The sequence below is a fragment of the Choloepus didactylus genome, chromosome X (assembly GCF_015220235.1).
Source record: "Choloepus didactylus isolate mChoDid1 chromosome X, mChoDid1.pri, whole genome shotgun sequence".
NCBI classification, from domain to species: Eukaryota; Metazoa; Chordata; class Mammalia; order Pilosa; family Megalonychidae; genus Choloepus; species Choloepus didactylus.
The window spans coordinates 46,573,221-46,717,399 of NC_051334.1; the positions used below are offsets into that span (position 1 = coordinate 46,573,221).

General features: G+C 38.4%; 1 long non-coding RNA gene and 1 pseudogene across 2 annotated transcripts; one reads left to right on the plus strand and one right to left on the minus strand.

Annotated features, from left to right (window-relative positions):
* Positions 1-7,117: 7,117 nt before the first annotated feature.
* LOC119523711 lies at positions 7,118-14,374 on the plus strand (annotated as a pseudogene).
* A 17,377-nt stretch (positions 14,375-31,751) lies between these two features.
* LOC119523712 lies at positions 31,752-54,016 on the minus strand. Of its 2 annotated transcripts, XR_005214655.1 has the most exons (4): positions 53,867-54,016; positions 53,571-53,740; positions 45,457-45,486; positions 44,833-44,862 (listed from the first exon to the last, which is right to left on the minus strand). It is a non-coding gene; the product is annotated as an uncharacterized LOC119523712 (long non-coding RNA). The 2 variants fall into 2 exon arrangements; XR_005214654.1 differs by lacking the exons at positions 44,833-44,862; positions 45,457-45,486 and adding an exon at positions 31,752-31,788.
* Between the last annotated feature and the right edge of the window lie 90,163 nt (positions 54,017-144,179).

A 144,179-nucleotide genomic window follows, 5' to 3' on the forward strand; every position in this document is an offset into this window, starting at 1 on the left:
GGAAGAGGGACCATATGGGAACTCTCTGTATTTTCCGATCCATTTTTCTGTAAACCTAAAATTGCTCTATAAAATCAAGCCTACTAATTAAAACAAATTAGAGATGATTAATTTGAGTCAACATTTATCGAAGCCTGGTATGTGCAAAGCTGAGCTGGCACTGTCAAAGACACGTAGGTGAGTAAGACACACAGACAGGCCTTGCATTCAAGAAGTCAGTAACCTATTAGAGAGGAAATGACCAGTCAGTGGACAAATTGTTGGAATACAAAACAGAGTTACAAGTAGAGCTGTAAGACTGGGTCGGTAGATTCAAGCTGGGGAAGACTTCTAGGTTCTCTCCACGTCTTGCAGGTCACAGGCAAATTACTTTATGGTGAACTCTAGACCATGATAGAGAACAAAAGTCACAAAAGAGCTGTAAGGGGTGTGTGTGGAAGAACAGAGGGAAGACGGGGTTGCTGGTTGGGGGTTGTGGTGGATTAAACTGTCCCCCAATGAATCATGTCTTCGTGTCCATACCCCTTTGCAATGTGATTTTCCTGATCTTCCCATCAACAGGTGGAGTCTCCCCTGACCCTGCCGCACCCACACCCTTGAATCTGGGCTGACCTTGTGACTTATTTTAAACAATAAAATGGTCAACTTTACATCCCATTAGTACCCAAATCTGCTCAGGTCTTCCTGAATACAGAAAAAAAATTTTGCTGAGCTGAGCCTTTCCTTACGTTTGAGGTGTTACTTCCTCTGCTTCCCTTTGCTGTCACACATTTGTTGTCTTTCAAGCATCTGGTTGAGGCCTTTTGATTAGTCCTTGTTACTAGAAGTGTGCAGAAGCAATGTGTCACTTTTGGATTAAGGCATTTAAAAGGTGGTGGGACTTCTCTATGTGTTCTCCACCCACCCTGTCTGCAAGCCGACAGCCCCGGGTGACTATGAAGCCAGGTGAAGATAGTGGAGCCCCACAATGAAAGCGGTTGGATCCCCGAGTTGTTACCTGGAGCAGACTCCCCGTCAGCTGACATTACGCTGTGCTGTGAGTAAGAAATAAAAGTTTATTGTGTTGAGTCACTGAGAAACTGTTTGTAATACCGGCTCACAAAACCAGTTGTATGCTGGCAAATGTTTAGCAACTGGATCTCCAAACCAAACCAAGCAAAACAAACAAACAAAAAAACTCCTGATTTGTTTTTTGGCTGTGGTATAAATACGCCCACCACGGCCAATTTCAAGCTGCGATGTCACTGAACATAGAATTGGGAAGAAATGCTAACCATTGGTTCTTGTGAGCCTGTACTAAAAGATTCTAACACCCCACTGCACATAACTTACTCTAATTCACTCTGCCATCTTCAACACTAGCTGGATTTGATAAGAATTCTCCCAGTCTGTCTCATGGAGCTATAGACTGGATAAAACCTTGGTTACCCCACCATCCTGTCAACATTTGATGACTACATTGGTCTGTAATTTAAATGCTTAGTCACTGAGATTTTGTGTTTTAAAGCAAATTTAATGCCTCTGGCACAGTCCTTGTATGTGGCAGGCATCAATAAATGTCTGCAGAATTGAATTCTCAATGCTAGTTCTTTACAAAATTCGTTAATCTCAAATCCATTTTTTTTTTTTTTTTGGTTTAGTTCTTAAGAGCTCAGACTAGGAATGTTCAGAGTCCAAATAGTCAAATCAGCCCTTTCTGCTATTCAATTACATATATACACATGTATAATATATATTTTCTTTTCTTCACAAATGGGTGCGAATACATCATTCCAATTTAGAAATATACAGCTGTATCAATTTGATGCATTCTTATTTATGTTTAATCTTCTTTAAAGTTTTTTTTTTTCCAAAAGAAGATACATATCTTGGCTGAGATTGTTTTAAAAATAGGATCTTATACCTGAAACTATTAAACTACAACCCAGAACCCATGAATCTCGAAGACAGTTGCATAAAAATGTAGCTTATGAGGGGTGACAATGGGATTGGGAATGCCATAAGGACCAAACTCCACTTTGTCTAGTTTATGGATGGATGTGTAGAAAAGTAGGGGAAGGAAACAAACAGACAAAGGTACCCAGTGTTCTTTTTTACTTCAATTGCTCTTTTTCACTCTAATTATTATTCTTGTTATTTTTGTGTGTGTGCTAATGAAGGTGTCAGGGATTGATTTAGGTGATGAATGTACAACTATGTAATGGTACTGTAAACAATCGAAAGTACAATTTGTTTTGTATGACTGCGTGGTATGTGAATATATCTCAATAAAATGATGATAAAAAAAAATAGGATCTTAAAAAAAAGAAACCAACAAAACTGGGTCCTTTTAATATTGAAGGGAGTCCAAAGATGTTACCATAACTTAAGCATGCACATAGTAGAGCAGAGGGCAAATTGATTGTCAATTCCTGCAGAGGGATTTTTTTTAACCATAAATCTTCCAACAAATGACCTCAAGATTCAGATTAAAGAACACTTTAGTTTTGCCCCTTCATTGAAGTCTTTTTCTTAATGTTATACACAATTTTGGAAAAGCACACCATCAACTGTGATAGGTATGTAACAGATTAAAATTTTCTTAAATTCGGTGTTTGGTCTTGGAACTAATTAAAATATGATGAACTTTGGGCTAAAAGTAGATTTAGTCATTGAAAAGTGGAAAAAAGGACACTTCTACAAGAGATTGCACATAAGCCTGAATGGTCACTTTGACCAGAGGTCACATAAGCCACATAATAGACATAAGAGGCTGCAAAAATCCCCATTAGTGGGAAATGTAGTTTGAGCAATTTGTTCAAAAATGTCATCTTAAAATTTGAGTCTGGGTTTCTTCTCTTTAATACATCTGAAAAACAAGGATTTGAGGGTATTTTCTTAACATTTCTGGATCAGAGTCTTATATTATACTGGCTGCTAAAGAAAGAAATATTTAGCTTAGTAATGGCCACCCTATAGGAAGCAACAAGGTGGGAATAAACTTTGCTAGTTTATTAATATGAGAGCACAGAATTACACCAAACTTATTGCATCTGAGCTAAGAGTTAAAATGAGAAAAGTCTAATTTGAAAAAAGGACTAAATACCTCAAGATCTCATAACACGGTTGATTGTTTAACTTTGACCAAACATTCAGGTCACTTAAGCTTGCTAAAGAGAATTTTAGGGCAAGGACCAGAATTCAGGGCATGTGAATTCAGTCTCCCTTGGTTCCCGGGCAAGATCCTCTTTGGTGACTGCTTTCACAATGGCTACTGCTCATCAAGCTCTGCTGGGGCAAAATTTTCCAGGTTTATCACTCCGAAGGAAAAAAAAAACCTCTTTGTTTAAATAGCAATTTGGAGTGACAATTAAAAAAAATTGAGAATATTCAGCTTACTCCTTTTGGTCACACTTATTTTATTCTCTTTTTGTGGATGAAAATGAAGCATTTAGCTATTTATACTTTGGTGACACACTCTCACTTTCCTTCTAATTATTGGTCTTTTTGAACTCAGGGATGTTTGCCATTTAGATGCTAAAGATGGTTTCTCTGCAAAGAAACTCACACCAAACACTGTGGTCCTTGGGGCACCCACCTTATTACACTTTCTGAAGTATTTATAATTAAGTCAGTCCATACCACACAGAGTTCCACTGTGCTCCATCACATAAAACCATTACACAAAACCAAAAAGTAAAGTATTACTGGGGGAAACACCACATGATGGTATGCAAAATGAGAGAGCAAACTCTTTAAAATTGCAAGAGCCTGCATTTCTTACTTGGGTCAATGACTGCTTAGAACTAAAAAAGTGTGATGGTAAAATAATAATAATGGCTTCAAAAGTAATAAATGGCTTCTACAACAAGAATCATTTGAACATCAGTATTGTCATAGCCCATCAATGCTAAGTCAAACATTTGGGATATTGTTTTAAAATTTGATGCTAGATGGTCTTTTGACCACACATAGGCTCAAACCACTGCAGAATAAGAGTATCTTATTAAAGACTGTGGACAAACCACAGGAAGCAGGCTTTCCAGGACACCGTGGAGACAGATAGAAAGAATGTCCAGGAACACCTGGGCACTTGCTCTGTTTTTTCCTTTCAATGAGCATGGCGCCTTGCTGAGGCTGAATTTAGCTCAAGAATCACTCACCCATCTACCCATTCTGGCTTGCCTCTTATGTTTCAGGATATCTCTAAATATTTCCTTCTAAGTGTATACATTATCTATGTAAGTTCTTCCTCATTGTTACAGTGGCTTAGTTAAGAAATGAGCTTCTCAGATCCCAAACAAACAAAAAAACAAAAACACAAACAAAAAACAGCTTTGCATGTTCAGTGTCATTGGCAGCTTCCAAAGAATGCTGGGGTAGGGGTTGGCGTGAAGGGCAGCTTCACCAAGATGCACTGAACCTGCCACTGTTCTGTTTGACCACCTTGTTCCCAAGAATATTTTGTGTTCTTGCTTGCATAAACTAGGAGTTTAATCTAATCTGTGTGTGTGTGTGTGTGTGTGTGTGTGCCCACTCATGCACATATGCTCTCATCCTACAGTTGCACTGAAATCTGCCACTGTCATTCAGAACCTTATATATGTGTCACGAATGAGGTTTAACATATGAACATACAGCTAAATAGAAGAGAGGGGTAGTGGGAGAAATGAGAGGAAATAAATGTATCAGAAAATTACATGAATATTATAATCAATGTAAGTTAAAAGGAGAGCACTGTTTGATTAACGGCCAACTGAGCACATATATTTGCATCTGCCAAAAAGCCACAAGGACAAAAAGGAGAGAAGGCAACAGCAAAAAATTTTGGAAGCTGGAAAACATATGGATAAATGGTAACTGCCTTAAGAGACCCAACTCTGTTGAATTCTAAGCCAGCTGCAGGAAAGCCAAGAAACAACCCAGTTTGCACCATAGAACTTCCTAAGGGTCAGGAATTGGTGGCACTTGCAAAAATAAAGGTTAAGATAAGGCTGAAAACAAGAGATTTCACTGAAAATCTGTTTAAGAAGTTAAGTCCCAATCCAACCCAAGTGGTCAGAAGACTGATCCTACCTCAGCAGAAGACTGAAGGTTTGTTCACTGCAGTGAGTGAGAAAGACAAGTCTCTGGACTGGGGAACACCAGGCACAGTTGATAATAGATGAAAACAGGGCAAAAGAAGAAAATTTTACATACTGAATGTTGAGACAGCCAGCTTTGTTTTCCTAGTCAGCTTCCCAGATGCTGGCATGAAATTGAAAGGGTCATCTCTTGGGAATCTGATCAATACAAGAGGGAAAAAAAACATATTGGCATTGGTGACTTCCTAATGAAACAGATCAGCCAAATCACTCTATAGTGTTTCTAGCAGTTGAAAAACCCTGCTCAAGAATATAAAGCTTTATAATGTATGCAAGCATTCAAGGGTCACCACAAATATGAAAGAAAGTGAACACACCAAGCAAACATAAAAAGCAGGAGACAGACTTTGCAGAAAGAAAACTTTTTAAGGAAGGGATTATGTATATCCTCTGGGAGATAAGACATATTCATGAAATAAGAACAGGATGGTATGAGAAAAAGCATTCAGAATACACAAAGAATTGAAGAGCTGGTGGTAATGAAATAAAAATTCAATAGAAGGACTTGAAGATAAAGTTGAGAAAATCTCTCAGAATATAACAAAATGTATAATTGACTGAAAATAGAAAAGTTAAGTAAAGGGTTAATTCAGAAGCTCTAAATCTGCATAACATAAGTTCTGAAAACACAGGGCAGGATAAAACAGAGGGGAAGACATCATCAACCAAATAATTCCAGAACATTTCCCAAAGTTGAAAGACATAATTTCCAGTTTGAAAGGGCCCAGTGAGTGCTCATCACAAAGGATGAAAATAGCCTCACCTCAAAGTAAAGTTTTAAATCAATCATCTGGGACAAAGAAAAGGTCTTCCCAGCGAGAACTGGGGAGGTGGGATAAGAAAATAAAGACACAGCTTTCATGTAAAGGATCATGAATCATTATGGCATTTTATTTTTCAACAGAAATGCTGGAAGTTAAAACAATGAAACCATGCTATCAAAACTTGAAGGAAAAATAATTTGCAACTGAGACTTCTATATCCAATCATACTATGAATTAAGTATGAAGGCAAAATAAAGATACATGTAATCCTATGAATTTTACCTCCCATGCCCTCTTCCTTAGGAAACTACTGAATGATGTGCTCACCAAAAAAAGAGAGTAAATCAAGAAAGAGGAAGGTAAAAGAAAAGACCATAGGGGATCTGAGTCAAGAAGAAGGCAAAAAGGAATCTCCAGGATGATAGTGAAGGGAAATCACAGGTTGCCAGCATTCAGCAGGCTGGGAGAGCAACCTGACTATGTATAAGCAGGTCAGAAGACTTGGGAGAGAATTCTCTGAAAAAAAAGATGAAACTGATAGAATATCTAGTTTATTCAAACTTATTGAAAGGGGGGATGGAGAAGTGTTTGGGGGCGATCTAATTGTAGGTTGCGGTCGCAGTTGACTCATCTGGGGGGGGGGAGGTGGCGGCCGGTTGCCAAATCCTAGGCTCTCAGGATTGCTTGGAGGGTACCGGCGGCGGGGGCTCTTTCCCGGAGGCGAGGGCGAGGCGGGGGACTGGGCCCGGTCCCCGGCGTAGGCGTGCAAAGTATGGAGGGCGGCGAGAAAGGAACAGGCGGGACACGGTTCTTTTAGGGTGAAGAAGCCAAGAGAGAGAGTTTATTAGGGGAGAGTACAAGCTTATATTGGGCGTTTAGAGGGCGGGGTAGCTGTAGAGGTTAAAGGCTTGGATTGGTTCTGAGAGGGCGCGGAGGTTGATTGAAAAGGGGCGAGAGTTGCTCCGGTAACGGTGTCTGGCAACAATGTATGCGCACTGGTGGTAATGGGAGTTGCACTGGCAACGGGGAGTGTCCGGGCAAGATAAGGGGGTGGGGAAAAGGCGGTTCCCTCCGGCAAGCCTCCCCTAACAGTGTTATTTTGGGTGAGGAAATGGGGCCTGCCTCCGGCCTCACTTTCCCAGGCCCGGGGGGCTGCGGAGGGCGCTGTCGCCCGTGCCCACCACCCTCCCCAGGGGCTGATCAGGTCCCCCAGCCCAGGCCCGCCAAGTTGAAGCACGTAATCAGTGTCCCGCAGTAGGTAAATCAAAAACTAAGCAAACAAGAGAAACAGAAGTATTTATTCCAGGGGAAACCAAAAGTTATGCAGTAAAGAAAAAGTAGTCATAGTATACCTCATGGCTTAGCTGTGACCAGCTTTTGTTGCATTGCCATAATAATGTGAACACTGAATACTCTTCCAGTTGAGATTTTGATAAGATTATATTGGGAGAAGAGGGGATGGGAAGTGTGTTTGTGTAGGATTGTGGAGAACAACTTCTAACACCAAAAAATCAAGGAGCAGCAGTGTAAGGATTTTATTTATAAATATGGAGGCAAATACAAGAAAAACACCTGAAGGTGGCTGCCTCTGGGAAGTGGGAAATGCAGAGGGAGGGGAGAAAACAGAGGTGGTGGGAGGGCTGTTGTTGTTCCTCATGAGTCTTATAGATTTATTTGACTCTGAAACTATGTAATTCCTCATGGCTTTTATAAAAAATAAACTCCAGATCAAAAAACAACTAGAATTTTTTTAAAAAGAGAACAGGAATAAAAACCCATAAGTAAAAATTAAAACTCCATAAGAAAACTTCAGCAACTGATTTAAAGTACTTCAATTTCCTTCCTCAAAATTAACACAAATTATTGACTAGTATGTGTGTAAATTAGGTGAGAAAATACCACAGTTTAAGTAACAGATGATCAGGATTGTATCAGGTTAGAATAAGTAATACAAGATTATGTTTCTTGAATATTTGTTCACTAGATCAACTTTCTAAATGAGATGTTAGCTTAAAATTAGTAAGACCCATTAGAAGTGCAATTAAACTTCCAACAGAAATACAATTAAACTGTAAAAAATGATATATCCTTAATTTCAAAATTTGTGTGAAATAAGGTGAACAAAAATGATACACAGTGAACTTCTGACTTTCTAGTATCCTAACTATGAAAAAGAAATCCCCTCCCCTTTCTTCCTCTCTGAGACAAATTACACAAAGCTGATTTCAATGGAAGGATTACTAAATATTCTGGTTTGCTAATGCTTCCATTATGCAAAATGCCAGAAATGGATTGGCTTTTATAAAGGGGATTTATTAAGTTACAAATTTACAGTCTGAAGGCCATGAAAATGTCCCAACTAAGGCACCAACACGAGTATACCTTCACCGAAGGAAGGCCAATGGTGTCTAGAAAACCTGTTTAGCTGGGAAGGCACGTGGCTGGCATCTGCTGATCCTGGGTTGTGTTCCAGCTCCTCTCTCAGATCCTGTGCATTCTTCAAAATGTTGCTCTCAGAGCATTTTGTCTTCTCTTAGCTTCTCCAGAGCAAACACTGGGCTAGCATCTCCAAAGCATCAGCAAAAGTCTGCTTTCAATGGCCATCTCCAAAATGTGTCTTTTAGCTGCTCTCCAAAATTTCACTCTCAGCTGCTCTGCTCCTTCTGTCTGTGAACTCTTTTATAAGACTCCAGTGATTTAATTAAGACCCACCCTGAATGAGTGGGGTAACACTTCCATGGAAATTATCTAATCAAAGTTCTCACCCACAGTTGATTGAGTCACATCTCCATGGAAACACTCAATCAATAGGTTCCAAGCTAATCAACACTAATACATCTGCCCCCACAAGATTGCATCAAAGAACATGGCATTTGGGGGGACATAATATATCTAAACTGGCACACTAAAACATTGAATACTTCTAGAATGCTATGCAATGAAAGTTAATTCTTTATACATTATTAAGGAACTTCTTAATCCTAATGTCTCCTAAATTAGAAATGAAAATTATTTTAAGTTTGGTGTTAAGTACATTTTTCTGAATTTTAAAATTTTGAAAATTGATGACCCATGTGAGGTGTAGAGCAATTCTTCAATTCTTACATACTACTCAATTAACCAAAATAATCCTTTCCCAATCATTGTGGATCAATCACAATTTACAGTCTATTAACAAACAATGGATACCAATTAGCAGCCTCTTTTTGACCTCACATTCTTGAAGATTTGGCAGTCACTAGTCATAAAATGCAATGATTCAGGCAAATTTTATGTAGGATCTCTAATTTCAGTAGTTATGTATGTTATATATGTTATGGGTTATCTAAGAACATTTTTTGTGAAGTTGTATGTAAATTATTTATTGTTTATTACATTTGCTTGAGGGAAGTGGGTAAGCTAAATGTTATCAAGTAAAAGAGAAGATTCCCAGGAGACAAAAATATATTGCATCTGGGGTGTTGGGCTTCCCCGCCTCGATGGTTGCTGATGTGCTCACAGACATAGGGCACTGGTGGTTTGATGGGCTGAGCCCTCTCCCACGGGACTTGCCCTTGGGAAGACTGTTGCTGCAAAGGAGAGGCTAGGCCTCCTTATAATTGTGCCTAAGAGCCTCCTCCCGAATGCCTCTTTGTTGCTCAGGTGTGGCCCTCTCTCTCTAGCTAAGCCAACTTGGCAGGTGAAATCACTGCCCTTCCCCCATATGGGATCTGACACCCAGGGGAGTAAATCTCCCTGGCAACGTGGAATATGATTCCCAGGGAGGAATCTAGACCCGGCATCATGGGATGGAGAACATCTTCTTGACCAAAAGGGGGATGTGAAAGGAAATGAAATAAGCTTCAGTGGCAGAGAGATTCCAAAAAGAGCCGAGAGGTTCTTAAGCACTCTTAAGCACAGTATAGACAACCCTTTTTAGGTTCTAATGAATTGGAATAGCTAGCAGTAAATACCTGAAACTATCAAACTACAACCCAGAACCCTTGAATCTTGAAGACGATTATATAAAGATGTAGCTTATAAGGGGTGACAATGTGATTGGGAAAGCCATGTGGATCACACTCCCCTTTGTCCAGTGTATGGATGGATGAGTAGAAAAATGGGGGCAAAAAAAAGGCCCCCAGTGTTCTTTTTTTACTTTAAGTGTTCTTTTTCATTTTAGCTTTTATTCTTATTATTTTTGTGTGTGTGGTAATGAAAATGTTCAAAAATTAATTTTGATGATGAATGCACAACTATATAATGATACTGTGAACAATTGAATGTATGCTTTGTATGACTGCAAGGTATGTGAATATATCTCAATAAAATTGAATTATTTTAAAAAATTTAATGTTATATTCTAAAATAGAAAGGATAAAAAATTAACGTGATAAAAAATATATACTGCATCTAACAAAAAATCATGCACCCTTGCTAGATAATCCAATCTCAATTTCTACAATTTGTGTATAAAAAAGAGGTAAAAATGGGTGTCTTTGGGAATGTTTTGGAAGACAGAACTAAGTGAACTTAAGATCATCATGATCACACATTAATCTTCCATAAAACTGTGCCCATGGCCTTTACAACTCCTACTAAAAGAGATAATGTTTTTGTTTTTGTTTTTGCTTTTAATCTAGGACACCCTTATCAGAACAGGAAAAAAGAAGCAACATTCTGAGATAGAAATATTTGTAACAATAAGAGTACACTTTTAGTTTTTATGCCCAGTAAGTTAAAAAAAGGCAATCACAAGAGTACAGTCAGTTCATCAACATGCACTTTTTGAGTTATTCAAAGAGTATCTATCATAATGCCATGTGTTTGGGAGACTGTGACTACTAAACATAAAAAAAAAAACCTTCATCCCCACTGGTAATCAAATGCAAATTAAACCAAGATACCATTTCCACTTACCAAACTGATAAAGATGTGAAAAAGTGATAATTACACTGATAATGTAGCAAGGAAATCAGAATTTATAGGGTTTGTAGGACAGTTAATTGTTATAACTTTTCTAGAGGGTAATTTGAATCACTGATATCCCTTGAACCTATAGACATTCTTATAGGAATTAATCCTTTAAAACTAATGCAAGATGAACAAATAATTTTCATGTATTGAATAGCATAATTTATAAAACTAAAATTTGTTATTATATAAGGTCTAATAATAGGAAATTGCTTCAATAAACTATAGAGTAACCACATTAAATAGCCAAAAAACATGGTATATAAGAAGATTTAATGCTATGGGAAAAGTATTTGTGATAGACTATGTTCTAGTTTGCTAATGCTGCCAGAATGCAAAACACCAGAAACAGACTGGCTTTTGTCAAAGGGGGTTTATTTGGTTACACAGTTACAGTCTTAAGGCCATAAAGTGTCCAAGGTAACATATCAGCAATTGGGTACCTTCACTGGAGGATGGCCAATGGTGTCTGGATGGCTTGACTGATCAAGGCCCACCCTAAATGGGTGGGGCCACGCCTCCATGGAAATTATCTCATCAGAGTTATCACCTACAGTTGGGTGGGGTACATCTCCAAAGAAACACTCAAAGAAATCTAATCAAAACTAATAACATCTGCCCACACAAGATTACATCAAAGATAATGGTGTTTGGGGGACATAATACATTCAAACTGGCACAGACTATAAGCAAATATAAATGCAAACAAATGTAAAGTATGAAAAAATATATTATTAGATTAAAATGAGTGGGTGGATATCAAGCAAAATGTGCCTAATAGTTGGATTTTTATACTCTTTCTTTGCATTTTTCTGATACACTGTTATTACTTTTGTAACCAGCAAGTAAAAGGTTGCTTTTACTGCGACTATGAACTGCTAACATTTTTACATTACTTCAATGGAACAAAATTCAAACAAAATGAAAATGGCCTAACAAAATAAATGCCAAGGGGTAATGAAGTATTTCTAAGCACTGTACTGTTTATGTAAATTTGATCAGTAATCCATCATCAGACGATTTTAAATCAGGCTTTCTTTATAGGGGTGATGTGTCTGAACAAACCAGCTCCAACCATCACCATGACCACAGCAATGCCATGGAGAGGCTGCTCAGCATTAAGGGTGCAATTTGCAACCCTGGTATAGATATTGTTGTCGTGGAATTCTGAGTGGCTTTCCATAGCTCTCGACTTTGTTGTGGATTTCACCCATGTAAAACTGAATACAGTGTTCAGCTCTGGATGCTTCTCTAATGTGGTACAAAAATGGAGAGGCTATTATTCCCTTTCCTACCTTTTATATTATTATTATTATCATCATTATTATTATTAGAGAAGTTGTAAATTTATAGAAAAATCATGCAGAAAATGGAGTTCCTATATATCCCTCCCCCCATTATTAACACCTTGCATTAGTGTGGTACATTTATTACAATTGATGAAAGAATATTATTATAATCGTACTATTAACTATAGGCCATGGTTTACATTAGGGTTCCCTGTTTGTGTTGTACAGTCCCATTTTTTTTAAAAAAAAATTTATTCTAGTAACATATATACAACCTAAAATTTCCCCTTTTAACCACATTCAAAGATATAACTCAATGCTGTTAATTATGCTCACAATATTTTGCTACCATCACCATCATCCATTACCGAAACTTTTCCATTACCCCAAATAGAAACTCTACAATGTAAACATTAACCCCCTATTCCCTACTGCAATCCTGGCCCCTGGTAAACTATATTCTACTTTTTTACTCTATGAATTTGCTTATTCTAATTATTTCATATCGGTGAGATCATACAATCTTACCTTTCTTTTTTAAAAAAAGAACTTTCAAATATTAGGAAGGCGATAGGTTAGTATTTCTGAGACACACATTTGAAAGGAGTTTGTAAATTATATCTTGGGAGTTTAATTTTATTTGATTTATATGAATGTAATATAATTATAAGATTAAAAAAATCCAAACAAGACTGGAGGATATAACATGAAAAGTAAGACATAGTCCTACCTACTAAACTGCCTCATCTAGGAAAATAGTAAACCACAAGCAGCACTGCATTCCTGGAGGAACTGCAAAGATTACTGCCACCACTAAAGACTTGAAGAATCCAGAGGTGGTGAGTCCCACCATTTCCCACTTCAACTGTTTGATTTGGCCTATGCAGAAAACAAATCTTGGAGGATGACAGTGGCTTATCATAAACTTAACCAAGTGGTGACTCTAACTGCAGCTGCTATTCCAGATGTGCTATCATTGAGCAAGTTAACAAACCTGGTACCTGGTATGCAGGTATTGATCTGGAAAATGCTTTTTTTCTCAATACCTGTTAGTAAAGATCACTGGAAACTGTTCAGTGGGCAAGGCCAGCAATACACTTTCATTATCCTACCTCAGGGGCACATCAACTCTCCAGCCCTATATCATAATTTAGTCCACAGGGACTTTGATTGCCTTTCCCTTCCACAAGACATCACATTGGTCCCATACACTGATGAAATTATGCTGATTGCACCTGGTGAGCAAGAAGTTAACAAGCACTCTAGACTTATTGGAAAGACATTTGCATATCAGAGGATGGGAAATGAAACTAACAGAAATTCATAGACCTTACACCTTGATGAAATTTATATAAATCAGCAGCCAAGTCCATGCTGGAACCATGTTTCACAACCAGTTGACAATGATGTCACTGTTTGGAGCCCTCAGGAGAGAATCATGGCCCCTCTATCAGCTCCTAGATTTGAGACAGTTTACATATCCATAATCCTTTGAATAAAGGGGAATCCAGATCTTCTTTATTCCATTGCATAGTCAATATCAAATATTAAGTTGAACATGCAATGGAAACCATCAGACTAGGTTCAGCCACAGTTGGTCTGAAATTGAAATCCCATATATGGTATTGTTTGTATTGAAGTAGGCACAAAGCTTGCAGCCCATTTTTAAAATGCTCCATAAATTGGCAACCATATTGGTATCTCAGTTGTGGGTCTTACTGCTAATGCTAGACTGTTATGCACTTTCATGCACCAGGAATGATTGGATTCCAGATTTGTATTTGACAAACTTCTTCCTGTATCTCATCTTGTATCTCTAATTGGAAGCATGACTCAGATACCAACACAATAATATGGTCAGAGACCATATAGTATGGGGCTGCTCATTACTGGTTATGATGATATGGGTCCTCATATTTTCAAAACGTGTCAATCACTTAACTATTTTGACTGTAGGGCTATGTCCATTAGAGTTTGTTCTCAATCATAGAGAGACAAATGTCTGAGCTTATGGAGTGCTATTTGAATGAACTGGTTAAACATGGTCTACATGCTTTAAGAGAGACACTTCCTAAGGAGCGGGACATAACTACAAAAATGTCTCCTTTAGACTTGTTGGTAAAGACTTGGAATTTACAATCTATGATGTGAGAGTCTGTCTCCATTCCCAGAAAGTCTTGAAGAAAGACCTGTGTAACCTTCTGATGGACCCACAGAAAAGGCCAATAAGCCAATGGAACATTAAGTGATGACCCAGTCTATATGTTTATTATCAAATATGTAACAATGCAGGAATACATACCTGAATGATGATAATCCAAACTCAGAACCAAAAGATGCAAAATGGTGGAATGTTACATTTTAGGAATCAGTCCAGATGTGAGTTTTTTCCAAGAAACCTAACTGAAACCATATGATGGAATGCTTTTGGCTTTGAGAGGTCTATATAATCATTTTCTAAAAAGTGTAGGATATCTATTCTACTGTTTTATATGAAGAACATAGTGTATTTGTGGTTTTAAAGACAACTATTTAGGTTTGATAAGGCTGCTGGAATGCAATATACCAGATATGCATTGACTCTTATAAAGGGGAATTTTTAGGTTACAAACTTACAGTTCTAAGTCCATAAAAGTTTCCAAACTAAGGCATCAACAAGAGGATACCTTCACTTAAGATAGGCCAATGGGATCCAGAACACCTTTGTCAGCTGGGAAGGCATGTGGTTGGTGTCTCCTGCTCCTTTGCTGCTGGGTTGTGTTGCTTTCAGCTTCTGATTCCAATGGCTTTCTCCTTAAGCATCTGTTGGTTCTCAGCTTCTCTGGGGCAAACTCTGGGCCTCATCTCTTAGCTTAGCATCTCCAAACGTCTTTCTGGCTGCATCTCCAAGTGTCTGGGTCTGTGTCTGCTTTAAGCTCTCTTTCTCTCTCCCTGTGCTCTCTTAAGGATTCCAGAAAACTAATTAAGACCCACCTTGAATGGGTGGGGCCACACCTTCATGTAAATAATCTAATCAAAAGGTCCCACCCAGAATGGGTGGGTCACATCTCCATGGAAACAACCTAATCAAAAGATCCTACCCACAATAGATCTGCTTTCATAAAATTGGATTAGAAGAACATGGTTTTTCTGGGGTACATAATAGATTCAAACCAGCACAACAACTGTAAAATAAAATTGTTTCATCTACTGGTGGAAAAAGAGTTCTAGACATCCAGTAGTGTGTTACATGTGAAGATACACCTTCTAAGGTAAAGGATAAGCTGATGTATCTGGTCCCTCCTGCAACCAAAAAGAGGTACAGAGGAACTTCCAGGGAAGATGGCAGAGTACAGAGCTGCAAGATTCTCTTTTCTTCCAAAAGCAGCTTGTGGACAGGCAGAAAATGTCTGAAACAATGGTTCTGGGTCTCCAGAAGCCGGGGAATCACTGTACAGCATCCAAGAAAGACCAGAATGGGCAGACAAAATTAGACAATTTAGATGAAATTCTATTTGTGAATAGAAACACACAAATAACCTACGGTGATTCTAAAACAAATATAAGACCTCAATACACCAATTACAAGTAAAGAGTTTGATCAGTCATCAAAAAGTTTCCCAAAAAGAAGAGCCCAGGACCACATGGCTTCACAGGTGAATTCTACCAATCATTCCAAGAAGAATGAATACCAATACCACTCAAACTCTTCCAAAAAATTGAAGAGAAGGGAACACTACCTAACTCATTCTATTAAGCCAACATTATCCTAATACCAAAGCCATATAAAGATACAAGAAAAGAAAATTCCAGACCAATTTCTCTAATGAATATGGATGCAAAAATCCTCAATAAAATACTTGCAAATTGAATCCAACAACACATCAAAAGAATTATACACCATGATCAAGTGGGTTCTTTCCCAGGCATGCAAGGGTTGTTCAACACAAGAAAATCAATTAAAGTAATATACTACATTAACAAATTGAAATGGAAAAACCACATGATCATCTCAAGACACGCAGAAAAGGCATTTGACAAAATCCAGCATCCTTTCTTGATAAAAACACTTAGAAAAATAGGAATAGAAGGAAGCTTCCTCAACATGATAAATGGCATATGTGGAAAACCCACAGCTAACATCATACTCAATGATGAAAGCCTGAAAGTTTTCCCTCTGAGATCTGGAACAAGACAAGGATGCCCACTGTCACCACTGTTATTCAACACTGTGCTAGAAGTTCTAGCTAGAGCAATTAGGCAAGAAAAATAATAAAACACATCCAAATCGGAAAGGAAGAAGTAAAATCTTCACTATTTGCAGATGACAAGAGCCTATATTTAGAAAGTCCCGAAAAATCTATAACTAAGCCACTACAGTTAATAAAAGAGTTCAGCAAAGTGGCAGAATGCAAGATCAGCATGTAAAAATCAGTAGTGTTTCTATACATTAACAATGAGCAGTCAGGGGAAGAAATCAAGAAAAAAAAAATCCCTTTACAATAGCAACTAAAGGAATCAAATATTTAGGAATAAGTTTAACTAAGGATGTAAAGCACTTGTACACAGAAAACTACAAAACATCACTAAAAGAAATCAAAGAAGACCTAAATAAATGGAAGGACATTCCACGTTCTTTAACTAAAAGACTAAATATTGTTAAGATATCGAGTCTATCCAATCCCAATCAAAATTCCAAGACCCTGCTTTGCAGAAATGAAAATGCTAATTATCAAATTTATTTGAAACAGTAGGAGGCCCTGAATAGCCAAAAACACCTTAAGAAAGAAGACTGAAGTTGGCAGACTCACACTTCCTGACTTTAAATTATATTACAAAGCTACAGTGGTCAAAACAGCATGGTACTGGCATAAAGAAAGATATATTGATCAATGGAACCAAATTCAGAGTTCAGAAATAGACCTGAACATCTTGGTCAATTGATTTTTTACAAGGCTGCCAAATCCACTCAACTGGAACAGAACATTCTTTTCAACTAGTAGTGCTGGGAGAGCTGGATAGCCATATCCAAAAGAAAGAAAGAGGACCCCTATCTCACACATATACAAAAAATTAACTCAAAATGGATCAAAGACCTAAATACAAGAGCCAGGACCATAAAACCCCTAGAAGAAATTGTAAGGAAGTGTTTTCAAGATGTTGTGGCTGGAGGTGGTCTCTTAGACTTTACATTGAAAGCACAAGTAAAGAAAGAAAAATAGATAAATAGGACCTCTTCAAAATTAAATACTTTTGTGCTTCAAAAGATCGTCAAGACACTAAAAAGGCAGCCTACATAATGGGACCAAATATTTGGAAACCACATATCCAATAAGGGTTTAATATCCAGAATTTATAAAGAAACCCTACAACTCAACAATAAAAAGACAACCAACCCAATTAAAAATGGGCAAAAGATTTGACTAGACACTTTTTCGAAGAGGAAATACAAATGGCTAAAAAAGCACATGAAAAAATATTCAACATCACCAGTTATTAGGGAAATGCAAATCAAAACCACAGTGAGACATCATTTCAGACCCACTAGAATGTCCGCTATTAAAAGAACAGAAAACTACAAGTGTTGGAGAAGATGTGAAGAAATAGGAGCACTTATTTATTGCTGTTGGGAATGTAAAATGATACAGTCACTGTGGTTGATGGTTTGGCAGTTCCCCAGGAAGCTAAATATAGAAATGCCATATGATCTGGCAATCCCACTACTAGGCATAGACTCAGAAGAACTGGAAACAGAGATGCAAACAGACACTTGCACACTGGTGTTCATAGTGGCATTATTCATGATTACCAAAAGATGGAACCAACCACGTGTCCATCAATGGATAAACACAATGTGGTATATACATATGATGGAATATTTTTCAGCAGTAAGAAGGAACGAAATCCTGATGCATGTGACATCATAGATGAACCTTGAGGATGTTATGTTGAGTGAAATGTTAGACACAAAGGACAAATATTATATGATGTCACTAATATGAACTAAGTATTATAAGTAAACTCATAAAGTTAAAATCTAGAATATAGGTTACCAAGAGATAAAATGAGTATAGAGAATGGGGAGAATGGGGAACTGATGCTTAATCTGTACAGAATTTCTATTTGGGTTGATTGCAAATGTTTGGAAATGGATAGAGATGATGGTAGAACACATTATGAATATAATTAACAGCACTGAATTATGCATGTGAATGTGGATAAAAGGGGTAGTTTAGGGTCATGTATGTCACTAGAAGGAAAGCTAGAGGATAAAACATGGGACTGTATATCATAGTGAACCTTGTGGTGGATGATGTATGTGGTGAACAGTACAAATATAAGAATGTTCTTTCATAAACTAGAACAAATATATGTCACTAGTACAAGGTGGTAATAATAGGTTGGTGTACGGGAAAAATACACCTAATACAAACTATGGACTACAGTTAACAGAAATATTTTAGTATTCTATAAATATAAATAAATCTATAGAGACAGAATTAGATTAGTGGATATGTAGGGCTGGAGAAGGAAAGGGGGATGAAGAGGTGACTGCTAAGGGGTATGGGGGTTTTCTTTTTGGAGTAATGAAAATGTTCTAAAATTGATTGTGGTGATGAATGCACAACTCTGTGATTAAACTAAACACCATTAATTGTACACCTTGGATGGATTATATATTGTGTGAATATATCTCAATAAAACTGCTAATAAAAAAAAGATTTGGAGACAACATATTCCTCATTTGAGTGTGCTACCCTGGCCCATTTATGAATGATCCAAAAAGCTGCTAGTTTTGAGTGGGGTTCAGAACAAGAGAAGGCCCTGCAACAGGTCCAGGATGTTATACATGCTGCTGTGCTATTTGGGCCACATCATCCAGAAGAGCCAATGGTACTTGGAGTTTTAGTGTAAAATAGAGATGCTGTTTGGAGGCTTTGGCAGGCCCTATAAATAAAGGATAACTCAGACCCTTAGAATTTTGGAGAAAAGGTCTGCCATTTTCTGCAGATAATCACTTTTCTTTTGAGAAATAGTTACTGGCTTGCTTCTGTGTCTTCGTAGAACTGAGCACTTAGCCATGGGCCACCAAGTTACCATGCCAACTGAGCTGCCCACAATAAACTGGGTGTTATCTAACCCACCTAGCCATATGGATAGATGTGCACAGCAGCATTCCTTCATCATATGGAAGTGGTATATATAAGAAAGGGCACTAGTAGTCCAAGAAAGCACAAGTAAGTTATTTGAGGAAGTGGCCCAATGCTGATGGCTCCTGCCAAATTACTTTCTTTCTTCTGGCTTGCACCTATGGCCTCTTGGGGAGTTTCTTATAATCAATTGACTGAGAAAGGGAAAACTCAGGCCAGGTTTACAGATGGTTCTCTATGATATGAGAACCATGAAAAGTGGACCCAAAAGTGGACAGCTACAGCACTACATTCCTAAAGGATAATGGTAGAGGAAAAGCTTCCCAGTGGGCAGAATTTTGAGCAGTACACCTGGTTGTTTATTTTGCTCAGAATGAGAAATGGCCAGACGTGAGATTGTATACCAATTCATGGGCTATGGCCAATAGTTTGAGTGGATGATCAGGGACATGGAAGGAACATATTTGGAAAATTGGTGACAAAGAGGTCTGGGGGAGAGGTATGTGGATAGACCTTTCTGAGTAGCTGAAAAACACGAAGATATTTGTGTCCCATGTGAAGGCTCACCAAAGAGTGCCCTCAGCAGATGAGCATTTTAATATTCAAATGGATAGGATGACCTGTTCTATGGATACCAGCCAGGTTCTTTCTCCAGCCACTCCAATCATTGCCCAGTGTGCTCATGAACAAACTGGCTATGGTGGCAGGGATGGAGGTTATGCATGGGCTCAGCAGCATGGACTTCATTCACAAGGCCGACCTGGCTATAGCCACTGCTATGTGCCCAATGTGCCTGCAGCAGAGACAAACACTGAGTCTCCAATATGGCACCATTCCCAAGCTGAACGGAAGGTTGATTACATTAGACTACTTCTATCATAGAAGGGGCAGTATTTTGCTCTTACTGGAATAGACATTTACTTTGGATATGGATTTTCCAATCCTGTATGCAATGCTTCTTCCAAAACTACCATCCATAAACTTGCAGATGCCTTATCCACTGTCATGGTATTCCACACAGTATTGCTTCTGACCAAGGAACCCACTTCACAGCAAATGAACTGAGGGAATGGGCACATGCTCATGGAATTCTCTTCTCTTACCATGTTCCGCATCATCCAGAGGCAGCTGGGTTGATAGAATGGTAGAATGGCCTGTTGAAGACTCAATTATGGCACCAACTGGTGGCAATACCTTGCAGGGCTGGGGCAGTGTTCTCCAGGAGGCTGTTTATGCTCTGAATCAGCATCCACTCTATGGTGCTGTTTCTCCCATAGCCAGGATTCATGGGTCCAGGAATCAAGGGGTGGAAACAGGAGTGGCACCACTCACTATCACTCCTAGTGATCCACTAGCAGCATTTTTGCTCCCTGTCCCTACAATCTTATGCTCTGCAGGTCTAGAGGTCTTAGTTCCAAAGGGAGGAGTGCTTCCACCAGGAGACACAACAATAATTCCATTGAACTGGAAGTTAAGACTGCCACCTAGCCACTTTGGGCTCCTCATGCCTCCGAATCAATAGGCAAAGAAGGGAATTATTGTATTGGCTGGGGTGACTGATCCCGAATACCAAGAGGAAATTAGTCTGCTGTTATATAATGGAGGTAAGGAAGAAGAGTATGTCTGGAATACAGGAGATCCTTTAAGATGTCTCTTAGTACTATCATGTCCTGTGATTAAAGTCAATGGGAAACTACAGCAACCCAATTATGCAGGAATACTAATGGCCCTGAACCTTCAAGAATTAAGGTTTGGGTCACCCCACCAGGCAAAGAACCACAACCAGCTGAGGTGCTTGCCAAGGGCAAAGGGAATATGGAAGGGGCAATTATAAATATCAGGATGACCAAGTGACCACTTGCAGAAACAAAGAAATTTATGAGTATTTCTCCCCTATTTTTATGAGTATTTCTCCCCTATTTTGTGATTAATGTACATGTTTATTTTCTTCCCTCTTTTATTCCCTTATCATATAACATAAGCTGTATTAGATTTACTTCATAGTATTTAAGTTACAGGATCTTAAGGCAAAGAATGAACATCACTCAAGGGCTTGCATCCTCTTCTGGAGAGGATTAATCATTTTTGGTTGTATGAGGATAGTTATATCATGTTAAGCAGAAATTATGACTTTATTAATGTATTTATTTGGAGATTAAGTATAGCTTAAGGAGTTGTGTGTGAATGCCAAGTTGACAAGAGGACTGTGATAGTTAATTTTACATAGCAATTTGGCTAGGTTTTGGCATCCAGTTATTTGGCCAAACACTGGCCTTGTGGCAGAGATATTTCATAGATGGAATTGGCATCCTACAATCGACTGACTTTAAATTAAGGATACTATATTTAACATTGTGGGTGGGCCTTAGCCAACAAATTAGAGGTCTTAAGAGCAAGAACTGAAGGTTATAGGGATCAGAAGGAATTATGCTTTAGGACTACCCCCTCCGCTCCTTCCTGAGTTTCCAGCCTAAGGAATTTGAACTTAAGACTTGGACATTACACTTACCGGAATTTACAGCCTCCAGCTTCCCCTACAGAATTTGGACTTGCCTGCTCCCACAAACATTTGAGTCAATGCCTTATAATAGATAAATATAAACATAAATAAATATATACACATATCCTGTTGGTTCAGTTTCTCTGGAGCACCCTGACTGATACTGTGTTTGTAAAAAATATCCTAAAGAATTAACAAAAAGCTACAAGAACACATAAGTTTAACAATGTCACAGAATACAAAGTCAAAAGACAAAAATGAATTGTATTTCTATATATTTGCAATGTAGAATTGGAAACAGAAATTTCAAATACCATTTACGATAGCAATGAAAACATAAAATACTTAGGGATAAAGTTAACAAAATATGTTCAAGATCACTATTCTGAAAACTGTAAAACATTGCTGTGAGAAATGTAAAAAGGCGTATATATCAGCATGCATGTAGATGTATATATGTGTGTATGTATCATGTTCATGGATTGGAAGACTCGACATTCTTAAGAGAATTCTCCCCAAATGTATCAAAAGGTTCTATGAAATTTCAATCAAAATCTTACTAAGTTGCCTTGTAGAAACTGACAAGCTGATTCTAAAATTTATCTGGAAATGTAAAGGATCTAGAACAGCCAAAAAAGTTTCGAAAGAGAAGAATAAAGTTGGAGGATTTACACTACCAATTTCCAGCCTTACAGTAAAGCTTCAGTAATCGGGACAATGTGTTATTGGCATGAAGATAGGCATCCCTACTGTTGAGGACTGAATCATGTTCCCTACAAAAGGCATGTTCAAGTTCGAACCCCTGGTCCTGTGGGTGTGAACCCACTGTAAATAAGACCTTTTGAAGATACTACTTCAGTTAAGGAGTGGCCTAATTATATCAGGTTGGGCTTTAATCTGGATTACTGGAGACCTTATAAATAGAATGAAATTCACACAGAAGGAAAAAAGGAACCAGTAGGGAGCAGCCAGAAGCTTAAAGTCTACAGAACCTAGAAGAGAAAGAAGATGCTGCTTTGTGCATTGCCACTTGATGGAAAAACCAAGGAACTCCCAAGATTGCTGGCCAGCAAGAAGATACTGACCCTGGAGGAAGCAAGCCTTCTAGTTTCTGAACCCTGAGCCAATAAATTGCTGTTGCTAAGTCAACCCATCTGGAAGGCATTTGTCTTGCCAGCTGGGAAAACACCTACTGATGCAACAGAACAGAAAGCACAGAAATAAACCCATACAAATATGGCTAATTGATTTTTTTAAAGAGGACAAGAAGAGGCTCCATTCTGATCAAGACTATAGAGTGAGATGCTCCAGGGCTCTGTCCCCCTACAGAAGCTTTGAACAACCAGCAAGAACTGGCAGAAACATCTTTCTCTGGGCTCCAGAAAACAGTTAAAGGATTGCAGTAACAGGGTGAGCATCAAATTTAAAAAAAAAAGGCTCCTTAAAAGTGGTAGCACTTTCTGGCCACTTCCCAACCCTTCACCTTCTCAGCATGGACTTGAACCGGCTCCCCCAGTGTGGATCCCTGGTCCTGGTTCCAGAGAGAGCTGGTGGCTTCCACCAGCCCAGGCAGTCTGGTGTCGGCCTGGGGGACACGCTCTCCCAGATCTTGCCCTGTGTGTAGGCCACTCACAGATCTCTCCTACAGAACACTTGTGGGAGAACAGTCAAGTCGAGCTGCCTGGCACAAAGGATTGCTGGCAGTACAATACACAGGGTAGTGCCTGGATGGGGAAGAAACTGTTTACAAGGAAAGAGGGGACCTTTGTAATCATGTAAATGGAGAATTCCTAGGATCACACACACATGCCCAGAAAGAATCAGGTGGGCCTTTATGCTTTGGCTTGGAGCTATTCTCATACAACCCATTGTATGGATGAGCCCTGAAGGGGAGAACTTGCACAGTTCAATCTGCAAAGACTGGGAAAGATGTTTTCTTTTTGTCCTTCTCTCTCTTGTTTTGGTTAGCTCCTGGCATTCAGGGAAAACTCAGTCATAACACTAGCTAGATAGAAGCTTAAGGAACAGATGCCACAGAGTCTAAATTTCAGTGATAACACATTAAAATATAAAAATGTCCAGATTTTAACAAAAAGTTCCAAGACATACTAAGAAACAGGAAGCATGGCATTTGTATTTTTGTAAAAATCCTGTAAGTTTGAATGCATTTCAAAATAAAAAGCTAGGAAAAAAAGGAGGACAAGGTAATCAAATAGGGAAAGAATTGTCCTTTCAGCAAATGGTGCTGGAAAAACGGTATATATACATGCATACATATATGTATATATATATATGAATAAAAAACAACCTCAACTCTTACCTCACACTATATACAAATATTAATTAGAAATGGTCCACAGAACTAAATATCAATGCTGAAATTATAACTCTTCTGTAAGGAAACACAGGAAAAATGTACCTGATATTCAGGTAGGCAAAGATTTCTTGGGAAGAACATAAAAAGCGTGTATCTTAAAAAGAAAAATTGATAAATTGGATGTCAAAATTCAAAACTTCTGTTCTTTGAAAACACTGTCAAGAAAATGAAAAGGCAAACAACAGACTGGGAGAAAAGTATTAGCAAAACACATATCTAATTAAAGACCTGAATCCAGAATATATTAAAAACACTCATAACTCAATAATGAGAAGACAAATAATCCAATTTTTTAAATGGGCCAAACATATGAAGAGACATTTAACCAAAGGATATACAAGTGGCAGATAAAAACATGAAAAGAAAGTAAACATTTAGTCATTAGGTAAATGCAGATGAAGACCACAGTGAGATACTCTTCACATCCATTGGTGTAACTGTAATTGAAAAGGACTAACAACCCCAAGGGTTAGTGAGAACGCAGAGCAGATGGAACTCTCATACACTGCAGGTGAGAACATAAAGTAGTACAATCACTTTGGAAAAAGTTTAGCAGTTTCTTATAAAATTTAAAATACACTTGCCTATGACCCAGCAATTCCACTTACAGGAGAATAAGAAATATATATCAAGATTGTATGTTCGTATAAGCTTTATTCATAACTCCAAACTGGAAACAACCCAAATGGCCATCAACAGATGAATGGATAAACATATATTGTGGCATATCCATACAATGGAATACTACTCAGCAATAACAAGGAACTACTGATACACACATGAATCACAAAATCATTATAAATGCAAGAAGATACCCAAAAGGTATGCAAAAAAATTGCATGATTTCATTTACATAAAATTCTATACAAGGCAATTCAATCTATGGTGATAGAAGGTAGATCAGTGTGTGCTTTATGTGTGGAAGTAGGGGCAGATATTGACTGAAAAGAAGTACATGGGAGATTTTGGGGTTAATAGAATGCTTTATCTTGATTGTGATGATGATCAAACTATATATGTAAAATGGGTTATTTTAATATCTGTAAACTATACCTCAGCGAAGTTTACTTTTAAAAAATCTATGCAATTCATCACATTAACTAAACAAAGGAGAAAAATCAGATGATCATCTTCATAAATAAAGTATTTGATGAAATTCAATATCTACTAATGATTAAAGACTCTTTGCAATTTAGGAAGAAAGGGAAACTGCCTTAAAAGGTGTCTACCGTCCCTCATCCAACTGCATCAAAACCATATATAATACTTGCTAAATACTGTAATTGTTAAAATATATATTCTTGGCTGTGGGAGCCCACAGCCCCAGGAAGTTCCCTAAGATTCTGTGAAACTCAAGCATGCAGCAGCCTGCCCGACCCAAGGCAGTAAATCAAAATGTAACTGGCCTCCCTCAGAGGGAGGAAGCAGATAGTTCTCCCTCCTGTGGCGCTTTAGCTGAAACTTTCCAAGGTCCACCAGTTCCCGGAACCAAGATTGTTACAAGATTGTAGCTAATAAAAATGTTCCAAGACCCGTTTACCTCATTAAAAAAAAAAAAAAAAAAAAAAAAAGGTGTCTACCCCACAAAGAACCTAGAGCAAACATCATACTTACTGGTGAAATGTTGAAAGCTTTTCTTTGAGATTGAGAATAAGACAAGGATGTCCTCTATCTCCTCTTCTATTGATCACTGTGCTATATGATATAGCCAGTACAATTAGTAAACAAAAAGAAATAAGATGTATAAAGATTAGAAAGGAAGAAAACTTATCATTCAGATATATTTCTGGACAAAGAAAAGTCCAAAGAGACCTATAGTTAATTTTAGAAATAACAAACATTTTTAGCAGTTACTGGATACAAGATGAAACAACTGCATTTCTACATACCAGCAACAAATTACAGCAATTACAAAGTGAAATTTTAATGATCCAGTTTACAGTAGCATCACAAACAGAGCAGACATGTAGGAATGAATCTAAAGTATGATATGCAAACAAAGTATGAAACAATATAAGAAATTAAAGACCTAAATAGAGATCCTATTATTCATGCATCAGAAGACTCAATAAAGTATAAATGTCAATTCTTGCAAAACTGATTAATTGCAATTACAATTAAAACCCCAATTTTTTGTTGAAATTCACAAAGGATTCTAAAATTTATAATGCAAATGCAAAGAACCTAAAATATCCAAAGCAATGACAAAGGACAATTCTAGGGGATATCAAAACTTATTCTATAGCTATAATAATAAAAAAAAATGTAGTAATGGCAAAAAAATACTCAGACCAATAAAATAGGATATCCCAGAAATAGATCTATACATAAATGGACACTTGATTTATGGCAAAAATATCACTGTAGTGGGGAAATTCTTTTCAACAGTGTGTTGGGGGCAACTATATTAAAAATGAAAATTTGATGTCTAACATACCCCATTAAAAAATTGAATTCCAAAATCGTGTATTTAAATGTGAATGCAAAGCAATAAAAATTCTAGAAGTAAAACTGGAAAATAACTTTATGATCATAGAGTAGGGAAAGATTTAACAGGATACACAAAATAGCACTTATAAAAAGATTGATAGATTAGATTACATTAAAATCAAGAATATTTGATCATTGAAAGAAAATTGAGAAACTGGAAAAGGAAATCAGAGTAGAAGATATTTGCAATAAAACAGCAAAAGGATTTACATCCAGAATATATGAAGAATTCTTACAAATCAACAAGTAACCCAACCCAATATAAAAATGAGCAAGAGCACTGAACAGGCACTTCATAAAAGAGGATATCTAAATGGCCAATAAACAAATAAAAAGATGCTCAACCTCACTAGCCATCAAATTAAATGTACATACTACTATATAACCAACAGAGTAGCTGAAATTAAAAAAAATTACAACACTAAGTGTCAGTGAACATGTGGAGCAATTGGTTGGTGGTACTATAAACTGTATCAATCATCATGTAAATGTGTTTGACATTATCTACTAAAGCTGACTTGTCCATACCCTATGATCTAACAGTTCTATTCCTAGGTATACATCCAGCAGAAATGAGTGCACATGTACATCAGGCTACATGTAAAAGAATATTCATAGCAAGATTACTCACAAAAGCACATCTAAATGTTAACTAGTATGAATTAAAATGCAACAATGAAAATGCACCACAGCTACACACAACATAGAAAAATCTCAAACATTTTTTGAGCAAAAGGTCAAGCACAAAAGAACACATACTATATGACTATTTATAAAAACCTCATTAACAAACAAAAATTATATTAGAATTCAAGATAGTGTGTACATTCAGGGAGGGAGGAGGGATATTGGCTGGAAGGACACACGGGTAAGGTTTCTGAGATGCTGGCAATATTCCATGTCTTGATCTGAGTGGTAGCTGTGAAGATCTATTCACTGAATTCATTTCTTTTACATGCATTTTCCCATGTGTGTGTTATATTTCAATTCTAAAAGTTAAAAAAAATGGAAAAAGGATATGAACAGGAAAGAAAATCCCAAAAGCTCAGATGCATGTGAAAAGATGTTCATAATTGTTAATAATCAGAGATATGCAAATTAACAGTAAGATATCACTTTACATCTTTTAGACTGACAGCTTCGCTTCATCATATTGCTTGTTGGCAGGGATGCATATGGGAAATCTCATTCATTCCTGTTGAGAGCACAGACTGAGGAGGCCATTCTGAAGAGCTCAATGTGGGCTAATTGGTGGTGATGTTGAAGTGTGCATATGTGTGCATTGCCTATGATCCAACAACTCTACTCATTATAGATTCCAAATAGGAACACAGATCCATAAGGACACATATTAGAATGTTCACTAACAATGTTATTTGTGATGGTAAGGAAATTGTTTCAATTTGGGTCCATCACTGGAAATGGCATAAAATGTGGTAGTTCCACTTCATGGTGTACTATGCAGAAATGGAAGCAACAAATTAGATAGCAACATGGATGGATTTTTAAAACATAGTCGTAGTAAAAAGAGAAACAAAATGAGATAATACCACACATGTAAATTAAAAATACCTGGACCCCAAACAAGATAAATTTTCCAAGGATATTATATGACATGTATTAGAAACATTAGTTGACTATGGGTGGGGAGTGAGGGGAAATAGGAGTATGGTATGGTAATTAAAGGAAATTTTTTTACACATAATAAAGGTATAAATAGCCAGGATCAGACACCAACCTAATTAAGTGATCAAAGTTAACATCACCAGTAATGGGACAAATCTACATGTGCCCCCTGATATGATGCACTAAGGAGGAAACACTACCACTTATAAGGTATTCTTGGCAAATAACTCCAATTTAAGCACAAAGAACCATTGGAGAAATCCAAATTAAGGAACAATCTACAAAATAACTGGCCTGTACTCTTCAAAAATGTCAGTCTTGAGAGAAAGAGATTGAGGAACTGTTCCAGATTAAAGAAGACTAAGGAGACATGACAACTAAATATATGATCCTATATTGAATCCTGAACCAGAAATAGGACAATAGTGGGACAAGTGGTGAAATCTGAATAAGGTGTAGAGTATAGTATCATATTGATGTTAGTTTTCTGATTTTTATAATTGTATTATAGTTATATAAGATATTAACATCTGGAGATTCGATGAGGAGCACATGGGAACTCTTTGTATGATTATAATTCACACACCATAAAATTCACCCTTTGAAAGTATACAATTGAGTAGTTTAAAATATTCACAAACTGTTGCAACCACTGCAAATACATTAATCCCAGAACATTTTCATTACCCCAAAATAAAACCCGAATGATTAGCAGTCACTCCCCAGCATCCCCTCACCCCAGCCCCTGGCAACCACTAATCCACCTTTTGTCTCTATGGGTTTGCCACTCTGGGTATTTCCTGTAAATGTAATCATAGACTATGTGGCCTTTTGTGTCTGGCTTCTTTTATTTTAGCATAATGTTTGGGTCATTTATGTTGTAGCTTTGATCAGTACTTCACTCCTTTTTATGGCTGAATAACATTCCATTGTATGGATATACATTGTTTATCCATTCATCAGATGATGGGCATTTGGGGTTTTTCCACTTTACGGCAATTATGAATAATGCTGCTCTGAACATTTGCATGCAAGTCTTTGTGTGGACAGGTTTTCATTTCTCTTGATTATGTGCCTAGGAGTGGAACTGCTGGGTCATATGTTAACCCTGTGTGTAACATTTTGAGGAATGGCTAAACTTTTCCAAAGCAGCTGTATCATTTTATATTCCCACTAGAGCTGTCTTTGTATTAATTATACAACTTTTTTAAAGTGTGAAATTATTTCAAAATGAAAAGTTAAAAACAAAAGAAAAATATAGCCAGGGTGCTGTACTTCTTGATGAAAAGCCAACACATCAAGGTTCATCCCTTCTTGGGTCAACCCTGTCTCCCCCAAGAGTGACAGAAAAAAAGCCCTTGGTCATTTGTGCCTTCAACCTTGTTTGGGGGACAAATCCTATACTGGGACATATGACTGGAGAGGAAAATGAAAATCTGGCCATGGAATTTAGGAGTTCTTCACACCCACCCCCAATGTCAACACTTTTGGTCAAAGGGACTGAAAAGAACGCCAGAAGAATGGGAATGTACATGGGGAGAAGAAAAATGATCCCTTTGATAATTATGCTTTATTAAACACAGTCCTGCTGCTTAGAGAACTTTATCACTCTTTGCCAACTGTCAAACATCTCAAATGAAATGATTCTCTTTCTGGGGCAAAAAGGCCAGTGGCTCAGGTACAGAATAGATGATTAAATTGATGGTAGACAGGAAACCAAAAGACTCATACAAAAAAAAGTACAATATCTTTAAAGATCCAAATTATTAGCTTTATTTTTACTGAATTCAGCATGGTGTGGCAAAAACACATTACATAACAACTGACTGTTACATGCAGACATTCATCCTTGCTTTCCTTATATTTATTTTCTACTAAAAAATGTGTTCATCCATATTAATTTAAGATACATGTTTTCCCATTAAGAATCTCCTATTCATATAACCAAGGGTTTATAACTCCTCCTTTAAAAGTTTTATTCCTTTTTTATTGAGAATTGAATCATCTAAATTGCTAGGTTTTTTTTTTAATGTTTACAGGATGAAATTTATTTACTAAGAGCAGACAAACAAAGTGCAGTGTAAACCTTGTGTTTTCCAGAAGCTAGTTCCATTTTCTTCTTCCCTTTCTCCTGACCACTGGTGTTTTATCTTTAAAGTTCTCTGTCATTCCATTTCTTCTGTTTTAATAAATGATGGCAAACAGTAGTTTAAAAAAAAACATTTTACCTAAATTCCAGAGTTCACTTTCAGGGAGCAAAGGATGGGGTGGGGTTTGGAGGCTGAGTGAGGTACAGATTCCAATGGGTTTGAGAATTATTCACAGAAGTTACAGGGTAAGAAGCCAAAATGAGGATGAATGGTGATGTAGCAGGGCAGTGTGATTAGGTCCATGTGTTGCCTTTTGACAGTTATTATGTATATAAATCAAATAATTATTAACAATAACATGTAAGTGATCAATCTTTGAGAGCTGGGGCAGGGAGAAAAGGAAGGAAGAAAGTATACCTTATCTCTGGTCCAGTCCATTTACTAGGCTGGTGTGTTAGACCACTTTGGGTAAAATCCTAACAATCAAAACTTTGTTAAGGTGATCTGCTTTTATGGGGTCCCTTTCATGGGATCCATTCTATCCGATGATAAACACCACTGGGTTATACCTCCTGGAAAGCAGGTATTCGGCAAAACTGCAGGTGAAGCATTTATGAGACAGCCATGGAGAACATGTTTCCAGGTAGCCTGAAACCCAGCAGACAATGTAGCTGTTGTCCAACAAACACAGAAATCTACATTGTATGCCAGGTTCATGCCCCAGACCTGGATGGTCCGCAAAAGTCATCCCAGATATTATTTCAACACAGTTGTCTGCTGCATACAAGACTTTGGTATTTGTCTTCTCTTCTCACACAGAAGAGACAACCAAAAGGTCAGAATGTCTTGCTAGGACTTACCTACTACAAGTGAAATTTCCTTAAACCATTATACCATCAAGTTGTCCTTATTTAATTTTGAAAATGTTATCTAAAAGTCAAGGGATGAAGAAAGAAAGAGAGAAAGAGAAAGAGAGAGACATAGACATAGATAACATAAATACAGATAGATAGATCGATAGATAGACAGATGGATGGTTTTGGAAACAAATGAAATCTTCCACAGGCAGAGGAGAGATAAAAGAAGAAAAACAATCCATGGATAAAATATCCAGATTCCTCCTGCTTCTAATGTTGAAATCAAATACACCTCATTATTCATAAAATCCTGATAGTTCCCAAACCCTAGCTAATATTGGAGGACTTACCATTCCAGAACTTGACTCTGTGTATGTGTGTAAATCAAGGTAAAATTTTAATTATTAAGGCCTGCCCAATAAATTCACTCAGGACACAGTGACAGAAGCTAGAAGATGTCATCAGAGACCCAGTAGCCAGATGTAGCTGCTGATTACAAAAGACAGGATCTACACTGGCTACTGAGCCATTGAGGAACATCTGTGCATTCCAGCAGCTGGATGGATCCATGGTCGTCTGGGAAGGAGCTCTGTGGAAGAAAAGAGAAGATATTAATTCAGGAAATGAATATGGAAACAGTCTTGAGAGCTCAAAACTGCTTTTTTCCTTTGAGTCAAGAATTGACCCTTCGACAATAATCCTGCATGTACAGTTTAAAACAACCTCAGGTGCTGGAGAGCCGGCAGTGAATTTAAAAAATGAAAATCCCCACCCTTCTAGAGTGGACATGATTCCGTGCGAGAAAACCTACAACGGGTTTATTTTTCATATATTATTTCGTATATTTCCTGAAGTAAAAATGTTTTAAAAAAAAGTAAAAGAGAAAAACAAACAAGCAAATCCACCATTTTATTGTGGCTTTGGAGCATTACTGTTTGCTTTATGAAGCTTTAATTTTAGTAATGTAGCATAGCAATGGTGCACATATGTAAAAGTCCCTAAAAACTGCAGAAAAAACAGAGTTTCCTATTACAAATTGAGAATGATAGTCATTTCTACCAAATGTCTACAAGACAAAAACTAAAAAAAAAATTTAAAAAAATAAAAAACACCTACTAAAAAGGTGTGTCAAGAATTATTTAAAGCAGCAGCTCACCGGTGTGTCAGTTACTTGCTTTTCTGCCATAATACAGTTGAGGCAAAAAACAACTTACAGGCTAGGTGTCCTCTCTATCGATCCATTTATTCTTTTATTCACCCCAGAAATATTTACTGAGTGCCTTCTCTGTACCTGACACTGTTCTTTATTCCAGGCAGCAGGACCTCAGCACTGAACAAAGTCCCTGCACTCACAGAACTTACAGTCTAAGATTTAAGGTGAGGGTAGAAAAAGAAGAGAATCCCAATAGATATGTACAGTCATTTCATAGAATAACAAAACACTAAAGAGGAATGCTATGGTCAATAAACGAGTCAGGGAAGACCTCTTTGAGGGTGTCACATTTGAACAGATCCTTGAAGGAGGAGAATCAGGCAAATGTCTGGGGTTGGGAAGAACACTGCAGAGAGAAGCCAGGCAGAGTCAGAACAAAGCCTTAAAGTAGAAAAAAACCTGGTGTCAGAGGGGGAGGAGCTCTTGCAATTAGCACATGACTACCATGGCTAATTACTGTTTTTGACTTTTAGGATTATGTTAGAACATAAATGGGCTATGCAACTTTGCTCCAAGAACACATACCTTTAGAATCTTCCCTGCCTATGAATTTAAAATGCTTTGGCGAGTGATTAGAAAAGATACAGAAAGGTTATCAACAATTAGAAGAAAGGCTATACTTACAACTTTAAATTGGTACATTTTGACTGTAGACACTCAGTTGGACTACAGAATGACACTCAAATATTTAGCACCAAGAGAAGTGGCTTTGTTTTATGTCTTAGCTATTTTGTTTTTTTAAAAAAAGACCAGCTTTCTGGGAGCTCTAAATATATAAATATCAAGGGAATGATTTAATTATTTAATGATGGATGCCTAATTTTAAGAGGGAACTCACATGTCAAGTTATAATAATAGGGCTTCACCAGTGTGGTTGGCTGTTGGGAGGAAGATAAGGGTGGAATTTACAAGGGGAAGTAAGTTTTTGCTTTTGATTGCTTTTTTCTTTACTTTTTAAATAAATTCAAACCAACTCTATCTATGAAATACATTTTGGCATTGCCTACAAGCCAGGGCATACATTGTACAAGTTTGGCTGAATCTTATTTCAGTGTAAAATAAAGCATTTATAGAACACACCAATTTACATTTCATAAATCACTAAAAGTAAATGCTTAGAACTCTACTTTTATGAAAAAGATCAACAATTAATTGCAATACAGCTGTAGTTTGATCAGTTTCAGTGCCAAAATCCAAAGGGATATCTTTTTAAAATCTTGATATATATTTAGTCTAGAAGAATGGTACTTTAAAATGCTCAACATTTACCATATCTACTCTCCAAGTCTTCCTAAATTTAAAGATCTAAAGGTAGCTCTCCCTTTTTAAATTTTATCCAAGTAATACAAGAAAGAATAAGTTAAAATTTTATTAAAGGTTAGTCTATAGATTAGTGTTGAGGGCTAACCAATAATTACATTTTTAAGGCTTTATTAAAAATATAGAGGATAGAAAATATAGAATAAACTGCACAATAGCATAAAATATTAACCAATAATATATTTTGAAGTTTATAAATAAACTGGATGTCCAAGTCCTTTCATAGTACAAACAAAACAAAATCCAAACAAAAATAATAACAAAAACCCCCGTCCATTCTGGCTAAAGACCATTTATTTGAAGTACACACTCCAGACAAAGTATGAGAAAGGGAGTTGAAAGGGAGTTTAAAGGGAGGGAAAAGACTGATTAAAAGTTAAGCCTGCCACCTGCTGTTGAAAAGCCTGCTTGGAACTGGGATAAAAACCATTTCTTGAAACGTTAACCTAGAATTTGAAGAGTTTAAACTCTGGAATTAGACCAAGGGTGACCTAAAAACCAAATTGAGAATTAAAGAAACCTACTGATATTTGAAGCCAAGACGACAGATATAAAATAACATTCTCATCAAAGTTTCACTAGAAATGAAAGAAATGTTGCTTCAGGGGTCATTCAGCTAAAAGGACAGTAGAATCACTCTGTCTTTTAAAAAAGGGATTTCTAGGGCAAGGGATTTCCAGGGCAATTCAATTTTGCCCCCCCAAAATTGCATTCCTAACTTTAGATATTGTCATTTTTTTGAAAGAAACTTTGACACCCTCCCCCAAGGACTGTATGTTTAAGTAAATGAAGAGAAATTAACAATTTACCAGAATGCTAGTTTTACCAAGTCAAAATTGTCCAAATTTTGTTTTACTCAAATGTGTGAGAATCTATACTTTTTGAATAATGGAGCTTCCAAATCCTTTCCAGTTCCAGGATTTTCTATTATTCCACAAAGTTTGGCTCCAGATGTCTCCCTACCCCCATCCAGGAGGTTTCACATATTTCAGTACATGTGCCAATAGCCTTCTATAATTAAATAGGAATACAGTCAACTTTTATCTTAAACATATTTATGGATTTGACAGAACACATATCGGTATGCTGGTCTAACAAAGTCAAGGCTTACTTTATAAGTGAGCAAAATTGCCTCCCACATGGTTAAGAACAAAAAGTCTAATTAACTATTACTTTATAGCACAGGAAAGAAATGCACACATATACGCCACAGGGTGAAATTATGCCAGAGGAAAAACACCAACCTTTTAAATACAGGTGTCTAATTAAAGTATGTTCATGTGAACTTGGATTCCTTTAGTGTTATGTTACAGCATTTGAGCCAGAATATCACCATAACCAGGCACGTGGGTGCAGCAAGCCCAGCTCTTGCATACCTGAGATCCTGTGACTCCATGGACCAAAAACATTTATACCAGCTGATGGTCACTTGATCCTCACATCTCTCTATTTAGTAAATTGCCCTGCAAGTCAACTTGAAGACTGGGGTGAACATTTTCTGGGACATTCTTGCTTAAGACATTTTTTAAAAGACATTGCCTGCCAGACTATTCTAGTCTGAACAGGCCTGGGAAAGGATAAGGTTGGCACACGATCCTAAAACAAGCTTCTAAAGGCGAAACCACTCACACCCCATAAAGATAGACTCAGACTAGTTTTTTTAAAATAATATTTAGCAATTAGGCAAATGCCTTTAATCCTTTCTCATTGAGAGCCCAAACTTCTTTAAACACTCTTCTGATGAAAACATGCATAAATCTACTCATTAAAAACACTCAGAGAAAAAAGGATCGTTTTAACCTAAGTAACAGTATTTTTATGGACAAGTTCCAGAAACTAATTGCACTAAATCCACATGCATATATAGCTCTCTATTCCCCCTTTCTGAAAGAAATCCCTATGGCGATCTCTTCATACAATGTCTGGAGCATACAATGATGATGAAGAATTTCATGTCAATAAAAAAAAGAAGTAAAATAATTTATATTCCATCAATAAGTAAAAAAAAATTAAGGATATCAAAATAAGGTGACCATTTTTCTGAACCTGAAAATAACAGAAAAACAAGCCAGTTTCTCCAAGAATTTATGACTTGTAGATTTTTATTTATAGATAATTAACCCATTGTTATTCTATACTATTCTGCATTACTACCAGGGTCTTTCTAAATTTGGCCTCATTTCTAAGACTTGTGCTGTTTTCTGAAAGGCATCAACCATCACACATGCATATTATTGCAGGTTTCATTTATAAGCAGATCTCCGCCAGGGCTCTGCTTTCACCTCTCTATGGAACTCCTGTTGTCACTGAATGTTCTCATGGTACAACTTGCTTTATGTTTAGTCTTCCTTGACTCTTCCCATCAAGTGTCACTCAACTCAGATGGATGGAAGGAGGGGCAAAATTTGGCCTTTGCACAATGCTTGCCTAGCTCCTCCTCTCTCTCCGTTGGACCCAGGTCAAAAGAGATTCCCCTAAGTTTGGAAGGGGCCTTCCTGGAGTCCTCTGGAAAGTTAACTCAATGCTACTCAGAGCTGGACTCCCAATCACTCGGCCCATGTCTCAGCCAGAAACACAAGCTCATTGCTATTTAATTATATGTTTATACATGTGTCTCCCCCTATGAGAATGTGAGTGCTTTGAGAGTAAGAATCAAGTTCTATTCTTTTCAGATTCACCATGTCCTAAGCACAGCATACTAGATCATAGTAATCTTTTAATAAGTGTTTGTCAAATAAATAAATCTGCCTGAATAGACAGAAAAGTGACTAGTATCTATACTAATACACTTCAAACAACAAAAGACCAACTAGAACCCAGTGGGAGACTAACTACATTTCAGGAAAACTTAAATTTCTTTTAAACATTCCCTTCTTTTCCATTTTAGTTTTATGGTACCTTTATATAAGATTTGTGGGTGCTTATAGGATCAAGCTGTTTGCAAAGGAATGTTTTTTCCTTTTCTTAAAGTGTGGGCTAATGAAAGCATTGCCTTGGAGTGAACATTTACATACAGTGAGTCTTTTAGCACAAACAGGTCTTTAAGGCTCATGAAGGCTAACCTAATCTCCTGATTTCATATGATAAGGAAAAATGATCTATCCTGGTAGAAATGGAAAACCGAGCAACTGAACAGATAAGCTGTGGGGGAGACGGGGACATGGGCAAAAGAAAGAAAGGGAATATCCATATACTGCTATTTTTTGTTTATGATATTTATAAACTAAACTATATTGTAGTCAAATTAGGGTTCTTCCAAAAAAAAACAAAACAAAAAACCAGAAATCTACCAGAGACTGAACCACAATGGGCATCAATTATCATGAGGTAGGATAGTCTGTGGTAGTATGTTGATTTTTAAAACGATGCGGTTTATGTAATTGGCTCACGCCACAAAGTATGAGAAGGGAAGTCATGCTAACAGATGAAATGGCAGGATTTGGAGGGGCTAATAAAAACAATTTGAAAATGAAAGAGGGCTAAATGTTGATAGCATACAGATTCTACTGTGATGACCTACCCACTGCAACACAGACACAACATTCAGCAAAGAGGAACAGGGTGCAAACATGTATTCTACTTGTGTACCAAAAAGAAAATGGGAATATTAACTGAGATTTTTCAAGAAAATGAAAGACTGTTCTGAAATGTATTCACTGAAGTAAAAATGGGAAATTGGAGGTTTTTAAATTCTTAGAGAATGGAAGAAGGATAACAATATAAAGTGCTAACCTACAAGTCAAGTATTTGCTCCTAGAGTGGTTGCCACATGGTAGGCATGTGACCAGTTCCTAAGGAAACCAAAAGTGTTTCAGTGGCAATAATTCAGTGCAAACCAAGGGCCTTACAAGATCTTGAAGGCAGAATTTCTTTCTCCTCTTGTTCCTCCTTTTCAGTTAATACTAGACTATGTCTGTGTGCTCACAGTGTAGGGCTTTTGGCAGCATACGGCCAGTTCTGCAAAACATATATAAGTACCTAGAGAAACAATCAAGTTACTTAAAAATCAAATTCAAAAATAGGATTCAAAATAATAAAAAGGAAAATCTCAAGTATCTAAAAATCAAGATCTCAGTTTAAATTGGATCTAGATTTTTAAGATGGTCCACAAAAGTATAGTCTGGAATGTAAAAAGGAAGAGGGATGTTGAAGAGAGAGGGTCATTTAAACTGACAAAGAGCAAGGCAGAGAAATGTCAGTCAAATGAAGCTAAGATGGAGGTTTGGAGGAAAGGCATGCAAGAGGATCCCGAAATCCAGCCACTATGGCATTCATCAATGAGGCAACAGCTTCATGAGTGTCCACTATTAACCAGGTAGAAGAGAAAGTTTATTAGATGGAGAAAACCAGAAGGTCAAGAGGGGAAGGATGCAGGAATGACTCTCAGGAGTTTAAAAAAAAAAATAGAAAAGGTGAGCACCCAGAGTCTGCCAAGAAAGGGAAGATTATTCATAGGCCTGGGCAAAGTCAAGAGAAGAAGGAAGGAAGTCTTTCTTCCTGCCAGTGTATGTGGGGTGGGGTGGGGGGAGCAGCAGTGGCAAACTTAATCACTAGGTTGAAAGGGGAAATAACAGAAACAAAACTGCTGTTATATTGATGGTAAGTAACACAGGGGAAATCTGGTTCCCCTTTCTATGAGTGGAAAAAGAGGTCAGGAGAGGTATCTGACACTAAAGAAAGGATGGTATAGCCTCGAATAGACTGGCCCAAGGAGGATAAGAGAATGTGCATGCATTTTGTTTGTTTGTTTGTTTTTTTTGAGGGGGGGGGTGTCCCTGGGGGAATGTGGCAATGTGCTGTAGGAGTAATCTTCAATTAAAAAGGAATAGCAAAACCCTCTCATTTAGAGAAAATGGCAGGGAATAAGGAGCTCAGATATGAAGGGTAGACCTCAACTTCTAATGAGAATAAGTTGGCAATGCTGAAAGAGCAGTGGACCTTGGAGCCTGAAGAGCAATCTAAACTGAGCTTTCCTGGGGATTCCAGCCTGCCTTTGGATTGCTTAAACATCCAATTAGATAGGACAAGCCAGGAATGACCCCAATTCATCTAATCCAGAATCTCCTAATCCCCTTCCCTACTCAATGCCCAACTCCACGTTCATTCTGTTGCCTCCCATTCCAAGCTGGTAGGCAATGGCACCCAAACTTCACATTTCTCACTGACAATTACTATGCATCCTGACGTTACTTCTCCTATTAAGTCCTACCCTGTTTATTAAACTTCCTGTAGTCTGGGGAACAAAGTGTGCAAAATGTCTACAATGTGATAATTCTGTTCACACTGAAAGGTCAAACTCATCCTATTACTGGGGTCACTAATAGTTAATGTAAACCCTGTGCTAACAGGAGACAGCTGTTGTGTGCATCACTACTTTTCTTTCATACCTGCCTTTATAAAGACCAGGATGGGCCACGGAATGGACTAACTGAATTAGGGATCGAATAAATGGAGACAGTTCAAGGGCAGAGTCTAAGGAGTTGCTGAAAAAAACAAAACAAAAGAAATTAAACAAACAAACATAAAAGATTCCCTCAATTGAATTTCATCCTTAAACAAAACCCTACAACTTTTGATGCGCCCATATTACTATATCCCTTCATTTTCTAAAGTTAAAATAAACATGAATTCATTTTTAAAATCATGAATAAGAAGTTTAGAAACTGGAACTAAAGACCCACTCAACAAAACAAGTCATGCCTTCTGATTTAGATGTGCCAGTGGGGACAGACAGAAAATTCATAGGAAAATTTTCATCATATCAATACAATCAGGTAACAGGTTATAAACAGCATTTCCCAAAATGTGTTCTCTGGAGCATCCAACCAAGAGATGATCCATGAAAAAATGGTTCTTGGAACCATTAAATTTGGGAAATGTTGTAGATGTGTCAAAATGCCTCTCTTGAAATTGCACTACCAATATAAAATGTTCTCAAAAGTTCTGCAGGAAAGAAATTTATTTATAATGTGGTTCAGTTCAGCTTTTCCTAAACTTATTTGACCACAGAACTCTTCTCCTATCTCCTAAAAATGTGGTTTGTGAAATGCTGTTCTAGAGAGTACTAAAGACTATACCAATAAACACTGGGGATAAGCTTGGGTGGTGAGGTGGTGACAGACCCATTAGGAATTCTTTCAAGGCAGCTGCCCCCAAATCAGCATGGACCAATCTTTTTGGCTAGGTAAACTCCAATAGCACCTGCCTTTAGCTCTGTTATGTCTCATTCCAAAGACACCATTTACCCATTGCTGGGACCTAACCTATGATTGTTTATTGTCTTTTAAAGAAGAATTTAAAATAATCAGGTGCACAAGATTTCACTCATTGTGAAACTTTCAAATCTTGACGGATGCCATAGAGCAACCATGGAATTAAGTTGTCATGTTTCCCTGTTGGTTTTACAAAGGCACTCACTCAACACTGTGCCATCAGTAATCCAGCATGATGATGGCGATCACACAGTAAATATCAATACTCGTATTTTACACAGTGCTGTCCAGCTTCCACAGCTCTTTCACATATAAAGTCTTTGATACAACAACTTTGCAAAGCAGATGGTTGTGTTATCACCTATTTACAGATGTGGAAACAGAAGATTAGAGGGGATCATTACCTTGAACACCTTGAACACCCCATATACAAATAGAAGGGACTCTTAAGTAATTGCCTGACAAATTTATGAGAAGAGTCCTGGGCCAAATCCTCAATGACACAAATTTGGAGAAGCAGCAAGGTGTAGTGGGAAGAAGAACGGTGGCCTCTGACTGAGAAGACGGGGCTTTGTGTTCCACACAAGTAGCTTGGTTTCTCTGAATCTCAGTTTGTTCCCCCAGAAAACAATAAGGATAATAATGACCCTATCTTTAACAGGACCGTTGAGAGGATCACATGCAATGAGGTTTATGAAATTACTTCATAAATTTTAAAGTGCTCTACAAATATAAGAGATTTATTTCTCTAAACAATGGTAGAATCTGAAGGTAAGCATTTTACCATCTTATCTTTGCAATCTGAATCCAGCTTCAGATACTTTAATCCTCATCATACAGCAAGTGCAAACACTTGTAAACTAGGCAGTCAGCTGGCCCATAGCACTGGACAAGGTATTTCCTGAATCACTTGTTTAAATGCCTTATAAACAGCAGGAACTAAAGATATCACGTTTATTATGTTCACAGTTAACTTTGGTTTCTTATCTGTACTAGGTCATATTTCTATCCTAGACCCATGAAAACTGGGATGGGGGAAGTGGGAGTGGCGAGAGACAGGATTAAAAAAGGTAAAAGGGAACATTGGAGGAGTTAGATAATTTCATTATCTCAACTGTGGTGATGGTTTCACGGGTAAATACATATGTCAAAATTTATCAAACTGTATATACTTCAAACATGTGCAGTTTATTGTTATGTTAGTTATTCCTCAATTTAAAAAAAAGCTTTAAAAAAGAAATCATTGTTATAACTGATAGAGGGTTTAAAAATGTGTCCTTATTTGGCACAAAAAGTTAGCATCCCTTGAGGGGAATATCTGATAACTAAGAACTCAATAAAAATTTTATATAATTCATGGGTACCCAAGAGGATAAAAAAGCCACAACGATTATTTTCTAAAACCTATGCTGAACTAAACTGTAAAAGCGTCTCTAAAGTTATGATGAACTTGAAATTCTTTCAAAAGGTGAAAGGGTTTAATTTGTTTTTCAGTATTGCTGCAAAGTGCTACATAGGTTCAGAACTTAATTAGTAAACAAAATAATCCTATTTCCATGTACTCCAGTGGTACTAAACCATCTTAGTTATTCTACAGTGAATTAGCTAAATCACCAAAAGTTTTTCTCTCTAAACCACATTTCACACTTTATACTACTTATATTCTAAATCCCACAGGTTCCATTTTACAAAAATAATTTTTTCAAACTTCTGACCTTGTTCAAAAAGCTTGAAGACTAAAATCTCTATCTCATTGTGCAAACAGTAGCAGGTAAAATAAAATGAACTGCAAGCATGAACATGAATTCCCCCCCTTTTTTTTTTAATCTTCATTTTATTGAGATATATTCACATACCACGCAGTCATACAAAACAAATCGTACTTTCGATTGTTTACAGTACCATTACATAGTGGTACATTCATCACCCAAATCAATCCCTGACACCTTCATTAGCACACACACAAAAATAACAAGAATAACAATTAGAGTGAAAAAGAGCAATTGAAGTAAAAAAGAACACCGGGTACCTTTGTCTGTTTGTTTCCTTCCCCTATTTTTCTACTCATCCATCCATAAACTAGACAAAGTGGAGTGTGGTCCTTATGGCTTTCCCAATCCCATTGTCACCCCTCATAAGCTACATTTTTATACAACTGTCTTCGAGATTCATGGGTTCTGGGTTGTAGTTTGATAGTTTCAGGTATCCACCACCAGCTACCCCAATTCTTTAGAACCTAAAAAGGGTTGTCTAAAGTGTGCATAAGAGTGCCCACCAGAGTGACCTCTCGGCTCCTTTTGGAATCTCTCTGCCACTGAAGCTTATTTCATTTCCTTTCACATCCCCCTTTTGGTCAAGAAGATGTTCTCCGTCCCACAATGCCAGGTCTGCATTCCTCCCCGGGAGTCATATTCCATGTTGCCAGGGAGATTCACTCCCCTGGGTGTCTGATCCCACGTAGGGGGGAGGAATTCCCCTTTAAGATCTGTAGAGTAAGCTAGATTTGGGGGCAGCTACAGGCTTTCCTTTGAGGAAAAGCAGGCCCAGTTCTGCTGTGCATGGCCATCGATCGGTTCACAGCTCAATTGTTTCAGTTGATGTGGGTTTCCTTTTAGATGCCTGGAAAATGACTCTGCTGACCACATCCACATTCTGAAATACTTTTTGAGAACTTGTAACCAAACTGCAGGAACTGACTCATTTTGCAGTGCCCAGCCACCACACAATCATTCCAGAATAGACTCCAGTCAAAGGCAGAAATATCAAGATCTTAGAACACAGACTGAAAATTGTCTATTTGTAAGGGGGAAGAAAAGGGGGAAATCCCAGGGCACATGGGGCAAAACAGCTCAAGCCCCAGGAGACCATCAGAGGTGACCAGCCTTGGAGGATGGACCAAAGAGGACCCACCACCTCATGGACAATGCATGCGTTTTCCCTAAAAGCGAGAAGTCAGAGGCTGGTAGAAAAGGAACTTGAATATCTAGCTCTTCATATTACACCTAGAAAGTAGACTGGGTGGAGGTTTATGTGGGAGAATTTCAGGAAGATGGTGACTTCAACACCCAATTCTTCACCTTCCCAACTCTTCAGCCAAGGATGCTCAGTTGTCCAGAATGTGCCCCTTGTCTCAGAAGAGATAAGCAGGAACAGACAAGACAGCATGCCTGGGGTGCCAAGAAGGACACCTGGTCTTAGAATCAAGAGATTTTCTGGCTACCCTGGGAGTTTCTCTACATCTTCCCTTATCTGTTTCTACAACTCTCTCTCTCTCTCTCTCTCTCAGCTCCCAATGTTGCTCATCCAAGGGGATCTCTTTCCTTCATATTTTTAAAAACACACTAAATTTGATTGAGGGCAGAGTGGGGCTTCTTACCTTCAAATTGGTTTAAATTCTATTTAAAAATTATTTTCCAAGACATCCTTCTGGGGGCCTTCGTTGTCTCTTAACATTCTTTAAACAGCAGAATACATTGGAAGCTCAGGGAGTTCTAAGCAAACCAGGACCTACTCCACAACACACTCAATGTTCACGAATTACTAATCTCTCCTCCCCACAAGTGAGACTGATTCTCTCAATCAGTTTTAGCCAGAGGCGGTGAGGAAATCAGGTCCAGTTGAATGAAACTATAAATGACAAAACCAATAACTCCTTTCTGAAGGTGGGCTCCCAGTTAAAAGAATTTAAGTGCTAACCCAAATGAATCACTAACTAGTAGAAAGTCAGGCTAAGTGACAAGAATTAAGTGTCAGGTGGTGTGGAGTAAGATAAACCAGGGGATACCTGCAAACAGCAATCAAGCCCCTGCTTTGAAGAATGTTGTCAAGCCTGGCTACATGGTCTAGTGTTGGTGTAATGATGTATATACGCATTATGTGTCTGTTCTCACTAAAGCCATGGGTCTTCTTAACATGTAAATTCCCAAATGTCAGAAATTGTACATACTTTATATAAAAGCCATCAAACAACAGAGAATGACAAGGGGCTGCAATCCATTTACAGCAGCCTACTCTACCTTTAAGAAACTGCAAAAGCATTTTTAACACAAATTTAGAAGAAAAAAATGCATACAACTCTACCCTCCCCAACTGGTCGACGGCTTTTATTTTCCCATGCTGCCTTTCTGCCTCTGACTGTAAAGCAAGTACTGTAAGACACAACTTTCTAACCTGTATCAAACAGTACATATTCACAGAATTACAATTCAATTGACTGAACTCAAAACCCAAGACTACAAAATCAAAAACATAAAAAAATTCAGAATAATTTAAAACCATGCAGTTCAAAATTCTAAACTGTTTATTATTATCATTCCTATTATTACTGAGCGCCAAATCAGCAAAGACATGCGCCATGTTCCATGGAAGATGAGTTTTTCGCAAGTAGAAATCGAATCTCATCATCCCACTGCTAGATCCTTAGGTACCCCAAACCTATCTGATGAGTAGATATGACAGGCAGAATTACCCACTTTTGGCTCCTTAATTGCATTTGTAACTTCAAATAGCTCAACTTTATCTTTCTAGCAAGGTGTTCATATTATAATAATTTAAATTACAAAAGTAGAGATCCCTACCAAACTTGAATACATTCTGGTTAAGAAGCATAATGGGCTCAACTCTCAAGGATCCCTGCAGAAATTCCCTTCACCGGCCCTACTATTCTCCCTCCTCATCTCATCTCCTGCCTTCTTACCACAGTCAACTGAGCCCCGCATGATCTGTCTTCCCACTACCTCTCAGACCTTATCTACCACTTTCCCCCTCGCTCACCGTTCAATGACTTCCTCTCTGTCCCCAGGACACACCAAGCTTGCTGCTGCCTCCACTGCAATTATCAGTTTTGTTTTCTCTGTCTGGAATCCTCTTCCTCCATATACCCTCGTGACTGGCTCCTTCACTTCTCAGAGGTGAATTTCTGCACAAATATCACAATATTAGAGAGGCCTTGCTTGTCAAGCCCTAAAGCACCCAAGTACTCCTGTTTTACCAGAGCACTTACTGATGCCTGCCATATACTTATTTGTTTGATCACTGTCAGTCTACCCATTCCAGTGTAGGCAGGGACTTGGTCCACTGTTGTCATCTGGCATGTAGTAGCTGTGCAAGCCATTTTTGTAAAAGGAGCATTTCTCATATGAAGTCTCTGTCAGTTTCTCTGCACAAGCTTAGGAACACCACATGCTTCAAGGGCCAAGGTGAACAACAGCTGTAGGAAAGTGATCATTTCCCCAGGACTAAGAGAAATTGGGCAGAGGTGCGGGAAGCAAGAACTGTTTCCCCATAATCTCCCTGCTATCCATGAGTAGAAGAAAAGGGAGGGTTTTTGAAGGTCAAAATTCATTGTTTTATGAACCTAATTTGTCCCTAACAGTCCTTATTTCCTCTCTTTCTTTCTCTCTCTCTCTGAGAGAAGAGCCCTGAGATAATGAACCACGCTTTTTGGGTGTGATTTTGTTTGTTTTTGTCTTTAAATCTACGTTACCATTTCCTTCTACTGGGCTATATTTACCTAGTATTGATGTAGACTTCAAATTTCACGCTGAAAGACAAAAAGCATTTTCATTACCTTTGCTGCTATGGTTAAAACCTGTATCAGAAAACACAGACACAGTTTTGCCATTACAAAGAACTTGAATGGTTAGTTATGTGTTTTTGAAAAACTACAGGAAATGATATCAGGGTTTAAATCACCACGAAATCACAAGTAAAGATAAAGATTCTCTCTTGAGGAAGAGTATTCATAACTGCAGCACGGTGACAAGAAACACCTTTCGAAGTGTTAGTGGTAGAAACCCTTCTCCCTAACCTCATCATCTCCTCCCAAAAAGAGGGTATTCTTCATTTTTCACATCTTTACTTGAGGTATTTTTTAATAACTCACCTTAAATTTCATTGAGGGCAGAGGAGGACTTCTTACCTTCAAATTGGTGTGAATTCTGTTTTAAAATTATTTGCCAAGATATCCTCCTGGAGGGTTGTCTTTAAACAGGGAAATAAGTTGAAAGCTCAGGGGAATCTATAGACCATATTTACTCACACATTCCCTACTATGATACTTTCCTCCTCCACCATTAAAAAAAAATAAAGAAAAACAATTTCTCTGCATTATTTTTCCCTCATAAGCCTTTTCTCCTCCTCACTTTAAAAAAGAAGCATGATTGCTAAGAAAGATGCTTAAAGACTTATGAAATAGTGTCAGTCTTTGAAATGTGTGTTGCCTCAAAAATGGCAAAGGATCAAATAAAAGATGTAGCCATTGTCTGAGGTGAAAGGAACAACGTAAGAATAGTTCTTTTTCTTCCCCTTATAGGCTGTCATCCCATCCTTTCTTTCATCTGTCCAGCAGTTAGGTGATTAATGAGTTAAGTGGGAATATGGATAAATGGATGAATGAATGAATTAATGAACTAGTGAATAAAAGAATGAAGACAGGCGTGAAAGCCAGAGGATTTTTTTTTAGAGATCTCCAGGCACTGTGAGAACCCATGGGTAGGCAGTCTGTCCTAACCCTCTAAGTCAAATTCTTAACCTACATTTGAAAGATGAGGAAATTCTAACTGTGAAAATCCTTTCCCATATTCTGAAAACTAATTCCTCACCCAAACCTAAGGTTTTACACACATAGCTTCTTGTAATTCTTTGCTTAGAAGTTTTGCCCCTCTAGGGAGCACCCAGAACTGGATGGAAATAAAGGAGAAAATATTTGTAAATATAGATTCTTATTCATTTTAATTTACTATGAATTAATTCTATACTGAATAGAAGAAAGACTCTCCAGACAGGTTGGTTGATGAAAAGTACATCCCTAGGACCCAAAGGCTCAGACTTCTCCTTTCCACTCCCACTTTCAAGTGAAAATATTAGAAAAAAAAATAGGGGAAGTTGCATGAGTAAATTTGTTAGTGCATGAGATCAACTGAAAACAAGGAATTCCCCTCCTATTCTTCAGTGGCCTAATTAAAACTCATAAAAAACACAAATGACTAAAAATGCTCCCACTTATTTGTGAAATAAGAAGCAGAAAAAGTCAATTTTCTATTTCAATATTGAGAGGGCCAGTCCTGGAAGATGTGACACTTTCCAGAATAGAAATGAAAAAAATAATTTCTGAGACTTTCAGGTTTGGTCAACTTTTAGTTGGCTCTTCTGTCATAAATACTTGTCATCCATACTGGCAATAGCCTATCAGCTGAGTGACCCTAAGCAAGTTCCTTTACTTCTCTGTGCCTCAGTCTCCTCAGCTATGAAATAAGCTTAATAATTGCACCAATGAGTTGTCATGAGAATTAAATGCATCAATGCAGTAGAGCACTTACACCAGTGCTTACTTAGACCATGTGAAATGTGCAATAAATGGCTGCCACCAGCACTGTTACCATTTTGCTTAATCTGCTATGAAAAAAAGTCATATAAATTAACATGAATCCACTGGCTTTGGGTCTAAACTTCTTGAGTTTGTTCTTGAAAGGATTTGGGAAGGGAACTAAAGTGTTTTAAGCACCTTTATATCCCTGTACCATAGCATGTGCTTTACACATGTTATCTCACTTCATGCAACAACCCTATGAGCTAGTACTGGTGCTCATTCTCTGGTGCTGATGGAAACAAATGGAGCTGCTTTCTCAGCCAGCAAAGGGCAAAACTGAGTTTAAGCTCAAGTCTACTTGCTACCAAAGCCTGTACCTCTCAGGGAGTAAACACTTCAATGGATGCTGCAAACAGGCACCTCCTTGGGGTCATGGTGACCACTGCCACTTACTAAATACTCACTGGAAAATGTCTGGAGGTTTTTATAGAATTCTTCTCAGGTAAACAGAATTTTGAAAGCCACCTGCAAATCTTTGCTGGGACTGTATAAATCGACTCAGTGTCTCTCATTTTTAAGAACTCGAGTCTCACTCTATGTGTGTGTGTGATGCAAATCCTAACAGAATTCATTTTAAAAATCTTTTATACATTGACTTTCAGGAAAAGCAGGAAAACTAAGCTTTCTTTCCAATAATAACACCAACAATTGGTTCTCAGTAGGACAGGTGCTTTAGGGGAATTAAACTCTTCTGAGGTGGAAAGGGGCGATCATTTAAAATAAAATCTTAGCTTGCTCTTCATAATCAATGACTCTATCCTCTACCTTATAGTAACTAGTTACACTTCTTTTTTAAAATCAAGTTATTACTTTAATAGATTAACCATTGAAAAGAAACTAGTTTGCTATTAAATATTGCTAAAAACAAAATGTCAATTGTTGCAATGACTTACAAAAGCCTATTAAATTCAACTTTTATATGCATCTAATCTGTTCTTTTTAAGAGTTGCTCTGAAGAAAGAAAAGGAACTATATAAGTTCTTTACTGATATATTTATGCAACCAAATTGTTTAGCATTAACATATATGTATCTTTTAATATATTTTATGTTATCCTAAATAGTTCCAAATATATAAATTAGAATATGGGATTGAAAGATGATATATTACAGCTGAGCATTTAAGAACTTGAGACAGGAAATGTCCAAGATTAAATCACTTACATTCTTTAATGTAATAGGTAGAACAACTGTTTTACATTGGTTTTCTTATTTTTTAAAAGGAAAAGGGTAGCAAGTAAGTGGGTGTAAAATTATGGTTTAGCTGGAATAAATGTTATATATAGTTCTCTGGTCCCCTGCCTAAATTGCAGGTAGTTCATAAAATATAAAAGTGTTTTAGTTTGTACTTTCTCCTCCATAATTCAGAATCTTCATGATTTAAAAAATACTCAATGATTATATTCAAATTTGGCTCAGTTTCCCCTCCTGAATGAAGGCATCAGTTCTCCAGATTCTGATTACATGATCAAAAAAAATTTTTTTTTAATTTTACAGTAATTCTCATGGATGTTAACATAAAACAACTAATAAGAAAAATCCAATGGGCATAAAATTTAGTTATTTGTAGCAGTCTGAGATTGAGAGGTGGGAAAAAGTTTGAAGATGGAGACTTAAGAGACATAAACCTAGAACCTTTACTGTTATTGCTAGTGTTTGACAAAAATACTAAACAAATAAATAAGTAAAACATACAGTATATCAGACAGAGATAAGTGCTAAGAAGAAAAAAAATAAAGCAGGGAAGGGCAATAGGGGATTTGAGTAGAGTGGGGAGGTTGCCATCAGCTTGGAATGAAACTTTTTATCCCTAGAACTATATAGGGATTGGAGAGGAGACTTTTATACTAACACTTATTTATAATTTTAGAGAAGTACTGTTAAAATATCCTTTCATGGATTCAAAGAGAGCCACGCAGCTACAGTTCCATAGGTTGCCTGATTTTCCACAATGGGCACCTGCTTTGTCTCACTGTGGTTCCCATGGGTGGACCCGTTGCCCTCCTCAGAAGATCAGACCTCCTGAGGGATAAAGGGCTCAAAAAATGTCTACAGAAAAGACATTTTCAGCTATTCAAGATCATTTCCTTGGGGCTTAATTTTTCAAGATAAAGAAGCAAAACTAAGTCGCTGTTGGAGATCATTCTGGGAAGCCAGAAGAGATTAAGAGCTTCTTAGATCCCTGGAACTCCCACACTGCCACCCGGGAGAACCTGTTAAAACCATTCCATAGCAGGCCCCTGGTAATGACCATGTTGGTGATATCCTCAGCTTTTGATGACAACAGACCCTAGGTGACTAGGAATAAAAGAAACAATTTAAATACCCCTCTGACTCAGTCAAGAGTTCCAATGCCACTTCCCAATCCTCTCTCATACCTGCAGTGGGCTCTGTAAGAGCAGACTCTGCAGCTACATTGCTTGCTTTCAAATTTTGACTCTACTACTTCCTAGCTACACCACTTTGGGCAAGTTACTTCACCTGTGCATCAGTTTCCCCAAGTAAAATGAGGAAAACAATCATATTGGCCAAATAGGTTTTTTTGTGTGAATTCAGTGAGTTAACACATGTAAAACATTTTATGTTCCAAAAAACATATACCCCTACCATGTGGCAGGCACTGCTTTAGATGACAATGATTCATTTAGAACAAAGCCTGGCACATAATCAGCTCAATATATGGCAGCAATTAAAGGTCTACAAACCATTATCGGAAACTCGGGTTTATTATTATTATTTTACAAAGGTAATAGAGTGACTATTCTTTATGTATGTACAAAACTTCAGGGAGCCTGAGGCCATGACCAAACACATTAGTATTTCTACAGTAAAACCTATGAATACTAAGTGGGATAAATAAAGACTATAAATAGCCTCACATCAGTTCAGGTCAAGATTTGCTGTCAAATTAGTTATACGAAAACATTTTGATTTTCAGAGCTTTTTGGATTTCAGAAGAAATGTGGACCTAAACTAAATAGAGGACAAAACCCCAAATCTTTTCTTTTCTTTTCTAACTTCTGGAGATGCTAATGACCAAATAAATAAATGGTCAAAACCATTTAGGAATAGAAAGGAGGAAGCCCTTCAGGCATGGAAAATCCAAAGCTGTATAATTAATCTATGCCAAATATTAGTCTAAACAGCTTCCTCCACCCCACCCCACCACCACCACCCCCTGGCAAATACAGTGCTCCAGTCAACCAATTCATTTCCACAAACAGGTCTCAAACAATCTTTATGACTTTTTTTAAAGTAACTTTTTGAATATAGGGTAAGATAAGTTTTATCACCATGAGTTTTATCACTATTTAAAAACAAGTAGTTGACTTAAAAACATGCACCTTAAGAGAACAGCCTAAGGGAGATGAATATGTTATGCAAAGGTGGTAAACCATCCTGCTACTGAAAGGAATCCCCCCCCCCCCCCCGCCCCTGCATTTTAAGGAAATATTTGCAGCTCTTGAAGAGCTATACAATAACTGATTCAAGATGTTCTCACTGATGGTCAGCAACGGGTAAAGGATGTACACAAACCCATGGAAGCCAACTTCTCCTCCCTCTTTATTACCTCCATATGTTGTTATTTATCTTCCCCAACTTTTCTGACCGCTTTACATTTATTATTTTATACTGAAATATTGTTTTTTCAAGACCTATGTTTACCACTCCCATGGCAATCCCATACACAAAGACAAATCAGAAAGACATGAAACAAACAGAGATACTTAGGTTGCTTCATGTTTTTTTCCCCTTCTCATTATCCTCCTACTCAATGAGACTGTAGTGGGAGGTCTGAATTACATTTCCAAACCGAGAACCTAAATTTCAACACCCAACTACTCAGTTGTCATAGGAACAACACTGTGGGACTTATCTGAGTTCTAACAGCCACTTGTTTCACTAGTGATTAAAGCTCGCCCCTTCAAATGAAATCCATATGCATACATCAAGAAAAATATTAATTGGGCAAAACTGTATACCACACCAAAAATATAAGAAATAAACCCTAAGGGAAAGTGTTTATATTACAGAATGTGCAAATAACAAATACTATTTCAAAGGAATTATTTTGAGGTCTTTCACTTCACAGTAAAGGCAGATAAATGAGATTTCCTTCAGTTTGCCACTTTATATACTTGCAAATATATATGCATGCTGCTAATACTTTGTTATTTAACAGAGCATACAAAAATGCTAATATTCTCAACAACCCCAGGGAATAATTCAGGGCAATGCTTTGTTATTCATTTTAGGTGTACTTTTAATGATTAATAAATTGATGATAGAGAACAGCAAATAGAATTGAAAACATGATGATCTAAAGTAATTCTTCTGGGATGTAATTTCTGGCATTTAACATTTCAACCTGCTTATATCACATTTTTGTCATTCAAAGCAATGCTTCTAAATGGATGAGGGAAAATCAAAAATTGTATAAAGGCTTTCTTCCATTAAGCATGGCAGTGTTTAGCCAGATTATTAAGTCATCATATTTCCCCTAGTATTTACATGAAAAACAGAGCTGAAAATTAATTGTGAATCACTGACTGTAAGCTAGCAGTCCAATATAAATCACCTGTAAATATCTTAATGCTTTGTCACCATTTCCCTACCTTCAAAACTCTAAAACCTATACATTCAAGTACTTCAGGGAGACAAAGAGTATTTTTCCACATTTCTAGCCACACCTTAAGTAAGTCTAATATATCTTAACATTCACAAGGTTGGATCACCAGTTTTCTGATTTATTGGAGGACCTGCCCTTAATAGCCAAGCTCACTGTGTTTTTTTTATCTATTTCTATGAAAATAAGTATTTAAACAGAAGTCTTGTGGGCTATTAGTCTGAGAAAAATGATCTTAAAAATTCTCAAAGTATAAGATAAAAAGTGACCAATTAATAGATCCCACTAGACTCATCTCTCTCCCCTCCACCTTCATCCCACTCCACTGCCAACAAAGAAAAACTGCAGAACTGCTATCCTGTTTTATTATATTTCTTTCCCTTTGAAGCTACAGATTTTAAGATTTTGAAAGTAACAGAATGGGAACCAAAATTCAGAAATCAAGATTCAACTTTCAATTGGCTTAAAGTATTTAAAAACAAATTTTTAAAATACGTCCTGTATAAACCAAAACTTATAACTCTGTCAATAACACTTTTAATTATATAAATTCACATTTATAAATAGAAATCACCAAAATCACCTAAATAATTGCTAGCCATGAAAGAACAAAAGTTTACTATCTGATTATACATAAGTAGACATCACGTGATTACTTTTATTGACCAATAAGAAACTGGTGAATCAGGTAATCACCAGCAATTCTAATTTTATTTTTTATTCTTTTTAATCTTTTTGACACAGTCATTCTTAAGAAACCAAATCAAGAAATCAGACATCATGTCTAATATAAAACTGTCTTTCCTTACAGTTCGTGAACAAGAACCTATTGTATATAACACAGGTATTCAAAGCATTATTGAATTTTCTGAAAACCTAAACATGGGGCAGCTCAAACTCTAAGATTAGAAAACAATTTAAGGTTTCAGAGAAAGACAGACAGACAGACAGACACACATACACACACACACACACCAAACTAGTAAGAACTGCCAAGCATGAACTCTCAAAATGTAATGCATCCTATATAGAAATAACTAACCTTTTGCTATACTAATGTAAACAAATAGAGCAATCTTTAAATTTATGACACAAATGTAAAAAAAAATCTATTACCGTCTTAATCTGCCCTTCAAAATCAGTAGAAAATGTTTCCAATATTTGAACTTTCATTTTTGTAATGTTCTAACTAAATACCTTACACCCTTGGGTAGAGGGGAGGGACAAGAGGGCAAGCACAATTCTGAAAGCATCCTTTCAAATAGCGTATATACTATTCAGGCTAAATGGAAATCTATATCCATGGAAAATTAAAGCCACAACTCTACCAAACAAGCCATTTTGATGGCATGTTTCCTCCCACTAAAAAGGAAAATCAAAACAAAAACAATCAAACTAGTCGCATTACATATGTTCTACTAAATGGGTATTGCAGAGAGTTCCTTTTTGCTAATTACCCGGCTTCGTTCTCAGCCTTTATGCTATATTCTTGGGCTACTCTTTTTTAGAATTCCTGACTCTGCTTATGTGTTCTCTGGTTCAACACAGTTGTTAGGGGTCTGTGAATAATTTTGCAATTCCCACACACACCATATGATATCTATTAAGGAGCAATGCCATTTTTCACTTACCAATTCTGGATAAAGTAGTATTTCCTGGTGACAGAATGCTGCTGCTGCTTCCGTTCACTAAAACTCCCTCTTCACAGCCTGATAAATCTGATTATAAAATCTCTTTGTTCCAGATCACATGAGACGCTTTTCTTAGAGAAGTTCTCTAAAGAATTATCTGCATTTCATTCCTGTGACAAAACGAATCAGAAAAAGGGGCGATAAAACAGGGGGTAAGTCCACACAAGTTCCTGGCAAAGATTTTCAGCTTCATTTTTCTTAGTTTAATCAGTAAGCTATATTAAAGTGACAGTTACCAGTTCAGGAAGCCAGAGTTTTATCAAGTCGACCACAACCAGTTTGGGTGTCTTCCACAGGTTTGCGGACCCCCAAGGAAGTGGTCACTTGGTCATTTATCACATGTGGCTGAATCACTAGACATTCCCTCCCAACCTCCCACTGCGTTAGGCAGGCAGCCCCAGCAGGAGAGTGGCTGGACTCCCAGCCCAGGACCTCTTATAGGGACCCGCCAATTAGCTGCTGACCAATCGCAGCCAGCACCTCATACCTAAGTCACATGACAGGGCAGTCCCTATGACTGCAGGATTTCTGAATTACTGGGATTACACAAAGGACACTCATTCAGGAAAAAAGAAGAAGAAGAAGAAGAAAAAAAAAAAGCCATAAGCCGAAACAGAAAACGCCCAGGCTGCAATGGCTCTGGCTTTAAAACAGGGAACACCCCAGCTTCATACAGATAGAGAAAGAGCCACAACCAAGCCAGGATGGAAATCCGAGGACTGTCTGGCATATATTAAGAAATAATCCCAAAACAGAAACTGGGTTTGCAAACTCACTTCAGTTATAAATCTACACCCCCTTCCCCCTCCTCTACAGTTTCCCCAACAATTTTACATTCTAAACTCCTTTATTTTAAAAAGCACCAGTGATCCTATGCAAAACCACTGAAGAGAAAAGTGCAAGACGGAGAGTCAAAGTTCACCATTAAAAAGTTTCTTAGATGAAATACATTTCTTTCAGAATGGTTGGATAAATCAGGCAAAAATTAAACATTGTAAAAACAAATGTGTGTGGCAATTACCAAATCATACGTGTCTGTCTGCCTGTCTCTCTCCCACTCTCAGTGTTTTTTTGTCTGTCTCTCTTTCTCTCACATGCAATCACTCTGGACTATTCACATCAAAATCAGTTTCGTTGGGTAAATGAGCCCCCTTAGCGAACTAGCTACAAATTTATTTATTTTTACTTTAACATTGCCAATTTACTTATTTTATATTTTTTATGTCCTAGGGAAAAATTCAAGCATGAACACCCCTACCATTTCTTTGACCTCCAAAAATGGTACTTACAAATGTTCCTTGTTTGGATCTTGTCAGTTTCTGACCCTTCCCAGACATTTGAAGTCAAAATATGGGCTCAGCTTCATCCATCAAACATTAAAGCCCTATTCTGAACATGCAAGGCTGCAAAAGCTCCTTCTCCAAGGTAAGCCTGGAACACTGTGCTGCTTGCCATTCCCAATTTATGGAAGGAAGCGTATGTCAAACAAACCAGGTGATGACTCACACTGCCTCCCCCAGCCACGTTTTCCCTAGGATGGGAGGGTAGTGTAAGCACAGCTCATTTGGATGTGACTCAGTTTTATTAGACTGGTGGTTGTAGTTGATCTGACAAACTCACATTTTCCTTTTATTACTGTGTATTAAGCATTTAAATGCAGGTTCTAATCGGTTTCAAAGAATTAGAACAGGTAAGAGAAGGTTGCAAGATGATTTTTAAGGTATGGCAGGGCTCTTGTCTCTATTCCTTAATACTTAAAATTTCAAAATTGTGTACCGAAAATTTTACAACTGAAGCAACCAAATGTTTGAGTTCACACAACAGCAGTAATCAGGTTTTATATCTCTGGGTTTACCAGAAGCCCTTATCACTAGGGACTTGGACTCTTTCAGTCCTGAGGACCCAAGTGTTAAGTCTCTAAATCTGGGGTACACGTGGCAGGTTCTTCAGGAAGTGGTCGGGAGCATGGGAGCCATATTACAGCTTTCACTTTGGCATTTACTGCAACTCACACTTATAACCTGAGCTACACACACACAAACACACAGGAAAGCCACATCACAAAAAATCTGTACAATCCTTTAACCCTAGCTTGCCTAAAAGCTGCAAAACAGAAACGTGAAACATCACCAAATGTCATCTGTGAAAACTCTAATTAAATAAATGTATATGCCTAATATTCTTCCTCTTCAGCAGTTTACTACCAAGATGGGGGTGGCATTACACGGTGTAAATTGTTCCCAGGTATTACGCAGTCAGGAAGAATGCAGTAATACAAAGTGCAATTCCTCACGCGAAAAATCTGGACAGCTTGCTCTGAGCAGTTTAACTACATTTATCTCTTCTCAGCATACTTCCTTTAACCTTGAGCAAAGTCAGCAACTGCTCTGATCGAGGCTTGAAATTTGTTGCTGATTATGCCTTGACGGATAATTAGCTTTGTTATAATATAGAAAATACATTCTATTTCTATAATACAGAAAACCTGTTCAAATATTTAATTTTCAATTTATTGGATGAGGGCAGAGGGAAAAAAATGTACACAGAGAAACAGTGTAAAACAGTTCATTCAAAAGTTGACCGTTTACAAAAAGAGTCCCTTGTAGGGCTTTAGTGGAATAAAACCCACAATGATTTACACGGAGAACTGATTTTCAGAAATTAAATTCACACAAAACTATTTCAAAGTATGCTTCCAAATTATACTTTTGAAATCTTTCTACTTGAAATCTTTTTAACTAAGTCCACGTTATTTCTCATCCAGGCATTAAAACTTACTCATACTTCAACAGGGATGTATTAATCTAGCCACTGACTTTTTTGCATGTAAAATTTTATTGGCTTAAAGATCTTCCAAGATACATAGAGAATATAAAATCTATAATTATATGGCTTTCAATTGAAATAAATGCAGACTATGAAAATAGGATGTTAATAAAATCAAGCACCTAAAACTTTGGCAGCTAAAAGAATCTAAAATATATTTATAAGCATGGATGCTAGAGCCAGATTGCCAGGGGTTGAAATATTGGATATTTTTAACAGAAACCTGCCTATATGACTATGTGTATGGCTCTGCCATTCCGTTCCTGGCTATGACACCTGGATTAAAATGCTAATGTATATAAGTGCTTACAATAATGCCTGACAGATAGCAAGCACTTATTTAAGGGCTGGGTGTTACTATTATCATCATCCAAGCCATTATCCTTTAACTGTTCTTTGCGCCATCATTTTGGAATCAGATACATCTTAGTCATTCCCTAGATAATATTTCTGAATGAGAAAAATATTCTTCCATATATTTTTTTTAAAAAATCACTTGTAACTATTTTACTAATGATGACAAACACCTAGGCAATCCATAGTTCCCTCTCCAAGCTTCGCTGGTTGAAATGCTTGTCTGATTTTACATCTGAGACCTGTTTGGGCCTTTTCTTCCCAAATCCCAAGAGTCTAAAAAAATCCACAGCAGAATCCTGCAGGGCCCAGGAAAACTACATAGAAGTTCAAGCATCTCACAAACACTTGAATAACAAAAGCCAATAGTTTCCAACCAGCCTATAAAATATTTGAAGAATGAATAAAAAGGACAGCAACCAAACATCTCTGAGGGGGGAGCTTTATAATACAGAACTCCTCAAACATAGTGCTCAGAAATAGTTCTGGGTTTTGTCTGAGGGTGCTCTACTGCTCCAGCTTGTCTTTTCCAAAGCAACGTTTCTGAGACAGTTGGTAATAAAAAGGGGGTGGGGGGTGGGCAGGGAGCCAGCAAAACTAAGAAGAGGCGGTCAGGATTACAAATGAGTAAAGCGGGAAGGCTCAATTCTGCTCTGCCCCACCCCCACGTGGAAGCTTGGTTTGAAGATGCACACAGACATGTTTCAACATGGAACTTCGTCTCAGCCTCCACTCTTGACCCTGGACGATCTCGAAAGTACCAAATGATCCAACTGTGTCAAGTTCCCAAAAACCAGAACTACAGGTCAGAGTGAAAACAGACAGCCTTGGTTTCAATACTGGCTCAAGAACTATTACCTGTGGGGACTTGGGAAAGTCACTTCATTTCACCAAGGCTTTTTGTTTCATCTGAAGAATGCATGAGTAAATACAAGGAAGGAACCTAAACGGCTGCCTCCATAATGTTTTCCATCACCATAATCTCACTAAGTGTGAGCTGCCACCCTCAGTACCAATCTTCTAGCGACACAGGGGAAAAATTAAAAACAATCTCAGGCTTCCAAGTCACCTTGTTGGTGTGAAGGCTGACAAAGTGACTTTACCATCTATGTTTTAAAATGATCAAAAATCTTTGGATAGCTGACAGATACCCTTTTTGATTATAGCAAATTATCCTACTCTGAGAACAGAAGATTAGTTTTTTTGTTTGAATGTGTGTGTACTTAAGATTCCTAATACTGGAAATTTTTAATAGAAACCTGTCTACATGGCTATGTGTGTGCCTCTATAGACATGCACACAAACTATGTCTAGACTTATATAAGATTATCTGAACATTTCTTTATGAGAATATGCCTCTGTACCAAGCTTTTTCTGTTATATAAGCAGCTGCTTTGCCCTTCTTCCTGAAATGATTTCAGATCTAAGCAGTCTACTTTGCTCAGAAAAGTTTTTATTAGTTGTCTTCTATCCCCACCCATTTTAAAGAACAAACTGACTCAGTTTTTTGATGGCAACAGTACTGGGTGGGAGTGAATATGGGAGTGGGCAGGGTGGGAGAAAGGGAGGAGGAGGAGGAGGTGGTGGGAGCCAAGAGCTGAATCACAGCCATGTGAGTAATCTCAGGCTTTTTTTTTTCCTTCCTAAGGGTATGAATCAAATTAAGCTTGTTTTGCTGTGGGTGAAGGAAGAAGAATATAATAGCGTGAATCAGAGCAATTATCAAATATGCGGCACTCACTAAAAATTAATTACAATCACTGCCTTCTCTCTCATGTCTGCCAGAAGATGCCAAAGAGTTTTTGTTAATCAATACAATCCTTTAAAAAATTCTTAAGAGTTTGAACTCAATTCTCACCTTCTTCCCTTTAAAAATTTCCTTTTACACATGAATTTCTGAAACTGGAATTATTTTGGAGATTCTGTGAGATAATCTTTGGCCCTTGGAGATAAGTATGAAAACAACGTGGATAATACTGGGTAGAGACCAGGTTATACACTATCTATCCATGAGGACTGGAATCAAAATACTGAAGTTTATGAAAACAATTTTGCTCAGATAATGAGTTTAACCTCTCAAGAGCATTCCAATGGGAATGCTACATGCAAAAACAAACCCTCAGAAAGAGGGGGGCATTTCTTTCATAACACCTTTAGGTGAGAGTCAAGTAAAACTTTTGAACTGAATTGAAGTTGCCACGATGCAAAATTTTTGAATTGCCTTATGCTGAAACAAGTGGATCATCAACTTACGAATTTACTACGAATAGTGAGAAAAGATGGGATCAAAACATATGAAATTCACTTCTTAGAATTTACATGGAGAATAAGAACATACGTCAGTTATTCTTGTAGTCAGGGTGTATTATCCAACCAGAATTAAAGAAAGGCACTTCCCTTTCTGCCATATTTTTAACCCAATCTATTTAGTAATTCGTGAGATATAAATATTATCAAGGGAAACAATTGGCTATCCAAGGGGAAAGGCTTTACTAACCAACTAAGATTTTATACTCCCAGGCAAATCTATGCATTAGGAAGTCAGGACAGCATATTTTGAACTCTATTGAGACTTGCATTTTTTACTACACCGATGCGCTAATATGCATTGTCCCTTTGGTTACGTACCCTTGATTTTTTTTTCTTTTAAATATTATTTTGTAGGTAGGCAAATGCTCCAGTAACCTTATGGAATATTCCACACAAAAAACTCAAAGAGAATAGCATCTTTCTCTCATTGTCAGGTTTTCCAAAGTTCATTTCTATTTATGGGACAGTGTTTTTTGGGCTAGCATAACTTTTACTAAGTTCTCCAAATAAATTATTTCAGGACCACTCTGAATAAGCCAAGGCTTTTAACTTCTCTATATCTTTTTGGAAATATGCCCAAGTTCATATAGGTCCAAATCTGCCTATATAATATTAAAACTCTGGAGATTTTAGTCGAGATATATTTACATAATCTGCAAAGACACATCAATTTGGGTTCATATAAAATAAGCCAGTACTGTTTTCAGACTGAGTGACATGGTCTCTACTCCCAATCCTCGGGTTCCTTTGCCCACCCCCACCCCAAGCAAGTTAATGATATTGTAGTATTTGATTTCCTAACACTCTGCTTAGAATCTCTAATTTCTTATGCAGTAGAAATAATGTTCTCAATTCCAACTTGGTCACATCCTGACCTGCGTCTACCTCAAGGAACTAGATGAAGTTGCCAGAAATTTAAATTCATATTCTAGTCCTCTATTTTGTTATGTTCTAAATAGAAATAGAATAGGGAAAAACTAGCCTTATCAGATAAGCCTTTAAAAAAGGCCTTATCAATTCCCTAAGTTTGAGCCCTCCTGAAGAAAAGATTCCTGGGTATTCTGTATGAGTTTCTTCTGCTCCCAATACACCAAAGCATTTTGGACTGGATGGTGGTAACCTTCTGATTTTTGCTAGATGAAAACCAGAATTTTCAAGGATGTCATCGATGCTAAGTATAAATGACTTTGACTGTTTATAAATCAGCCACTAACAATGCTATGTGACCTGATTCTCATCTAGCAGTAGGGAAAAAGAATTAAAAAAAAAAAGCAGTAAAGACAACTCGGAGGCCAGACATCTAGGCAAGGGCAGTAGTGGAGGTGGAAGTGGACATGGATGTGAAAATGGTGGAGGTGGTGATAGTCCTGGCTGGGCAGGTGATAAGGGAAAGGAGACAGCAAAAGCAGAACACAAGAGGTGAGTAGTTAGCACAGGCTGGGAGATGGGGACAAAGAACAAATTGCTATCAGGGTCCTCAGAATGCAAACCACACCTAAGAAGTCTAGCTTTATGGGATATGGAAGACTCCATAGGGTGTCCAGAAGTGAAAGTGAAGAGAAATAAATAATAAAATGGGAAAGACATACAAGAAAAAAGAGGGCACTACCTCACTTGAAGAATAAAACCTGAAGTAAATAAATAGTGAGCTTTACTGTCCAATCATGTACCAAGTCCTCTCTTTCGTATTTTTCTTATAATGTACCCTTCAGCTTACCCCCCGGGATGGGACAGGCTATGAAAAAACTGCAGCCTGTGGAAAAGCAGAAAGCAAGATGGTGAGGGGGACCTAAAGCTACCTCAAGATTAAAGGATCTAGACCTATTTCAACAGAAGGAAGAAGAAAAACACAGAAGTACCTGTCTGTTATCTGATGTATGGGGATAAGGAAAGATCTATTGGGTGGAAACTGAAAATGGACACAATTTAAGAGGAGGTATCTTGGGCTTGGAGGGAGGGGCCCTAGGTAGAGGAGGGCCTCAAGAAGAGCTGGAGTTGGCACTCGGCAGGGGTGGTGAGGAGGAAGTCACCCAAGCCAATGGGTGGTTGACCTTAAAGTTCCTTCTGACTTTAGAACTCCAAATTGCTCTATTTCAGAAGTTTTTTTTAGAACATTTTAAATCAGAATTATTTCTTCAAAACAAAGCTTGTGTTGAAGCCAAAACAAATCATTGCTCTCTGTTGGAGAGCTTTAGGCCACAAATTAATTCTTGAAGATGTTATAACCTGAGGTGATTATTCCCTCTGTGTAATGACAATCAATGTATTAATCCTTCTACAGCATCTCTGCCTCTGGTCTTTACATCCAGTGACCAGTAATCCTTCAAAAGTGAGGCGGCTGGTTGCACAGTATGACAAGCACCAAATATGGCAATATGGGCACAGAACAGTCAACAACCATGATTTCAGGACTCTACTGAAGATTTAGATGATTCGGCCACTACTTTAAGGAGGGTGGGGTGGAGGGGGGGATCAAACAGCTCAAATTTTCCTAGTGTAGGAAATGTTTGCCACTGAGAGCAGGATTTGTCATTCACCCCAGCAATAGCCTTTAGTCAGGGGACATACCAAGTCCAAAGCCTGTGTCCCTCAGCCCACCCCCCCAGCCTAACTGAGCTTCCCATCACTTAACCTGGGCCCTTACAACACCAGACATCTGACAGCTTCCTGGAGGCATAACTACTTTTTCTCTCATTCCCTACCCCAACAGGTCATTAGAAGAGAACAAGATGATCTATTAAAAAACTGTAGCTGCACTATAGTTATGTAAGATGTTACCAATGTGGGGAGGTGGATGATGGGTGTGTGAGACCTCTCTGTACTGTTTTTGTAACTTCTTAGTTACAAAACTTATGGTAACATTTCAATAAATTTATAATTATTTTAAAATAATTTAAAAAACCAAACCTGCAGCTGTCTGGAAAAGGTATCCTCAAACTAATCACAACAAAAGTCAAAACTCACTACTGGATAATTAGTCCCAATGATGCAGATTCTCAGTAAGAAAACCAAGAAACCAGGAGACAAGTAACTGGCCAAGCCTCTCCTTTTCTTACAAGCTTGTTTGATTCATATGGAAGAGCAACATTTGTTATCTTTAAAACTAATAATTGTAAATGACAAATGAAGATCTATAAATCAGTCTTACACATATTTCTAAAATCTAGGAAAGAGACACACCCTATTTCACCCAGCCTGAAATGTTGTTGATTGTAAGATACTCCATTGTTGTATGTACCATTATGGAGGAAACAAATATTAATTATGACACAATTCCCTGAATGCAAGTCAGAATAGCTTCTCATTGCTTTGTTCTGGGGGATTTGGCAATTTCTCCTGTCTTCCTTTGCACTGCTTGGTGCATGATCAGCTGTCCTTCTGCATTTATTTCAATAACAAAACATAACACACCTTCAACTACTTGTTTCTTCTTAGTTGTGGCATTGAAAACAAATGTGGGGAATTTCAGTCATTTCTCCAGTAACAAACAATTGCTTCACTAGCATCGAAGTTACTGTCTTCTGTTCTCTAGTCTTCTGTGTATACAAAAACATTTTGTTACCATGCCAATAAAATTTTATTTCAATATGTGTAATCTTACCGAGAGATTAAATGGCAGGTACACTCACCACATACAGAACCAACAATGCAAGCAACTAACTCAACTCTTGGCAATGTCAACAGCCACGGCCAACTTTGTGAATACATGGGCAACAGTGAATGCATCATGACCACCGCCTGACTGAGAGACTCCCATCCATTCCACCATGCATCCCCATTTTACAAATGGTCAAATATGGGGGGTGGAGGGAGCGTGTGTCTTGGAACAGATGAAATCTTGTAGATGCTGTAGGTCCTCTTCCAGCCTGGGCAAATCCTCATTTCACTTAGCCTGTATCTGACCACCTTGCCCAGGCCATTCACTTATTCATTCTGAAAAATTTTATTGAGTACCTGCTAACTTCCAAGCATTGTGTTAGGTTCAGGGGACACAGAAATGAACAAAAGAGACCAAGTCTGTGCCCGAATGGAGTTTACACTCTAGAGGGGAAGAACATACTATCAAATAAATGCATGAAATGCTAAGCGGTGATGAGTGCTATGGCAAGATAGAGACAGCAGGAAATCCTGGGGTGAGGGTAGGGGAAGCAGCTGCTATTTTGTTTAGGGTGATCAGGGAAGGCCTCTCTGATCAAGTAGGCATTTGAACAAAGATCTAAAGGAAGGGAGGAAGCAGACTACATGGATATCTAGGCAAAGAATGAGGGTGTAAGGCAGAAAAAAGAACATGTGTAGAGGCCCCTAGTTAGGAGTGTACCTGGTCAATTACAGGGACAGTCAAGAGGCCAGTGTAACTACAGCAGAGTAAATAAGGGAGAAAGATGAGGGAGATGAGATTGATTTAGCTGGGCAGGGATGGGGGATCAGATCACACAGGAATTTCTAGACATTGTAAGGACTATGGTCTTTTCTCTGAGCAAAATGCAAAACTTTATGAGGCTTTTCATCAGGCAGAGTGGGATGATCTGACTTACATTTTAAAAGGGTGGCTCCGAAGGCAAGGATGGGACAGGGAGCCTGGATGATGAATCCAGATGAGAAATGACAGTGGCCTGGTCTAGGAAGTAGCTATGGAGATACCAGTAATTGGCCATATTCTGGATATATTTTAAAGGAAAAGTTGAAAGTGTTTGCTGATGGATTGCATATGGGGTGTGAGCTAAAGAGAGAGGTCAATGGTAACTCCAGGGTTTTTGGCCTGAGCAACTGGAAGAATGGGGCTGCCGTTTACTGAGGTGGGGCAGGCTGGGGATGGCACAAGTGGGAAGGTGTGTGGAAGGGATTTTAGACATGTTAGGTTTGAGCTGCCAATTAGACATCTAGCCAAAAGGATCCATGTCCAAAAAAGCAATTGAAACTCACCTCAGAAAGGTCTGAAATGGAATAATCAGTGTTTAAGTGGCATTTAAAGCTGAGAGATTTGATTCTTTAACTTCGGGAGCGAGAACAGATAAAGAAGAATGGGGAGAACAGAGGCACTTGAATATTCAGTGGTTGAGGGGCTACCAGGAGGAACCAGCAAAGGAGACTGGCAAGAACACCCCGAAGGTAGGCAGAACACCAAGAGTGGCATCAGGGAAAACAAGGGAAGGAAACAATTTCAAGTAAGATGGAGTGATCAGCTGGTCAAATCCTGCTGACAAGCTGAATAAGATAGGGACTGAGGATTCCTTACTGAATTTGACTGGCAAAGCACAGGAGGAGAGGGTGATCAGAGGCAGTAAATAAAGATGACTCAAAGAGAAATAGCACAGTGGCTGGAGGGGTGGTGGGTGTTTTTTAAAAGGTGGGAGAAACTGATGACACCAGGGACAAATGAGGATACCAGGCAACACAGGAACTGGGGAACACTGACAACTGCCAGACCCTTGATTAGGCCACTGATGATGGGATCCAGTGTTCCATGGAGCAGCTGGCCTTAGATAGGACAGTAACAGGAAAATAAAACCACACAAGCACCCATGAAGGTACACCAGTAGGTCTAGAGGTAGGAACTTGTGGAAGTTTTCTTCCAATTGTGTCTAATTTCCATGTCACATGTCTATGCTTTAAAGATGTTCTCTTTAGATATGGGTTAGTTTCCTCTCCACTGTGACTTTTTATTGTTGCTCTTGCCTCAAAGGATAGAGTAAGCCCATAGCCCCAATCCAAATTTTTAAAAAGTAACTGAAGAAACACAAAGACTTTGTTGTTGCTGTCACCCAGAGTGATCCTGTGGCTATATAATGAAATACCTGGCAAACGTTGAACCACAAGCATTCAGCAAAGCCATGAGTAATAAATGGTGCTTGCTTTTTGTTTACCCAGCCAAGAAATACAATGAACTCTTTAAGTGAAGTGCATCAATATCAAATAATACTGCAAAGCCACTACAGAACTATAATAGTTGTACCTTTTATATCTTAGTCACATTGTTTGAAAGCACCCAACTACATGGTGGGTCCATTGTATAGAATCTTGAGACAAATATTAGATTGAGTGTTTCTCTAGCAGTGACAATGTTCCCTCCAAACAGATGGCATGCTTTCTTTGGTATCTCAAAAGTTGACAAGTTGGGGGTAATCAGGTAGAGTTTACTGATGACTCAAGTTCTTGGTGATTGAGGACATCAGGACCAGCCACTGAGTTTCTTGAGCTCTTCTATTGCATAAACATAAATGCTATGCATCAGGTATTGACTGTGAAAAGAAGCACCCAAATTCTTAGACCATTATCAACAACCACCACAACAAAAAATAAATCAACTGGTTTATGTGAATTTATTTAATCTAGATGCAAGATAGCAGAGTGAGGTTAAGAGCACAGGCTCTAGAGCCAGACTGCCTGGGTCAAATCCCAGCTCCACCATTTACAAGCTCTGTGACCTTGGGAAAGTTACTTAACAACTCTGAGCCTCCATTTCCTTGTCTGTAAAATGAAGGAGAACAATAGCACCTATTTCATAGGGTTATTGTGATGGTTAAGTGAAGTGATATATGCAATAAAGTCATACTCTCCATCCATTTTGGAATTTAAAACTGACCCAAAAAAATTAAACAGAAGTAGAATGAGGACCTTCTAGGGAGTTCACAAAACCAGCAAATAAACGTGTTACATATCCCTGGGACACAGATTTTACTCCAAAATTTGAGAACAGTAAAATAATTTCATTTGCAAAATTAATCTTAAAATTGTTTTAATATGAAAACATAGATTTTTTATAATAAAATACTTTTAAATAAATTGTGTGCTTGCCTCAGGCCCTTTTATCCTCAAACCCTCTGAGATTTGGTATCATCTTCTAAAAACTTGAGGGGAACACTGGCATAAAGCACTGTCTCTTGAGCCAAAGAGGAGATTTACAACATACAGGTAAATGGTTCTGTGAAAGCTCTCCCATATTTAATTCCTAAAACTAGATGAAATAGCCTAGAGAAGTTCAGTGACTTGCCTAAGTTTAAATAAACAGCAAGTATTGGAGTTAGCAAGTAAACCAGGCTCCCAACTCCAATTTAAGTCATCTCTCCACCTTTCTCTGTGATTTGGGGGTATTTAACGAGTATTTAATTGCACAATGAGAGACACTGTGTTGTAAATTCTGTATTTCTTTTGCAGGAGAATCGTGAGCTCACAGAATCCCCAGAATGTTTCTGAGGGACTGTCAAACTGAGTGTAGTCTCCATCCTGAACCCTGTCAAAGTCCCAGTCCTACCTGACACCCCTCACATCAGGTTGCTTGGAGCTCCCAGGGTTGCTGCCGCCAAGTCCTGTCACCACCTGTTCTTTCCTGTTAGCTCCAGACTTAATGAGACAAGTAAAAGGAATCCAGAAGATGAGTGAAACAAAGAGAAGATGGTACAGATGGCTTCCATTGTCAAATTTTCATGTTTTGAGATGGTGGGGGAAAAAGGTTCTCCAAGAATGGGTGTGCCCTCAGGAGAGAGGTCTCAGAGTATAAGAATTTAAATTTATACCACCTATGGACTCTAAGGCTCTGATAATCTGTAAAGGCAATATTAATTCCTTCAGGCAACAAATTTTTTTGACCCTACTATGGGCAGTGCAGTGGGCTGGGCTCTGGGACAGAAGAGACATACTGGGCAAAGACCCTTACCTCCAGAATTCATGATGTAATTGTAGAGAACAAGCACAAAGACTAGGAAAGATAATGAATGATATAAAGTAACATGTGAGCACCAAATTAATGGTACAGACAATATCTTAAGCTTTAGAATGCCTTCTTCAAAGGAAATTTACGGGAAAGCCCAATCTGTAAGACAAAAGCAAGTGTTCTGGTAGAAGCTGAAGACCCCTGTAGGCAGCTCTGTTCTCTGTTGCCTGCCCCCAAACTTGAACCCCCACTGAGCCCAGCCTTCTGAGCAGCTTGAGAAGGGGAGGTAAGGTGTGCTTTCAAAGGTGAGCAGCATTCCGATAAGCAGGTAGGAAAGGACCCACTAGGCAGAAAGAATCATAAAGGCACAAGTGTGGAAGGAGAATCAGTGTTCTGTGTGCACTTAGGAGACAAACAGCAGAACAATCAGGAGTGGAAGGTTCATGGGTGGGAGGGGTTAGTCCCAAGACTTTCCCTTTCTGACCTAAATTCTACTCCAGAAGAGCATGATGAAGCACTAGCAAGCTGTGCAGGGGTGGTCTAGAAAGGTCTGGAAAAAGGGCATAGCTCAGGGACACATGTCCCATCCTAACCTGGCTCCTTGTGGCAGCTATCACCCAGGTCACCCCCTCCCTCAGGGCACCAAAGGTGAGCTCCTGAAAACATGCTCATGAAGATAAGGGATTCCAAACACAATGTCCCCCAAGGGTAAAAATAACTAAAACAAATGAGAAGTAGGGCAGGATATACAGCACGTGCCTCTGATTACCATAGCAGGCACTTCTCAGCCCCGCCTTTCCCTGACTTTCCCTGACTACGCAGGTCCAGAGGGCCAAATCTCCCAGCTTTTCAAGAGGAAGAAACATCATGGTGTTTAAATATTGTGTGGACCAAAGAGAACCTGCCTACAGGCCAATGTGTAATTTCTACATTAGAAGAGGGGCTCGGGTCTGTCTTGTGTCCCAGCATCTTCCCCAGGATCTAACATAGGTATGTGCTCAACACATATGGGTTAAATGATATATGAGAACCAAATATTAGGTTAAGCAACAAACTATAAGCCAACTTCTTTCTTCTTTCCTCCGTTAGAGAAACACTGCAGCTTAGGAAAGGTAGATGGGGTAGCGTGTTCTAAATAAAAGGAAACCTATGTATAAGTTACTCACCAAGTCATTATCTATTAACAGTGGCAGGGTTACTTCTGTATTTTTCTCTCTGGCCTCAATTCTTTTTGATATTCTTTCACTATGCTATTGTCTTTACCTTTAACTTCCAGTGTCCCAAACTAATCCTTTCCTTCCTCTTTGCCCTTCTCACCTTCTTCTAAGATTTCACTTGAGGTTCTACCAAGAAAAAAAACAAAATCAGAATATAAATGGAGAGTGTGTGCACAGCTCCTTATAAGGGTGGCAGGTGGAGCTCCATCTATCTCCAGCCTCGGTCCATGCCAGAGATAATGAAGGGATGTTCACATATTCGTGAGGTTGCTAGGAGGATCTTTGGAGTTCTTGGTCAAAATGTATTCCTGAGGTTTTGAGATGCGTCCCGGAGTCTTTGCTCTCAGCAGCTCTGGTTGGACTTTACAGAAAACCCAGTGTGAGGTTTGAAGGGTCAGTGAGTTCCAAGATGAACAGGGTGAAAATTCGATCTAAGGTGGTACTAAACCTCAGAACAAAACAACTCTTATGTAATAAGGAGATGGCTCCAGGAGGAGAAACCAGCCACTGAAGTGAGACACGATTAAACTTCAGAGCAAAGACCAGAGGGTCACAGAAACGAGCAGACCAGATACTAGCATTGTCATGACTGAAGAAATTCTCCATCATCTTGCTGGGATACAAGACTTTGGAGATGTTTCCATATCCAGCAGCCTTTCGGGACAATGGGAGGTTTGGGCCAGCTTTTTGAGGAGAGGAGACAGTTTTCATAGGAAAAGCCTCTTCGGTGACGAGTTGATGAGAGCCAGGTCTAGGTGGTAAAGTGTCACTAGTGGCGGTTAAGGAATTTCTATCTGCACCCCTCCTCAAACTCTTGTACCCCCTCCCTTCAGAGAGATTCTGAGCTGGCCCCACATGTACCTGCTACAGAACTTGGCCTCTAGGAATATTCAGATCTTCCTTCTGACCTTGTAAGAATAACCAACGGTAGTCCTGGAACAAGATTTGAGTTTTATCTATTTCTGCTGCCCCTTTTTAAATATTTTATTATGAAAATTCTCAAAGCATATACAATAGTGGAGAAAAATAGTATGATTATCCTTTTCACATTGTGGGGATTAAGGGTGCGGTGCCCCCTCAATCTGGAAAATCCACATAAAATTTTTTGGCCCTCCCTTTGTACTAAAGAAGAAGTCTGATTTTTTTTTCTTTTTCTTTTATGGAGTGTTTACAGTACCTTATTGTAAAATTTAGGCTAAGTTTTTGGTTATAAGCTATATGCGTCATCTGTGGCTTCTGCAAAACTCCCCAAAAATTCCCATTTAATTTCTTATGCCAACCCATGATATTATCGAAACCACGATGGAGAAAGTTGCAGTATGGAAGGGATAACTGGATAATGAAACCCATGTACCTTTTACCAGTTTCAAAAATTATCATCATTTTGCCAATCTTGTTTTATCTATCCCCTTCCCCATTGTTTGTTCTCACTCATTTTAAAAGTTAATAAAACTGGTATTGAGAGTAAATCTCTCACTCAAGACCACCCTGTTAGAAGCATATATGAGAACTCAGACCCAGTTGGAAAAAAAGTTTTAAAAAGACCTTTTGAGAGATCAAAAACCAAGGGATGCAAAATTTAAAAGAAAGATCATGCTTGAAAGTCACTTACCACCCTTTCTGGTAGATTGGCTCACCTCAGGAAGTTAAAAAGATCAGCAGGAAAATAGACAAACAATGTAATATGAAAATCTTTCCAGGCCAAGAAATTATGTCTAAAACATTACTTTAAATGAACAGTTAGGCTGTTTCACAGTTTTCATGGAATGTAAATTGTCAGCAGATGAAAGGTTAATATTCAGTGAACTACCACCACAACAAATCTTTATTTCCATGTTCCACATTTTTTTAAATGTTACATGGGGGAAAATATGTATTTTTTAAATTATACTTCAGTGTCTATAATTGAGAAAATACCTCAAATTTGTGTTTTTCTATACTTATTGTACATTTTTTTGGTGGAGATGGTGATGGTATCTTTTTTAAATATAAGTTTAAGAAAGAAAGATCATTTATTTTCCAGGTGACTAAAGCATACTTAATAATTAAAACTGAGAAGCAGACATCTGGTCTTCACCCAGGACTACGATAAAATGTTTTATTTTATAAAATCAACAGCCTAGCTTGGTGTATTCCCTGTTTCCTCCACCTGCCCTTTCAGTTCTGGCTAAACCCCATCCCTTCTCTTATCTCAAATATCATTTTTCTATTGGTTTGTTTGACATTCTTCCTTACTGTGTACCTTTCTTCATAAGCACATTTCTTGGGTCTCCAGCTCTCTCTTTTGTACTGACTCCATCTGATCTCGTCTTTGATTTTAGTGTCCTAACATTTAAAACAGTGATAAGTCTTCTGAAACGTCTGTGAATGGTATATTGCATTAGATACTATGGTTATGGTACCTTTGCAAATCTATGACCACTTGGAATGTTGGAGAAGGGAACCTGTTTGGATGGCAGATGGGAACACAGGACCTCTAAACTGCTGAGACCTTGTAACTCAAACTCTAAGTCCCCAGGCACAATTCAAACATTTAAAAATAGAACTTTAAGTTTTTTTTTATAAACAGGAACTACAAATTATGCCACTTGATGCTAACAAAGCAGTATTGGTGCATTCTATTCCAGCTTTACCACCCACTATTTTTTATGTTTAATAATCGACATAATGCTAATACACTGCAGCATTCCTTACTGGTTGATAGTACTTACTGCTCAGAGGCAATTTAACAGTGGCCTCTAAATACCTTGGACAAAAGTATACTTTATGCAGAATGGTAGCCTGCTAATTATTACCTTCATGAGGGAGAGCTTAAGTGGAAGAATCCAAAATACACTGTGAGAAATTGAAGCCTGATAACACAAAAAGTATATCCTCAAAGCGAAAACCTAAAAAAACACTGGGCCCCTGAAATCACTTGTAAATCTCCTTGTTAGTAACCTATAGTTTCTTCGCCTTGAAATGTGTAGAAATAATATTTAGATATAGTTATTTTCAGGGATGGGTAAATCAGGCTAAAATTTCTTCCATATACCTTAGTGAGCTAGGGATGACATTTGTTTTAAATTTTTTTTCTGTGTTAATTTAAAATCAGTTTCTCAATCTCAGCACTTTTGATATTTGGGGACAGAAAATTCTTTGTTGTGGGGAGCTGTCATGTACATTTTAAGATAGTTAGCAGCACCCCTGGCCTCTACTCATTAGATGCCAGTAGCATCCCACCCCTCAATTGTAACAATCAAAAATGTCTCAACATTGCCAAATGTCCCCTGGCCGGGAGTGGGGTGGGAGGGGGGGGCTCTCACCCCAGTTCATAATTGCTAAGTCCCCAAACACACCCGTCTGCGTATACTTTCTTCATTCTGTCATCTCCCACCCACCCAACGAAAGCTAAACTATAAATTAATTTTCTTTCAAATGTATAAATTTACTTTATTGAACAGTTGTGAAAATTAAAGGAAACCATAAGCACAGTTGGCGACTGGCTTTCAAGTAAGGCACAAAACAATCAATCAAGAAATGTTTGTTCGTACTCTCCTTTTCTGTTAAGGCATTTGTGGCTTCTAAAGCAGATACCCATCCCTTCTTGGTACCTCATTTTGCAGTTAAGTTCACATATTTTAGATATGGCATTATGTTCAAAACAATACAACTAACGATTGCGATTTCTCTATCTTTTCTCTCCATAGAAGAAATGCAAGTCTAAATTTTCAGAAACAGCATCTGAACTTTAAGAAAATACTTAGCACATTAAAGGAAATGCTTTCTACACTTTGATGAATTCTTGCCAGGCATGGTTTTAAAAAGGCAAAACCTTCAACAATGATGTCTAACATTAAAAGCATATATACAACACAGTACTTATAGCCTCCTACCCAAGTATCTTTCATGATACTGGAATTAAACAGTCGGAATTCAAACTACCTAGTAGATCTGAATAAAACCCCTTTCGTATTCCTTCAAGCATTTCTTTTAATAATTTGTTGGGGGGGGGAGATCAATATTTATACAGTTTTAAATAGTGGATTTTTTTCCTAAACTTAAGAAGCTGAAGTTTGGGGCCTGTGTCCTTCTCAAATACTAATGGACTGAGGATAAGAATTCTGTACCTATTTTCTAAGAATCCTTTCACTTTTTTAAAAATAAGGAACTACTAGAATTTATTCAAGTGGAGGCAGAGTTTAAGCATGTTCAGCAGTTGAAACATCATCAGCAGAATATTAATCACAGCTGAAACCTGGCATACATTCTCCTATGTCCCTTAGGTATAATGCATTCCAGCAATTAAAAATACATTCCATTTCCTCTAAGTGCAAATTCAATCCATCAAACTGGATGACAATGCCATAAAGCTGCTGAAATTCTGAAACCTAACCTTCTAAACATCCCGAACAGCCCTTTAACCAAAGGAAAGTATATGTATATTTTTCAGATGTGGAAACATCTTATAAATTACATAAGGAGGATTTCAAAATAACCACCCAGTGAACTCTGCTTAATATGAACAGCATTTCAAGTTCTTAATCTAATTTTATATAATTGTTGTAAATGGTACTCGACTATTTCCCCTGTGCTCCTAAGAACGCTGAAGATCTACTGCAGGATCCCTGTAGCCGATATTGGCATAAACCCTTGAAAACCGTGGGTTGTATCTTTAAAAGGTGTCAGAGGAAAAGCAGATGAAATGCTGTAATCTCCACCCACTATCATTTAAGACATACTGCCCACGCACTCCACAAGCCCAGCCAGCATCCTGCATCCACCCTATCTTTCAAAAGCCCACTGCATTAGACCATGGAAACTCAGGATGTGTGGCCGCAGCGGCCCTTGCTCTGGCTCCAGCTAGCCCACCACGTGGCATGGCCGTGACCTTAGTCACACTTCCCCCTGACATCCTGTGAGTGGGCTCAAGATGGAGCCAGACCTTCCCACCGTGCTGCCCGCCCTGCTCCTGGAAATGATAAACCCCCACTCCCTAAAACATTCCATTCTCCTTTAACACCAGCAGAGCTTCCTGCTCCCCACCCCTTCTGAACAACAGGTCTTTGAATATCATTCACCACCCTAGTAATACCTTTAACAAAGCATTTAGCTATTAATGGAGATATTTACAACTTCACTTCAGACTTTCCTAGCCGCTAGTTCTGACTTGATTGCCCCAATTATCACTTCTATAGGAATTAGGAGCACATACAGCATTCAGAATCTAAAACTTGTCAATGGAAATTTTGCACAACAAAGTACCTCTTCATTAAAGAAATATGGAGTAGAGAGGGTCCCTGTTGATTCAGATTTTCCGAAGCATTGATAGTCATTACTGTCCTTTTGTAGTTGGACTAAAAGGAATTCAGAAATCTTTGACATCTTTGTAACAACTCTTGTCTTTGAAAAAAGAACTTGCACTTTAATAAATAAGTCGATGAGAAAAAAAATGCTCCCAATTTAGTTTTGGTTGTAGAGTCAAGGGGGAATAAGTTTTTTGTTTCATCCGAGGATGGAAATCATGCTGTTAACTGGCAGTGGTAATCCCCCACCTTCTTCTAAAATGTGCATGTGGATCCTAAACAGCGTTTTTTCAACCAAAGATGTAAAGCTGGTTAGAGTGCCATTAAGGGGGCAGCTAATGTATCCATTGTTTAGACTCAAACTATTCTACATATTCCAAAGATAGATATAGACGTTCCTGAGCAGGGTAAAATGGGGAAGCACACTCCACCCTGTCTTTCTCAGTGAACACAACTATAAAACCAGGACAGAGTGAATTGAGCAGCTCTTTGAGAACTCTGAAAAGTAAATGGTAGGAGGCAGATTAGAAAGAAGACCAGAATTCGAAATACCATTAAACTACCACTGTGTTCACCCTTATTTTCTCTTCCAATATCCCCAAGCCTGAATTCAACACTATCAGAGTGGGCACCAGGGCACAGACAGAAAGAGACCCAGGAGATGCTCTAGTTCTGGATCAAGAAGCAGGAAAGAGAACTCCTAACACTCAGAAAGAGTTGGAGAAATCCCTCATTTTTTTCCTTCTCCCCATTCTCTCACACCACAACCCCCAAGTAATCTTGTAGTGGCAATGGGCAGCCAGTGGCAACGGGAGACTGCAGGACCAACACTCTAAGGCAGGGGAATCTTCCTTTTGGTTCAGTGGAGTTGTGGTTCCAAAAGGGTGGGGCCAAACCCCTTTAGTCTCTCTGTCTTCCTGCTGCCTGGCCCCAGAAGTAGGTGCAGTTATGGTACATGGCAGAGCAGAGTAACTAAAGCTCAAGTTTTCTGGCTAAATGACCAAAAAGAGGAGTCCCATGGAACTGGAAATTACCAGAGATTACAGTAAGGGAGGAATTTGGGAAAGAGACCCCATAAAGTTGCTTATGAACTCCCGGCTCATCTCCAAGCACTGTGTGCATGAATCTGATCCTAAACATCGTATCAAAGACTTGAGAACTGAACCGACCAAGTCCTAAACTGGCCACTGAGGGAAGCACACACAAGATACGTCCAAATAGTGATGTAAAGGCTTTGAAAACTGAACTGGCATTGGGAACCACACTCACAGAAGGTGGGTTGGACCTTGACTGTCTGCTAAAACAGAAATATCAACATTCACCATGGGATTTAAACAAGATCTGGAGTCGCGTAACAAGATATTCAGAAATATCAACATTCACCATGGGATTTAAACAAGATCTGGAGTCACATAACATGATATTCAAAATGTCCTAGATAAAGTCCATATGACTCAGCATGGGAAATGACAATCAACAGACATCAAAGCCGAGATGACACAGATGATTGATTGATCTGACAAAAACTTTAAAGCAACTATTATAGAAATGCTCCAACAACTAATCACAAACAATCCTGAGACCTCTGGAAGAATAGAAAGTCTGAGTAAAGAAATAAACAATATATAGAAGAAGAAATGTTGGAACTGAAAAAATAACAGAAATAAAAAAACTCACTGGGTGGTCTCGATAATAGCATGGGGATAAGAGTCAGTGAACTTAAAGGTAAATCCATAGAAATTCTGAACAAGAGAGAAAAAAGATTTAAAACAAAACAGAACCTCAGAGACCTGGGGAACAGTAACAAAAGGTCTGCCACTTATGTCACCAAAGTCCAGAAGGAGAGGAGAAAGAATACAGTACAGTGCAGAAGAAAACATTTGACAAAATAATGGCTGCAAATTTCCTATATTTGGCAAAGACATAAACCTACAGATTTAAAAAACAGACCCCCACCACCACCACCATCTAAGATAAGCCCAAAGAAAACCATGCTAAAAACTAGGGACAAACAAAAAAGTCTTGAAAGCAGTGAGAGAAAAAACATGCATTATGTGTCAGGGCACAAACATTCAAATGGCTTTGATTTTCTCATTAGAAACCATGGAGGACAGAAAGAAGCAGCATAACATTTTTAAAGTACTGAAGGAAAAGAACAGAATTCTATATCCAGTGAATATATCCTTTAGGAATGAAGGTGAAATACAGACATCCTCAGGTGAAGAAAAACTATGAGAATTCATTGCCAGCAGACTTCCTCTAAGATAACTGCTCAATAAAGCTCTTTAGACAAAAGGGAAATGATACAAGGAAACTTGAAACATCATGAATGAGGGAAGGGCAAAAGAAATGGTGAATATCTGGGTAAATATGAGCCACTAAATTTCTCCTCTTGAGTTCTTTAAAATATATTGGATGGTTGTAAACAAAAATTCCAACATTTTTATATAGTATTGTCTCATGGGATTTTCAATGTATGCAGATTTAATATTATAAGATAATTATGAGAGGACAAAGCATGGTAAGGTTGCTATAGTCCACTTGAAGGGGTAAAATGTTGATTCTAAGCTTATGAAAATATCAGTATGTATATTGTAGTCCCTAGAGTATGCACTAAGCAAAACTGGTACAAAGTGATACACAAGAGGTAAATTAAAATGAAATATTAAGAATATTCAAATAGCTCAAAAGAAATCAGAATACTGTAACCGGAGAAACAAAAAAAAAAATAGAGAAAACAAACAGAAAACAAATAATACATGAAAGACAAATCCAAACATAATAATTATATTAAACTCAAATGGTCTAAGCACACAAATTAAAAAACAGACTGTCACAATGAATAAAAAATGTGAACCAACCACATGCTACCAAAAACTCATTTAAAATATAATAATATATGCAGGTAGATTAAAAGTTAAAGGATGCAAACAGATACACCATGCAAACCCTGTTCAAAAGAAAAGTTGGAGTAACTATTTATATATATATATATATCAGACAAAGCCAATTTCAAAGCAAAAACAACTGTCAGGGACAAAGAAGGACATTACATGGTGATTAAAGCTCAATTTGCCAAGGAGACATAACAATCCCAAGTGTGTATGCATTGACAACAGACCTTCAAAATACATGAAGCAAAATCTAACAAGCTCAAAGGAGAAGTAGATAAATCTACAATTATTGTTGGAAGCTTCAACACTTCTCAGTGATGAACAGAGATTGTGAACAGAGCAGAGGTTTTGAAATGTTCTTCTATGAAGCAAGCTGGGAACTTGGGAGCTGGAGGTGGAGTCAGGAGGTGGGGGATGGAAGACGGGTATCAGTGGAAAGCTAGCCAGAGAAGGCCACTTGGTTTCCAACTTCTCACCAGCCAGAGCAACTGCCCTCTGAACCATTCTACTTTCTGGGATTCCTCCATCTTACATGCAACAAATATGCAGGAACAGGTTAACTGTTGGCATGGCTTCAGCCCACATGTAAGTAATGGTCTTATTTATTCCTTTGAAGAGAATGTAGGAACAGAAAAAGTGTGACAAATAATGCCCTTGGATGTCCCAAAGGAGGTGAATTGGGATTCCCATGTGGGTTTCTCGGGAAAGCAATAGTCCCACAATTCCCCACCCAAGTCAGGGCACTTGAATGGAGTCAGTCTGAGTTTGGAAACAAAGTCACAGCAGCCAACTTGCTACAGTGCTCCCTCCATTTAGTCAGACACAAACTGGGATTCATAAAGCTGAAAGTGACTTCACAAATGTCCCTGCCCATGCCCTTATTTTGCAGATGAGAAGACTGTGCTCAAGATAAGGGAAGTGACTGGCCCAAGGTTGAGGCAAAAATAGGATTGCAGCCAAAACTCCAGGGTCCCAGCACAGTGCTCTTTATATCACAAATAAAAACAAGTATTCATTGAACATCTACTATTTTCAAAGTAATGTGATACAGTTCCTGCCATCAGGGACTTTAAACTTTGGTAGGGAATATTGACATTTAACAATTACACAGATAATTAAAATGGAAATGAGTGTTAGTTACTAAAGAGAAATGCAGAGAGTACAAATATAGTGCCTTAAAAGATCTTCCTGAGATGTATCCCACCATCATAGGCATAGTGATGACAATGGAAAATTTCACCTTGGAAAATCAGGAAATTATCATGTGATCTTTAGGGGATTAAGTGAATTTCTTGTCCGCAACCTAGGAAGTACTTTTTCACATGTCTGAAGCACAATCTCAGGCAGGTAACTGGAGGAGGACATTGTTAGTATACTAAGGGGCTAGACAAAGAATGGATGTTGAAAGAAGTAAAGATTCTTGCCATGGGCGCTTTGTTAGACCAGGATGAAGGAGCCATTGTGAGGTGACTCAATCCAAGCATGACCCAGATACTGCAGGGGAGACAACCCTGGAGCCAAGATGGCCGTGAGACAGGCTCCAGCAACCAGCATGTCTTACTCCCGAGAGCAGATAGTTCTGCAAAGCCGGAAAGGAATGAATCTAAGGTTCTATGTTTCAATGCCCTGCTAGTGAAGAAAGAACATGAGTAAATATACACAGAAAATGCATCTTGTTTAATTTCAGAAGCTGGTAAAATAACACTTGAAGCAGTAAATTTCTATAAAGATTTGGGAAGTGATTCTTTGGGGAGATGTTGCCCCACCAGCTGACCTTCTCATGATGGAAAGCAGGTAAAGTGTCTCTGATTTTCCCCTACAATTTTAAGGGTTCAACACAATCAAAGAAAACTGAGACTCAAGGTGAAAATGGCCATTATTTAAGCTTTGCAGATGGCAAATTACCACATGGGATGGTTTAATAAAATGGACTCAAGTCTATAGACCACTAACTGATAATTCTATTAGAAGAGGTCAGGCTCTGTTAACCTTAACAATCCATAGATGAATGAAAAAATAGATGTGCAATTCTATATAAAGCATAGAGGCTTCTGGAAGAAAAAAACAAAGTCTAGTCACCTACAAAGTAGCTAAAGTAACTATTAGAAGAGATGTTCCTGGAAGCTTCTAAACCACATTGAATAGTGGGGTAAAATGACCAATAGGTTTGGGACAGAAAAAAGCAAGAGCAATTAGCAGGTGTTGGCCCTACAGTGGGTAAGATTCAGGCCACAACAGTACCAAACAGGTGTCAGACCACCTGCCTGGGCTTTATGCTTGTCATTTCATAACCTCAGAAGGTTCTTTCTTTGATTAAAGTTATAGAATTTAAGATTCTTTTAAAATGTTTTGTATGTATTCAGCTTAAAACTCACATTTAAATACCAGCCAAATGAAGTGGGGCTGGAATCATTTGTCATCATCACCATGGATTGTACAATTCTAAAGCAGCAGCTACTACAAAGGCTTAATGGAATCGCCCTCTTTGAAAATTATTAATAATAGAATGCTTTAGACTCCCATCCCCCAGAACCTCAGAAGTACCCTGTTGGCTCAGTCATTCTGTGTCAATGGAAAAATGACAATGATTAATCTTGTTTCAATGCTTTTATAGTGAACAAAGGACATGATGAAATATACACAAATAAAGCTTCTAATTTCATCTCAGAACCTGATAAAAAATAACACTTATTTTTATATATGTTCACTGCTGTATCCCCAGCACCTAGAACAGGGTCTGGCATATAGTGGGACCTCAAATCATGTTTTTTAAAATAAATAAAATAAATAATGCAATCTAATTAATAAACAAAAATTCTGCAAGATTAAAATATGAGCATTGAAAAATCATTGTTTTGTTATTCATATTGATATACAAGTAAGAAAGGAAATATCAAACCAAATATCCATTTTGACATATATTTTTCTTGGTATGGCTTGATGAAATCAGACAAGTGAAGATCATGCATGCCTTCTATTGCTTACTAGCTATGTGATCTCGGGCAAGTGACCTGAATACTTCCCCTTAAGCATCCATAGCCTCAGTTCTAAATATAGGCCAATTATCTCTTCCTCACAGCATTGCAGTAAGGATTAAATGTTTTATTACTGTTTCAGAGCCTGGCACACAACAGGCGTTCAACAGATAAACACCCGTGAAAGGTATGAGAACACCTCTCACATCTTTCCTCTTTGACTTCAAACACGGATCCTGAGTAGAGAGATTTGTAGCATCCACATCACTTTCTGAGCTTTCTTCCCAAAGAAATGAGTCCCGAATTCATGAAAGCAAGAATTCTCAACGCTGGCTACAGATCAGAAGCCCCCAGGTGAGCTTTCTAGCCAGGGCACTCGCTGAATATCAATCTCCAGTGGTGGGTGGGAGGAAAGAGGATGCCTTGCATGGCCCCCTCTCTGGCCATGAGCACCCAAATCCTGTGCCCTCCAGGAGCACAGGTATTTGGGGGCTGGGAGGCACCAAAAGGAAGCAGTCAGGACACAGAGAGCTCAATGCTTCACAGGTTAGATGAAAGGCAGGTATAGCACAGGGAGCAACTGGGGAGGGATAGACGGCCCAAATTAGGAGAATATACGACTTCCTCCTCAGAGAGACATCCTTAGTTTAACCAGTAAAGGAAAAAGTTTGGGGATGAATTCTACACGATGTGATTTAAGAGAAACTTTGAATGTATATATACTTAAGCTTTTCAAAAAAGCAGATCTGAAATTGGCTGGTTAATTTGGCCTAACCCATAAATATGGATAGCTCTAAATGCTGCTAAAAGCCTCCATTTTAAAAGCAACGTGTGTGTGTGTGTGTGTGTGTATTTAATTCTAAATTTAATTTTTAATTTTTTTAAAAATCATAAGTAATGGAAGCAGAAGGTTCACAAATCTGAGGGAAATTATTTCTCTTCACTAAACCTTCTAGGTAACCCGTATGCTACTTTGGTTCTTTGTATCCATATGCTACTTTAGTTCTTTGTATAACTTCAAGGATGTCACAACATTTCGGGACTCCGTTTCTTCACTTGTTTCCAAAAAGTTGGAAGGGGTAGAATCTAGCCAAATCTAAAACACTGTGTTCCTCTTCTGAAAACAAATTCATTGTTACTTCACTCTAGGGCAGGTATTTTATTACCAAATATACATATCTTTCAATATGTGGCTCCTGAGAAGGGTAAGAGGGAACAGGGTTTAAAATGTACCACACTTAATTCACGTTTAAAGTAAAATTTCCTAGAGACTTTGTTCATCCCCAAACAAGAAAGATCACATTTTTAACTCTCTTTTCTTTTGAATCAAACTTTCCATAACTCAATCTCCTAGATGCCCCAAACCTCTCTCATACTCCCCAAGACTTGTCTTAAGATAGAATAATCCACTTACATGCTGGAAACTTCTCATTAAGTACTTGTTAAGTTCTTATCATCACCTAAGATGAGCACAGCACTGAGTCAATAACTTCACACTGTGGATGGTGGGAAGCCAGCCTAGACCCAGTGCTGCATGAGAATCTCAGCACCCTTGCTTAGCCCATAGCTAGGAGCCCAAGACATAGACAAAGAAAATCCCAGGCTTAAAAGAGTGCTTTGATTTAGTATTGTTGATGGGAGAATCGCATATATTTTTATGACATATACAAATTATTAGTCAAATTAACATACCAGCAAAGGCCCAGTTTTGTAACATTCTCAAATAATAATGGAGGAAAAGTCATGAAAACAAAATGCAGTCAAAACCAGCCTGTTTTAAGAGTATGAGATATTTAGAGCACATGAAGAAAAATAGATATTCAAAAATTCCAGTAGAGAAAATCTTAGTATTCATTCAATACTGGACAAACTCTTCCCATAGGCCTTAAATTTGATGTTACACACATATTCTGGGAACTCAGTGTAGCTACAGAATACTTCACATTTATTAAGCACTGAGAACTGTACAGAATATATAAATAGAAAGACCAGTCACTCACAGAATGTAAGGATTCAAAGCATACAATAATGACAAATCTAGGAACAGTCGAACTCATTCCTTTACAACAGCCTTGTTCTATTACCACTTGAAGTGTTCTTCATTTGCAGTTATGAAAGTCTCTTTTTAAAAACTGGAGAACTCTTACTCTAGCCAAAGGTTAACAAAGCACTTTTATTGAAAGTCAATAAGGAGAATTAATTAGGAATAAGTGGATTTTTACTAACTAATGTACAAAGTGCCTGCCAAGTGAAACCTCATCTCTCAGTAATTCTAAGGGGTGCATGAGTCCCTCTTTTCTCATTCCAACTCATTTCTCGGGACCTTAACACTGTGCATACAATGTCCAACTTAGACGATTTTGAAGTCTTCTCCTAAAGACACACAATTAATTTTTAAATATAAAACCTTCAAGAAGAAGAACCAGTAAATTTTTTCTCCTCACCATAACAGGAGAAATATACAAAGGAAGCCAAAATGCTACTAAAAATGCTTAATGATCAACTAAAGCCACCAAACTAAAATGTGAAGATTCAGGAAAAATAATCACCACCCTGCTAAACATGTAACTGAAAATTATCTCTTAAGAGTCCAATATCTAGTAGCTAATAAAAGTATGCTTACATTTCTAGAAGTAGAGAGCTGAAGAGGCAAATTCTTTATTTCCCCCATTTCCTTTGGAATGTGTTCACATTGCTCTCAAGTTCAGTTCAAAAGACGTAATATGATCTAATACATTGTGTAAATGATTTGGAAAGCCTCCTTTCATTCATAAGCCTGAAAAATGCTTATTTCCTGTATCACAGAGAAAACCATATTTATAATTAGTAGTTTTCACCAGATTTACTTTGCACGCTTCTCATGTGATTAGACACTAGCAGGGTCAGCCCCAGGTGTAGGTAACAACTGAGTGAGACCCACAAACCTAAAATTGCCAGTGCTTGGCCTTCAGGTATTACCTCCCCAAGACTTCAGTTTCATTTTAAGTATTTTATCAGAAAGGGATAATAGGTAACAGCTACCAATACATGAACAAATACTACATGCTAATTTATTCCTGCCAGCGAGAGGGCACTGGGTGACAGGAAACTTAAAGGACCCTGTGGTCCAGTTAGGTTGCCTAGGGGATAAGGAAATGAGAGAAAGGAGGGTTCTTAATAGTAGGAGGGAAACCTGAGAGACTAATTTCTCTACTTTGTTAGGCTACAGGCAATTTTATTTTATGTTTGTATTAACTTTCAAATAATTAAGTATGCGTATAGGTAAAGACAGAAATCAAAATGTACTGAGAAGAAGAATTTAGAGGACACAATTTCATAATCCATGGGAAAGCACCACATTTGAATCTTTAGTCATGATAAGCATTCTGGGAAACAGACATGCCGGCTTCCCAAGGCCACACAGTCTCTGTAACTTAGCTATTTTATGGGTGACCACAGCTAAAAGAACTGCTGGCATCTTGGAACTAAAGCACATCCATCCTTCCCTCACACCAACATCAACCTGATGGTGAGTTTTCCGAATACGGTGTCATTCCTGGCTGAGGCCCTCACCATGTCATTCCCTCTTTGTTTTGGAGACAGTTTCATTTCATATAGCATCACCATATCTATTTGAATTGGTTTGGGAAAGGTGGGTGTGGAGCAGTGCTAAAGGAAAATGTTATATTCTCTGTGGAAATTCCAGGCCTTTCCGCTGCTTTCAGGTACATAAGAGTTCACCATGGTCATTATATTAAGGAAAGAATCACAGTGCAATAGGCAATATTCTAGAGAATGAAGCCATAAACTGTTAAAATAAGATTCAGACTGTGCTTCCCCGATTTGTTAGTCTCATCTCTCATATGCAGCAGGTTCTAAATTAAATAATGACTTTTCAAACCATTATATTAATCAGGGGCAGCAAAACCATAATACTGATTAGGGACCAAACTTACTTTTATTTTTTAAAATAACTTGTAATACAAATATTTGTTTCAATATAGGGGGCAGCAAAAAGTTAGCTTAGAACAGATAGTTTAACCAATTACTTAAGAAAAAAAATGAGTTAAATATATATGCTATTTAAATGTTGCAAATATTTTGAGAGCGTTTGTAAGCATTGACTTGTATGTAAAGTATCAACTTTTAAAGAAGAAAACATTTGACTTATTAGCAGTATAATTCTAGGAGATTTGTCTCTTCTTTTAAAATTTTAGTTACTGTCATAAAAAAAGTTGCCAAAATGAGATTTACTTTTCAATCACCTTGTAATTTGTCATCCTTTTTTCTACTTGCTAGTGTATATAAGACTTTTGTTCAAATTAAGGCAAAATATAAAATTCCCCTATGGCTCAATTTCCTTCTAAGTAAAATGAGAAAATTGTCAGAGATCACTTCCTGCCGCTCACGACTTTTCAGAGTAGAACTTTATAACACATTTTGCAAGTAAAAAAAGCTATTTTAAAAGACTTGGGGGTAGGGGTGGGTGACGAACAAGCAGGATAAACATTTCTAGATTACAATTTTTATTTTTATTTCAAAAATACTCTTACATTTTATTTCATAAATACTCTTAAAATTTCTTAGTCTCCTATATTTTCAAGTGTATTTTACTATGGCCATAATCCCTAGAGAAGAATTTTAATAAACACTCTGAACTGAGGAACTGTCTCAAATTGGATACTGAGGAGACATGATGACTAAAAGCACTGTAGGATCCTGGATTGGATCCTGGAACACAAAAAGGATATTAGTGGAAAAACTGGTGAAGTCTGAATAAAGTCTGGAGTTCAGTTAATAGTTTTGTACCAATGTTAATTTCCTGATTTTGATAAGTGTACCACGGTTGATGCAAAATGTTAACAGAGCAAGCTGGGTAAAGTGTCTATGGGAACTATCTGTACTATTTTTACACTTTTCTGTAAATGTAAAATTATCTCAAAATAAAAGTTAAAAAAAAAAACACTTTGAGAAAGAAAATCAATTGTTACATGTTTTATTAGGAACCTAAATCTTTAAATGATGTTTCCTGTAATACTTCAACTTGGTCCATACAAGTGGAATGGTCCCACTAGATGGCACCCTATTTTCTTCAGAGACAAGAGAGACCTTGTCAGATGATACATCATCTACCACCTGACATACATTTCTCTTGACATTTTATAGCTCCAAAGGGAGCTCTTCATATAATTGTAATTTGTTATCCTTTTTTCTACTTGCTAGTGTATACGAGACTATATGAAATATAGTCATACTGTTTACTAACTGCTTTCCAAAGTTCTAAACTTAGATGAAATTCAATTTTACAGAGCAGGCACTTTATAGTACTTCAGAATTAACTGAAAATAGTGATTTTTCATAAGAGAGACAATACTTATAAAATTTGGCCCTACCCCAAACCAGAAGACATAAAAACAGGAAGCACCATCCATTTGGATTAAGGTGTTATGCAAAGGCCTGTGTCAATTCTTCAACCAAATGTCCATGTAAAATTCCTCTCTTTACATGCACTTTTCATTCTCATATACCAAACAAACAAAAACTCTGAATAGTAGAATACAAAAACCAAATCAGATTTTTAAATCTCTTTTTAAAAACAATTTAATTGTGAAAGCAAAGTTCTCAGATGAAATTTTCCCTAATACATCACAAAGCTCTACAGTATGGTTTTTCCGGTGATCAACTTCACTTAAATTTGCCACCAGTTTTGCGGGAATGGTATTAATTCTGCTCTCAGCATTTTTAACTCTGAACAACAAGTGTTAAACTTAAGACAGAGTCCTTAAATTGGCTCCAATTTTAAAAGCAAAGATATACTTTTTATGTTGAAGATGAAATTACACCAAAACTCCTAATACATCAAGAAAAATTTCAATTCAATATTTCTAATGCATTAGGATTCTTTAAAAAAAAGCTGCCTTCCCTATTCATACTATTCAAACTCATATACTTTGAGACAATTTTCTTGCTTATTTACCACATATTAAATACATACTAAAAGTGGAAAGTTACTTATCTGAAGCTTTACCCATGTGAAAAAAATGAAAAGAACTCTGGATTATCTCCAATTATATAATATATTTAACAGTGCCCCAAGTTCAAAGAAATACCAAATAATTGGGGGGGGGGCAGGGACAAAACTTAGAAAAAACAATGGGAAAATAAGCTCATTCAAATGTTTTAGCTAAAAATTGAATTTACAGGCCATCCTAGGTTTCGCTGAGTTTATCTTTTTCAAAATAAAATCATAAATGACACTATAATCCCCAAGACTAAACTAGATAAATCCATCTTTAATTTATGATTCATGATCTTAATATTTCTTAGAATGAATAAGTGCAAGGCATTGAGTTAGGAAGGCAGTAGTATTATAATAATGGCCTTCAGGTTATCCTTGTCCTTAGGAAGTCTCATGGGGACCAGAGACCAGTAAATAATATCAATAAAAGTAAGAATAGATACTATGATAGGAAAAGGCAGAAAATCCCCTTATCTAGGGCAGGGTAAAGTGGAGTTTGGAAAAAGGGGTTTCAAGGAAAATAAAAATTAACTTTTAAAAATATTTTCAACAAGAATGAAAACAGAACACTTTCTGATAAACACTGAGATGATTAAAAATTTCACAACCAAATATTCGGTCCTTGCACATTTTGGTCATTTGAATTTATTTTTGCTATTATTTATATATTATGTTCTTTCATTTTAAAAAGGTAGTATCTGTGTTGATGAACAGGATGGTTGGTCACTTCTTACAATTTTATACCATGATAAGAAAAAAGAAAAAATAAACTAAGAAAACAAATTTAAACAAATCTTTCATATTTCCAGGTCACAGCCATCACTACCAACCTTTTTTTTAAGCATTGGTTCTTGCTTACCACTACCCACCAATGTATTTCTTCAATGCAAAACCACAAACTCACTCATTTGCCAAGAATTCTCCCCAGAATGCAAGTGGAAAAGGAGCCATACTTGGAAAGGACTATATCGCCAAGCTGGATCCCTTTAGATCAAGGAGAGACAGAACTTCTTAGAGATAAACCAAATTACTTCCAAATCTCCCAGTGGCAATCCTTAGTTGTGACCAATTTAGCTGCCTTTTTTACTAAAGTACCCTTTGAATAGCTCTCCTTCTACTTATATCCCTTCTAAATTCACTATTGTTACTCATTATGAGTTCACTGATATTAGTCAGCACAAGTCAATTAGTCACTAGTTTTTCAAACCATCACCCTCCCCCCTCCCCTTTTTCTGGTTTTCCTTTCCTTGGGGATTTTGCAACATTTAAGAAGATGAGTAACTATACCCAAGAAATGCTGCTCCACTTTTTTTGTTTGTTTGTGGTTTAAACACTGACCATATATCCCCATTAAGAAAAGAAATATAAATCTTCACGGTTCACATTTCTTCTCACAAAAAGGTGACACCTGCATTTTAGGTCATTAACTTTGCAATAAGTTTGTTCTCCATAATTTGCTTTGATCATCAATTTTCTGAAACTCATTTAAAAATAGTTTACACAATAATGTTTTCTTTATTTCTTTATTCAAACAATAAATGGATAAAATATTGATAATTCTTCCTCTTGACAAAAAGGCCCTAGACTAAATATACAATTCTGTCAATCACGGGTGAGGAATGGAAAAGGATCCAAGGAACTTTGGACTGTGCTTGGCTTGCAAAATGATCTGTCACTTAAGGCCCTACACAATCAGCCACAACTCACCTTTTCAACCTTATCTGTCAAAGACTTCCCAAAATCAGCCATCCATTCATGCCGGATTGAAGGAATAAGTTTCCATGCTGTGAGCCATCCACAGCTTTGAAAGCCCACTCACCAGGCTTGTTCATCCACACCCAAAGCAAGATGCTCCCTGGAAACCTTCTTTAACCTCCTATTCTCTGGACACATACTGCACTTATTATCTTATTATCTTTCCTGACCCATCATGTACCCCCATTATATCTCCCAAGTAAACTGGAAGCTCCTTCTACAGACTCTATTCTTAAGGTCTTCTGTCTTACCCACAGCACATGGCATATGGCTGCAAACCCTAAATATTTACTGGATGACCAAATCTCTTCCATGTCCCCGCTTTTTAAGGCAGAACACCACAAAGGTCCAAAATAAACTCTTGTCCCACCTGGATGTTGGGTTTCTTTTCCATCATTAAAGCAGCCTGGCATAGCAGCAATATACCAACAATTAAAACAAGTAACCAGTAATAAATAAAAACAAACATCTGCACCTCCCTATTTTCTTAATGAGAATGAAGAACGTAATCTACATAATACTAAGGTAATCTGACATTTCATAGGGACCTTTAATTCCACATGACAAATACCAACATGAATTGCCATGGAATCATGTTCTTGGCCTTTACCAAATACATTGAACTGAGGGAGGTTTTTGTTTGCTATAAAATATCATGACTAGACTATTTCTCCTTGAATTTCTTAAGAAAAGGAAAGGTGGAAGAAAGTGGTTGCCAATATGCAAACAGCAAAAGCTTAGAAGTCACCTTTTAGCTAGTCCTTCACACTGGGATCCTGAAAGAAACTTCACCAATTAATTGCTATGCTTTTTTCTCTCTCCTTCGTGTCTGTGTGGGGTTGAGGGTAGTGGGGGTGGGGGTGGGGGGCGGGGGGGCAAGAGAAGTGCCAGAGGTGTTAAGGATACAAAGTTCATGTTATAACAAACACATTTTCCAAACATAATCTTTCCACTATGCTCATAATGTATTATCATTCTCAAATACCTTGGTGATGAATGCACAACTATATGATGGTACTGTGAACAATTGATTGTACCCTGTGGATGATTGTAGGGGGTGTGATTTTATCTCAATAAAACTGAATTGAAAGAAAAAACTGCACTTCAATTTATAGAAATGATGTGACTAATCAGACCCTTTGTTTGGTTTTACAAAATCAGAAAAAATAATAGAAAATACAACAGTCAAAAGACAGTTAACCTTAAGATTTCTGCATCTCATTGTACGTAAATTTTACCTCAAAAGAAAAAAAACTATAAATAAAACTTGAAATTATAATGTAAAAGCTTTTAGGAGAAAATATTTTTTGAAATGCTCAAAAAATAAGATGGATTAATGGATGATTAGATGGTTAGATATTTGACAAAGCACTATATTAAAATGCTAGTAATCTAGGTAGGTAGGTATATGTATGCTCGTAAAATTCTTTCAACTTTGCCATAGATTTGAAGTTTTCCATTACAAATCTTAGGGGAAAGAAAAAGTGTAAAATTACTTTTTAAAGTCACACACACACACACACACAAAAGGACTTGTTAAACAATTCTAAAGGCATTTCTTCTTGCCTCCAAATTAGCATCAACAAAGAGATGCTGACTGACCTGCCAGTTGGCTGAGTTTATATGTGTGTCTCCTCCGCAGCAATGTCACGTGAGGTGGGCCAAAACCAGCTGTCACTGCTGTAGGCACCTGGTCCTCGGTCCCTACCTGTCCTCCTTCTCTCCACCCCTTTCTCTGACTCCCATCGCTGAAGTGCAGGAGGATCTGGGCTCTCCAGAGAAGCACATTCCACAGAACACAAATATTTCCCCATGCACCTTTGGTTTCTCCATAAACTGCTGGGCATTTTCCTAATCTTCCCCCAGCCACCCACCTCCACGCAAACCTGCACAGCAGCACACTGCCCTGCTTTCCTTAAAGGATAGCACAGAAGAAGCAGAGAAAGGCAGGGTACCCCACCACTCCTCCAAACCCAGGGAGAAAAGAGGCATTTTCAGTAATAAAGACCAAAATGGAAATGTCCCCTTGGTCTGAGTGGAGACCACACTGTACCACAATCATGGTTCACAGAGTAGTTCCAGAAACCTGCAGTGAAAAGCAAGGGATGGGCTCCCATGCTTTATTGCTCCTCACTCTCATCCAAGGATAATAAAAGTTTCAGGAAGAAAAAAATGGCTTATCCTCACAGGTCGAACCTGCTGAAGACAGGAAATTGCTGACCCTGCAGCATCTGTGAGAACAGTGACCCCAGCCACTAACCAAATCAGCCTTCTCCATCTGCCTTGTCGTTTTGCCCACAGGAAGTGGGGGAAAAAAGTCAAGAAAAAGTGAAAGTAATTATACATGGTTCAGATTCTCCCAAACCACGTGTGCTGTCAAGTCAAACCTTTGTCTTCTGGTTCTCTGGCAACACTCCTTAGACTAAATCCAGACCAGAGTGAATTGCTTGCGTGCTTTTTCTTTAGCCAACGCTGCTTCATCTTGGAATTGGGACCGGAATCCATTGAGAAGCTATCTGTGAGAAAAACCCACAGATTCCAATGAGAAAACCCATTATTAACACTAATGATCTAATAGGTCATCCATCCTTTCACTGCTACAACAGCTCCCTTCCTGCCCTGTCCCCTTATCTCTTCCTCTAGACAGTCTAGTGAAGCATGGACAAGTTTGGGAGAAAATGCCACTGTTTATCATGCTCTTCAATGAGCACTTGAGCACATGCCTTAGTCCATGCAAACAAGAGCACAGGGCTCCCAGCTCCAGCAGCCAGAGTGTCCTCCCACCCAGGCACACTGTCCCTAAGGGACAGTCTGAGGGACTATAATTCTAAGAGTGAGCCAGATGGGGTGTGTGGGGAAGACAGGGGTGTTGAAGGAGAGTATGAACTCAAACCACTTGTAATGGAATTTCAGTTGATGAAATTTCATGTTTTGAGAGCATGAAAACCTGATATTAAATACCGCAAACAAAAAAAATCCTATTTCTTAGCAAACATGACTCAGATTTGATTTTTTCTGCCTTCTCTGTGGTTTGGTTGTTTTACCTCCCGAGAAAAGCTTTTATAAGCGTACGTCACAAAAAAAGATACACTACCTTCATTCTATGTATTGGGTTCTCTAAATCTCCAATTCGACATTTTGATATTGAAAAGCGAGACAAAACAAATAGTTGGGCCATTTTTCTTATTGAAAATGAAAACCCTAAAATTAAATTGCTTGGAAGATTCAAGAACAACAATTAAAAAGCACTTGAAACCGTCACTTGGAACAAACTGTCATTTTAAGCATGCATGACATTTTCATAGCAGGAAGGAGTCCGACATTTTTCTTAAATGGTATGTGTGGTATGCTGAATTGGCTTCTAAATCAAATGAGGCTGCTGATTTTGCCTTTTAGCAAAAGAAGCATATATCACAAGACGGTCTTAGAGACTGAACACTGTGGCTATTATAACAAAGGCAGCAAAATGAATAATTCATGTGTGGAGGGAGTGTACAAGCATTACAAGCAACTGGGACTTTGTGAATGATTCCCACACTGGTTACCCCTCTACCAAACCTCGCTTTACTCTCTCATTACTGTAAACACTGATCCATTATCCACTCCTCTGAAATGTTCAAGTTACTCTAAGGAGACAACATTTGTAAGAAGAACAATAACTCAAGTTGACAGCGCCAAAGGCAGGGCAAACTTCTCTGCACCCAGCCTTCTTTCGGAAAAGGTGAAACTCATAAAGGAAACGGCACATCTTCTAAAGTTCATGATTTCAACTTTCCACTGTAAGAATTATGACATAAGGGAATGAATTGGAATGTCTAAGACCATTTCCTCTGTAATAGAAAAGTAATTTCTATATCTTGGCCCCAGAGATCAAAAAATATGTACTATAAACCAAATTTCCCAATAGCTCACAACTTCTTGGCTTTTGGAATCTATATGATTCAGAGAAACAGTCTCCATTTGGATTTCACCAGAGGCATTATTCACATATGTGAAATCACGAACAAGATGGGAAATATATTTACATGTCACTTCTATGTTATCTGCATAATCCTCCACAAACTGCAGTCTATTGGGGAAAAAAAAGGTAAAAGGTTGTTTCTGAAAACCATAAGGGTGGTGTGCCAATTTGGATGTCTTATGGTCCCCAAAATGCCATTATCTTTGATGCAATCTTGTGGGGGCAGATTGATTAATCTTTTTGATTAGGGTGTGACCTTTTGATTAGATGTTTCCATGGAGATAAGATCCACCCAACTGTGGGTGATGACTCTGATTGGATAATTTCCATGGAGGTGTTACCCCAGCCATTCAGGGTGGGTCTGAATTAAATCACTGGAGCCATATAAATGAGCTGACAAACAGAAGGAACTCAGTCAGCTGTGAGTGACATTTTGGAGAGCAACTGAGAGTGACATTTTGAAGTGCAGCTGCAACTAAGAGAGGACAAAACACTCCAAGAGCAACGCTTTGGAGAATGCCATTTTGAAACGCAACCTGGGAGCAAGCAGACACCAGCCACATGCCTTTCCGGCTAACAGAGGTTTTCTGGATGCCAACGGCCATTCTCCAGTGAAGCCAATCCATTTCTGGTATTTTGCAAATGGCAGCATTAGCAAACTGGAACAGGTGGCATGCCATGATTTTTCTTACTTCTGCCCCATTGCAATTCATTCATACCTGGTGCCACTATCACCAGAGGTACAGGAGATCATAAACCAGGGGGAAGCAAATCTTTGAGATTTTATCCTGGGCAAGCTCTCAGAGGGAATACTGGACTAGGAAAGGCTGAAGTAGGTACATGCCCAGGCACATTCTGTGGGAGTCTGAGGAATAAAGGAGAGAGAAGAGACCAAACAGTGCAAAACAAAGTCATGGTTCAAACAGTAATCTATGGCTATAAGCTGAAATCAGCAGTCTCCAAGTTCCCCAAATTCCCATGCTATTGAGTAGAACAGCAGGTGGAATGCTGAAGTACACAAGGTCTGGCCCTGCCTTTCTCATTCCTTCTCACCCAAAGCCCCTCTCCCTGCTCATGCTTCACTGCCCATCTTCCCCAAATCTAGCCTTAGGAGCTGCTAAGAAATAACACTTTACACGGTACTTGCTTGTGAGAGTATAAAATACTTTCCCTCTCAGGCGTGTTTATATTTTAATAGGAAGCATCAAGGATCTTCAAGACTCCATGAAGAAAGAGCCACCGGGAGCACTGTCAGCTCCTGGAGGCCAGAGAAGACTGCTCCCAAAGGCCAAAGCGCCCCCCCCTTCCACCTCCTGAGCAGCAACTAGCTCCTGACACTGGACCCCATGCACCAGTAGCAGGACCGACGTGGATGTATTGGTTCTGTCTGGTGCTACATGCAGAGAGGCTCTCTAGGTGAGCTTCTTCTCTCAAAGTCAGCAGGGTGGGGATCCTCAGCCCAGGGGTTCAAGCACAGCCCCAAGGGAAACAGCAGGGCCTCCTCAAACAATCCCTCTCCTGTCCCTGTCTAAATAAAGAAACACAAGAAACACATTTTAACAACCCTTAGAATTATCTGGCCCCTCTCTGACTTTCTAGTGACCTGACACCAATGCAGGGCATCGTTATAAACTGTTCCAGAATTAGAAACAGCATCTGTACCTAGAAGCTGCAAAGAGAGAAAGGGAGCTTTGATTGAGTTTCCTTTGGGGCATTATTTAGATCTAAGTGGTTGGGAAGAGACACACTGTGCACATAAAACAGACTGGAAGAATTATGGACAATCCCTACTATTAATAGCAAACACTCCCTCTATTGGGGGAAAGAAGTCATGAGTCAAAAAAAAAAAAAAAAAAAAAGGAGGGGGAGGGTGAAGGTAATATCAATTCCTCATTATTCTCTAAAAAACAGCAAATAACCTCAAGCTTTACTTTCCTCTTGGAGGATTGCAGGTTATGTCTGGGATGACTTAAAAGGTCAGTGATTTTGTGCTTACAAATCCAACCCCCAAGGGCTAACACTGAATCATGGTAACCCACCCCACCCATCTTCTCTTCCCTCACCACCTGCCCCAAAGAGAGCCAGATTCCATAATGAGACAAGGGAAAAAAGCAAAGACAAAGAAAAATAAAAAGTATCATGGTCAAGCTTAAACCACAGATGAAAGCTAGATATTTTAAAGAGAAGCACAGAAGGAAAAAGAAAAGAGAAAGAGAGAAAAGGAAGAGGAGGTCTTTGAGCTGCAAAACACTTTTCTCACTACTGAGATGTCTCTTTTCACTTTTGTTTTGTCTTTTTCATTTCCCAGCACATGCTAAGGAAAAGTTTCATAGCAAGAACTGCATCTCCTCTTTCAAATCCAAATGGACAACTTATTGAGAATGTGAAAACTAGAGAAAAAAAGCAAAGCTCGGTTAACATGCCTAAGCAAAACTCACTGTTACAGATCATCTTCCTAAGGTGTGAGCCATCATTTCCAAAAAAGTGACAATACTGTAGCCTAGACAGACATATAAATAGATGCTTACACATTTACTCATGCCAAATGTAACTGTGCCTCAAACAAATTAAGTCACAACTTTAAAATTTTACGTATTTAGCCACTCTCACCCCCTTTGTTTCCTTGTATGAAAAAAATGTTGTACCAGATCAGTTTTAATAACTTCCCTCAGATAATTCTTATGCAGCAGGAGTGTGAGCCACAGTTTGAAAAGCACTGGCTTAGATAATAATCCCTGGGATGTTCTAATTGTCTATGATTGTAAAACAGTTTAGATGAGGCAAGATCCAGGAAATCATCCTTGACCAGAGCAGATATTATACTAAACAGATATTAAACTAATAAACAGATAGTAAACAGCTATTAAACATGTTATTGGTTCTCCAAAGATCAGCATAAATATTACCTCTAGGTATAAAGAATGCATATGAAATATGGGAATAAATATAAAGACTGAAAGGCAAATTAGTGCTAAAAAGTATAGCAACCCTTACTTTCATTAATGATGGACCAGGAAATTGTGGCCAACACTCCCACTGAATATAATTAAAGAAGCAGAGCAAAGAAAAAGTCATCAAAGAGCCATTAAGATGGTAAAGAACTACTACCAAATACTGAGTCTGAGAACAGATGGGAGAATATATATGGGGCTGTTTTTGCCAGGGGGGTGTTACTGATACACCCTAGGAAGTTCAGAGGATTAAGGTCATTACTGATGTCCTCTAGGAGGACAAAAACCAGGCTGGGGCCCACCAGTGTGAACAGAAAGTAATCACCCTTCATGTGGACTTATAGTCAGGCTTCAGGTAATCTGGGTGACTCAGATAACTTGGATTAAGATGGTTCCAGTAAGATTGGGGTGTCCAGGCATCTGACAGAAGAAAACAAAAACACTCTCTAGAGATATATGATATCATCCTAGGCTTCAAATTATTTCTAAAAATAGTTTTTTTTTTCCAAATGCAATATCCAGACTCAATCACAGATGACCATTATGCAATAAGAAAAGAAATTATGAACAAGAAAAAGCAGAAACAAAAGATGACAGTAAAAAAAAAAAAAAGACTCCTAATATTAGAATTATCAGAATTAGAGTGTAAAAAAGCTATGCTTAATACATTCAAGGAGCTAAAAGCCAAACTTGGGAGTTTTTATCAGGGAACTGGAAACTATTTTTTTTGACATAGATTTGCAAAAGAAGAAAATACAAATTTTAGGCCTAAAAATACAATTAAAAAAAGATTAGAAACTCAATGGATGAAGAAAGAATTAGCGAATTGAAGGATAAGTCAGAAAAAAAGGAATTCAGAATGAAATACAGAGAGGCGTAAGGGTGGAAAAAAGAACAGACGAGATATGGTAGAGCTAATCTTCAAAGATAGGCTGTAACGAAACATGCCAGTGTTCTTGTCCTTGCATGTTCCCTTCCCACATTAAATCTGGGTTAACTCTTTGGCTCTCTTTAACTAAAAGAATGGAGCAGAAATGACATTGCCAGTTCTGAGTCTATGTCTTGAGAAAGTCCAGCAGCTTCTCCTTTTGTGCTTTTGGGAGCCCTGAGTCATCATGTAAGAAGCCCAGCTGCACTGCTGGAGAGACCACAAAGAGAGGCCACGATGAGGCAGCATATGGAAGACAGAGGCCAGAAATGTCCTGGCATTCCAGTTGAGTGCAGTTTTTCAGCTCTCTCCACCAAGGGCACCAGACATGTGAGAGAAGGCATCTTCAATGTTCAAGGCCCCGATGACTTCTAATTGCAGCCACGTGACAGATCCCAAGCAAGACCAGCAGAAGAACCATCCAGCTGAGCCCCAGTCTACCCACAGAATCATTAGAAACCATGAAATAGTGGTTGTTTTAAGCCAGCAAGTTTTGGGGTGGCTTGTACACAATAACAGATACTAAAACAGGAGGAAAATAGAGGATACACTAAAAATGTCTAACATATATTTAATTGGAGTCCCAGAGAGATATAGGGGTATGAGTAAATGGGCTGAGAATTTTCCAAAATTGATTAAAGATATTTCCAGATTCAAGAAACCCTAATAACCCCAAAAAGAATGAATGAAAATAAATCCACACTTAAGTATATCATAGTAAAAGTACAGCAAACTAAATCTTCAGATAAAATGTTTAAAGGAGCCAGAGAAAACAGACAGATTACATTCAAAGGAGCAACAATCTGACAGACAGCTGACTTCCCAAAAACAAATTACTAAAGTCAGAAGGCAATGGAATGACTATCTTCAAAGTGCTAAAAGAAAACACCTGCCAACCTAGAACTCTAGAACCAGTGAACATATGAAGAATGAAAGTGAGAAAGGCATTGTAGGATTGACCAAAACTGAAAAAAATTATCACCAGCAGCCATGCACTGAAGAAAATACTAAATGATGGTCTTTGAGCAGAGATAAATAACCCCCAATGTGTTTGAAAATCAAATAACATTATCTAAGTAACCATGGGTCAAAGAAAAAATGAATGAAAGGAGAAAATATTTTGAACTAAATAACAAATTTACTACATATCAAACTTGTGGGATGAAGCCAAAGCTACTTGGAAGAAATGCATATATGTTAGAAAATAAGAAAGTCTAAAAGTGAAAACTCTAACTACTTATCCCAAGACATTAAGAAGAGCAAAATAAACCCAAAGAAGGTACAACGAAGGAAATGTTAATTAAGAGCAAAAATAAATGAAATAGTAAACAAACATAAAATAGAGATAATGAACAAAAGCAAAAGTTGGCCATTTGAGATTAATAAAAATGTCAAACCTTTGATGAAGAGCCATGAAAAAGACATAACTGCAGATACTTAAAAATAATTAGAGCATACTACAATCAATTTTATACCCAAAAGTTTAAAATGTAAGATGAATTGGAAAATTTCTCAAAGAAATACAACTTATCAAAATCATCCCAAGAAATTTTTTTAAAAACCTGAATAATCCTATAAGAAACTGAATCAGTAATTAAAAACCATCCCACAGGAAAATAAACTGCATGCCCGGATGGCTTCAGCAAGTTCCCCCAACATTTTACGGAAGCAATAACACAAGCTTAACTTGTTCCAGAGAACAAGAGCAAAGGGTACCTTCTATAACCTGGAAGCTAACATTAGCCTAATACAAAAAACACAACTAGAATTGTAAAGAACTGCCAACTACAGGCAAATGTCATTCATGATCTTAGATGCAAAAATCCTAAAGAAAACATTAGCACACCAAATCCACATTATTTAAAAAGGATAATAATACTCCCTGATCAAGCTGGATTTAAGTCAGGAAGCCAAGCTCAGTTTAACATTTTTAAAAAGTCAATCAATGGAATTTACCATATAAACAGATTAAAGGAGAAAAATCATCTTCTCATCTCAACAGATGCAAACAGAGTGACACCTGTTCAGGATTTACAGGTAAAAAACTTAAGCAACAGAAGGGAACTTCCTACTCGGAAAAAAAGGAACATTCCCAAAACTTATAGTAAACATCATACTTAATGGTGAAACATCAAAAGCACTCCCTTTTAGAAAAAGCAATGAGATAAGATGCCCACTATCATTTCTTCTATTCAATATTGTATTGGAAGTCCTAGCCATTGCAGTAAGGCAAGAAAAAGATATTATGATTGAAAAGAAAGAAAAAAAATTCATTATTTAAAGATAAGAAGACTATTGTGTTCATGGACAATTTTTTAAATCACCTGATCAATTATTACAATTTTGAAGGGTTAATAAGCAAGACTGATGAATACAAAATCAAGGCACAAAAATAAAATCTATTTTTATATATCAGCAATTGTTAGAAAATTAAATTTTGAAAAATATGCCAATGCAATAACAACAAAATATGACAAGTACCTGGAAATAAATCTAACAAAATATGTGTAAGATCTCTATGCAGAAAACATTGCTGAACATGTTGAAGAAGCCAAACACAAAAAAGCATATGCTATATTAATCCATTCAAACAAAGCTCAAAAACAGGCTAGACTATATAATTTAGAGATAGATATTTGTATAGTAAAACTTAAGAAGCAAAACAAGGAAGTGGTTTTCATAAAAGTCAAGATACCTCTGGGGGAAATGGGTGATAAATGGAAGAGGAAAGAGGACACTTCTAGGGTCCTGGTAATGTTCCATTTCTTGACTTCAGTGGTAGTTGATTGGGTGCTCATTTACAATACTTCTTTTGGCTGAACATTGTTTATATCCTATTTTTGTATGCATGTAGCATTTCATACACATGCGTAAATCCCCAAAGAAGAAGCTACAAAACACTGGGAGAAATCCATATGGTAATTGGGTCTTTAAGAGATAAGAACTTTAAGATATAAAGATAACTAATTTGGAACAATCACTTTGCAAAAACACCTTTAGTTAAATGTCAAGTTTTCTTTTTAAATAGAGGGCTAACAGAGACAGTCACCTACCAAGACAGCTAAAAGCATGGGTTTGGAAATCAGAAAACTTGGTTTGAATCTTAGCTCTACCACTTACTAGCTCTGCACTCTTGGGAACGGTTTTTTAGCTAAGTCTCGTTTTCTCGACTGACAAATAAGAATTCTACTCACCTCATGAGGATTAGAGACGATATATCTCAAGTGCCTTGTCATATAATAGAAGGTCATTGTTTCAGTTTCCTAAAGCTGCCATTATGCAAAATACCAGAAAAAGATCGGCTTTTATAAAGAGGGTTTATTTGGTTACAATGTTACAGTCCTAAGGCCATAAAACTGTCCAAACGAAGGCATCAACAAAGTACATTCACCTAAGAATGTCCGATGGCATCTGGAACACCTCTGTCAGCTGGGAAGGCACATGGCTGGCATCTGCTGTTCCTGGGTTGTGTTGCAAAATGGCTTTCTCCAAAATGTTTCTGGGCTTGTTTCTCTCAGCCTCTTCAGCTCCTGTACATCTAACCATCTGGGGATCCTGTTGGTTTCTCCAGAGCAAACTCTGGGCTAGCATCTCTTAGCTTAGCATCTCCAAATGTCCTTCTGTCTGCATCTCCAAGCATCAGCTTTCAAGGCCTTCTCCAAAATGTTGTCTCTCTTATAGGACTCTGGTGATTTAATTAAGACCCACCCCAAATGGGCAGGGTCCATATCTCCATGGAGATAATTTAATCAAAGGTCTAGCCCACAGCTGATTGAGTCTTTTATGTGACTCAATCAAAAGGTCACACCCTAATCAGAAAGATTAATAAATCTGTCCCCACAAGATTGCATTAAATATGGCTTTTTCTGGGGGACATAATACATACAAACTGGCACAGTCAGTAAATGGAAATTGCTTTTGTATGTATCACTGTTATAACTGGAAGGTGGCCACCTTTCCATTTTTATTAATAAGTTTATGGCCTCAAACTGACATATAAAGTTCTCAGCAATGGCATTACCAGCCATTCAATTAATAAAAATTGACCACCAGAAACTTTTTCACTTTAAATCATTAAAAGGCAGCAAGTTTTATAGAATGTTCAATAAATTACACTTAATGCATTCAATAAATTTGACTTTATTAGGCTACTATATTAGTTCTTTTCTGAAAAGAATTATAAGAAGTCCTTTTACATACATAAGCTAGATGACCACGGTATGACTTTTACATGAAAATAATAAAGAGCTTTCACAGGCTGAGAACATTAATAAGGATATATGTCACCCATCAGTAATGATCATTCATTGACATTAGTCCAAGTGTGTTTAAACACACAGCACAAGCTGCCTACACACTCTCTCAGCCTCCTAGTTCCATCTTAGTCCCATGCATTCATAGACACACAAGCAACCAAAGGTCATGGAGGATCCACTCAATGTTTGAGAAACAATGTAATAAGATGGAAAAAGAATATAGCTAAGAGACAAAGAGATCTGCTTTCAAACCCTGGCTTTGTCACTTCCTAATTAGATACCCTCTTTAAGCCTCAGTGTCCTGAGTTGTCAAACTAGAATAAAAGCAACCTCACAAAATGGTTTTATGGAAATTTTTCACAGCAGAATGGTGGGGCCATCATTCTCCTGAGTGAAGAAGCTACCTCTTAACTCAGATATCACACCCCAACAGACTGGGGCAACTTCCTGACGAGGGCATTTCCTTGCTGAGTGTCTCAAAGCAGGTGGTTAATATAGATATTAACTAGATAATCTGAGGTACATGGATAAGAATCTCAGAAACTTAAGAGCTGGAGGGGAGTTCTGAGACTACCAGGAGAAAACAGACACTCTTAAGTCATAATCTGCTGCATCTGCCTAAACTTCTATTTTTTACATCACTTTACAGGTCAGTCATCAATTCAAGGTGGTTAACTGTTCAGGATTAGGTGCTCATAAAGAATACATGACTTTTAAATTCAAATAAATATAAATCAGTCGTTTCAGGTCAGGCATTTCAAAGACAAACACTGCATCACTTATTAGCAAATATGCATGGACTCCCCATAACCTTCCTACTGGAACAACACAGCTTCTTAAGTTAATTCCTCTTACTCAGTCACTCATTCAACTTCCCTTAAGTATGGCTTTCAAATGACTTTTTATCACAATCTCGTTTTTAAATTTCCAATGTACTATTTTTAATCCACATGATGGTTCAGGGGTTGGCAAATTTTTTTCTGTAAAGGGCCAGATAGTATATATTTTAGGCTTTGTGGACCATATGGTCTCTGTCACAGCTATTCAACTCTGCCCTTGTAGCAGGAAAGCAGCCATAGACAATATATAAACGAAAGAGTGTGGCTGTGTTCCAATGAAACTTTATTTACAAAACCAGGCATAGAGTGGATTTGGCCCAAGGGCCTTAGTTTGCTGACCCTTGCCCTAGAGTAATGCTTCTCACACTTTAATGTGCATATGAATCACGTCTATGGGTCTTGTTAAAATGCTGATTCTAATTCAGTGGATGTGAGGTGGGGCCTGAGAGTCTTTAACTTCTAACAACCTCCCAGGTCATGCTGATGCTATTTGTCCAAGGAGCAAGGGTCTAAAACAGTAATTCTCAATCTTGGCTGCATATTACAATCACATGGGTAGCTCAAACACACACACACACACACACACACACACACACACAAATGCCTGTGCCCCATCTCAGACCAAATGAATAAGAAATTAGGGGATGGAGCAAAGGCAACTTGTATTCTGTAAAAACTCAAGTGATTCTGTTGTGTAGATAGGGTTGAGACAACATTAGAAAGGATGATAAAGAAACATAATTGAGAGTACTCCATAATCAAAAGACGGTTTTAATAATTATGTGGCCCTTTTCTCCTAAGAAGAGAAAGAGAACCTGGGTGAAGAAATTCAGGCTGTATTTGAAGAATTTCATGATCAAGAGAATTATTTGATAAAATGCAATTAAAGAAGATATACAATTAACTTCTCTAGAGCACTACATTTCATGTGAAGGGCATATTTTGGTATTGTCATGCTCTGGAAAAAAATGGAATGACAGTGCCTTCTCTTGTGATTGCATCCAAACTTAACAGTGCATTACAAAGTCACTCAAAATGTAACATTTTAAATTATTCCATATCATAAAGAAAATTGTTCTTGATAAAAATGGTATCGGAAGCATGACTTGTTTTTCTGTATTCTCCATTTTGTGCAAAATATATTTCTACCCAAGTTCCAGAGATTCTTGTTTTACTTTCCAAATTTCTCTAAAAGAAAATAAGTTGTTACTATAGCAATATTTTCCCACCCTGATATTTCCCACTTGCTTATTCTAGGGTTTTTGCACATGCAAACCACATAAATCTGTTGCAACCTGCTCACAGCACTAGGATCCTTGGCAACATTCAGGAATTAATATATTTTAAAACTATGGGAATATTTAGCTGAATATCATAGTTTCAAACGTCTCTAAAGTGCTATTTGTGCTGAACCTATCCCAGATCTGTCAATTCTTATGTGTAGCACATCTTTCTTTATCCTCATCCAGACTGACTAGAGAAAGCTATAGTAGAATAAGCCGGTTCTTTAGTTTGCTCATTATTACTGTATTCTGGAGCTAAAGACATAATTCCTTGCATTGTGCTAAATAATTGATTATTTGGTACATATGTTTTTCTCTCCTTACAATAGTTGCAAAAAATGATATAATCTCTATTCAGATTGTATGAGGATGTTTTAGAGTCTTCAAATAAGAATTTAGCTGTTACTAAACCTAATTATTTGAATCAATAGGATATTGGTAGACTGCTGTGCTTTATCAAAATATTTTATGTAGAAATAGCTTAAATGGAATGTAAGACAATTGATGTAACTCTTTGCATAAAGAATTACTTTGAATAATTCTTAAAAGTGAAAAAGTGTTGGATTGACACCTTCCAGAGGAAAACATCACAAGAGTTAGACTGGAGTCCAAATACAGAAAGGCCCTATAGAGGTACAATCACAGCCTCTTCTGGTCTTAAACTCCTTCAGTAACAAGGCTCATGTATAACCATATAGAGCAAAGTATAAATAATGAATTAACTAAAATTTTAAGTTAAAACTAAATCCCCCCCCCAAAATTCCTATTGAGTAATTTCTTTTTAAATGTTTACCCTAACTTCACTTATCGTGGGAGGGAAAGGGTTGAGAATCAGTAGAATAGGGGATTTCTTCCAAATGTTATCTACCAGCAGCTTTCCCCCGAATAATGATTCATAATCTCTTAGGTATATGGTGAGATTTCTTACTCTAAACATGGTTTGCAATGAGTCACCCCTATGGCAGATTCAGTTTCCTCGAGGACTAAGCTGTGCAGGTTGCCAGTGAAGGGCCCACAGCCCACCACTAGGAGGCAATCCAGGCAAAGAAGAGCCTAAGGTTGGAGGGTTACAGACAGGAAAATGCTCATTGGACTATGAGGGAAGTAGCATACACCCATGGAATACATAAAAATACACATAGTTCATTTATAAAATCCTGCATTTGTGTAGGAAAGTCAGCATCTGATGAGAACATTATCTTCAGTACTCTGAAAAGCATTGGTTGAAAGACTTAAAAATAGGTTCAAGACGTGGCAAAGTTAATTTATTCTGTGGTCAGGGCCCTAAATAAACATGTATCATTTGAAAGAGGAAAAACAAAAACCTATTAATTACATGTTAGATGGACTCCTCTTTCCCTATTTAGAGAGGAAAAAAAAAAAACAAACCAAGATTCTTCACATACCTTTCTCAAGAATTTCACACACATAGAAAAAGCTATCCTTTATTATTTATACCAGGGATTGGCAAACTTCTTCTGGAAAGAGCCAAATAGTAAATATTTCAGTCTTTGCAGGCCATAAGGTGGTCTCTGTCACTTTGCCATTATATTGTGAAAGGAGCATTGACAATAAGTAAATAAATGGGCATGGCTGTGTTCCAATAAAATTTTATTGACAAACACATGGCACAGATTTAGCCACAGGCCAGAGTTTGCCAGCTCCTATAACAAGGTGAACACCTTATGTTGGTCAGCCATGTATGAGTTTGTAAGACATTTTCAAACATCACCTCATTCAGTGTCCACACCCTCCTCGCTCTAGAGAGAGGTCCTCTTACACACAATTTACACATAAGGAGGAAAACTCAAGAACAAGATTACTATCAAAGAATAAGGACAAGTAGCAGGAAAAAAGGATTGTTTATTTCAAGAATGATCGTTTTGTTTTAAAGACTCTAAATGTCGCATGTTAGATTACTAGTAATTCTGCCTAACTAACGCTGTTTTGATTTCCTAAGAATGAAGTTAAGACTTCTGAAATTCAAATAAGGCAAACAAAACGTCACAGACCAACTGTTCATAATCAAGATTAAACCTTGTAAAGTGAACCCTAATGTAAACCATTTGCTATAGTTAATAGTATATAACATTGTTTCATCAATTGTAACAAAGGAACCACACCAATGCAAAATGTGAATAATATGAAAACGTGGGGGTAGGGGGTATATGGGAATTCTGTACTTTCTGCATGATTTTTCTGCAAACGTACAACTGCTCTAATTTTTTAAAAGAAAAAATAAGATTAAACCTTTACGTAAAATAACTTTTTCTCAGAAATTAAAAAAAAACTTCTAAAATTATTCTTCTAACTAGGCCTACTTTTAAATATGATATACACTAAAAAATATTTCTGAAATAATTTTTACCTAAGTTATGCTATTGATTTATTCATTATGGTCAAATTAAAAGGCAAATAATTTGTTTTAAAAACTCTTCTTTTAAAACGGCATTTCTCCATATGTTTTCTAAGAACCATCTACATCAGCACTTCTCAAATTTTAATGTGAATACAAATCCCCTGGGGATCTTGTTAAATGCAAAATCTGATTAGTAGATTGGAGGGGGGCCCAAGATGCTGCATTTCTAAACAACTCCCTGGTGCTGCACATGCAGCAGGTCATTGTATCACCCTCTAAGTAGCAAAGGCTACAAATCATCTGGAATGCAGGTTCAACTACTGATTCCTGCCACTACCCACCCCGTATCACCATCATGTCCTTTCGGATATGGGGACAAGAAATTTAAACTAGTTCCCCAGTGATTACACACTTTTAAAAGGCACTTAATCAACAAATTATCTTTTCTTTAATAAGACTAGAACAGCCACAGCATTGTGTATACTTGATTTAAAACACAAGAAAATCAAGTTCTAAACAGGGACAGTGACACTAAAATAGCACATTCAGTAAGTACCGTGGCAAAACTGCATTTTAAAAGGGAACTAACATTTGCTGGAAGCCTGTTACAGGCGAGGCAATGCACAGCATTCTTTCAAAATATCATTTCTTTTAATCCTCACATTTCACAGAGGAGGCAACCTGAAGACTGAACCACTGTCCAAGTACAGATTCTGGATTTAAAACCCACCAGCGCCTCCCTATATTTGTGCCTAAGAGTCTCCTCCTGAATGCCTCTTTGTTGCTCAGATGTGGCCCTCTCTCTCTGGCTAAGTCAACTTGAAAGGTGAAATCACTGCCCTCCCCCCTACGTGGGATCAGACACCCAGGGGAGTGAATCTCCCTGGCAACGTGGAATATGACTCCCGGGGAGGAATGTAGACCCGGCATCGTGGGACGGAGAACATCTTCTTGACCAAAAGGGGGATGTGAAAGGAAATGAAATAAGCTTCAGTGGCAGAGAGATTCCAAAAGGAGCCGAGAGGTCACTCTGGTGGGCACTCTTATGCACACTTTAGACAACCCTTTTTAGGTTCTAAAGAATTGGGGTAGCTGGTGGTGGATACCTGAAACTATCAAACTACAACCCAGAACCCATGAATCTCGAAGACAGTTGTATAAAAATGTAGCTTATGAGGGGTGACAATGGGATTGGGAAAGCCATAAGGACCCCACTCCACTTTGTCTAGTTTATGGATGGATGAGTAGAAAAATAGGGGAAGGAAACAAACAGACAAAGGTACCCAGTGTTCTTTTTTACTTCAATTGCTCTTTTTCACTCTAATTATTATTCTTGTTATCTTTGTGTGTGTGCTAATGAAGGTGTCAGGGATTGATTTAGGTGATGAATGTACAACTATGTAATGGTACTGTAAACAATTGAAAGTACGATTTGTTTTGTATGACTGCGTGGTATGTGAATATATCTCAATAAAATGATGATAAAAAAATAAAATAAAATAAAATAATGTACCTACAAAAAAATAAAAAAATAAAAAATAAAACCCACCAGCCGTCAAAATCTGCTACTTTTATTAATTTACATTTTTTTTATCTGATCATCTCACACCCCGGCTGCCCTCCCCACTGATTCCTGTAGTAGATGGGATTATTATTCCCAACTATTTCTCCCTCCCCAATAGATAATGGATCCTGGCCCAATGTCATGGAGGAGAAGTATATGTCCCCTCTTCATTGATTTGGGGCTGGGCCCTTAGACACACTTTGACCAATGAGATGAGATGTGAGTAGATACGATGCTGTCCACCTCCCAAGAGAGGTTTTAACTGTGTTGTGTGACTTGGCTTGGGCTCTCGTGTTTCAGAACAGCTCTCACCCAAATAACAGCATGCCTCAGACAGGAGCTGTTCTTTCAGCATTACTTATAATAATAAAAAAAAGTAGAAATAATCTATTCTCTATTAAAGACAATAGTTATGAAGACATATAATAACATGAAAAGCTACTTAGCCTAATGTAAAATGAAAAAAGGATAAAACGACTGATTATAGCAATGAGAAACTACAACATACATACAGCACAGATTTAAAAAACTGAAAGGAAATATTCCAATATTCCAAAATACATTCAAGATTTTTTAAAACTATGGCTAATTTTTTCCTCTTCTCTATTTTCTAAGTATTTGTTACAATATTATATAATATATAATATATGCTACAAATTAATCTTTAACCTTCAAAATGTAAGGCAAGACTTTAAAATACAGCATTAGACGGCATAAGCCATGATCATGCCTTGCAAATGTGAAAACAGCACATTTCAGAATTTTCTCTTTATGTGCAATAAAACCTCAGGGTCACCAGTTACTAGCAGTGTGACCTTGCATAAGTTATCCTCTCTGGGCCTGTTTCCTCATCCATAAAAGGATTTAATAATATCTATTTCTTGGTCTATTTAGCACATTAAATAAAGGAATATATTTAAAGCACCTGACTCATATAAGCATTCAACTAATGTTCGTACCTTTCTTTCACTACAGGTAATATTGAAGAAAACTGATTGTGGGAGCCCTAAGCCCCCAAGTGTCTTGAAGACTGCACACGGCAGTTTGCTTGACCTAGGACAGTTAAGGTTTGACCTATTCTCCTTGTAATATCAGTTGCTAAATAAAATCTATACCTGAAACTACCTCCTCCTTGAGACTCCCTGAGATACTATCTACAAGATAATCTATAATCCTCCCCTCCTCCCTGTTGATTACAATCAATCCTTCCCTACATTGCAGGACTCCACTCCCTGCCTTATGCTCTCATACCCATTGGAATGTTGAGTCCTTATAACCAGCTTATTCAGCCCCCCCAAAGTGTGGACTATTTCCACGTTGTACTCTGAACTCGCCGCCATTCAGAGCAGCTCCTGAATCCATTCAGAGAAGCTCTTGATTTCAGGGCAACGTGACTCGACTTCCCCCACTCCATAGGTAAGCCCCATAATAAAAGCTCATGTCTCAGAAAGTGTCCGGTACTTTGTTTAGTCCTTCGGTTACAAAAGCCCTCTTGGGCCGTGACACTGATGTAATTACACTTGTTATAGAGAGGAATTGGTCAGTGAAGCATTAACCAAAGATAATATTCAAGGTAATTTAAGACCCTCGGCAGTCCACAGACTCAGCTATAAGGAGATCCTACAGCAAAGCCCACTTTTAAAGACCCTTAAGGTCAGTTGATTAGCAACCTTAATTCCATCTGCAACCTTAATTCCCCTTTTTCATGTAACATGTTTGCAAATTCCAGAGATTAGGACATGGACATCTCTGGGGGCCCATTATTCTACCTATTGCACTGTGGCACTTCATATAAAATAACTTAATATTTAATAAACTGGCTTCCATCATCCATTCCCACAACAAAGTACAGTAGGCAACCCTCTTTTCTGATCTCATACCCTGATCTTAAGTGAATGAATGTTCTTCCTCATTTATTCAGCACTGACTGAGGGCTTAGTGTGAGGGCCAAGTCCAGCAGAGATGAATCAGACACAGTTGCTGCCCACAAGGCACTCACTGACTAAAGGGGAGGGACAGAAGTGAAATCCCAATAACAGTGAAATCCGGGCTATTAGAGACACCTCCAAAGTTTTGTGGAGCTGCAACTAACAGAGATTACTGGCAAAGGCTTCCTTCCCTGAGGAAGCCATCTGCGCTGAATGTTTATGGAAGCAAAAAGAAAGTAAGTGGATGAAAGCATGTCAAGGGTATGGGGAAACACCTCACGTAGGCTGAGGGCATTGATGGAGGCTGTGTGGGCAGATGACTATGGGCTGCTGCTAAATTCCACTGAAGAAGAGCGTCATTTGAAAAATTATAAGGAGAGGAGGAGGTCAGCCTAAATCCTGAGAAGAAGGGATCATAGAGGCCAAAGCAGAAAGAAAAAGTGCTCAGAAGTCAGAGTTAAAGAACAACAAGTGCTGTTTATTGAAAACCGGCCATGGGGTTCATAATTTGGTCACTGATAAAGCAAGGCGAGATCAGTTTCCCTAGAAAGGCTAGAGCCAAATTGCAACAGAGAAGAAAGGGGATGGAGGTAGCAGAGGACAAGAGAGAGGCAAGAAAGAGATAAAAGGGTCAAAAAGGGAGGAACTGGTTGCAGGGAGCGGGGATGGCAGGGGAAGAGAGTGAAGGACAAGAGGATGGTGAGGGACTAGAGAGGCAGGGCACAAGGACTCTTTCTGAAATACCACCATGCGCCTGCCATTGTGCTTGTATGTTATTGAATAAGGAATGAATGGAAGTTGAGGAAGTAGCGACACGGCTTACCGATTTCTTCCTAGCAGTCAAGTGTTGAAAAAAAACGGGTATGTAGGATGAAGTAAAAAAAAAAAAAAAAATTCTACAAGCTTGAGTGCATCTGTAGACCAAGGAGAAGAATGGGCAGAAAGGGGAAAAAAGGCAATTTAGGACATAAACAAGAATAACTGCTGGGATAGGGTCCTGGAGAAGGCAAAAAGAGTCAGAATCAGGAGCACATGTGGAGGGTAGGCTTTGGAAGGGCAGTAAGAGGTCCCTCTTCTCTGGAGTGGTGACAAGTGCAACCACCAGAATGGGAGGGGAGGGCTGTGAAGTATGAGGGAAGTGAAAGATGTCAGTGGGGTCATAGGCAGAAGGGGAAGTGGAAAATCCCAATGTTTGAGAGCAAAAGAAATCTCTTCGTTTGTTTTCGTCCTTTACCAAAATTGTACAAGTAACTGCACAAATCAAGGTTTAAACAAAGAACGGTTGCTGGTCTCAGTTGTGGTTTTACCTTGAAACGGCTCTGTTACTTTAGGTAAGTCAGTTCAACTTCCTAAACTGCATCTTTAAAAGAGGGAGATTTGGTAAGACGATCCCTGGTTCCAACCTGCTCTACATTTCAAAGGCTCCAAAGAAAAGAGCTCACAACTTGTAAATAGGGTCAGCTTCCTTATCCCCACCCCCAGCCCTCAAAAAAACAAGGTGGGAACTGAAGAGAAGTTGTATATAATTTAAATACCCTTGAGCCATTTGCACTTCTCACTTTTGATAATGACAACCACTAACAGATGGTTACTACAGGGAAGGGCTGCCTCATTACAATCCTAATGATAATTGACATTTTTACAGCTCTTACTATTTATGCAGAACATTCACACATGAAACACTTTATTTGACCCTCACAACAGCCCTGTGAGAGAGGTAAAGCTACTATACTATTGTATCCATTTTAGAGTTGAGGAAACTGAGGCTCAGAGGGCGACGACATGCCCAAAGCAGACGAACGACAAACCTGGAACTTGAATCCAGGTACTCGGGGCTCAAAATCACCATTTTTTAAATTTGCTTTCTCGCTAACTCTTTCGCAGACACTAACACACAGCTCTTTCTTTGTTTTTCCCTTTGGTGTTATAAAGGCAGAAAAATTTAGATTCAAAAGCAATTAACATGGTTTACTCTTTTAATTGATTCTGGCAATATAAGCTTATTGAAATGCAAGTTCAACCTTAATTTCCAAGTGATGAATGATTGGAATCCCAGGGGCAGAGATGGAAAGGATTAGGATTCAACTATTTCAATGTCCTCATTCTCAGGATGAGAAAACAGGCCTCTCCCAGGATAAAGGGCTTGTGGGAAGCAAAGCCAACACTAGAACTCAGGGCCCCCACCAGCCCTGGGGCTCTCAGCACTGGCCAAGTCTTACACAACAGCTTCAAAGAAAAGTGAACAGAACTGCTTCTTAAGAATAAAATGGTTCAACTTTAAATAATTTGAGGGTCTCGTTCTCTCATTCTTTTTTAACATGTGCGAACCATATGGACGCTGCCTATTAGAATTCTCTGGAGCAAATTCTCCAGAGCAAATTCTCACAAATGGGAGAGTTTGTAATGACAGTCATGCCTCATTTTACTACAAAAGAGAAGTAAATGTATCCAATAAGGAATCCATCTGAGAGAGCGTTAAACCAACTGAAACTGCCTCTATTACCATCTTCTACCTACAAAGTGTTTTCTAGACAAATTAAAATTGGAAAATGGAAAAAAAAGCAATGAAAATATTTTGAAGAGGACAATATTGTCTAAGTAACCCCATTTCCCCCTTTGGAAATATTGTAAACGAGTCAGCAGGTGCTTCCAACAAAAATTACTTTTATCATGAAGCTGAAAAATGTTTAATGTTTAAACAGAAGAATCCATGAGTAGAATAGATGAGGACATGCAAATAATGCATGAAGCTGCTGATCCCATCTTATACGTTTTATGCAGGAAAACAAGTATGAGGCTTCCATTATACCCTAAGGGACTCAAGGTCAAGAATTTCAGAGGAAGGAAGCCCTTCTGAGGTGAGCAGATAATCTGATTTTCTTCCCTCCGTGCATTTGACAATTCTGGGTTTAAACTGATGAGACTTGGCTCATTCTGTACTGAGGAAAAGAGAAACCAGCAAAGCTTTTGGGTGCACATGCAAAGGTTAAGGTGACAGATGGAAAATACTCCCATTTGCTAGGTTCTGGGATTGTGAAAGGGAGGCTGACATACTAGGCTAAGAACTTCTAAAAGGCAGCGTGAAGTCTCCCACACTTTCAGTGTTTCAGACACCAAGTCCTACTGGGGAGTAGGAGTGACTGCCTCAAATATATAACTAGTTTTCTCCTCAAGAGTTGCAAGAATTTGAAGTTAAGGGGACAGGAGGCTAAAGAGCTAGAATGATGACTTCCTGAGGGCGTAAATGAATCTCCATCATTCTTTTCAGGCTGATAAGACAAACATCCACCAAGATTTTGATCAACAGCCCAAGGAGAGCCATACTCAAGGAACATGGACAACCATAGCTGGGTTGAGTCTTCCTAAAATTGTAGCCCAGCCTTGACCCCAATGGATGGAAGTGATCAGCTCCTCACTATATTTATCTAACAGAGGAAAAGTGAGAATCCTCTCTGGAGGATGATATAATATAAAGCTATTAAGGTTCTTTCACATACAAAGTCTGGTATAAAATTTTTAAAATATATATTAGACAGGAGAATAAGTGTTAAGAAAATGTGACCAATATTCAAGTGAAGAAAAAGACCAATGCAAACTCACAGATGACCCAGATCCTGGATTTAGTAGACAAGACCTTTAAAATAACTATAATTAATTGGTTAAATAAGAGAAAAAGGATGAAATGGACAAAAAGGTAGAGACTTTCAACAGAACCATAATCTATTAAAGGAATCAAGTTGACACCACAAAAAAAGTAAATTATTTAAAATTGAGAAAAATACATTACCTGAAACTAAGATAATTATTGGATATGTTTAATAGCAAACTGGACACATCAAAAGATAAGATCAGTAAACTTGAAGATACAGGTCAAAGGGAAACACCCATATTGAAACCCAGATAGAAAACAGGGAGATAAAAAAGAACAGATCAAAGGAAACATGTGGAACACAAACGGCCTAATGACCGTATCATTAGAGACCCAGAAGGAGATGGGGCAGAAGCAATAATTGAAGAAACAATGACTGAAAATTTTCCAAAACTGATGCAAGCCATAAACCTTCAGATTCAAGAAGCTCAATACCATAAAACAGGTAGAATGCAAGGAAAACCACACCTGGAATGCCAGATTAGTAGAAAAACACAGCAAGCACTATACGGCTGCCCAAACTTGGTCAAATACAACATAGCCTCCCATTCTCATAAATGTTATGATAAAGAGGACTGGGGAAGAGGGCAGGACCCTCACCCTACCCGAATAATAAAGTCACATTCTTTAGTAGGACTGTAGTCACTGCTCTTGACCAAGTACAGTAAAACTGCACAATAATATTTCATTAATCTTATGATAATGTAACTCCACATTTTATGCAATCAACTTTTTTGAATCCCAATAACAGTTTTATGGTAGGGTTCACTGAAATTGAAAAACAAAAAGAAAAACCCATGGTATTAAGACTGCTGAAGTGTGATGGATGTGGCAGAATAAAATGAAACTTTAGAGACCAATAGTCTGACCCTCACATTAGAGCTCACAATACTTAAGCCCCAGGCAATAAAAATGTGCTCAACCACCAGAGCTATTTAGAAGCAGGCTGGGAACTAAAACTGCAGCCTCCTAACTTCCAGTCCAGCCTTCTGATCTCCGCACCATGTCAGTCCAAGGTCAAATCCAATCCAAGGTCAGAATTCTTGATGAAAAGTTTTTTAATGAAAATATATTCCACTGGTAGTGATGCAAAATCACTGATGGTGGTACAAAATACAGCACACTAGGCACTCATTCACTCTTACCAGGTAATTATGATGACCCACTATGACCACTGGGAAGAACCCCACACACACTCTATGAGTATACCTGATGTTCACAAGCAGCACAAGGGCACGTGCAAAAAGATATAGGGAAAGGTGTGGCCAGGGACTGTCATCTAAGCTCCGGCTGTCAGGTTATTTCTGGGTGTCTCAAGGTCTTCCTCCATAGCACAGGTAAGAACATGTATAGTATCATCATACACAATTCCAAGTATTCAAACTCACTATAGGTCCAGGAATGGTGACCAGAGAAAATAATCCCACATTGTCATTGCTGAAGGCAAAGAAAGGACATCAGCTGATACCCTGCATAGTTTCCTCATCACCATGGCACTATCAGTTTCTTCAGTCCACATGGATTTTTATTCCCCACAGCTATTTTAGGGACAAATCATATGCCCTTTCTTCTGCATAAATCTAAAGCTTTAGGATTAGCTAAAACAGCCATACCCCTTCTTCTTAATTCATTAAGACTCCATCATCTTCCTCCATTCTATTTTCCTCATCAAATACCCTCTAGGTTTTGTTTTCATTATCAAAACAGCCTAAGACCCACCTGAACAGGCAGCTGGGCTGCTGGATAAGCAAAGCAGCCTCTACAGCCATGGATCCCGACCTCTGTGCCCAAGCCTAAGTTTGGAAACTGAATATAATGACCATGCCACAATGATAAGAAAATGTTGCTAACATAATTAATCAGGAACCAAAACACAGTATTTTCAAAGCATGCAAATCATTTAAAATACTTTCCAATGTGGGGACTGGTATTCAAAGGATAGGAAAGTGATTATCTTCTAGTCTATCTTAAATGTGTATGTTTTTAAATCTCCATTTAAAAGCAATGTGATCATCAACACCAATCAATGTGGCATCTGAAGCTCCCTCTAAAAATACAACCTTGTATTCATTAGTTGTTTCTCTGTCATAACCTGCCTAGCAATCCTAGGTAGAATTCAGTTACTAGCCTACTAAATATTGTTCATAGCTGTTTCAATAAACATCAGCTCTACACTTACTCATGATTTTTATAGATCTTTGCAAGTATGTTAACCTTACGCAGGAGGATGTGTGAGTTTTATATTTCTCTTTCCATATATACATGCACATATACACACATATGCCCACATATACAAATGAGTGTCTATATGTTCATATATACCATGCAATCATACATCAGTAAATATAACCTAGGAAGGATAATTCATATCATGCAACATGCTGGCAATACAGTATATAAAATGTTTTTAAGTGTTGTGCATGATATCGAACTGTAGCTCTTTTAGAAAAACAAAGACTGAATACCTGTAAATACCCTATTTCAATCCGTTAAAATAGCTTGATTTGATAAAAATATTAATAGCTCAATAAAAATATTGATTTGATAACTCAAATAGACATGGTCTTCTAAAAATACTTAACTATGGCCATTCAAATTTATGTTGTCATTTTAAATAAACAGCAAATGCTATGTAGATATCCAATAAGAAACTGATGTATAAATAAGGGATAGTCAGTGAGATAAGAAATCTGTTTTTCCCTAAAAAATAAAAGGAAAACTTACTATAAGGAAAATGTTTAAGATGTTTTTAAAAATAAGTTAAAATTCTATTTTCACACATAAATCATAGTGCATCTGTTATTTCAGCAGATTTTTCATGCCTCTAAGTTGGCATCACTGGCCAATCTAGGAGTGGTACTACCAGCCAATCGAGGAGTGGTACAACCAGGACGTCATTAGGGGGTCCTACAGCCCTTTAAGTTCCTTTTTTAATGCCTTTCTCACCATTTGGCAGTTCATCTGTATCACTAGGATTGGTAGAAACGGGCATGAATGGATTAAAACTTATATCAGTTTTCTTTAATTACTTCAAACAACTCTACCAAAATATATAGATGTGTGCTAAAACCGAGTTCTGGAAAACTCAAACCTCTCTATGGTTACTCTGGTATCCCTGGAAATCAGGAGTCACTTCATGTATGTTTTAGCTTATTTCAATCAAGCTCCTACATGTCTATTATAACTATACTTCTTCCTAATGTACTCTAGTCCTTAATGGATGGTAAATCAGAAACATTTAAATTCATGTTTTCACTCTCTGGATAATTTGCAACAGCTGGAAAAGCAAACAAGCGTTAAAATATGGTAAACTACTACTGTTTCTCAGTAGCAAGAGATTACAGATGAACAGCCTCAATCAATCAGATTTCTTTTCACTTCCTAACCCTCTCCCTTCCGAGAAAACTCCTTATAAATTAAATATTATAAATTAAATGTTATGAGACAGGTCACTAGCAAATACTCAAGAGTGCTTCATAAAGAGAAGGTCCCCAACGCCCAAGGGTATACACAAACAGCTTCTAGAATGAAGAAGAAAAGAGAGAAGTTTCTCCTTTCTACAGTACTAAAGAGCTCATTCCCCATCGCACAGTTCCAGTGATACTTCCATTAGGCCAACCTGAATCATTTAGGCCAAAAGGAGACTGGAGCTGTCTTAAATGTTTTTGATAAAAGGAGAAGGACTGAGGACTTGAGGGGAAGGACAAAGAAAGATGCTAGGAACCAAACCATGGGGCCATCTTGGATTCCTCTTAGGCTGCAACCAGACCCAGGAGTCAGGGTCAGAAATGCCCTCTCTACTGGTGATCTAAGATCTAATTGGACTCAACCCTGTGGATCCAGCTTTGTCTAATCTCATATTCCTACTCCTAGGTAAGTACTATAGATTACTTGCAAAAATGGCCACAATGATTCTCCTCTCTCTAGCCACATTCCTTGCAATGTGACTGCAGCTCCTCCCATCAAGAAATGGAGTCTATCTCCCTCCCTCCTGAATCAAGGATGGCTTTGTGACTTGCATGTGAGTCTGTGCATGCCTGTGCACCCTCTCCTGGAACCCTGCCAGACACCAGGTGACTACACCTAGGCTAGACTGGTTCAAGACTATAAAGACCATGTGGAGGAGAGAGGAGCTTCCCAACTGAGGCCATCCTAGAAGAGCCAGTACCCCACAGAATCGAGAGCTAAATAAATGGCTGTTGTTCTAAACCACTATCTAGACTGATATTGTGGTGGTTTGTTAAGTGGCAAAGAGTAACTGATACAGTAAGGAATGGATTCTTTGTGAATTCAATAATTCAGTGAATGTTTATTAAATACCTTCTGTGTTTCAAGTAGCATCCCCAGTAGTTACTGGGGGGGCAATGATCAACACACACACAATAGTGCCCACTATTATGGAGTCACCTTCTCTAACTACACTAAACTAAAAAGATTTAAACAAAGATATACAAGAGCCCATGAAAAGAAAAACAAAGCCTACTTAGGGGATAGGAAGCCTCAAAGAAGAGGTCAGAGTCAAGCTGGGTTTCAAAGGTAAAATAGTAATTCACCAGGTGAATAGGAACAGACACCTATCAGAAGTGGAAGAAACAGCATGTGCAAAAGCACAGATGCAGGGAGGCGGGGCAAGATGGCAGACTGGTGAGCTGTATGTTTTAGTTACTCCTCCAGGAAAGTAGGTAAAAAGCCAGGAACTGCGTGGACTGGACACCACAGAGCAATCTGTCTTTGGGCATACTTCATACAACACTCATGAAAACGTGGAACTGCTGAGATCAGCGAAATCTGTAAGTTTTTGCGGCCAGGGGACCCGCGCCCCTCCCTGCCAGGCTCAGTCCCGGGGGAGGAGGGGCTGTCAGCTCCAGGAAGGAGAAGGGAGAATTGCAGTGGCTGCTCCCAACGGAAACTCATTCTACTGATTCAAACTCCAACCATAGATAGACTGAGGCCAGACACCAGAGACTCTGAGAGCAGCCAGCCCAGCAGAGAGGAGACGGGCATAGAAGGAAAACAACACGAGAAGCTCCAAAGTAAAAGCAGAGGATTTTTGGAGTTCTGGTGAACACAGAAAGGGGAAGGGCGGAGATCAGGCCTTGAGGCGCATATGCAAATCCCGAAGCAAGGCTGATCTCTCTGCCCAGGGCACCTTTCCTTAATGGCCCTGGTTGCTTTGTCTATTAGCATTTCAATAACCCATTAGATCTCTGAGGAGGGCCGTTTTTTTTTTTTTTTTTTTTTTTTTTTAAATTCTTTTTGCTTTTTCTAAAACAATTACTCTAAGAAGCTCAATACAGAAAGCTTCAAAGAATTGAAATTTGGGCACGTCAAGTCAAGAGCAGAAATAAGAGAGCTCTGAGACAAAAGGCAATAATCCAGTGGCTGAGAAAATTCACTAAACAACACAACTTCCCAAGAAAAGGGGGGTGTCCGCTCACAGCCACCATCCTGGTGGACAGGAAACACTCCTGCCCATCGCCAGCCCCATAGCCCAGAGCTGCCCCAGACAACCCAGTGTGACGGAAGTGCTTCAAATAACAGGCACACACCACAAAACTGGGCGTGGACATTAGCCTTCCCTGCAACCTCAGCTGAATGTCCCAGAGCTGGGAAGGGGGAGCAGTGTGAATTAACAGAGCCCCATTCAGCCATCATTTGAGCAGACTGGGAGCCTCCCAACACAGCCCAGCAGCCCAGAACTGCCCTGGGGGGACGGCACTCACCTGTGACATAGCACAGTCATCCCTCAACAGAGGACCCGGGGTGCACAGCCTGGAAGAGGGGCCCACTTGCAAGTCTCAGGAGCCATACGCCAATACCAAAGACTTGTGGGTCAGTGGCAGAGACAAACTGTGGCAGGACTGAACTGAAGGATTAGACTATTGCAGTAGCTTTAAAACTCTAGGATCATCAGGGAGATTTGATTGTTAGGGCCACCCCCCCTCCCCGACTGCCCAGAAACACGCCCCACATACAGGGCAGGCAACACCAACTACACACGCAAGCTTGGGACACCAATTGGGCCCCACAAGACTCACTCCCCCCACTCACCAAAAAGGCTAAGCAGGGGAGATCTGGCTTGTGGAGAACAGGTGGCTCGTGGACGCCACCTGCTGGTTAGTTAGAGAAAGTGTACTCCACGAAGCTGTAGATCTGATAAATTAGAGATAAGGACTTCAACTGGTCTACAAACCCTAAAAGAACCCTATCAAGGACAGCAAATGCCACGAGGCCAAAAACAACAGAAAATTATAAAGCATATGAAAAAAACCAGACGATATGGATAACCCAAGCCCAAGCACCCAAATCAAAAGACCAGAAGAGACACACCTAGAGCAGCTACTCAAAGAACTAAAGATGAACAATGAGACCCTAGTACGGGATATGAAGGAAATCAAGAAGACCCTAGAAGAGCATAAAGAAGACATTGCAAGACTAAATAAAAAAATGGATGATCTTATGGAAATTAAAGAAACTGTTGACCAAATTAAAAAGATTCTGGACACTCATAGTACAAGACTAGAGGAAGTTGAAACAACGAATCAGTGACCTGGAAGATGACAGAATGGAAAATGAAAGCATAAAAGAAAGAATGGGGAAAAAAATTGAAAAACTCGAATGGACCTCAGGGATATGATAGATAATATGAAGCGTCCGAATATAAGACTCATTGGTGTCCCAGAAGGGGAAGAAAAGGGTAAAGGTCTAGGAAGAGTATTCAAAGAAATTGTTGGGGAAAACTTCCCAAATCTTCTAAACAACATAAATACACAAATCATAAATGCTCAGCGAACTCCAAATAGAATAAATCCAAAAAAACCCACTCCGAGACATATACTGATCACACTGTCAAACATAGAAGAGAAGGAGCAAGTTCTGAAAGCAGCAAGAGAAAAGCAATTCACCACATACAAAGGAAACAGCATAAGACTAAGTAGTGACTACTCAGCAGCCACCATGGAGGCGAGAAGGCAATGGCACGATATATTTAAAATTCTGAGAGAGAGGAATTTCCAGCCAAGAATACTTTATCCAGCAAAGCTCTCCTTCAAATTTGAGGGAGAGCTTAAATTTTTCACAGACAAAGAAATGCTGAGAGAATTGCTAACAAGAGACCTGCCCTACTGGAGATACTCAAGGGAGCCCTACAGACAGAGAAACAAAGACAGGACAGAGAGACTTGGAGAAAGGTTCAGTACTAAAGAGATTCGGTATGGGTACAATAAAGGATATTAATAGAGAGAGGGAAAAATATGGCAAACATAATCCAAAGGATAAGATGGCCGATTCAAGAAATGCCTTCACGGTTTTAACGTTGAATGTAAATGGATTAAACTCCCCAATTAAAAGATATAGATTCGCAGAATGGATCAAAAAAAATGAACCATCAATATGTTGCATACAAGAGACTCATCTTAGACACAGGGACACAAAGAAATTGAAAGTGAAAGGATGGAAAAAAATATTTCATGCAAGCTACAGCCAAAAGAAAGCAGGTGTAGCAATATTAATCTCAGATAAAATAGACTTCAAATGCAGGGATGTTTTGAGAGACAAAGAAGGCCACTACATACTAATAATAGGGGGCAATTCAGCAAGAAGAAATAACAATCGTAAATGTCTATGCACCCAATCAAGGTGCCACAAAATACATGAGAGAAACATTGGCAAAACTAAAGGAAGCAATTGATGTTTCCACAATAATTGTGGGAGACTTCAACACATCACTCTCTCCTATAGATAGATCAACCAGACAGAAGACCAATAAGGAAACTGAAAACCTAAACAATCTGATAAATGAATTAGATTTAACAGACATCTACAGGACATTACATCCCAAATCACCAGGATACACATACTTTTCTAGTGCTCACGGAACTTTCTCCAGAATAGATCATATGCTGGGACATAAAACAAGCCTCAATAAATTTAAAAAGATTGAAATTATTCAAAGCACATTCTCTGACCACAATGGAATACAATTAGAAGTCAATAACCATCAGAGACTTAGAAAATTCACAAATACCTGGAGGTTAAACAACACACTCCTAAACAATCAGTGGGTTAAAGAAGAAATAGCAAGAGAAATTGCTAAATATATAGAGACGAATGAAAATGAGAACACAACATACCAAAACCTATGGGATGCAGCAAAAGCAGTGCTAAGGGGGAAATTTATAGCACTAACGCATATATTAAAAAGGAAGAAAGAGCCAAAATCAAAGAACTAATGGATCAACTGAAGAAGCTAGAAAATGAACAGCAAACCAATCCTAAACCAAGTAGAAGAAAAGAAATAACAAGGATTAAAGCAGAAATAAATGACATAGAGAACAAAAAAACAATAGAAAGGATAAATATCACCAAAAGTTGGTTCTTTGAGAAGATCAACAAGATTGACAAGCCCCCTAGCTAGACTGACAAAATCAAAAGAGAGAAGACCCATATAACAAAATAATGAATGAAAAAGGTGACATAACTGCAGATCCTGAAGAAATTTAAAAAATTATAAGAGGATATTATGAACAACTGTATGGCAACAAACTGGATAATGTAGAAGAAATGGACAATTTCCTGGAAACATATGAACAACCTAGACTGACCAGAGAAGAAATAGAAGACCTCAACCAACCCATCACAAGCAAAGAGATCCAATCAGTCATCAAAAATCTTCCCACAAATAAATGCCCAGGGCCAGATGGCTTCACAGGGGAATTCTACCAAACTTTCCAGAAAGAACTGACACCAATCTTACTCAAACTCTTTCAAAACATTGAAAAAAATGGAACACTACCTAACTCATTTTATGAAGCTAACATCAATCTAATACCAAAACCAGCCAAAGATGCTACAAAAAAGGAAAACTACCGGCCAATCTCCCTAATGAATATAGATGCAAAAATCCTCAACAAAATACTTGCAAATCGAATCCAAAGACACATTAAAAAAATCATACACCATGACCAAGTGGGGTTCATTCCAGGCATGCAAGGATGGTTCAACATCAGAAAAACAATCAATGTATTACAACACATTAAAAACTCGAAAGGGAAAAATCAATTGATCATCTCAATAGATGCTGAAAAAGCATTGACAAAATCCAACATCCCTTTTTGATAAAAACACTTCAAAAGGTAGGAATTGAAGGAAACTTCCTCAACATGATAAAGAGCATATATGAAAAACCCACAGCCAGCATAGTACTCAATGGTGAGAGACTGAAAGCCTTCCCTCTAAGATCAGGAACAAGACAAGGATGCCCGCTGTCACCACTGTTATTCAACATTGTGCTGGAAGTGCTAGCCAGGGCAATCCGGCAAGACAAAGAAATAAAAGGCATCCAAATTGGAAAAGAAGAAGTAAAACTGTCATTGTTTGCAGATGATATGATCTTATATCTAGAAAACCCTGAGAAATCAACGATACACCTACTAGAGCTAATAAACAAATTTAGCAAAGTAGCGGGATACAAGATTAATGCACATAAGTCAGTAATGTTTCTATATGCTAGAAATGAACAAACTGAAGAGACACTCAAGAAAAAGATACCATTTTCAATAGCAACTAAAAAAATCAAGTACCTAGGAATCAACTTAACCAAAGATGTAAAAGACCTATACAAAGAAAACTACATAACTCTACTAAAAGAAATAGAAGGGGACCTTAAAAGATGGAAAAATATTCCATGTTCATGGATAGGAAGGCTAAATGTCATTAAGATGTCAATTCTACCCAAACTCATCTACAGATTCAATGCAATCCCAATCAAAATTCCAACAACCTACTTTGCAGACTTGGAAAAGCTAGTTATCAAATTTATTTGGAAAGGGAAGATGCCTCGAATTGCTAAAGACACTCTAAAAAAGAAAAACGAAGTGGGAGGACTTACACTCCCTGACTTTGAAGCTTATTATAAAGCCACAGTTGCCAAGACAGCATGGTACTGGCACAAAGATAGACATATAGATCAATGGAATCGAATTGAGAATTCAGAGATAGACCCTCAGATCTATGGCCGACTGATCTTTGATAAGGCCCCCAAAGTCACCGAACTGAGCCATAATGGTCTTTTCAACAAATGGGGCTGGGAGAGTTGGATATCCATATCCAAAAGAATGAAAGAGGACCCCTACCTCACCCCCTACACAAAAATTAACTCAAAATGGACCAAAGATCTCAATATAAAAGAAAGTACCAGAAAACTCCTAGAAGATAATGTAGGAAAACATCTTCAAGACCTTGTATTAGGAGGCCACTTCCTAGACTTTACACCCAAAGCACAAGCAACAAAAGAGAAAATAGATAAATGGGAACTCCTCAAGCTTAGAAGTTTCTGCACCTCAAAGGAATTTCTCAAAAAGGTAAAGAGGCAGCCAACTCAATGGGAAAAAATTTTTGGAAACCATGTATCTGACAAAAGACTGATATCTTGCATATACAAAGAAATCCTACAACTCAATGACAATAGTACAGACAGCCCAATTATAAAATGGGCAAAAGATATGAAAAGACAGTTCTCTGAAGAGGAAATACAAATGACCAAGAAACACATGAAAAAATGTTCAGCTTCACTAGCTATTAGAGAGATGCAAATTAAGACCACAATGAGATACCATCTAACACCGGTTAGAATGGCTGCCATTAAACAAACAGGAAACTACAAATGCTGGAGGGGATGTGGAGAAATTGGAACTCTTATTCATTGTTGGTGGGACTGTATAATGGTTCAGCCACTCTGGAAGTCAGTCTGGCAGTTCCTTAGAAAACTAGATATAGAGCTACCATTCGATCCAGCGATTGCACTCCTCGGTATATACCCGGAAGATCGGAAAGCAGTGACACGAACAGATATCTGCACGCCAATGTTCATAGCAGCATTATTCACAATTGCCAAGAGATGGAAACAACCCAAATGTCCTTCAACAGATGAGTGGATAAATAAAATGTGGTATATACACACGATGGAATACTACGCGGCAGTAAGAAGGAACGATCTCGTGAAACATATGACAACATGGATGAACCTTGAAGACATAATGCTGAGCGAAATAAGCCAGGCACAAAAAGAGAAATATTATATGCTACCACTAATGTGAACTTTGAAAAATGTAAAACAAATGGTTTATAATGTAGAATGTAGGGGAACTAGCAGTAGAGAGCAATTAAGGAAGGGGGAACAATAATCCAGGAAGAACAGATAAGCTATTTAACGTTCTGGGGATGCCCAGAAATGACTATTGTCTGTTAATTTCTGATGGTTGTAGTAGGAACAAGTTCACTGAAATGTTGCTATATTATGTAACTTTCTTGGGGTAAAGTAGGAACATGTTGGAAGTTAAGCAGTTATCTTAGGTTAGTTGTCTTTTTCTTACTCCCTTGCTATGGTCTCTTTGAAATGCTCTTTTATTGTATGTTTGTTTTCTTTTTAACTTTTTTTTTCATACAGGTGATTTGAAAAAAGAAGGGAAAGTTAAAAAAAAAAAAAAAAGAAAAAAGAAAAAAGACAAACAAGGGGAAAAAAAAAAAAAAAAAAAAAAAAAAGATGTAGTGCCCCCTTGAGGAGCCTGTGGAGAATGCAGGGGTATTCGCCTACCCCACCTCCATGGTTGCTAACATGACCACAGACATAGGGGACTGGTGGTTTGATGGGTTGAGCCCTCTACCATAAGTTTTACCCTTGGGAAGACGGTTGCTGCAAAGGAGAGGCTAGGCCTCCCTGTATTTGTGCCTAAGAGTCTCCTCCTGAATGCCTCTTTGTTGCTCAGATGTGGCCCTCTCTCTCTGGCTAAGCCAACTTGAAAGGTGAAATCACTGCCCTCCCCCCTACGTGGGATCAGACACCCAGGGAAGTGAATCTCCCTGGCAACGTGGAATATGACTCCCAGGGAGGAATGTAGACCTGGCACCGTGGGACGGAGAACATCTTCTTGACCAAAAGGGGGATGTGAAAGGAAATGAAATAAGCTTCAGTGGCAGAGAGATTCCAAAAGGAGCCGAGAGGTCACTCTGGTGGGCACTCTTATGCATACTTTAGACAACCCTTTTTAGGTTCTAAAGAATTGGGGGTAGCTGGTGGTGGATACCTGAAACTATCAAACTACAACCCAGAACCCATGAATCTCGAAGACAGTTGTATAAAAATGTAGCTTATGAGGGGTGACAATGGGATTGGGAAAGCCATAAGGACCAAACACCACTTTGTCTAGTTTATGGATGGATGTGTAGAAAAGTAGGGGAAGGAAACAAACAGACAAAGGTACCCAGTGTTCTTTTTTACTTCAATTGCTCTTTTTCACTCTAATTATTATTCTTGTTATTTTTGTGTGTGTGCTAATGAAGGTGTCAGGGATTGATTTAGGTGATGAATGTACAACTATGTAATGGTACTGTAAACAATCGAAAGTACAATTTGTTTTGTATGACTGCGTGGTATGTGAATATATCTCAATAAAATGATGATTTAAAAAAAAAAAAAAAAAAAAAAAAAAAAAAAAAAAAGCACAGATGCAGGAAAGAACTCCAGGAATGTTCTAGGAATGGAAAATAGTTTAGGACAGATGGAGTGTGGGGAGGAAACGGCAGATGAAAGAGCAGGCAAAGCAAGATGAGGGTACATAATGAAATATCTCATACTGTAAGTCACGCTAAGGGACTTGAATGCATCTTATAGGCAGTAAAAAGCTACAATCTATTTTTAAGTAGGAAATAACATGACCAAATCTGTGTTTTAAGAGGAAAATGCTGATGACAAGTAGAAGATGGATTACAGCCAAGAGTGACAATCAGAGAGATTAGGTGAAAATGCTGATGACAAGTAGAAGATGGATTACAGCCAAGAGTGACAATCAGAGAGATTAGGTAAGAGGCTAGAGTACTACAGTCTTAAAGGGGGATTCAAGAACCAGAACCAGGAGGTAGTGAATACAAGGAAGAGAAGATGTCTTTGAAAGGCGTTGTGGAGACAGGAAAAGACTCAGCAGCCTTGATGACCAACTAAATATATGCTGTGGGGGGTGATAAAAGTTGTGTGGGAGAATCAAGGACAATGCCAAGATTTTGACTTCAGGATCCTAGATTAATGGCAAATATACTAAGGCGGAAAAGCAGACTGGAGAGGAACAGAACTTTTTGAAATGAAGGCACCTGTGAGATATCCAGAGGGAGATGTGCAGGAGGCAGTTAAGGATACAGATCTGGACCTTAAGGGACAGGGGGTGGATGGGGGCAGGAGATAAAAACCTGGTGAGTCATTAGAATGCAGAGGGGCAGCTGAAGACCTGAAAGTAAATACAGGGCATTCAGGAAAAAGATGTAGATGGAGAACAGAAAAGGTTGACGAATGTCAGAATCCTGAGCAACATCAACATTTCAGGCAAAGGAAAGAAGGAACATTCCTCAGGGATGGAGGAAGGAAGGGAGGGGAAGAATCATTCAGCAAGCAAGGATTATTAACTGAGAAGTGTGGATACCCATCCATTTTGCCACGTTCTTTTCTATAACTAAGCACCATCAGGCTCTTCCCCACAGTTCCTTCAACTCTAGAAAGGCCCTGAATAAATTATCAGTGCAGGAGAAAGACAGCAAAGGAGCCACTTGAGTAACAAACAGCATATGGCCATACTTCTTCATGAAAAACACATTTTTTTCAAACCCCTTCTCTGCAAGATATTGTAGCAAAGAACATCACAAATTTTAATTCTTGAAATATACTTATGGTTAATTTTGCCCTGACTTTCAAACAGTGGACCTTCATATATTTTCAGTAACTAGAAAGGAGGCTTTAAAAAATAACCCAAAAGTAAGCAAAGATTTCCTAAATAGAACACAAAAAGCAATAGCCATCAAAGAAAAAAATTGATAACTGAATGTCATTGAAATTAATCCAAATATGCTGTTGAGACAGGGAAAAGGCAAACCACAGATGGGAAGAAAATATCTGTAATACATATAGCTGACAAAGGACTCATGCAGAATATAAAAGAACTTACACAAATAAATAAGAAAAAAAATCAAAAATAGGCAAAAGACTTGGACAGGCACTTCACAAAAGGCAATCCAAATGCTAATAAGCATGTGAAATGACACTCAACATCATTGCTCAGCAGGAAATGCAAATTAAAACCACAATGAGAAATTATTCATTACCAGTAGGAATGCAAAATGGTACAGCCACTTGGGATGACAGTCTGACAGCTTCTTACAAAGCTAAACATAGGCTTACCATATGATCCAGCAATCACGCTCCTAGGTATTTAACCAAATGAGTTGAAAACTTATGTCCACACAAAAACCCGCACACAGTTGTTTATAGAAGCTTTATTCATAATTGCCAGAAACTGGAATCAACCAAGACATCCTTCAACAGGTGAATGGATAAACTGTGGTACATCCATATAATGGAGTATTAGTCAATGATAAAAAAGAAACAAGCTATAAGTTATGAATTGACGTGGAGAAACTTACATGCATATTGCTAAGTGAAAGAAACTAGTTTGAGAAAGCTACATATTGTATGATTCCAGCTACGTGATGTTCTGGAAAAGGCAAAACTTTTCAAATAAATAAGAAAAAAACTTATACAAATAAATAAGAAAAAAATCAAAAACAGACGGTAAAATGGTCAATGGGTTGCTGAGGGTTCAGGGGTAAGGTGGAGGAAGGGATGAATACGTAGAGCATAGGGCATTTTTAGGGCAGTGAAATTATTTTGTATGATAATGTAATGGGAGATATATGACGACACATCTATCAAAACCCACAGAACTGTACAACACAAAGAGTGGATCCTAATGTAAACTATGGACTTTAATTAATAATTATATATCAATATTAGTTCACAGTTCTAACAATGGCACCACACCAGTGCAAGATGTTAACTGTATGTGGAGGAGGGGAGTGTTGATATGGGAACTCTACTTTCTGCACAATTTTTGGTAAAACTTAAACTGCTCTAGACATTAAAGTCTATTTTAAAAAGACACAAAATGAGATGCTCCCACCAAAACAGCTAAAATTTAAAAGACAGGCAAAACCAAATGTTAGTGAAAATGTAGACTACCTAGAACTCTTTTGTACTACCAGAATAATTTAAACTGGTGCAATTACTTTGGAAAGCTATTTGGCAATATATACTAAATAAAACTTAATATATGCCTACCCTATGACCCAGTAATTCCATTCCTAGGTATATGATAAAGAGAAATGAGTGGATTGTGCACCAAAACACATATATATTCAAGATGTTCATAGTTGCTTTATTCATATTATCCAAAAACTGGAAACAACTCAACGATCCAACTGGAGAATGGATAAATAAATTGATATAACCATATAACGGAATCTGACCTAGCAATAGATTAAAATGAACTACTGATACACACAAAATGGATGACTCTTACAGACATCATGTTGCATGAAAGAAGACATACACAAAAGAATTCATATGATATGATATTATTTGTATGATGTTTAAGAGCAGATACAACTAGTTGATGGAGTTAGAAATCACAATGTGGTTACCTTGGGAGGAAGAGAGAATATTGACCTGAAAGGACAAGAGGAATTCTTCTGGGGTGCTGGAAATGTTCTATATCTTGACCTGAGTGGTGGTCACATAGGTGTATACACATATAAAAATTAATTAAGCAGTACACTTGAGATTAAAGCATTTTACACAACTTACTGTATGTATGTTATACCTCAAAAATAAAATGTCTCGTTTATACAATGAGTACGCTATAATTCAAAACTGGAATATAATCTCAACCTTGCTCTTTCCCCTTTTTGACTTAGAAGATTAGATCCTATTCCTCCTAGACACTGAGAGATAATTGGTTATTTCCGAGTTTCCTGAGACAGATAATGAAGCTAAGTCTCATACAGAAAGTGCAAACCTTGATGTTCGAGGGCTTTCCCTGAGGCCACTCCATATCCATGGTGTCTTTACTGTAAGATCATTTCAGTCTTTAGTCTATAAATGAGAGCTCCCAATTACCTTTCTCCTGGTAACTGTTCAGTTTGACCTTTTTAAACTTAAGGAACAGCAACTGACTTTGCTTTACACCCTCATTAGCAGGGGGCTAAACAAATCCCTCCTCAGCGGTAAAGGCAGAATGTCAAAATTCACAAGTTATCCCTACATTTCTGGGGTTGTGATGAAGGTATATATATTTGCATTTTGATGCCTGAGCCTTATACAGCCAACACAACAATAATTTTACCTTCCCTGTGAAAGCACCACAGCTATGACCTACTATTCTCATGAAAGAAAAAAAAAAATACACAAAGGTACTTTTTCTTCCCCTCTGGCTTCTTTTACCATTCACAATGTGCTACCCAGCTGTTGAAAAGGGCATTCATATGCAAAACCTTACATTTTAATGATAATCAATGGTAAATTCTTTTGAATTGTGTTACAATAAATAACTTTACAAACTTGATTATCTTTAATCGCATGAAAAAGGCGCCCTCATTTCAGCCAAGTACTTTTAGTGAGCATGCGCATGTAAGAGGTGCCTTTTACATTTTAAGTCTTGGGAAAACAGCAAGGTAGTAGGAGAAAGCTGAAGAGGTTAATTTAAGAGAACCCTCCTCATACATCTGTATTCTGATCAGTGTGATGCGAAGTCACTAGTGAGATGCAGTTTTAGTAAAAAGCCGATACTGTTAGTTTGGCTTAACAGGGTGACTTTGTTAACACTGTCCCAAATGAAATTACTCTGAACAATTGGTAGTTTCATACTGTTTTCAGGAAGTGTTTTTGAAAGCAAATATCAAGCAACAACTGGTTAAATGCAAAGCCAGTTGTCACATTGGAAAAAACAGTGCTTCTCTTTAGAACAGTAGAAGTAATGTCATATAATGACATGGAGTATTTTTAATTTAAATACATTGTCTGAAATAAATTAACTTGTTTTCTCCTCTGAGAGTGTCTCAAAATATGTTTCACTTCATAAAAACCTATATAAATGTCAAAATATTGAGCATATCAACAAATGGGTTGTTACTACTGGAATGCAATAATTATAAGGCCAAATAGGTGGATTAATTGTTCTACATACTTGTGGTTTTTCAGATTCCTGTGCTTGCTTACTGATGTACATTCACTCTTATTTTTCAGAAACCACTTCTGGAAACTCCTGTTTGGCTTCTATACTGCCACCTGTAGACATAAAAGAGAAATAAACCACATATCATTTGTCAATAATGCATCTTGTTAGCCTCTAACAGGGACAAATGCGAAAAAAGTAGCAAAATATGTGCTCCGGGAGACAAAAATATTCTTTCTCCTCTGTCGGAAAATTTCTAAAGACTCCCTCCCCTCCAAAGGTTTGATACATCAACTGTACACCACTCTGATCAATCTGAGAAAGACATGGAATCACAGAGCCCTGCATGCCCACTTAAAGCCATTTCAAGACCTGTCGTTTAAAATTAAAATGCAACTTGACCACTTTGTTAACCAGGTGATTTAGAAGAATTCCATAAGTTAGCACAAAGAAAAGAGGAGAGATCCAGGCAAAGGTTACTGTGTCACATGGCTGTAGGATGTCTATTTAAAATAATAATTTTCACACGAACTAGAGCTTTGTCCAATCTAAACAACAGTCTGGTGGGATATTTTCATCATAATGCCCAACCCCTGATTTCAGCGTGAGGACTGAGAGGTCTTTTTGACTCCCCACGGATTTTAATACAGATAGGTCCTTTTTCCTTCTTTTAAAAAAAAAAAAAAGGAACGGAACAAGTAGATGAATTAAAAATCTATGAACATCTATCAGGGAGCCCAAGCAGCTATACTCCCCAAAGAGCTCTCTTAGAAGATGAAAGGGGTGTGCGTGTATGTGTGTGTGCGTGTATGTATGTGTGCGGGGTGGGGGGCGGGGAGCAAGCAGACAGACACTGAGATTCTTAAGTTATTCGAGAATAACATACCGTGCCGCGCAGCTTTTTATCTCCTCCAAGGACCTCAGCTCCGGCACCTTAAATCAAAGGCACGAGCACCCACCCCACCCCCAACCACCTAGGCGAGACAGGGCCAAAAGCTACCAAGCTAGCACGCCGGCCCGGCCCGCTACCCGGCAAACCTCAGGGTCTTTTCAACCCGACCAGAGATCCACCCCACTTAACCATAATTTACTCCAACGCCCCGAAAGCCTAGTTTGGTTTAAAGAAATGCAGCAAATCCAAGAAAATCAAGTCTCCTTGAGACACCCCCCCGCCCCCGATGCACATTCGCGCACACACACATACACACACACTCCCTTCCCTCCCAATCCCGAACATACTCTGGGCCATCCCAAGAGGGTCTTGGAGGGGCCCACCAGTGACCAATACTCCCTTCCACGTGCCTGCATTAAACCCTCATCTAAATGTGCACAAGGGGCCAAGTACATGTGCATACTCAGTCCTCGGAGATAAGTTTAACCAACCCATTTCTTCCACTGTGGCCCTGGAAAGCGCCAGGGAGCGCGCGGGCGCAGACACCGGCCCGGGCAGACAATACTCCAGCAACTCTGGCCTTCCCCATGCCCGGGCCAGTCCTACCATCACTCCCTCCTCCCGTGGCCCCCACAGACCCACGGGCCAGGAGCAAGGAGCGTCCTCAGGGTTATTGGGTGTGGATTGTGAAGAGGAGAGAGACCTGCAACGCACACCGAGGATTGCGGGCGGAGTGGGGGGTGGGGGTAGAAATCGCAGTCCTCCAAAGCTACTCTGGTGGTCCTCTTAGCTCCTCTGAAGGGGTTGTTGGTGGGGACAGTGAGACCCGAAGGGAGGCAGCTGTTCCATACCTCTTCCCCTCCTAGCACAGCGCGCGCGCACACTGGCGCGCACACCACAGAGTCTTCCTCTTCCCCACGGACCTGCCCAGCCCTTGTCCCCGAGTGCAGTGGCTCGGAAGGGAGGGTATCTGGCCCGCGGCGGACCCAGGAAGGGGCAGAGCGCCGCGCTCGGGGGTGCCCACCTGCGCGCAAGGTTGCCGCTGTCGCCCGTGAGCCTGCTGGATGCGCCTTCTCCGCTACGGGAGGAGGCAGCGGCCGTCCGAACCCTGGGCTCCATGTGCCTCCTCACTCAACCGGAGCGCCGGTCCTCGTCTTCCTTCTTCCCGGCTGGCGAGCCTACCACCTAGCCCGCAGGTTCTGCCACCGTCCCTCAGCCAGCGGGAGCCTGAGCCTTCCTCTTCGCCCCTTTCCCGCCGCCCCGCGCTGCGCTCCACCCCCCGCCCGCCCATCCCTACCCGCGCCCAGTGGGGGTCTGCGGGCCCCGCGCCTGGTGCTGCAGATCCCTGCTTGGGGGCGGAGGGTTTGGTGGGTGGGAGGTCTCTCTCGACCCCGCGCTCCCAACCTGCTCTCCTCTCTTCGGACCCCCGGGACCGGTGGCGACTACCCGCACTCACCCCGCCGCCAAGGATGTGGGCACCCGTGCGCTCTTCCCTCGCTCTTCCGGTGTCTCTTCACTTCCCGCATGGCACCTTCCATGGCCCGGAGGATGCCTTGTATCGCGTGTGCGTGTGCGTGTGTGTCTGTGTGGGTGTATGTGAGGGGAAGAAGGAAGGCGGAGAGGTGAAACGGAGTGGAGTGAGGAAGAGATCGGAGGCAAAGAAATTGCCATGTCAACTGCCAGAGACACAAGTTGCTGCCTGTGCCCTGTTTCTATTACATTAAATACCTGTATGGGCTGCTTTCCTTGTTACAACCGCAGAGATATTCAGAGGCATAAATATAAGATTCCCACGCTAATTGGTTGTAGGGTTGTTTTTACATAATTTAATGATGGCAGAAGACAACAGATTTACTCTTTAGAAAGTTACTTTACACATACATATATAAAACCATAATTCTAATTTTAAAAATAGCAAAATATGAATAACATGAACAGCTGTGTCTTACCGAAGCATATCTAGTGTGTATGATAAGTCCACTGCAATTATATTAATTGGGTTCATTTTGAAGTGTATTTTAGATATTTCTTAAGAAAATGGGCTCAGAATTTAGGGATTAGGAACCCTGAGTCTTGATTTGGTATTTTTGGCATAGTTTTAAATTGTCACTCTCATGGAAATTATTAAATGAGGTTATTTAGAAAAGCTGGATCCTTTTCCTTCAGGTTAACACCATTCTTAGATTCGCAAAAGACCAATTTTTCAAAAGCCAAGAAATAATGCAATTCTCATTAATTTTCTAGTGATGGACTATCTGGTCTAGTAGCTTTTTCTTTAGTGTTTTTCTCTTTGAGGCAAAACGTCCATACTATTTCCTCTTATATTTGTTTTCTTCACAATTTTCTCCCTAAATGCTAAGTTACAAATGCCATGATTTTTGAGCCTTTGTTTCCTTGAAGGTATAGGAAAATTAATTATAACTCAGTGTCAAAATCAACCCCAGGCTGGTGATACTAAATATCACACTGATTAACCCTGCTTTTCAATTACGCTTCTAGTAATTTAACCTAACATTTGAGAACCGACAGTGTTTTAAGCTCCATCCTCATAAAAATTAAATATATACACTTTTTAATTAACATTTTGAACTGAAATTAATTTCATTAAGTTGACTAATGAAAAGTGTATTAGTACTGTATTTGTTTCTGGGTAAAAGAGGATGATGTGGATGATAAACAGCCTTCTGAAGAAGAGGTTCTGAAGCAAAGAAAGCAGTCTTTAGAAAAACTGATGCTCCCTTTTTAAAGGCAAGGATGACAAATACCAATAATTATGCAAAGAATGACTGCTCCGAGAGGTCACTCTGGTGGACATTCTTATGCACTATATAGATAACACCTCTTAGGCTTTAATGTATTGGAATAGCTAGAAGTAAATACCTGAAACTACCAAACTCCAACCCAGCAGTCTGGACTCCTGAAGACAATTATATAATAATGTGGATTACAAGGGGTGACAGTGTGATTGTGAAGACCGTGTGGATCACACCCCCTTTATCTAGTGTATGGATGAGTGGAGGAATGGGGATAAAAACTAAAGGACAAACGGGGTGGGATGGGGGGATGATTTGGGTGTTTTTTTTCACTTTTATTTTTTATCTTGTTCTGGTTCTTTCTGATGTAAGGAAAATGTTCAGAGATAGACTGTGGTGATGAACGCATAACTATGTTATCATACTGTGGACAGTGGATTGTATATCATGGATGATTGTATGGTGTGTGAATGTATTTCAATAAAACTGAATTTAATAAAAAAAAAAAAAAAAGAATGACTGCTCCCTCTCTTCTCTCATGGAAGAAATGCAGCCCTCTGCTTTGGTTTTTATGGCTAGGCTTGCACTTATCTTCTGATCATAATAATAAAAGTAAAGTAATTGAGCATTCTGGTGACATTACTTAGTAAATTAGCAATTTGAAAATGCTTTTATTACCTAATTAATCCAAGTAAATGCCATAGATAAATCCAATTTCAGTCTTACATTTTTTTGTGCCTCCAGAGAAACACCTGACAAAAATAAAAACAGCTAAGGCAAGCCCAAGAACAAGTTGCTAGCCAGATTCTCTGCGTGTGTATGTTGATGTTAAGTGATCTTTGGGTCTTAAATTACATATCAGATATTGGTTGTGAATTAGTTCATTGGCTGCTTCTTTAGTGAGTTTTTGTGGGGTTGCTTTGCCCGATTTACTCCCCCAGAAGCATATTCATTTCTTTCTGTCTGCCTTACTGAGTCTGCCTTTGCCTAAGCTATTTTCACTGAACTTCCACCAAAAAATCAGTCCCAAATCCAGAGCTCCTCACTTGGTAATTAATCATCTTTATCCTTCAAGGTGAGTTACCTCAGGTATCTTTGGTAAGAATTCAGCATGATTAAACATACAAAATTGGAACGATTACTTGGTCAGGTATGGTTCTAGCTAAGAGATAACAATCAGATTTCTCAAAACCAGAAAGGTGTGTACCATCTGAAGAAAAAGAAACAAAAACAGCAAATCCATTTCATTCGAGTCAAAACTGAGCCAACAAACTCACAATTGATATCCTTCATCCTTTCTCAACCCAAAATATGTTACAAGAAATGTAAAAAGCATCATCAAATAATTTTATCCGTATTTTCTTTCACCACTGTAAATCCATCATTTCACTAACTAAACACCATTACATTTCATATTTCCCTTTAAGTTCCTGTACTATTGTGCATTTTCACTGATATTTAAATAGGAAAGTATAATTGAACACTCCCGCCATCCCGAATGAACGAATCCTATGTTACCCTTCATTTGTTTTCAAAAGTTCTCTTGATATGTCTGCATTCAGTGTGACATTGATAAAGACAGATCTGAACATCCCATGTAGTCCCCTGGAAAGCGATCTCCAATGCCTAGTCCAAATTCAAGACACTGAGACTAAAACAAAACATGAGTTTTTGTTCTTACAGCTTAATCCTATTAGCATTTCCCCTCTGATCCTCATCCCAGCACAAAGAGTTCTATAAGAAATTAGCTTTCCCCTTTTGGGAAATTGTTTTAAAAGTTTTTTGTTCATTTACTCTTCAGGCTATGCTGTAACTCACCTGGGAAGTGGACACATGGGATAGCTCTTTGGCCAGTTTCCTTTTCTGGCCCTAAAATAGCCATGGACTAAGCTTCTTCACTTTGGTGATTAGATTAGTGAGCAACATCACTGATTCAAATTTTCAGAATGTCAATTATGTAATTGATCTCCTTCTGTTAGGGAGATACATCACCAGTCATCTCACAAGACAATGAAAATGGAGACAATGCCATCCTTATAAAGTTCAGATTGAAATGTTGATGCTCTAAGCTAAGTTACTTAAAATACAGGTGTATGTATATGTGGGTGTGTGTATGTATAAACCTGAATACTTGTAACAAATCCTTCAGCTACAAACCCTTGATAAGCTTTCTTTTCTGGTTTTGGGGTATGTGATAAGCTGAGGAATACCTCACTTACTCACAGGAAATTACTTTTTTCTGATCCAGATCTTCCCATAAATTCCTGGCAATAAATATTTAACCATATCATTCCATGGTGAGAAAAAAATAAAGCAATAGTAAAGACAGTGTGATAAGGTGAATACATGTATGATTGGTTAGCACAACTGATAGGTGCATAAGGTTAATAAGGTCTTGGTTTCTGCCCACTGTGGGCCATTTTGCTTTATTCTGTTTCTTGGTTGCCAATTAAAATCCTATTCATAGACATTGACAAAAATATTGTTGGTCACCAGGGAATCCTCATCAACTCCTGGGGATGCCCGCCCATTGTTTCCTGTAACTAGCACAGAGTAAATGTTCAAGTATAGCATGTAAGAATGATAGGCAGAGTCATTTTGTATATGAAGGACAACAGCAGGGTAGAATCACCCAGGAATTAGAAGGAATCTTGGGAATTCACCTAATCTAATGGCTTTTCCAAGAAGGAACTCTGGTTCAACTTAGAATCACAGCATCATAGAATCTTAACATGGTCAAAGAATCTTTGAGATTTTTCTCCTCTTTTGAGACGATGTGTTATCCAGATGGTATGACCTTAAAGGATACAGATTGGGGTCCTCTGCACATATTGCACCCCGCTTCCCCAACACCAAAACATGCTACACTGATTCAATTCCACCTCTAGTTGCTGGGTGTAATAGCTTCCTTCCTTTAAGTCTTGAAAGCTTTTAGTTTTCTGGAGTCCCAAGTTAAAATGTAAACGAGTCTGCAAGACTTCCCAACCTGAATTCACATCAGTTCCCAACTTAAACACTCATCATTTCATTGTTGCATCCTCCTAGCGCCTAGTAGAATGCTAAGTTCCTAACATGTCCTCCATAAATAGTTGCCAAGTTGAACTGAGAAACAGAGACTAGCAGGAACTGGATGAAGGACTGGGAAGAGTATGTAGAGGAGGGGAAGGGACAAAGAAGAAAAGGAGAGCCTAAGACAAACTTAGTCTTCAAGTTTTATGTAGAAATCCTGGACTTGACTCTGACTATAACATGGAATTGTAAACAGGAGCATAAGGCCAGCTGGGAGCTTTATTCTTTTTGCTCTTTCCAGTCCTGTAAGCATTCGTGGCTTCAAAGGGTGGTTTGAGTCTGGGTGGGAGCTTTCACCTTCCCTAATAAAACCTCCACCAGCTCTCTCCTCCTTTCCATCCATCCCCCTGTAATATATAAGCTGCGTAAAAATAATGTCCTTGATATGCAAATGCAACTTCAAGCAAGCTCCAACCAACAATTCTCCCCATGCTTACCTCCACTTCCAAATTTCAGACACATCCCCTATGCCCTTCTTCCTAATAGAAATGCTGAAGCTGTCACTGCTAGTGAGGAACTCATTTTGAAATGTATGCCTGGGACCGACCTCAATATAAACTCACAAGTAATATTGGAAATCTGCCCCATTTGTGCATTATCCATAAAATAGAATCAAGTACTTTTGAAAGAAGTCTGAAACACTTGAAGATGAATAGAGTGGCTCTTCAGTCAGAAGTGCCAAGAGAAATACAAACAAAAGTGTCAACTGTCTGATGATAGGAAGACTGCAATAATTCTCTGTATGTGTATGGTTGGAGCTTAATATCTAGACTCTAAAAACTTTTGAAAATGTTTGAAACTGTCTGGATCTGGTTGGTGCTTCACTGGATTTATTCCCTCATGAAAATGTGGAGAAGTATTTCAGCTATAGCCCACAAATTGAATCAAAGTGTTACAAGAGAATGAAAAAAAGGTACAGATTGGGGTCCTCTGCACATATTGCACCCCCCTTCCCCAACATCAAAACATGCTACACTGATTCAATTCCACCTCTTTAAGTCTTGAAAGCTTTTAGATTTAAAAAATGTATCAGACCCGTGAAGAAAAGTCAACAATTCAAAATATTATCATCTACTCCTGGTATTTGTGTTATGATATCCTCATTAAAGGATCACTTTTCTTGATGATGTCCACAAATTCCATCAATCACTAAATTTACCTGTTGGTATAAACAGGGGCTGTCTCCATCTCTGGAGATTCTGTCCCAGTAGTTGGGTCCCAGAACATCAAACCTTCTTTTGCCCCCTTCAGAGGCAGTAGCCAATCCCAGCCAAGATTGAGGACAAAACTTCCCCTGGACCCAAGGCCAGTGCGACTATTTAGATATTCCCTGAGTGCCACCCCCACCCCCCACCAACCTCCTGCCACTCCATTTCCTGCTTTATATTTCTCTGTAGCATCTATTCCCATTGAACATTCTTTACATTTTATTTATTTTTATTGTCCACCTCTAGAATATACACTCCTTGAGAGCAGGGATTTTTGTCTATTCTGTATACTGCTGTGGCTTCAGCATCTAGAAGAGTGTCTGGCATGTTGTAGGTGCTCAGTAAATATTTGTTGAAAGAGTTAATTGATGACAACATTTTAACTTCATATATTTCACTGACAGGAACTGAAGAATATTCAAAATATTCACCCATTTATTGATAAGAAAGTCAAATCATATTTTGATTAATTTTATTTTATTGAAGCAAAGAACTGATAATAATGAAAGGTAGAATACAATATAAACAAGAATATTCATAAAGTACCCTTTGTGTTCTCTTTCTCTTCATGATACCAATTTTTGTTTGTGAAGGTATTAACATACATCCACCTGATAATTTCTGAATCATAGGACTTATCCACCCAAAATCTTTCTTTTGCATAATTTGGGATCCTCGTCCCCAGCACTCTACCCTTGTGCCTGGTTTTTGTTCAGTAGCCCAAGTGTTCCAAACATAGAGGTGAGGAAGGAAGTCTCCGACTCAAAGAACATAAAATTCAGCCAAAGCCCCCTCCAGAGAGGGAGAACAACAAGGAAAGGCAAACAGGACTGGGTTTTCTGCCTCCTTTTCTGTCTAGTCTCTGTCCAGCAAGTCTCATTCACTCTGTTTGGTGTCTAGGCGTCAGACACTCCTACTACCGTGTGGCTCCCTTTGATTCTAGATGAATGGCCATAGGGTATCTCATACAGTTTAAAGTCCTCACTGGGCACTGAACTCAATGGAAAACCTAGTGGTTGCTCCTGCTCCCTAACTATTCAGAGGGCACAAAGTGTTTATTTGAAGAGAGTGGACCAGGAAAAAGTCAGGGCCCATCTTTGTTTCCCCAACCCTGGTTCCTAGGGCTAAATGTGGGAGATGTGGTGGTAGACACCATTTGGCCCTTTCAAGTCTTCATTGAGACAGGGGAAGTGGGTGGAGTTACAGAATCACCTGGAAATTTTAGCACAGCCACCAAGGGGCAGGGCAAACTGTCAGTCTTTTTAGAGGCTTTGGCTCTGGGTTATCTCATCAGAAGAGGGAGTGTGCTGTTTATTGGCTAGCTTATCAAGATTTCTTTACTAGGTTTCTCACACTGAAATCACCTGGGAAGCTGTAAAAATTACTAACTCCCAGAACCAGAGCTTGCTACGTAATATGCAGGGCCCAGTGAGAAATGAAAATGCAAGGCGTCTTGTTAAAAACTATTTAGACCACACAGGTCATATGCCCTGCTCGGACTCCACTTCCAGAAATTCAGATTTTGTTGGTCTAGAGTTGGGGTTACATGCAGTTAGGATTAAGAACTCTAGAACGGTGCTCAACACCATTAGCCATTAGGGAAATACAAATCAAATCCACAATGAGATACCATTTTATACCCCATAGAATCACTACTATTAAAGAAAGAAAAACAATAAGTATTGGAGAGGATGTGGAGAAATAGGAATCCTCAAACATTATTGATGGGAATGTAAAATGGTACAGCTGCTGTGGAAAACAGTTTGTTAGCTCCTCTGAAAATTAAGTATAGAATTACCATATGACCCAGCAATCCCACTTCTAGTTCTAAACCTCTGCCAGTTTGGATATATCATGTCCCTCCAAAAGACATGTTTTAATCCAGTCTTGTGGGATATTTGGATTAGGTTATTTCCATGGAGATGGGACTCACCCAAATGTAGGTGATAATTTTTATTAGATTATTTCCATAGAGGTGTGGCCCTGCCCATTCAACGTGGTTCTTGATTAGTTACTGGAGTCCTTTAAAAAGAGCCACACAGGCCCAGATGCTTGCTGATACTGATGTGTAGACACGCTTGGAGATGCAGACAGAAGGACATTTAGCTAAGAGATGAAGCCTGGAGTTTGCTCTGGTGTATGCTAAGACAGGACTCCCAGATGCTTAGAGAGAAAAGTCTTGGGAGAAAGAACCAAGAATGCACAGGAGCTGAGAAAGGAGCTGGAATGCAACCCGGGATCAGCAAACGCCAGCCACGTTCCTTCCCAGCTAACAGAGATTTTCTGGACACCAATGGCCTTTCTTCAGTGAAGGTATACTCATGTTGATGCCTTAATTTGGATATTTTCATGGCCTTCAGACTGTAAATTTGTAACCAAATAAACCCCCTTTATAAAAGCCAATCCATTTCTGGTATTTTGCATAATGACAGCATTAGCAAACTGGAACAATACCCCAAAGAATTAAAAGCAAGACTTGAACAGCCATTGCACACCAATGTTCATAGCGTCATTCTTCACAATTGCGATAAGGTGGAAGCAACCCAAGTGTCCACCAACAGGCAAATTGATAAACAAAATGTGGTATATACATACAATGGAATATATTTGGCCATAAGAAGGAATCAAGTTCTGATGCATGCTACAACATGGATGAACCCTGAAGACATTATGTTGAGTGAAATAAGCCAGGCACAAAAAGATAAATATTGAATAATCTCACTTATTTGAATGTGGTGGTTTGGAGCTATGCACCCCAGGAAAACATGTTCTTAAACTTAATCCATTCCTATGAGTGAACCCATTGTAAGAAGGACCTTTTGATGAGGTTACTTTAATGTGTGGCCCAATTCCATCAGATGGGTCTTAATCCTATTACTGGAGTCCTTTATAAGTTGAAAGGAATTCAGACAGAGAGAAAGCCATGGGAAGCAAGAAGCTGAAGGTTGACAGAAACTGAAAGAAAACAGAGAGGCCAGGAGAGGCAACCTTGTTCATTGCCATGTGACAGAGGAGCCCAGGACTAAGGATCGCCAGCAGCCAGCCCCAAAACGTGAGTCTTTGAGAAGAAAGCAGTACCTTGATGACACTTTGATTTGGACATTTTCCTAGCCCAAAACCATGAGCCATTAAGTTCCCTTTGTTTAAGCCAACCCATTATGTACCTTTTGGCAGAACTTCTTTAATAAATAGCTGTACTGGAATCCTCATCTCAGTCTCTGCTCTGAGTAACCTGACCCAAGACAGACTTGATTCAGGAAGGGCTTATATGTTAAAGATACAACAGACACTAATAAGCAAGACAGGCCTTTGCTTAGGTGCCTGCCAAAGAGGAAAGATCTCTGTGGATGGTGCCCATAGTCTTTACAAAGTCAAAGGATGATAATGGATCCTGATCCAGCTTAAGCAGCCAAGGAAACTGAAACAATGAAATAATTAGAAAATGCAAATTCATAAAGTCAGAAACTAGAATACAGGTTACAAGAGGCCATGTGGGGTGGGGATTGGGGAATTAATGTTTAATTGGTTCAGTTTCTGTTTAGAGTGATGTAAAAGTTTTGGTAATGGATGATGGTGATGGTGGCACAACATTGTGAATGTAATTAACACCATTGGCTTGTATAACTGGAAGTGGATAAAACGGAAAATTTTAGGCTTTTATATGTTACCAGAACAACAACAACAACAGAAACTATAGAATTGTACAACACAAAGAGTGAACCCTAATGTAAACTATGGATTATAGTTAATAGTATAATTATAATAATATTGTTTCATCAATAGTAACAAAGTTACCACATGCAAAGTGTTAATAATAGGGCAAATTGCGTGTGGGAGTTGGTATATAGGAACTCAGTATTTTCTGTATGATTTTTCTATAAACCTTCAACTGTTCTAATAGAAAAAAGAACCTTGATTCTAGCTCAGGCAAACATTAAATCCAAAAGTTTCTTATAATTACAACTGACACCTGTATATAGATTTATCTCTAATTCAATAACTCAAAACCCTCAATCTTAAATATTTTCAGCTTATCCGGGGTGAGATCATCATGACAACATCCTTTAGAAAAATTTCCAACCTGTATATAAGCTATGAGCTGGAATCATGAATCACCTTTTGATTCTCTTTTGTAAAAAACAAAAAATGTCATGAAAATGGCATATTTTCTCATATTGAAAGTTAATATAATTTGAAGTGTTATTACTCATCATCCACATTAAACTTGAAATAAAGCTAAACAAAACATTGATAAATGGAAATGCGTTATCACATCAATAGAATTCACAACGACACTTAAACAATACTCAAACTAGTGTCAACCCCCCCCCCCCCCACCTCCTCTATCCCAGCACTGGAGATTTAGAAGCACTTATGCACCATTCCAAAAAATTTCATCCAGGATAAAAGTCCTAGGAAAGGTCCATGGAGAATTTCCAATTGGGAGCCAGTCCCATTACTGTAAACCTCTCAGGAGAATCTTTGTATCCTCTTCCCTTCTGTGGAATTAAGGTCTTTCTCAGACATGCATTTTTATTCCCTTGGAGACAAAGGCCAACACTGTACCCAGGAGACAGTCCAAAGTTGAAGCCTTCCCCCATCCTCTTCCACAGCCCTCATAGCCCTTGTTGAGACTTGATTTCTTCCTAGACAAGGAATCCTGCTTTCAATAAAGCTCTGGAAGCCAAACAAGTACCACATCAGGGGAGGTTTGCAAACTTCCTACAGTTACAACTGACTCTGTTTGGTTCAATCTTTCATGAGACAACCTGACAGTTCTTCACCAGGTGGCAATCCAATTACAAGTAGGACGACCAGTCGTCCATATTTCCCCAGGATTGTCTGGGTTAGCAAAGAATGTCCTGCATCCTGGGATACATATGGTCACTTTAGTTACAAGACATCACTCACAATTACTTCCAAAGCCTCCAGAATCTAAAAATGATAATATGAAGAAAGTTTCACTTACTTATTTTTCCCTGAGGTTTTCTTTAACTGTCTTTTAACCAGTTGCACATGTGCCTCTGGAAGGGCTTTGTAGTGGCTGCTGCTGGTGCTCTGGCCAGATCCCCTAGAATCTCCTTTATGGGTTCTGTGTACCCAACCCCCAACTTCATCATGCTTTGCTCTTAACTGCTCACACCTGCAACTTTCTTCAAAGAACTACACTTGGGTGATTAGATCCACTTCACTGGGAGATTTATGTTCCTTTCCACCCTACCCCATTCCTGGGCAGCTCATAAGCAATGACTAATTAGTCCCAGGGAAACAACCTCTGAAGTGCATTTTACACTTCCAAACTGCTTTGGGATTAGGGTGAGACTGTGACATCACCTGAACTCATAACCTTGCTTGGCTTCTTCCCCTTCCTTGTCCTGCTTTGCCTACTCCCTTTCTGGTTTCTCTTGGCAGAACTTCTTTAATAAATAGCTGTACTGGAATCCTCATCTCAGTCTCTGCTCTGGGTAACCTGACCCAAGACAGACTTGATTCAGGAAGGGCTTATATGTTAAAGATACAACAAACACTAATAAGCAAGACAGGCCTTTGCTTAGATGCCTGCCAAAGAGGATCTCTGTGGATGGTGCCCATAGTCTTTACAAAGTCAAGGGATGATATTGGATCCTGATCCAGCAGTGATTCCTCTTCATGTCGCCAAGAGAGAATTTTCTTGAAAATACCAAGTGGACTTGAGTAATCCTTCTTCCATGCTCCCACTGCATTTACCAGCACTGTAGCAATTCCTTTATACTGTTATAATATTTTGCATGTTCAGGTTTGTTATCTTGGCACATTATAAGTCACTTAAAGGTAGAAACAAAGCAATTTGCTTCTGAATCACAAGTCTTACATAAAAGGGGGACTTACAGCACTGAAGACGTGCTTACCTAAAAGATAGCAACACCACTTAGAAATGTTTATAATTTTTATCAACACTAGTAAATATCCATTTTATTGAATATCAGCCGGGATTCCAGCAACAGAGAAGAGAAGACACGTCCAAATAGAATTCTGAAGAAAATTTACTGAAGAGTATATTCACAAAGATGAACGCAAAGAAATGAGAACCAGCAATGGATATGAAGCATCTTGACCCTGTTATCCTTAGGCCTTAAAGTATAAATGGGAAGCAGAAATTGTAGGAACCCAACGACACCTGTAGCTGTTGGAAAGAGGCACTAGACATAATCCAAAGCCTTCAGTAGAAGAACTCAGCCTTTGTCAATCTGAACTTGGCAGGGTGGGAGTTGGGATAAATAAATATTCTGATCTCTCTCTCCTCCTGCTCTCAGAGCTCTTCCTGATGCCCCACATTGTCCAAACCCAACTGGAAGCCAGACAGCAAGGGGACCTGGGTAATGCAATCTAAAGGGGTTCAAATCAGGGCAGAGAAGGCTGAAGAATGGATCTGGAAGGGCAGATGGGGAGTAACCTGAACATTGAACAATACACCAACCTCCACCCTATATGTGGCACTTGACTGATTGTAAAAGCAAACTATGGGCAACAGCTCCTATTCTAAGTCTCTGCTCCAGAATACCCTCCATTTACTATTTCCCACCCACTTCTCTTTCTTCCTCTCTCTCTGAATCTTAGGTTCCTGTATTCTATACTCATACCTTCTTCTAGCTCTGACATTCAGGACACTGTTTGGATGGTTTTTTTTAGTTTCCTGGACTTTAGCTTTCTTGTAGAGTCTTGGCTCTCTGTTAACAACTCTTATATTTGCATCTCCAGAAGTTTCCAGTGAGAAACTTCCCACTCTTGCTTCTGCTCTGTGGAACTTCATTGGGCATGGCCAGTTGCCTGACAAATTAGAAATCTACTGTGCAAGGAAAAGTAGCTTTTATAGCTACTTATAGACCAACATAAGGTGGTGACTTTGACATGGGGCTGTCAAAGAAAAAAATGCACCAGGCAATGTTAAACAGGCAAGGATCTCTTTATTCAAGGCTATTGCAACAGGGGAGAGAGGCCAGAATGAAATCTGAACTTAACTCTGACCAAGTAGAAGCTGAGAGGGTTTTTAAGGACTGGAGTGAACTAGTGGAAACATCCTGGAAGATGTTAGGGGGAGGTCAAGCAATGGGGTGTGATATCACATTGAGTTTTCTCCTGAGTTTTCTGTTAAGGCCAGATGGAACATGTTCCATCTAGATTTTGTAAGGATCAGGGTGAAGGAGATCAGGGGCCTAGAGTCAAGGAGAAGCCTGCCTAAAGTTTAATAATGCAAAGGTGGAGTTAAAGCCATCTTGGTCAGAGCATGTGCATAAAATATGAGGATTCTTAGTTTTGAGAGGGTCATTTATCAGAAAGAACTCAGCTTAAAAGCTATTCATGTGTTTCTGCTAAACAGGAGGTTGATCTATAAAACTCTTCTGTGTATTCAGGAAATGGGCATAATTTTTCCAAGGGGAAAATTAATGTACAGCCACATTCCTTGGATTTTCATTTTTACATGTAGCTGTCCATTAGCAAGTGGAAATAGCTGTAGAAACATTAGTGGTATAGACATTACAATATGAATACTCAGCTCTGAATACTGGCACATAGAAACACATTCTGTGCAATTCACCCATCAGTCCTAATAAGAGAAAGTGGGTAGTGCAATGTGGGCCACCTTGGTCAATCATTGGAAAGAAGATACAGATATAGACAATATCCATATAGGGTCATTCACTTTAGCTACACCTGGCCAAGGATCTCAGTGAAGAGAAATTGAATGTAAATATCAGAACTATACTGTAAATAGCTGAAATATTTACATGTTTTTTTCTTTATAAACACACTATCAGGGAAAGTCATTTTGTATATATGTATATGCTACCTCGATAAAATTTTTTAAAAGAGAATATATATTATGGATTATTTGCAGCATAAATGCATCACCTAATAAAAAGAAATCATACCCAATATTTTATCAGTTCCTTCAACACACATTACTTGAAAGTTTACTCTGTGACAGGCACCAGGCTGAGGGCGAGAAAGGATAATTGCCATATATAATTTTGCTGTGAAGAATTAGAAAATCAGATCAGGAATGTTTCACAAGCCTGGCAATTAGAACATGTACCAAGCTACTCTAAAGTCAAAATTAAGTTGATGGCCATGTTATAGCTGGTAACATCCAACTTTTAGTAAGATATCAGACATCACAATGTCACAGAGAGAAGGCGAGGGAGAGGGAGAGGGAGAGGGAGAGGAAGAGGGAGAGAGGGAGTTTTGAAGATGAAGAAACACTGAAACACTGCTGGCTTTGAAGACAGAAGAAGGTGTCACAAACTGAGGACTGCGGATGGCCTCTAGAAAGTGGAAAAGGCTTTTCTGGAGCTTTCTCCCCTGGAGCTTCTAGAAGGAAAGCAGCTCTGCTAACACCTTGATTTTATCCCTGTAAGACCCATTTTGGACCCTTCACAACTGTAAGATAATAAGTTTGTGTCATTTTAAGTCACTATGTATTTGGTAATTTGTAATTTGTTATGGCTGTAACAAAAATTTAATACAATGGCTGACTGAGGAATGATCATGGAGAAAAATGATGAAATTACCATCCTGTAAATCTCACTTGGCCGTGACTGCAGACACGGAAGGCACA